This window comes from Stegostoma tigrinum, chromosome 17 (genome assembly GCF_030684315.1).
Source record: "Stegostoma tigrinum isolate sSteTig4 chromosome 17, sSteTig4.hap1, whole genome shotgun sequence".
Lineage (NCBI taxonomy): Eukaryota > Metazoa > Chordata > Chondrichthyes > Orectolobiformes > Stegostomatidae > Stegostoma > Stegostoma tigrinum.
Genome location: NC_081370.1, coordinates 18,815,641 through 18,959,819, shown reverse-complemented (window position 1 = coordinate 18,959,819; position 144,179 = coordinate 18,815,641). Strand labels below are relative to the sequence as shown.

At 41.2% G+C, this 144,179-nt stretch overlaps 2 protein-coding genes across 4 annotated transcripts; one reads left to right on the top strand and one right to left on the bottom strand.

Annotated features, from left to right (window-relative positions):
- The first annotated feature begins 33,590 nt into the window (after positions 1–33,590).
- si:dkey-9k7.3 (circularly permutated Ras protein 1) lies at positions 33,591–110,704 on the top strand. Of its 2 annotated transcripts, none has more exons than XM_059652013.1 (20): positions 33,591–33,789; positions 54,234–54,345; positions 63,365–63,607; positions 64,262–64,390; positions 64,703–64,801; positions 65,413–65,504; positions 67,320–67,499; positions 75,960–76,010; positions 84,824–84,913; positions 85,592–85,743; positions 87,847–87,928; positions 90,865–90,989; positions 92,131–92,215; positions 95,441–95,547; positions 97,644–97,756; positions 106,376–106,487; positions 107,836–107,976; positions 108,567–108,660; positions 109,143–109,199; positions 110,510–110,704. In XM_059652013.1, the coding sequence occupies exons 2-20, from the start codon at positions 54,270–54,272 to the stop codon at positions 110,618–110,620; spliced, it is 2,139 nt and encodes a 712-aa protein (XP_059507996.1). In that variant the 5' UTR covers positions 33,591–33,789; positions 54,234–54,269; the 3' UTR covers positions 110,621–110,704. The 2 variants fall into 2 exon arrangements, with proteins under 2 accessions (XP_059507996.1, XP_048401755.2); XM_048545798.2 differs by lacking the exon at positions 33,591–33,789 and adding an exon at positions 53,565–53,603.
- A 3,553-nt stretch (positions 110,705–114,257) lies between these two features.
- tmem86a (transmembrane protein 86A) lies at positions 114,258–143,036 on the bottom strand. Of its 2 annotated transcripts, none has more exons than XM_059652014.1 (3): positions 142,866–143,036; positions 139,988–140,105; positions 114,258–122,928 (listed from the first exon to the last, which is right to left on the bottom strand). In XM_059652014.1, exons 1-3 carry the CDS (start codon positions 142,884–142,886, stop codon positions 122,495–122,497), a joined length of 573 nt encoding a protein of 190 aa, XP_059507997.1. In that variant the 5' UTR covers positions 142,887–143,036; the 3' UTR covers positions 114,258–122,494. The 2 variants fall into 2 exon arrangements, with proteins under 2 accessions (XP_059507997.1, XP_048401398.1); XM_048545441.2 differs by lacking the exon at positions 139,988–140,105 and adding an exon at positions 132,986–133,250.
- Between the last annotated feature and the right edge of the window lie 1,143 nt (positions 143,037–144,179).

The following is a 144,179-nucleotide window of genomic DNA, read 5'->3' as shown; positions in this document are numbered from 1 at the left end:
CTTCACCATGTCTGCAAGCACAGTGAATTATTACGAGCCCATATCTTTCCTCTCCACAATATGTAGAAATACAAAGATGCTTCCCCCACCTTAGTTTTGGCAAGTGTGCTGCCTATGAACTTATCATGTGTGATATGCCCTTCACGCAATAAAACATTTATTTTACGTACCAGATTGCTTGAAATAAATATATGAACGCAGTCATTTCTCTTCAAACCAAACGTCAGAAAAAGGTCTGTGAATCTTGCACAAGAAATCATATTTATTTCTCCCAGCACCTTTTATTTTACCCCATTCTGCAACTCTTTCAAAGATACAGATTCCTGCTCAGGCACTGTGCTATTTTCCCAGGTTACTATTCTTGGTATCTTGTGGTATGGAAGCTCTAACAGTTTGTGGTAGTGGGTAAGGCTTGTTTGAAGTAGATCCCTGCCACCAAACATCCTTTGCCTCAGACCTATCTTGTGACTAACAGAGGATGCATTACAGCAGGCTTTTTGCATAATCGTAATTTTCACCGACATTTGGTCAGGCAAAATTACTAGGATTTCAAGGAGCTGATAGAGACACATCTGCTCGCTCCGAAAGCTGAAGTAGAACTCTTTTCTCCACCCATAGACAGTGTATGACAGTGGATGAATGAGTGGAGAAAATGTCACATTAACTCCTTCACAATCATTACCTTAAAAGGCACAATTTGCTTCACAACAAAAGCCCTTAATTGCACTATACAAGACGCTGCCAGATATCGTAGAACAATTACGGCACCATTAACATTCCTCCACTGAGTAGCTTGGCAAATCATGGCTGAACCTGGAAAGTCTTGCTAAAATGGTACAGTATAATCTTAGATAATGGGAACTGCAGATGCTGGAGAATCCAAGATAACAAAGTGTGGAGCTGGATGAACACAGCAGGCCAAGCAGCATCTCAGGAGCACAAAAGCTGACGTTTCGGGCCTAGACCCTTCATCAGAGAGGGGGACGGGGAGAGGGTTCTGGAATAAATAGGGAGAGAGGGGGAGGCAGACCGAAGATGGAGAGAAAAGAAGATAGGTAGAGAGGAGAGTATAGGTGGGGAGGTAGGGAGGGGATAGGTCAGTCCAGGGAAAATGGGCAGGTCAAAGAGGTGGGATGAGGTTAGTAGGTAGGAAATGGAGGTGCGGCTTGAGAAGGTAGGAAGGGATGGGTGAGAAAAAGAACAGGTCAGGGAGGCAGAGACAGGCTGCACTGGTTTTGGGATGCAGTGGGGGGAGGGGATGAGCTGGGCTGGTTGTGTGATGCAGTGGGGGGAGGGGACGAACTGGGCTGGTCGTGGGATGCGGTGGGGGAAGGGGAGATTTTGAAGCTGGTGAAGTCCACATTGATACCATTGGGCTGCAGGGTTCCCAAGCAGAATATGAGTTGCTGTTCCTGCAACCTTCGGGTGGCATCCTTGTGGCACTGCAGGAGGCCCATGATGGACATGTCATCTGAAGAATGGGAGGGTGAGTTAAAATGGTTAGCGACAGGGAGGTGCAGTTGTTTATTGCGAACCGAGCAGAGGTGTTCTGCACAGCGGTCCCCAAGCCTCCGCTCGGTGTCCCCATTGTAGAGGAAGCCACACCGGGTACAATGGATACAGTATACCACATTGGCAGATGTGCAGGTGAACCTCTGCTTACTATGGAAAGTCATCTTGGGGCCTGGGATGGGGGTGAGTGAGGAGGTGTGGGGGCAGGTGTAGCACTTCTTGCGGTTGCAGGGGAAGGTGCCGGGTGTGTTGGGGTTGGAGGGCAGTGTGGAATGTACAAGGGAGTCACGGAGAGAGTGGTCTCTCCAGAAGGCAGACAAGGGTGGGGATGGAAAAATGTCTTGGGTGGTGGGGTCGGATAATAGATGGCGGAAGTGTCGGAGGATGATGCGTTGTATCTGGAGGTTGGTGGGGTGGTGTGTGAGAACGAGGGAGATCCTCTTTGGGCGGTTGTGGCGGGGGCGGGGTGTGAGGGATGTGTTGCGGGAAATGTGGGAGACGCGGTCAATGGCGTTCTCGACCACTGCGGGGGAAAGTTGTGGTCGTTGAAGAACTTGGACATCTGGGACGTGCGGGAATGGAATGCCTCATCCTGGGAGCCGATGCAGCGGAGGCGGAGGAATTGGGAATAGGGGATGGAATTTTTGCAGGAGGGTGGGTGGGAGGAGGTGTATTCTAGGTAGCTGTGGGAGTCGGTGGGCTTGAAATGGATATTAGTAACTAGCTGGTTGCCTGATATGGAGACTGAGAGGTCCAGGAAGGTGTGGGATGTGTTGGAGATGGCCCAGGTGAACTTGAGGTTGGGGTGGAAGGTGTTGGTGAAGTGGATGAACTGTTCGAGCTCCTCTGGGGAGCAAGAGGCAGCGCCGATACAGTCATCAATGTAACGGAGGAAGAGGTGTGGTTTGGGGCCTGTGTAGGGGCGGAAGAGGGACTGTTCCATGTAACCTACAAAGAGGCAGGCATAGCTTGGGCCCATGCGGGTGCCCATGGCCACCCCCTTTGTCTGTAGGAAGTGGGAGGAACCGAAAGAGAAGTTGTTGAGGGTGAGGACAAGTTCGGCTAGGTGGATGAGGGTGTCGGTGGAGGGGGACTGGTCGGGCCTGTGGGACAGGAAGAAGCGGAGGGCCTTGAGGCCATCTGCATGAGGAATACAGGTGTATAGGGACATCCATGGTGAAAGTCCCCCTACAACGACACATCAACGAATACCAGTCACATTTGGACATAGAGCAGTTTTTCCACCGCCTTCGCCTCCACGCTTACTTCTTCAACCGGGAGTCTAACCCTCCCTCCACTGACACCTTCACCCGCCTCCAACACAAGTCCTCCTCCTGGACACAACCCCCAGGCCTACTACCCTCCCTTGACCTCTTCATCTCCAACTGCCATCAAGACATTAACCGCCTCAACCTCTCCAGCCCTCTCACCCGTTCCAACTTCTCCCCTGCAGAACGGGCAGCCCTCCGCTCCCTCCGCTCCAACCCCAACCTGACCATCAAACCCGCAGACAAGGGTGGCACAGTGGTAGTATGGCGCACCTACCTCTACATCGCCGAGGCCAAATGCCAACTCTTCAACACCTCCTCCTACCGCCCCCTTGATCATGACCTCACCCCTGAGCACCAAACCATCATCTCCAATACCATTCATGACCTCATCACCTCAGGGGACCTCCCACCCACAGCCTCCAACCTTATTATTCCCCAACCCTGCACGGCCCGTTTCTATCTCCTTCCCAAAATCCACAAACCTGCCTGCCCTGGTCGACCCATTGTCTCAGACTGTTCCTGCCCCACCGAACTCATCTCCACCTATTTGGACTCCATTTTCTCCCCTTTGGTCCAGGAACTCCCTACCTACGTCCATGACACCACCCACGCCATCCCACTCCTCCAGAACTTCCAATTCCCTGGCCCCCAACACCTCTTTTTCACCATGGACGTCCAGTCCCTATACACCTGTATTCCTCATGCAGATGGCCTCAAGGCCCTCTGCTTCTTCCTGTCCTGCAGGCCCGACCAGTCCCCCTCCACCGACACCCTCATCCGCCTAGCCGAACTTGTCCTCACCCTCAACAACTTCTCTTTCGGTTCCTCCCACTTCCTACAGACAAAGTGGGTGGCCATGGGCACCCGCATGGGCCCAAGCTATGCCTGCCTCTTTGTAGGTTACATGGAACAGTCCCTCTTCCGCACCTACACAGGCCCCAAGCCCCACCTCTTCCTCCGTTACATTGATGACTGTATCGGCGCTGCCTCTTGCTCCCCAGAGGAGCTCGAACAGTTCATCCACTTCACCAACACCTTCCACCCCAACCTCAATTTCACCTGGGCCATCTCCAACACATCCCTCACCTTCCTGGACCTCTCAGTCTCCATCTCAGGCAACCAGCTAGTTACTGATGTCCATTTCAAGCCCACTGACTCCCACAGCTACCTAGAATACACCTCCTCCCACCCACCCTCCTGCAAAAATTCCATCCCCTATTCCCAATTCCTCCGCCTCCGCCACATCAGCTCCCAGGATGAGGCATTCCACTCCCGCACATCCCAGATGTCCAAGTTCTTCAACGACCGCAACTTTCCCCCCTCAGTGGTCGAGAATGCCCTTGACCGCGTCTCTCGCATTTCCCGCAACACATTCCTCACACCCCGCCCCCGCCACAACCACCAAAAGAGGATCCCCCTCGTTCTCACACGCCGCCCCACCAACCTCCGGATACAACGCATCATCCTCCGACACTTCCGCCATCTACAATCCGACCCCACCACCCAAGACATTTTTCCATCCCCACCTTGTCTGCCTTCTGGAGAGACCACTCTCTCCGTGACCCCCTTGTTCGTTCCACACTGCCCTCCAACCCCACCATATCCGGCACCTTCCCCTGCAACCGCAGGAAGTGCTACACTTGCCCCCACACCTCCTCACTCACCTCCATCCCAGGCCCCAAGATGACTTTCCATAGTAAGCAGAGGTTCACCTGCACATCTGCCAATGTGGTATACTGTATCCATTGTACCCGGTGTGGCTTCCTCTACATTGGGGAAACCGAGCGGAGGCTTGGGGACCACTTTGCAGAACACCTCTGTTCAGTTCGCAAAAAACAACTGCACCTCCCAGTCGCAAACCATTTCAACTCCCCTTCCCATTCCTCAGACGACATGTCCATCATGGGCCTCCTGCAGTGCCACAAGGATGCCACCCGAAGTTTGCAGGAACAGCAACTCATATTCCGCTTGGGAACCCTGCAGCCCAATGGTATCATTGTGGACTTCACCAGCTTCAAAATCTCCCCTTCCCCCACCGCATCCCACAACCAGCCCAGTTCATTCCCTATCCCCACTCCATCCCAAAACCAGCCCAGCCTGTCTCTGCCTCACTAACCTGTTCTTCCTCTCACCCATCCCTTCCTCCCAACTCAAGCCGCACCTCCATTTCCTACCTACTAACCTCATCCCACCTCTTTGACCTGTCCATCTCCCCTGGACTGACCTATCCCCCCCCTACCTCCCCACCTATACTCTCCTCTTTTCTCTCCATCTTCAGTCCGCCTCCCCCTCTCTCCCTATTTATTCCAGAATCCCATCCCCATCACCCTCTCTGATGAAGGGTCAAGGCCCGAAACGTCAGCTTTTGTGCTCCTGAAATGCTGCTTGGCCTGCTGTGTTCATCCAGCTCCACACTTTGTTATCTTACACAGTATAATCTTATCCTGCTGAGTTACCATGACACCTCATTATGTTGATTATTAAAACACAACTCATAAAGTGCTGAAAAGATGCTAATTTATCATCATTAAATGTTTCATCACACAACTCATCAGACTCTATTTAAATGTAATACAATGGCATTAAAATTCCCTACTTACACATGTTGTAAATTCGTAACATTATGAATTTTTCATAAACCTGTCAAATTGAGCACTGTAGCAGTAAGTGTGATGATATCTCAAAAACCCTTGTAAATTAATTGACAATCTTGGAAATTTTTTTGGAAAAAAATTAGCAACAAATACATTTTGAGAAACAATTTGCAAAAATCCATGACTAATGGACATCACAATGATGTAAAAACCAAATGGGTTAAACAACACCAGCAGTCAATTATCTCCCAGCTATATACAGTGGAAGTTGGTGTTTTCAACTGCTCAAAAAAAAGTCTTCAGATTCAGTGCATGATAACATATTGTGAACATATAAAATAATGCTATTCAGTGGGTACATGTATGATTGTTATGAAGATAGTGATCAAGGGGTGTTTTAGTAATATGTTCCAGCAACCGAGACAGATAGTGTTGAATGGAATTGTTAAAACATTCCAGTTAGCTGGTGGTTCTGAAATCAAAATGGCCAGAAGTATCAGATGGAGGAGATACACTATTGACAGGTTTGGGCTAACATCAACAGAATGATACAGATGAGGAAAGTCATTGGTTTACTATAGCTCATCTTTTGGGAAATACAGTTTTAATCGACATTCCTGCATCCATCTCTTTCTTAATGTGGAGAATTTCTTGTTGACTGGACTCCACCACGAAATCTATTCAACATGTTGATCACCCAAGATTAGCTCAAATTTCACTTTATCCTGTATGGACTTTGCCCTTTAATAATTCACTTTGAAGCAGAGATTTGGATTTATGTCTTCTGCATTATTAAATGTCTATATTCCTAAACTATATCTTTTTAGGTAGCTTCTAAGGTTGAAGAACACAGGTTTTACCACACTTCACCCATAACTTCTGCAGGGAGTGAAGTCATAACTGGGTTTGCATCAGTCTTCTGAGTTGAAACACCCGTAAACGTATCCTATTTGTAACACAATTTACTATTGAAATAAAGAAAGGAAAATAAGGAAGGATGAGCTATTATCCCAAGAAATGTCAGAGTTTTATTTCTTAGAAACTGGAATTTTAATTTCATAGTTATATTCCACATAATGCTAAAATATTGAAGATTCTAATGCAGATAATGCCTTTGTGCCCTTACTTTGCTCCTACCCACCTCTTAAATGTCATAATAAGACTATTTCATGGAGCTTAAATAAAGTAAAAATATGAATGGTTTCCATACATTGAATCTGTTGATGACTCTATGCTACTTCATATTAATAAACTTCATATTTTTAGCAGTTGCTTGTTTCCAGTATTCTTGGTCCAAAAGTCCTCGTACCCGTTTGTAATCTGGAAGAAAAGGGGAAATATCAAAATAGACTGAATTGAATTCACTGCACTTCTTTTAAAAAGAATGCAAATAAACTGTCTACACAGTTCAAACCGGCATTAAAAAACCCAAAACATGCACTTCAGAATGACAAGAATATTTTGCTGTAAAAGATTATACTGGGTAGAACATTGGGGTGGTATGGTGGCTGAGCAGTTAGCATGCTGCCTCACAGTGCCAGGGACCTGAGTTCATTCCACCCTCAGGCAACTATCTGTGTGGAGTTTGCACATTCCCTTGTGTCTGCATAGGTACCCTCTGGTTGGTCCAGTTTCCTCCCACAATCCACAGATGTGCAGGCTAGGTGGATTGGCCACGTTAAATTGCCTGTAGTGTTCAGGGATGTGTAGATTAGATGGGTTATGGGGGATGGGTCTGGGTGGTGTGCTCTGAGGGTCAACATGGAGTTGTTGGGCCAAAGGCCCTGTATCCACATTGTAGGGATTCTATTAGCATGATGAAAGACAGCAGAAATGGCATAAAGTCTGTTTGCAACGTTTTCATCTACACCAACCTAACAAACTCCCCTCTGATCAGAGCAACTTGCAGCTCCAATTTTCAAAATTTACTTTGTGCATGCTCTAAATTAACTAGTCAGGTTGAAGACAGATCTAAAGATATAAAGTTGACAGTATCCAGTATTTCCACAATCCTCTTATGGTTAATAATGATGTACACAGTTACTAACAGGAGAGAAGATTGGATAGCTCATGTACAATTGCCACTGATTGCTGCAGCATCCATCAAGAACAAAACCAGGACATCTACTAGTGATCAATCGTATGGCTCTGATTTGCACTGTCTCCAGCATGAGAATGAGTCCATTGCTCATTGTTGACTAGATTGCCACAATATTTAAGGAGTGTTCTGATCACAAAATCATATAAAATACATATATCCCAATAAAAATGACACAATTTTACATAATACCTATACTGTTGGAAATTGTCACAAGGCAAGTTGTTGGGTAATGAAGAAAAGCTGGTCAAAACTATTAAGGTACTGATATTCAGGAAAACATTATTGATGCAGGTCAGTGGTTGAACTAATATCTATTGATGATATTTCTCTGAAAATGTCTAGGTTGCTGAAACATATTACTCAAACACTTAAACATGAAACTAAAATTACAAACCTTTAGCCAAATCTCGAATTTTGTGCGCTATTTTCTTCCATTTACAAGATGGGCAATATCTTAATATTCTCAGTTAAAGACCTGGTACTTTTACTTGGAAAAGCATTCACTTTTAAAAGTATTATTGAGATATTTAAATTTATGAGGAAAAGGTGAAACAACTTGTATTGACATAGTTGACATATTGACAACATCTTTCAAGACATCCCAAAATGTTTCCCAATCAATGGTGTACTTTAGGGTTACAGTCAATTTTTTTAAAGTAGGGATGTAAAATTCTGCTCTGAGGTTAGCAAGTAACATGTTAACTTTGCTTCTCAGCAGTTACTACTTGACCTGCTGAGTATTTGTTGCATTAAACAATCCCACTGTATAACTCAAAGGTCAAGGAACATCTTTTCAATGTCTTGGCCTGTTTCAATCCTTCATGCAACATTTAGAAACATTCTTTCTGGTCATGGTCTCATTGCTGGTTGTGGGTTTTTTTGTGTGAAAATTCACCGTCCATTTTCTCTATGCAGCAAGAGACAATACTCTCCAGAAAGTACCTTGTTAGCTGTAAAGCACGTTGGAACACCTGTAAGTAATGAGAGGTGCTTTATAAATGCAGATCGTTCTTTATGTCTCCGTAGGGTTGGGTATCTGAACCAGTTAAGTTGTCCTGTTTCATTCCGCATGATTTAGAGAGTCACAACTGCAAAATGCAAAATATGACTCTACACGAGTATCAGGACATTTGTCATGTCAAATCTAACCAACTTAAGTAGAAAATGTGTTATGTGGCTCAGCAACCCTGGCAATATTAATTCAGGTACATTGCACTTCAAGATTAAATACTGCATTAAATTAAACCACAAATATTGCTACCATTTGAGATGGTTCTAACGGCCTGGGATTCAGGTCATTCCATTCCATTGGTTTGAGAAAAGCAGAATCCCTGCTGTCACCATTGTCCCAAATTACAGGTTCAAGGTTTTGCAAATGGTCACTTTTACACTTTATTGGCATTCAACTTTATTTGCCCTCAGCCTTTTATGTGCCAAAGAAAACTACTGAAGAAAAAAAATTCTATTAAAAGCCAGGATTCACTTCAAATAAACAATCCAATCCCATATGGATTCTGTCAACTTTTAACAGTTTGAAAGCTTTTAAATGCTTCAGGGGTACTCATAATTTCTGTTGATAAATTCTAAGGGAAAGAAGTAGATCTTCTTGGCCGGCCTCACAAATCCTTCAGACATATGTAAGTGTAAGGAGATTGGACGCCTGCTGATATTGCTCTATTATTTAAAAGGCAGGCAAGATAAGACCAGGAAATTACAAGTCAGCCAGTCTAAACTTGATGGTGGGGAAATTATTGGAAAGAATTCTGTGGGCGAGACATTATTTGCACTTGGAAGATACACAGATTAAACATCACTAATCAGCATGGAGTTTTTAAAGTGAATGTTGTGTTCAACAAATTTGATCAAAACTTTTTAGGTACATGTATATTGATGAAGTAATGCATAGTTCATCTGGACTTGAGCAAGACTTCTTTAAAAATTCATTCATTGAATGTGGGGCATTGTTGGTAGCATTTATTGCCCATCCCTATTTACCGCCCTTGAGAAGGTGGTGATGAACAGTGTTCTTGAACCGTTGCAAGTGCATCTGCTGTGGGTAGATCCCTAATACCATTAGAAATGAAGATCTAGAATTTTGACCCAGCAACATTGAATGAATGGTGATGTATTTCTGAGTCAGGATGGTGAGTAGCTTGGATTGGAATTTTCATATGTTGGTATTCCCATATATCTACTGCACTTGTCCTCCCTGCTGGCACGGTTGTGGGCATGCAAGGTGCTTTCTGAGGACCTTTGGTGAATTTTTACAATGTATCTTGTATATGGCATACGCTGATGTTACTGCGCATCAGCGGTGGAGGGTGTGATGTTTTGATATGGTCCTTCATGGCACACAGGTCGAGACGTATTACCCTTGGGATCCAAGACAAACTGGCATGTTGGATCCAAAACTGCCTGAGAGGCAGGAAGCTGAGGGTGATGATGGGGCAAGTTTCTGTGACTAGACGTCTGTTTCCAGTGGGAATCTGCAGGACTTGGTGCTGGATACTTACTGTTTCTGCAGAATATTAGCGATCTGGACTTAAATGTAAGGGATATGATCAAGAAGTTCACAGATGATATGAATATTGGTAAAACAGTAAATAGTGAGCATTATAGTTGTAAACTGCAGGAGAATATCAATGGACTGGTCAGCTAGAGAGATCAGTAGCAAATGGAATTCAACTCAGAAAAATGTGAGGAACCCAGAAAAAAATCTTGGAGAGGGTAACAAGGCAAAAGTAAACACTATAAATTGTAGAGTCCTGGAAAATGCTGAAGATCAGGGGAACTTTAATGAATATTCACTAAGCCCTGAAGGAGGGCAGGGAGATCAGGTAGTTAAAAAGGCATTTAGGATGTTTGCCTTTATTAGCCCGGATATAGAATACAAGAGTGTGGAAGTTATGTTGAAACTGTGAAAAATGTGGTTAGGCCACAACTGAAAAACTGTATGCAGTTCTGGTCACCACATTATAAGATGGCTGTGATAGCGCTGGAGATGATGCAAGGGAAATTCACCAGGATGCTGCGTGGGCTGGATGGTCTGAGTTTTAAGGAAAGATTAAAAGACCAGGGTTGTTTTCCTTGGCGCAGCAAAGGTTGAGAAGGGACTGATAGAGGTGTCTAAGATTATGAAGGCTATATAGAGGTTGGAAGGGAGGGCACCTGTTCCCTGGGTAGAGGGGTCAATAACAAAAGGACATAAATTTAAAGAAAGGGGTACATGGCTAAGATGGGGGTTGAGGAGAATGTTTTCTCCCCCGAGGATAGTGGAAATCTGGATCTCCGTGTCTGAAAGGGCGCTTGAGTCAAAAACTATTGAATCATTTAAGCAGTATTTAGATATTCACTTGCATTTCCATTGCCTCCATAGCTGTGTGCCAAAAGCTAGAAAATGGGGTTAACGGAATAAATTATTTGTTGACAGCATGGGTCCAATGGGCCAAATGGTCTTCTTCTCTTCTGCATATTCTATGACTTTATGAGACTCACTCCCTAGTTTTGTATGTGATACTATATATTCCATAACAGTGCTTTTAAACAAAAACTCAGTTTCTTAAGAGACTTCTTTTGGGTGCTTTGGCTGCAACAGCATACCTTGCACCAGAATCAATGGAAATTGTTGATATATTATATTACCAATTATATTTATGCAGTCTAACTTCATCGGTGGCTATTAGTGTAGGTATTGTCACTATTATTACTAATTATTAGTTGGGACTGGATACTACTAATGGCTATTAATTGAGATTAGTATGTCAGCAACATCAATGACCATTAGACGACCAAGAGCAAACTTCAAGTATTTTGCTTACAACCTAATAGCAGAATGTTCAAGAGACAAAGGAGAGAAACTTAGGCCATTCAAGATGCTGCTATATATATATCTGTTACATTGTCATTATCCATTTTTCATTGATTTCATGCTTCATATATTTGTTTGCTGCTCATTTTCAGTCTCTACTACTTGCCTTCAAATAAATACTTCCTTCATTATTTAAATATGGTGCAAATCATATTGATTGGAAGTGCAGGGTGAACAATAGGGTTGTAAGGGCTGTACAATTCACAGGCTCTGATAATTTCAGATTTCAATGCTATTCTATTCAGTGCTTTACCATTTAAAAAAAAATTGCCTTGAATCCTAATCTGGTCCAATCAAATACTACAATATTGTGGGAATACATTTCTTCATTGAAAGAATAGCCGCTGAAAGATATATTTTCTAATAAGCTGTTCCATGCAAATAACTTCTTTTGTTTTTGTTTTCCAACATTGTTCATCCAGTTCAGCAAACAAATTGATAAACTGAAATGTGTCAACTACCTCCAAGGAGAAGATTCCAGGTGTTTATGTCATAGTGATAATAATCATTGCCTTCAGCAGATCTTCTTCCATCTGTTGGAGAACACCACAGTTAATCTGGATCTTAGTAGTGAAGCATCATATTCCTTGTGGAAATGTTAGTCATTAGAGAACTTCTCATGTTTATGTCTTAAGTTCCTATGAAGTCATAGATAAAATAACGATGGCATTGTTGACAGATTGATGTAGCTGTCAGTTTAGGGAATCAAAACACTTTTCCCAGTTTGGCACAAAATATACATTTGAGCAGATTGAAGCCTTTATCAAGATATCCTTTTAGGTCATAACAGTTCAAGTATTCAATGAATTGGAGGTAGTGTAAAACTCTCCACACACAATCTAGTCAAATGATCTTGATTATAGGGTAGCCAGATCATTTTACAATCATCCATGATTGAGCCAATTGTCAGATATAGCATGGTTTAGAACAGAGGAAATCACCTTCGTTTTAGTTTGGAATCCAGCCTCTTGCATCAGAATTGAGAAATAGCAAGTAACCCTGACACCCACATAATTATTCCATAGTAGAGAGAAGAAAATTGCAGAGCATGTTTTTTTTCTTGAAGAAATATTATGTTCTGCTATTTAACTGTAATCTGGTTTATCCTTAGCAAACCAAACTTAAGTTGATATCATATGACTTAAGTAAGTTGTTATTGGACCTTTGTAGCATTGTAGAATTTTAAGTTTTGCTGGAAATGAGAATGACATCATTAAATTATTTCACCTCTGGACAGCAAATGAGGTGCCTCAAAACATCAGCCGTGATTTCCATTCTTACCAACTGCGCAGTGACCGACTTGGTCACTATGGAAAGTGCAATGAATGGTCTTTGACCAAAGATTATGAGAGCGTGTGCAACTGTTCCAGAGTTAATACCTTCGGTCGAGTAGAAGATGTTAGGAGAGAAAAATTAAACAAGTAAAAAATTGGTTCTCTTTCAGCATGAGAAGAAACAGCATCACCTTGCTTCTGACGCATCTGTCAGTGGATAAATGTGATGCCTGCGAATGAGCCAAGATCCTGCAAATAATTTGAAAGCCCCTCTGGACCTTAAAGCAAAACTCTCCTGGAGTGGATTGGCTTTGATGCTGTAATACACCAATCAATTACAGCAATACACTGCACTGACATTTACAATCTCATTCCCTTTCTTCATTCTGCGAAGCTAACCATGAACTGCCTCCTTTGATCAATAATTGGTATAATGCCTTAACAGTGGTAATTAATTTTTTATACCTAAAGCTGGGAGATTTAATAACAGTGTCACTGGGACCATTACTCAATGGGAAAAGGAATTACGTTATCCAAATGCTACTGAATGCAGAATTAACACAGAAGAAGGTTGTGAGCAGCTCCGGTTTGCCTTGCAATGAAGGTGGTTTAATCAGATGAATTAGGAGATTGTTGGGAGAAGCAGCAATTACTACAGAAAGTGGTTGCAATATAGCATTTAACTGATGCTTTTTCCTTTATCTATTCCTGTCATATTCCTGTCTCTGCAGAATGATTTTTGCCCTTCTCTCAGATTTCTCATTCTATCCATGCAACTTACAACTCCACAATTATGTGAATAGATTTTACTTACACCGTCCTTTAAGGTACAACATGGACTGTGGGCCCCAGTTTTTTGGAATAACTTTGCTCTAGGGAAGAGAAGAAAGAGATGTAAAAAGTATAAATAAATATGGCAAAATAATTAAGTTCCCAAGAATTAAGAATTTATTTGAGAACTTTACCTTTGGTGTGCAGCAGGATTCGACGACAAGATAGACCACTAAGAAAGCACAAGTGCAGATTACTGCCATCTTAACTTTCTATAGAGAAAGAATTGAAAAGAGACAGGATGAGATAATCTCTGTGGATTGTCAGATGCCTTGTTCTGCATTGTAGAGGTTGCTAACCTGAATTAGAAAATAATAGTAATCAAAAATAGCAAGTACTGAAAGTACACAGCAGTTGAAACAGCTTCAAAGAGAGAAAGTTATGTTAATATTTTGTGTAAGACTATTGATCAAAACTGCTCATTGCCATTTCGCAATCCTACTACCTCTGATTAGTGCTATTATTTCTCTCCAGTAATGCACACAGGCCAGCGATACTTGCCTTAAGTGACCACTTTTCAGAAGCCAGCCATGGCAGTGGTTATCAGTGGCTATCAGCTTATTGACAGTGGGGTGGTTGTTCTGCTCAACTTGACTCTTACCTTGTCCAACATCTATAGGCATGTACTTTCCACAAATCTGGAATTAAAACTTTGGCAATAAAGTGTGAAGCTGGATGAACATAGCAGGCCAAGCAGCATCTCAAGAACACAAAAGCTGACATTTCGGGCCTAGACCCTCTCTAGGCCCAAAACGTCAACTTTTGTGCTCCTGAGATTCTGCTTGGCCTGCTGTGTTCATCCAGCTTCACACTTTATTACCTCGGATTCTCCAGCATCTGCAGTTCCCATTATCTCTTTAAAACTTTGGTAGTTTGCTCATCCCTCCCCCGCATTCACACACCACTTTCTTGGACCCCAGGGTGCAGAAGCCAATGATCACCCAATAGGTGTCCCAGCTCAGTTTAACCAACTCAAGATAGATCTAAATGAAAGAGTACCCCAAAAGCCTTCAAATGTACATCATTACACAAAAAGAAGTTTGTGAAGGTCTTCAATATAAAGTAATAAAAAGCTTAGATGAACTAAATTCTAACAAATCATATTTTCATAGTCCTGAGTATTTTGATTTTACAGTGCACTCAAGCAGTACAAAATTCAAACTCTATTTCTTGTATTGCAACTAAAAGCAAGGCGAAAACTGCTTTGCGTTGGTGCAGCAGTATGTAGCATAAACATCCTAAAGAAATCACAGCAGCTTCCCCCAAACCACACCGAATCCACTCACTGTTACTTTCAGCAACCTTAGCATCATTAGCGAGAGTCTGCAGACTTCCTCTTTTGGGAAGAGAAAAGACAATGTGTGAGTTTCTCACAACCTCACACGAAAATACTATGTTGGTGCTTTTTCACACGATTCATTTGTAAATAAAAGAAAAAGCGCTTTTAAAAATAAAAAAGACACGCCAAGTCGAGCGCCTGATCACGCCTCTCAATGTCAGTTTAAAGCGCTACTGTGATGTTAATTATTTTAACATGCAAAGCCTGCTAAGAAATGACCAGTTTTATCCATTGTAATATCCGCTAACCGCTAACATTACACCACAGGCTTAGCATGTCCTTGCTCACATAGATAGGCAGCCCGTTCCATGGAGCTCCAGCACATCTGCTTTTGCAGATATACAGGTACAACATGTACCTGATGCTAGGTAATTCATGTCTGGCACAATACCAAGTCAATTTTGTATTGACGCTGTAAATGGAATGTTTTCTCTGGTCTTCACAGCAGAGAGTGGTAACTGAGAGGCAAATAGGAGCAAAGGTCTTCACACATGGAAAGTATTACTAAGTACAGTAAGTGTTGCTCTGAAGCAAGCAGGAACATTCTGCAGCAAAATACGGCATTAGTACTGCTTGAGTTCAGTGTAACATCAAAATACCTAGAACATCGAAAATTTAATTTGTTAGAATTTAGCTTGTCTAAGTTTATTACGTTATATTGAAAACTTTGATTAACGCTTTTCTGTAATGCTGTATGTATCCAATGTTTTGGGCTATTCTTTCATAAATCCAGCAGGACTTGATCTATCTGATCTTAACTGAGAGAATGTATTTGGCAAGAGCTTTCTCTGCTCTTCAAGGTCCGGTTTGGACAGTCCATCCAACTGCTATTGCACATTATAGCTCTCTGGTGGTTAGGAAATGCTATTTCAACCCAGTTTAACGAATTAGATTAGCATCCTTCTCACTCACAGGTATTGTGCGTCTGTCAGCGTTACTTTTAAGTTTTCTACCTTCCTATACATTTCTTTATCAAAACAATTCATTCAGAATAAATCTCCAGTTTCCTTACCATCATAACATGTATTAATTGTTTTCTGAGCAGCGGCCTTCACAAGTTCTCAGTTTGCGATTTCATTCAGTCTGATCACACACACATATCCCCAGCTCTAATCTGAAGCCTACTGGAACACACACAGGTATCTCGGCCTGCGCTCCCTCGGACTTCAGTGCGTGGACACGAAGGCGACCTCTCTATAAACCATCTCAACTTCAATACAAGGACGTCATTGCTCGCCTTGTCACATCAGCAGAACGAGTGCAAGAGGGACTTAATTCAATTTGTCAAAAGTTTGCCACAGGAGACAACTGAGACATGATCCTGTTAGTGTTTATTTGTGTTCCGGGACGTGGAGTAACAGATGAGCCAGCACAGATGCATCGATAAACCAGCGAAGAGGTGAGCGCTGGCTCCAAATGTTGACAAATCTCAATGTTTGCTCAGCAAAATAATTTACCAGTAAAATCTAAACTAAACTTACAAAGGAGCCAACATACTCAGTGATTAGATTTGAGAAACCTACACATTTGATGATAGCAAACGGTAAGTTTATTGATTTGAATTTTGTACAGTTTGTATTTGTCGGTTGTAAGGGATTGAGACACAAGGTCGACAGGACAAATAAAACAACTACAGTAGAGGTATTGCCAAACAAAGAAAGCAATGGGCAAGTCGCTCGTCGATTAAAGAAAGTTCATATTAAATTACTTGAAATGAGTAAAAGCATAATGTGAGACTGAATAAATCCATACCAACGGATGTACAGATTAATTAGCTTACGTATCTGTTGATCCAATGTCATTGCTACATCTCTTGACAAATTTTAAGAGAAACACAACCTTCAGATCAATCTGTGGATAAAACACGGCCCTCTCTGTAGATTGCTGAAAAGGAACGTTAAGTGGAAGCATTCACAGGACTGAAACGTAAGAAAATGAAGTTTGTAAATACTCATGTGGCAGAACAGGATCCAATATTGTTGAAAAAAGATATTGTTAAACGTTTTGTCTTGCACTCATCAAGACTATTTGTAAGAACATCAGCTTAAAAGAGGAGCAATACTAAGGCTGGATGAGAAGAGAGGGCTGATTGGGTGGCAAGTTGCTATGGGATGCTTGCTACATGGCACTGCTTTACCTATAGTCTCCTCTCCACCTAGCTTCTCCTCTATCCATCTTCGGTCCGCCTCCCCCGCTCTCCCTATTTATTTCAGAATCCTCTCCCCATCTCCCTTTTCTGTTAAAGGGCCTAGGCCCGAAACGTCAGCTTTTGTGTTCCTAAGTTGCTGCTGGACCTGCTGTGTTCATCCAGCTCCACATTTTGTTATCTTACATTGGCTATTCTGCTGTGTGTTATACATCTTCAAATTGTGGAGATAGTCATGGCTGTTACATAGTGTCAATGTTTCATTTGTGCATATAAAATAACAAGTCTTCTTCAAGTAGTTTCAGGACGTTCAAATATTTGCTGCTTTCCAGATCCCATTCAGAAGAAACAGAAGGAATCACGTGATTTATCAGTTTATTGGTCACGTGATGAATCCCATGATGAAATCTCAGGTTTTAGTATTTGCAGTTAATGAGTGCCCAACACTGTACCGCACATCATTCCTGGTGTTAGATACCCACTGCAAATTTCAATCTAGCACGATTGGAAGAAGTGAAGCTCCCAGACAGCTGGGTGACATAGAACTTTCCTTAAGAGCTACACTTGACAGGAACGTGCTGCATAGCAAAATGGCTTTTAAAGCATATTTCACTTGCGCACATTAATGCTAAAGGTTTTTTTTTGCTTTTTTGAGGCTTATGAGGTTTATTAATTGCCTGAAAGTAGTCTTTAATATATGTTGACTTTAGTTTGTTACATTAAAAGTCATGGAACTTGAAATCTAATCCTTTGGTTATATTCATGAGACGCGGGGAAATTCATTTATTTTTAAAGAGAATCAGTTTCTATGAGGTGACAAAACATACACAGTGAAGAGAAACCATCAAAACTGATACCAATACTATCTTCACACAACATCCATCCATTTGCAATTTCAGATCAAATTTTTCAGAGTGCAAACGGAGTTTTCAAATCACGCATCATCGTTTGTTGAGACCAAATGTAAAATTAACACAGTTGCTTCAAGATTGGCTAAAGCATCCTAAACTTCACTTGAAATCTGGGGTCGTTTTGCCTGTGCAATACTAATCAGTGGCCTTTCTCAGTGGATCATGAGAACAAACTTTAACTTTAATGTTTGACGAATAACAGTAGAATCTGAGTTGAATCAGCCCCTTTAATTTTCTATTATTCTAACTCCTGATGGTTTTTCACATCTGTTAGAATATTGTTTATTTGAGAAGAACATTTGAATCATTCCTGCCTGCTGTATGGCTGTTTCCATCTTTCTCTATGCTTGTGTCCTTGATCAGCTTTGTCTTATTTGTTTTATCTTATCAGTGTCTTTCTATGTATTTCTCTTTAACTTCCTCTGAATTTCAGTATCTTGCAATCTCATATTCTATTTCTATATGCTTCTCATTCTCCCTGTATCTGTTCATAAATGCTTGTGAATCTTCGTTACCCTGGCTCTGTCTTTCTTTTCCATTCCAGTTTCTCAATGATTGGTCCTGCTTTTCTGTTGATATTTCTCCCATCCTGTGTGCCTGTCCCCTTCACTGCAGGGTGCAGTTTGAATGTAGATCAACAAGTGGGCTTTTGTATAGGATGGGTAATGTTTAAGCCATTGAAATGCAAATGTGTTATGAATCTTGCTCCAACCCACTGATTTCTGTAAAATGAAACCAAAAACTGCAGATGCTGGAAATCTGAACCAAAAACAGATTTTCCACTTGGGAATTTTGCAGCCTCTGGAACTGAATATCATGTTCAGCAACTTTACAGCCCGAGTGCAACCCTCCATGTTTTTTTTATCCAGCCGCACCCTCTGATCTTGTCATGACATGGGTTGTATCAGCACAGCCAGCCCATTCTCACCCACAATTAGTCCTATTAGCACATGACATGGGTTTCAGCACAGCCTAGCCACTCTTTCCAATGCTCAACATTTAAATGATAATGAACAGAGATAATGGGAACTGCAAATGCTGGAGAATCTGAGATAACAAAGTGTTGAGCTGGATGAACACAGCAGGCCAAGCAGCATCTTAGGAGCACAAAAGCTGACGTAGGCCTGAAACATCAGCTTTTGTGCTCCTAAGATGCTGCTTGGCCTGCTGTGTTCATCCAGCTCAACACTTTGTTATCTCGGATTCTCCAGCAGTCTGCAGTTCCCATTATCTCTGTTCATTATCATTTATTTAGCTTCTCTTCTGTCCTGGCCTACTATCATTTATCTCCTTGCCTGCCTACCATTTTCATTTCTCTTTCTCTCTGGGCTCCATCTCCACCTATCCACTACCCATTCATACCCAACCCGACCTTGTCTTCAGCATAAATACCACATTTTCCAAGCTGATAGCAATTCTGATGAAGTGTCATCGGACTCAAGCATTAACTCTAGATGCTGCCAGGCCTGCTCAGTTTCATCAGAAATTTCTGCCTTTATTGCCACCGATTTGCAAATTTAACTTAGCATTTTGTGCATAATAACTTTGGATAGACAGATTGTCAATTTCAATATATTAAATGCCCAAATGTGACAATAGCAGTTTTTACAGCTTAACTGAGGGTGGTTTCCTGAGCTCACTGGAATTCACCAGTTTAAACAAAGTGTGAACACTGCAGTATCTGAGGCCCCTGAAGACGTATCACATGAACATTTTCCAATAAGTTCTGACACCTCATTTGCTGTTGCGCCCAATAGTGTGAAAGAACTTGTTCATTGTACCTGTAATAGACCAGTTACTTGGAAGTATCATCTAGAATTTGGACATATGCACTTTTGACATAACACTCTATGGATCTAATCATAGAATCCCTACAGTGTGGAAAGACGCCACTTGGCCCATTGAGTCTGCACTAACCCTCTGAAGAGGATCCCACCAAAACCCAGCCCTCCGCCTATCCCTCTAACTCCATATTTACCGCATCTAATCTGCCTACTCTGTACACCCCTGTACACTATAGGGAAATTTAGCATGCCCAATCCACCTAACCTGCATATCTTTGGATTGTGGGTGGAAATCAGAACACCTGACAAAAACTCATGCAGACATGGGGTAGGCGGGGATGTGCAAACTCCATACAGACAGTTACCCAATGCTGAAATTTGAACTCAGGACCCTGACAATGTGAGGCTGTGGTGCTAACCACTGAGCCACCATGCCACTCTAATCTATTGGATAAGCGTGGGTCCAATTTACGCTATGTTACTTTAGACCTAAGATTATGAGAAAAGTGACCAGAAACACTACTAATCACCTTCATAAGTGGCAGCAGCTTGATATTCATGGTCCTGCAACTCCATAGAAATGAGGAGATCAGTAAAAAGGTCCACTTTGCCAATGGCCATACCCACCCCACAGCGTGTACAAGCAGAGATAGGACAACTTCACATGACAGAACACCAATGATTTTTGATGCTTGGGGTTTCATGTATAGTGGCAGATACTAACAATGGGCTGGAACTAGGCCATCTGTTAAATAAGTAGGGTACCCATCCTTTACCAATTATTGCGAAAGCATCTTGCCTGTAGATCCTTCTAGGTTTCTGCATAAGGAACAACACAGGATCTGACAGTTGTCAGTACACAAAAGCATAAGATAGCTGACTGCTGCTTTGCGGTGACAGGCAATAATGTCAACTTTCCCACTGATAATTCCAGTCAAAGTTAGTAGGGGCTTAGTTTTGCACCTTTTCCTGGCTTCCAACAACTGCATTACATTATTGACTGCACGTATTTGGCAATCAAAGCATCCCTCTGACCACCCAGGGGAATTCATCAACTGAAAGGATGTGATGCCATCTATCTGCAGCAAGTGTACAATCTCAAAAAGATGTTTATGAAGGTATATGCAACTGCAATGATACTTCCAGCCTCCACTGGTTGCCCTTGCCTTGATCTCTTCTCAAATCAGGCTGCTCCAAAACAAGAGATGCCTCTTTAAGTTATGGGTGCTGACATCTCAGTTACAGGTAATGAACCCAACAATTGAAACCCTGATGTGATCATTAAAAACCATAGAACTACTTGAGATACATCACTGAGGAACCCATAAACACACTGAAGTTATGCTTCAGATCTGGAGGTTCTCTTCAATACATACAATCCAGTGTCTCCAGAATGCTGCCTGGTAAAGCATAGAGCAGCAAGTTTGGATCTCCAGAATGAAGGCATAGAACACAAAGTGCCTTCAGACCATTCTGAAGAAAATGAGGTGGAACACGGTGTGGTCAGCGCAACAGCAGTGGTGCATTATGTATGCTGCAAAGGATGTCACTTGGGTTCTTGCAAATCATCTGACAACCACATGTAAAAACCAACGACCCGGACCAAATTGCCGATGACACCCACGTAACCCGTTCCTATGAACAACCATGCATTCCTTTCACAGCCTTCCATTGCTCAGTATCAATTTGTTTTACCATTCACTACAACAAAAAGCCTACTTGTCCAGCAACAGGCAAAAATGCAAAAATGTTGACGTAATGGAATGTGTAAATATTTATGCAGCTCAAATAATAAACCCAAGCCCATTAACCTTGCACGACACAAACCTGTACGTATCCTCTCACAACTATGAAGTTTGAATTTTCCTCTTAACACTTACACACAATTCAACTCCTATTATTTCAGCAGAGGTACAGAGGTACTTGGTCAATGTCCACTTCAGTTTGAAGTCTGGGAGGCTCCCATTAAAGACTGCCTCAGGGGCAAGTTCAAGCGGTAATGATATGGTTCCTGGGTATAACACACGACTTGCAGTGTGGTACAGCATGAGTGCTCATTACATGTCAGTGCTTGCAATATATGTTATGAAGACTAGGCTCTTCCTGACAAGCTGTTTTGAAGTTTATTAACCCACTAACTGTTTGCACAGCTTTATAATTTCAGATTTACACATGGTCTAGATTCTGTGCTTACTGAATACATTGAGGGACAATATGTAACTCTAAGTAGGTTACTACTATTACTGATAATGAGGGTGAAGTGGTTTCCTTTGTACTGGAACATCACATGCTGTAATGTCATTTAACTGTCTTAAATGTTTAGTGCCTGGCTGGGATCAATGCAACAGTACAAAATACCCACTTTCTCCTTTTGAAAATGGGATCTTTTTTGATAAATATGTACAAGGATGCATATTGATATGCCATGTCTCCACAATAAAGCATTCAACACAGTCAGATTTATTCCTTATACAGTTATCACAACTTGACGTGTGAACTTCGCTTTGCAATGTGCCTTCTGAAGTTGCAGGTGGATGTGTATCATTTGTTACAGATTGTGGTGTCATCAAACTCTAACATAGTACTTTCAGATTTAATTTATCACCTTATGTTGATTGACCATATGATATTCAGACGTATTGCCCCTTTCTTCACAGGTCCAGACCACTGCTAATTACAATGCTGTTTGCATCATTTATTCTCCCCTTTTGAACGATGTGTTGAAAACACATGATTGGGTAGTGAGGACCTGGCAGGGAAGAATTTTTTTTCATTCATGGGATGTGGGCGTTGCTAGTTAGGCCAGTATTTATTGGCCACCCTAATTACCCAGAGGTCAATTAAGAGTCAACCACATTACCGTCTGGAGCCTACATGTGACTCTAGACCCAGTAAGGATGGCAGTTTTCTTCCCTTAAGGGCATTAGTGAACTAGACGGGTTTTTCCACCAATTGACAATAGTCTCATGGTCATCATTCGACTCTTACTTTTGGATCTTTATTGAATTCAAATTCCACCATCTGCTATGAAAGGATTTTGAGTCTGAGTCTCCGGATTAACAATTTAGTGGTAATATCACTTGGCCTTAGACACTTAGGCTTGTGCAGATCTGTCCTTTACATGAGAGCTGCTGGTGAGGGCAATCTATCGCCTTGAGGAGTACTGCACAGATTTAACTTAGCTTTCTGAAAATGTATTGTATGCTTCATACGTTAATACCTAGGGCCCTGTTCTTTTCAGGCAGAAATAGACATACACACTTGCATCTGCTTCAATTTAAATAAAACAGCAACAGAAATCAATTTCTTGACAATGCTCTGACCAATCAGAGTCAACTGGTCTGGTTTAAAATTTAAACAAATCCTGGAAGTTAATTGTCAATTATCATTAATGGATCCATTCACCATGGCAATGCCTCTTCCAATAAGAGTTATCTTGTAACAGACCTGCTGTGAGGGGAACTTCAAGGCAATGTAATATTGAAGGATAGGAAGATAAAACATTTTGAGAGATTGAAAATTATGCTGGTAATCTTCCTGCAACATTATGTGACTTTGTGGATGAGTTCAGAAGAGGGGAGACTTTGATTGCAAAACCTGGAACGAATAAGGGCAAAAATTTGAAGAAAGCAAGGCACACTCCTAAATCATCTTTGATTTGTGCTTCTACCCCTCCCCACACAAATACTTATTTATTACCCCTTAAAAGATTCTTTGTTTTTGAGATCAACCAGTCTTATAATGTTATCCACACTCATATAATTCCCACTCACTTTATCTAGCTAGTTCTTTTTGTCATCAACTTTTGTTTTAACCTACCCATCTTCATGTTATCAGCAAATTTACCAGCAATTCCTTTCATCCCTTCATCTAAATAATTTATATAATTTGTCAATAATTGATTTTCCAACACTGATCCCTGTGGTACAACGCTGTTTAAATCTTTCCAATCTATAAAGGATCCCTTTACACCTATTTTCTGCTTCCCAGTTGTTCTTCCCAGTTTGTCCATACCAATATGTTATTTCCTATGCAATGAGCTTGTATTTTTCGCAACCACCTTTGCTGTGGCACTTTATCAAATACCTTCTGAAAATCTAAGAATGGTACATTCACTGGCTCCACTTTATTTCACAGCAGCTAATAGCTCCTTAAAGAACTGCAATAGATTGGTCAAACATGGTTTCTCTTGCACAAAACTATGTTGACATTGCCTGATTATCTTGAACTTATATAAGCACCCTGCTATGATGTCTTTAATAGTAGTTTCTAACAATTTCCCCACGACAGATTTTAAGCAAACTGAACTGTAGTTTCCTGGTTTCTGTCCTCCTCCCTTTTTGAATAAATGTGTTATAGTTACTGTTTTCTAATCTAATGGAACTGGAAACTTTAGAAAATTAAAATAAATGAAAAAAATGAACCAATTATCTCAAAAGTCACTTTGTTTTTAAGATCCTATATTAAAGCTCATCAGGACTCAGGCACTGTCAGCCCACAGCCTCAACAATTTAATCAGTACCACTTCTCTTGAGTTTCCTCCTTCCTTCAGTTTCCTGAGTTATCCCATTTCTGGGCTGTTACTGTTAACCTGTTGTTAAAATCACATGCCATTTCCCTATTTTCCTTCATTAATGTTCCAGTCTCACTTTTCCTAGGGCCAACACTCACTTTGTTAACTCTTTTCTTCTTTAAATATTTATAGAAATCCTTACAATCATTTTTACATTTCTGCCTCAGTGTAACACTTTCCAAACTCATTTAGGTTTAGGACATTCTGTTGTTTTTTTTGTTTTCTGTCCAGGATGCATTTCTGTTATCTGGAGAACCCAGGAGATGGAATCCATTACTCAATGGGCCATGTCACCAAAACAATGACTGCTCATTTTGCCCTGCGCAATGTTGCTTAATGATGAGATGACAACATAGTCGAGGGGGTGATGGACTAGGCACATGTTTCCTCAGACAATTAAGAAAGGGAGACTGGCAGAGACACTGAGAGAGATGTAGCTAATGATGTTGCTGCTGAAGGAGCCATTGCAGTAATGAGATGAGGCAGTCGGGTCCAAGGGAACATAGAATTGACCAGATCCGAGACAGAATGATGTTGGACTTAAATACATTGGTACACAGAACTAGAAGCCAACTAAGATTGAGACATTCTGGTCTTGAAAGGAATGTTTGATTTCTAACATTTATACTTCATGCTCCTTTGTTTGGCAGTCAATGCAAGTTATTTTGGATCAAATGACTTCCCACCATGAACATGGAATTGTACTGACAAACAAAGGAGATGCACAAACATTCTTCATGTATCAGTGAGTGAGGATCAGGCATCAGTCATAGATATCCAGAAGCCTATACAATGTTGAGTAATTATCTGAATCCACATGTCTTAACATCATGCCTCTCCAAGGTCATGCTCCAGAGAGTAGTAGACAGCAATAGCCTGAGTACTCCAGGCACTGTTCCAGATGATGCACAAGTACCTACAGTGACCTTCACTGTTGGCCAAAAGAGAGACATAACCAACCAGATACCTTAACACTGCTGTAGTGTAAAAAGTGTTATATTTGTAAATAGTGCTTGAATTGGCATGACTTTATCAGCCATACGCACTGGCTCTTTAGTCATCCTTTTCCTACTGCTACATGTCAGTGGTACCTAGGCAGCTACTACTGAGGTGAGGAAGCCTTCCAACTGCTGGCTTGCCTCAGATTACTTTAAAGAGTGTTCTTTGGTAAGCTGTGTCCTGAAGGGCTCTAGCCTCCTCAGAGTCTCGTGGTACAACCTCCATGAGTTGACCTGTTGGAGGTGGTTCAGCCCTTGGCAGACCAGTGGTGGAGAGACCTGTGATCTCTCCGAAGCCTCCTGAGATAACAGTTTTTGGGTACCTGACTGTTGCTCCTCCTGAAGGGCATAGCCCTCTGTCCTTTGGTCCAGTCTGGTCATAATCTCCAGCACTTTCACCACATGAATTTCGGCTAGGCTTTGCATTTTCATCAGTTCATAATGGCCAAGTACAAAGACTCATCAGCTGCAATGGGCTCAGCCAAGGTCTGTTCTCTAGCAGCCCTCTGAGTGTCAAAGACAACTTCCCATGCTGACTGCGAGGCCAAGCTGTGCTCATCAGAATGTGGTCCTGAACTGACTCTAGATAGACTCCTCATGGATGAGCTGGTGTAGGGTAGGCAGGAATGCCTCAATAGTGCATCTTCTGAAGATGATTTCTTACGTGGGGTGTTACTCAAGGTGGTACTAGAGATAGGCCCTTTTTTGTGCATGGAGAAGGAGTGGAAACTGTACAGAAAAACATAAAGTTTTGTTTGTGTTGCAAAATACCATCCTTACCCAAGATTCTTTCAAGATGCAATTGCTTCATGTACACCTGCTGATACAGAAATACACAAAGAGACATGTATACGAGTACTCTTCCTATACTCATAGGCACAGTTTGAGATGTCTATCCAAGGAGGTCCCTGGGGAGCTGTCGCCGAAACATACAACTACTTTCTGCTTGGCCTCAGGCATCTCTAGAGGTGTGAGGGGCTGGTCATTAGATGCTGATGATGCATTAGATCCTAGCTTGTGGAGAGTATAGTGCAATTCAGGAGCCTTTTAAATATGGCACCTCAGGAACTGGAGCTCAAGTGGTTCTGATGACCTTCAAAACATCTTCCAGATAAGATTTAGAGTTCTACTGCTGCATGTAAATGCACGAGCTGCGAATAATTTAATTGCGCAAAACAACATGACTTGGGGCCCCGATAGGAGTTTCAGAACTAACGCCTCATTTATCTCCAAAATAAACAGATTCCACACTATATTTTATTGTAAACCATTAATGTAACATCGATAGTGTAGAAAGGACCATAGGCATTCCTCTTCATTAGAAAGTGAGAGAGAGAGAATTGTTTATATATAGCTTGGGGGTAACTATTCCACCAGTATGGGGTAAAGTGAGGAGGAAGGCGTTCATGAGCTACCACAGTTGGTTTGGGAATGAACTCTGTTGTGTTGGCATTATTCTGCACCACACTGTCATCATCCAGGCCAGTGAGCTAACCTACAACTCACCCATCTCCACAATCATTAATGTGATTTGTGAACATGAGCTGTCCCAGCACTGATCCTGTAAAGTAGTTCACACTTTCTGCAATCTGAATAACTTCCCTTTGCACCATCCTCCGACACTTCCGCCATCTACAATCCGACCCCACCACCAAAGACATTTTTCCATCCCCACCCCTGTCTGCCTTCCGGAGAGACCACTCTCTCCGGGACTCCCTTGTCCACTCCACAGTCCCCTCCAACCCCACCACGCCTGGCACTTTCCCCTGCAACCACAGGAAGTGTTACACTTGTCCCCACACCTCCCCTCTCACCCCCATCCCAGGCCCCAAGATGACTTTCCACATCAAGCAGATGTTCACCTGCACATCTGCCAATGTAGTATACTGCATCCGCTGTACCCGTTGTGGCTTCCTCTACATTGGGGAAACCAAGCAGAGGCTTGGGGACCGTGTTGCAGAACACCTATGCTCAGTTCGCAATAAACAACTGCACCTCCCAGTCGCAAACCATTTTAACTCTCCCTCCCATTCCTTAGACGACATGTCCATCATGGGCCTCCTGCAGTGCCATAATGATGCCACCCGAAGGTTGCAAGAACAGCAACTCATATTCTGCTTGGGAACCCTGCATCCCAATGATATCAATGTGGATTTCACAAGCTTCAAAATCTCCCCCCCACCCCTCGTGCATCCTAAAACCAGCCAGCTCGTCCCCACCTCCCTAACCTGTACTTCCTCTCACCTCTCCCCTCTTTCCACCTCAAGCCGCACTTCCATTTCCTACCTACTAACCTCATCCCGCCCCCTTGACCTGTCCATCCTCCCCGGACTGACCTATCCCCTCCCTACCTCCCATCTATACTCTCCTCTCTACCTATCTTCTCCTCTATCGATCTTTGGTCCGCCTCCCCTCTCTCCCTATTTATTTCAGAATCTTCTCCCCCTCTCCCCTGTTTCTGATGAAGGGTCTAGGCCCGAAACGTCAGCTTTTGTGCTCCTAAGATGCTGCTTCGCCTGCTGTGTTCATCCAGCTCCACACTTTGTTATCTCAATTTCCCTTTGATTTCTGCTTTGTGTTGGGAAGCAAACAAGAAATCCATTGTGCTGCATATCCCCATTCAGAGGTATTTTATTGAAGATCTTCAGAAAATCCTGTTAAATTATGCTTATATAATTACCTCCTCAAAAAATGCCATAAGTCAGTGAACATGAAATCCATGCTGATTATTCAATAATTTCTGGGGTTGCATTAGTGATATCTCAGCAGAAGATCCACTGGCAGCAAGAACTTAAATAAGGGGAGGCTGCAGGCGGGGTCCTTATCTCCTTGCTGTGGGGTGGGGGACCCTGTAGCTGTGCTGCGGGGTGGGGGATCCTGTAACTGTGCTGCGGGGTGGGAGACCCTGTAGCTGTGCTGCCGGGTGGGAGACCCTGCCTCCGTGCTGTGGTTGAGGGTCCTGTCATGGTGGTCAGAGGAACCTGTCACCTTGGTGCCCTTGCCTAATTAAATCTGGGATGTGAGAAAGCTCATGCATTGCCTTCATGCTTGGATAATAATTATGGGCAATCAAAGGCTGGAAGGAGAGCCTCCATACAGGGAGACCCAAAAAGCAAACAGCATGGGTTAATTTCCAGATTCCAGGAGAGTCACATCTCAACGATATTCACTCCTAATCATTGCCTAATTGGAATTAATAAGAAAGAATGCCTGATGAAAATAGCTGCAAAGATTGTGACCCCTACCATCCCCAGCCATTAATGCCTTTACTGGAACCTCCATGATCCCTCCCTCACTCACCTATGGCCCTGTGTTCCTCATTGAACCTAGGCCCCTGGGTGGGTGCAATACCAGCAGCCTGGTATTGCTGACAGGAAATGGAAAATTACTGACCTCCAATTGGCTATTCACTCTAAAGGGCTAGATTTCCATTACGGGGTACTAAACCCCAGGGAAAGCCTGACACTAGCCAGTCAGTACTTGATGGTTACTTAAATTTGGCAGCAGAGACAATGACATGCCCACACTGTTTCTCCAGCTGACAGATGAGAGCCCAATGTTAAATTGGACTCTAGACGTTCTTCTATTCTCTCCTGTAGGAGGTGATGTGGGTTTCACCTTCTGCAGCATGTCTTACCTGATGCAGCAATGCTTATGTAATACTCATAACAGAAGAAACAGGGCATGGACAACATGACATTGAAGGATGCTACAGAGGTTTGTGACAGCTGGCTGCCAATGTACAGGTACAATATTCACAGAAAAATACACAATGTCTAGACTAATAGTAGTCTATTCAGTTACAGAAGAAGAGTATGCTTCTACAGGTATTTCCTGCTTCAAGAGTTCTGAGTTATGATGAAATCTGTGACATTTTCTCCTCAGGGATATGAAGAATGCACACCATAATCTCATACACATCTCTCTTAAAGGTATACTGACACACTGACCATGAGACATAACGCAATAGCATGGATCCCATTATTTTCAAATCGTTGATTTTAAGCTATTAAGCATGTCTCTCTTTCATTATGGTTTTGTCTCTCACTCGCTATGCTTTGTCTTGTTCCCCATCCCTGATGCCTTCTCTGTATCTCTGCTTCCTACTCTGTATGTGATTCTCAACTTATCTTCATTTCTGTCAATCTCCCTCACGGTCATTCTCACACTTTGAATACCTTACAGCCTCATTTCATTTTTCTTTGACTATTTGTTACGTGTATTCTTCCCTTTCTTTTTCTCCATTTCTCTTTCAATCTTTTATTTGCTCCATCTCCTTCTTTAATCTAGTTTCTCCTTAAACAGTTTCCTTTCAATCATTTAAGAAATGCAACCTTTGTCAGAGGGTTTGTGGGTTTAATATCACATACAGGCCTTGAGCCCCTTTGTGTAGTGACTGACATCAGTTGCAAGGTATGGAGCATATCACTGCAAAGATCAAGATTACTGCCGCCTGCTATGTTGCTTAGCTGATGTGAAAACAGATGGTATAGAATTTCCACATGACCTGGAGGTTGTGGTTACCACCTTCAGGAACATTGCCCTGGATAAGACTTTGCTGAAGTCATTGCACCTTTACTCACTGTTAGTTATCTGTGGGAGTTTCCTGTTCGACCTGCTGTAAAAGTCCATTACTTTCTCTGAGGATATTGCGGCTTTGAGTTTTTTTCTGTGACTGTCTTAAGAGGTTACATTTATGCTACATTTCAGAAAGCCACTACATCCTGTGTAGGATACAGGAAAGAATGTGTTGCTTAAGATTTGACTCTGCTGGAGGCTCCGCTCACCATTCAATGTTTAATTATTAGTCAATAGTACTGCTCTGAATTAGTATTCCAGATCCCTTCTGAGTTCAAAAAACTGCCTCAAAAACAACCTCTCCTCCAGAACTTGAAACATAGGCTTGGAGATTCCACCTTGAGTGCAACGGAATTGCAATAAATATCATGGTCATTTTATCAGATATCAAGTTACACCCAAGTGACGACACCATCTCATTAGAATTCACCCTAATTTGAAGTGGGCGTAAATCAGCATGGACGATCAGGGTACAAGGAAACATTAATTCCACACCAGTTTATTTCTTCTTTGAATCTTAAAATCATAATTTAATGACTGTAACCATGGACCATGCATGTCAGGTACAGAGGGCATAGCCTTGCCAGCCAGTGAATGACATTGTCAATGATGTGTCATTTGGGAAAATATAGTGTGATGAGCAAAAATGAGATTCTTGATATTGAGGAAAAATGTCCAATTCTCCCACTGGCAAGGCAAAAATCTGACTAGTGAGTGTTGAGATTCCAGCTTGTTGCTCACTCCTCTGCACTACCATCATAGATACCGATCCCCAGCAGCCTAGGTTACCTCCATGGACATTGACTGTCTTCATCACTTATACACAGAGAATGGCATTGGATACATACCAGATTCTCTACATCCTCTCTTGGCCCATCTCTAAGTCCACTTAAAATACTGTCTGCACTTCAGAGCTGCCCTTTGGAGCATACTAGCAACTTTCATTGTAATACAGCTGCTGGGATAATTTGCATCTAACTTATGGATTTAGTACATGTCAAGTTTCCAGGCTGGCTTCCTAGCCCCCACTCACTTTGCACCTACTCAGATGCTCACAAAATCTTGCCTTACCCTGCCTTGCTATTTTGTGCTGTGCCTCCTCATTCAGAACTTAAATGCTCAGAGTCCTTCTACCATTGCCTTGCTGTTTAGCACAGACACAAAGCCAGGCAGCCTGATATGATTGTCAGTGGTGATCAAGGGGGTAAACATGTGTAACACCATAGTACATCAATGTAGCCACATACCAGCCAGCAACTTATGTGGTAAACACACTACATATCCTTCAACGAAATGGTCATGTCTCAATGTCAATGGGGAGTAGTCCTCAGTCAAGTCAAGAAAGACAGCCTTTACTGAGGAAATTCTGGTACAGTAAATCAAGAGCAGTGTCCGCTCTCAGGCCAATGGCTTGGATAGGGTTATTCAGCTGCCAGGGGTGGTCAGGACCAGGGAGACGGTGTCACTACTGTCCGGAGAGTAGGCCAATATCAGTCCTGCAGGTCCAGTGCACCAACTCCATGGATTTGTGATAAGTCAGTCAGGTAATTTGTGGTAAGTCAGTCAGTTGCACAGAAATAATTCAGAGGCCTAGCCACCTATCAGGGCTGCCTGACCAACTTTGTCAGCGGGGTGCACCATGGTCAGTTCTGATGGTGAGCTCATCATTGATGTCACTGCTGTGGCAGGGGCATTGGTGAAATCAAATGTGCGAATGCTGGGATATAGAGAGGAAAATAGTTGTGAAGGGGGGACAGCGCTGGGGGGGGAAGCTCAATACATAAGATAGAAGGTGGTAATGCATTCGCTTTTATGAGTTACTAAAAGTCAGTGCAGCTCGGTAAATGACATTTACAACCATCCTGCCTTTAACAAGAGGACAGTATAGCATAACGATTGGCATGACTAAGGTATAAGGCCAGAACTAAGAGGGTAACATCGGGAGATGAAGCCATAATTCAAAGAGGTGTGTAGGAACATGCTCAGTACTGATTGGTTCAAAAAAGAATGCAAGAAGAAAAGGAATGTGGAGGTTTAGAGGGGCCAGGTCCTTTGATGACCAGGCTGACCCTGTTTCTTAGCACTGATTCTTTCAATCTTTTATTTGTTCCATCTCCTTCTTTAATCTAGTTTCTCCTTAAACAGTTTCCTTTCAATCGTTATCATTGACTGTCATTGTCTTCCATACTCACGCTAGTTGTAAATGTGCACTAGAAGTGAAAAATGGATGTCACCACACCCAGAGGGGGCTGAATAAAATAACTTATTCTGTTTGAGCACATGAATTCTACTTCTGAGCAAAATTAGGCTCTTCAAGGGGTAATTGCGTTAATCAGGTGTTTTCATAGTACAGGCTAAGTCTGTAATCATACTACTCTGCATATGAAGTACATACAGCGTCCAACAGTGCAGGATATTAATCCTGGCCATGAGCAATCATCAGTATCTCATTGTAGAGTGCAGATAGTCATATCCATGAAGCAGAATTAGCCACAGGGGACAGTCCATGATCACATAAGCTATACAAGGTCACAAACCTCTCACTTTGAATGGAAAGTATGCACGAACATGCTCTTATATGCAATGCTGCCTTTCTTGGGAGGGAGGTGGGAATACTAGGTGTCAGTAATTCTACTTCATTTACAACCTCCTGCTGTATTTGCTTGATGTAGTTTTAGTTGCATTCATTGTAATAAGATCCAGCTGTCAAAGATCCAAGTAGAGGACTCGACGAGAGTCCTCTAGCACCGTTGTATAGAGGAGGATGCTAAACTGCCGTATGTGTATGATGCACCTGCTGAATGCTCACATTATTAAAGAGCAGTTCTGTTTCTGACATTCCCCTCACAGGATCATTAGAACCATGACCAATAGATACAGCCACAGAATGGGTCATCGTCGCTGTCTCTATGGTGTGGTTGAGGTCCCAATTGTTTGATTGTCCATTAATGCTTTCTCGGCATTTTAAAATCTTGTTGGCAGACAAATTATTGTTGCTAGTAAATATGTATAATAACCTACTTTGTGAGATTTGCAGTGATTTTTTCCAGCTGAGCAGCTGGGTGAGCCATGCCAAAGAGCATCAAAATCAACCACATAATGTAGAACCGAAGTTGAATGTTAACCAGACTGGGTCAGGGTAGAGTGATAATGGGAACTGCAGATGCTGGAGAATCCAAGATAACAAAGTGTGAAGTTGGATGAATACAGCAGGCCAAGCAGCATCTCAGGAGCACAAAAGCTGACACTTCGGGCCTATGTCCTTCATCAGACAGCCTCTCTGATGAAGGGTCTAGGCCCGAAACGTCAGCTTTTGTGCTCCTGAGATGCTGCTTGGCCTGCTGTGTTCATCCAGCTTTACACTTTGTTATCCTGGGTCAGGGTAGAGATTCCCTTTCCTCACAGGCATTAGTGAACTTGATGATATTTTACAATAGTCATGTTCACCTAAATTTATTTAATTCTATTTCACATCATTGTCAAAGTAGGATTAAAAGTCATGACCTCCAGGTGACCAGCGCCATATCACAAACATTAGGCCAACATACAGACAACCATAATAATTGTGATTATCTGTAACATAACTACAGATAAAGCCATAAAATTCAACGAAGGTAAACACTGAATTTCAGTCACAACTAATTTGCTTCAGAGTAATTCAGTCTAAACTGGACCATTTATTAAAGAAGCACCATCATTTCTGATTTTTGTCTTTCTGCTATGTATTTCCTGTTTATGTTTAACCTAGTGAAACCTTTCTCTCTCTGTTTCCTGCCATATCAGAACCATCTCGATCTTTTTTGAATACAGTACATATTCTCTCTCACAGTTAAAAATAGTTGCTGATGAAGGGGTGCAGATAGTAATAACTTATTTCCTGACTCAGTCACAGCATCGGAACATTCAGATGTTAGTTGAGAAGTGTGCTCTTGAATTGCGAGGTGAACATTTGGACAAGAATATGGATTAAATCTCCTCATCCTTGACGAAACCCTTCCTCATCTGTCAGGTACAGTTGTAATTTTCTATAGCCTGGGACAAGACTTAACTCTTGCCTCATTTATGCACATACACTTACAACTGGGAAAGCAGATTGCTTTAGTAGTTTTTCAGCAGGGAAGTGTGAGACGACACTTGCGATGTACAATTATATGTATGAATGCTTTCATTCGTAGCCACAGAAAATATGTAGAGACAGCATCTTGAGCATTTTTGCATGGCTTCACTTTTAGAGAATGAGGTGGAAGCATTTTTATTAGAGAATGCTAAAGTGTAGAGAATATGATACTAAGGGAAGATGTTCAGGTAAGAAACCATGTACATGTTTTGTGCCTTAACATTGTAATTGTGTTTATGCTGATAATAACAATTTCTTTCAATACCACGTTAAGATGTAGCTGCAAATTGAAAACTTTATGTAATATGTTATAGAGTCATAGAAACATACAGTACAGAAACAGACCCTTTGGTCTAACCAGTTCATGTCGACCATAATCCCAAACTGAATTAATCACACCTGCGTGCACTTGGCCCACATTCCTTCAAACTTTTCCAGTTGATTTACTTATACAAGTGTCTTTTAACTATTGTAATTGTACCCACATCCAACACTTCCTCTGGAAGTTCCTTCCACACACAAACCACTCTCTGAGTTAAAAAGTTACCCCTCATATCTTTATTTTTATCTTTCTCCTCTCACCTTAGAATTACGCCCCCTACCCTTGAAATTCCCCCAATCCTAGGGAAAAGACAAACAGAGTTCTGTTAATGGACCTTTTGGAGAGGACCACTCATGGATGGCCCAGTTTTTTGTTAATTCTTGCTTATTTTGCTCTTTTGGATTTTCTGTTTGCAAACAGGAAAGTTGTGTGTTGCTGACTAGGCATTGTGAAATGCCCATCCTTGGTATCCTGATCAGTTCTTACAAGTGAAAGGCTTGCTGCACTACTCACAGAAAGCAGTTAAGAATTAATAATGTTGGTGTATGAACAGAGGCATATAGAGGCCGAACCAAATAAGGAGGCCTAGTTTACTTTCTGAAGGACATCAGTAAACTGGTTTTCTCATGAAATTCTGGCAACTCAACAGCCAATTTTTCTTCACATTTCTCAATTTTTTTAAAACTGACCTCAAAATCTCAGGTTGCCACAATGGAATTTAAAACCATGTATATTTGGGCAGTAATATAGCTACTGGAGATCTTCTGATGCAGTGGATAGTATCCCTGCTTTTGAGGTCAGGTTGGAAGATGTGTTCATCAATCAGGCATAGAGATAACAAGGTGTAGAGCTAGATGAACACAGCAGGCCAAGCAGCATCAGAAGAGCAGGAAGGTTGACATTTCAGGCCTGGATCCTTCTTCAGAAAACTGGCATCATGCCAATCAAGCATGTTCTCTTAACACATGCCAATGGCAGCCGGTGAGATGGAAAGGATGTTAGAATCTCTGCAAACATTATCCATAACTCCAGACTAGAACATGCTTGCCACAGCAAATGGGCCTTCCTGAGGGGACTGTAACACATCATCACCAATATTGTGACTACACCACTATAATCTTGAATAATAAATCATGGTAGGCAGGAATCTTGAATGAACAAATTTGGGAGCAGTGTGTAGTGTTTCCATTGCTATTGGTTTACCAATGTGATGGCATTCAGGATCTATCTCTTTGCGTTTCCCAAGATTGGCCAGTTTGATTGGCAAAGCTGGAAAATTACAAGAGCCATCCCATCATTGCATCCATAGTCCCATCAATAACCAACAGCTACTTTCAAAGGAGGAAGGGCCAAACAGCAGTCATAGTTCAAGAATCATTAATTGAGAAGCATTATTCACAAAGCTTACAGCAATAAAAAGGTGTCTAGTGCTATACAGGCTGCATTGTTTTGTTTTAAATCTGTTTTACATGGGAAATTATGAGATAGCCAAAATGCAGGCATATCTGTAATTTTAGGATTAAGGATTAATTTAGAGTATTACAGTGAGGCTGTGTATGAAAAGGATTGTCATTCAATGGCTTCTGGAATATTGTTTATATCAAACAAAGCTGCAATTAGGTTTCTTTGTATTTGATTGGTTGCATTAATTAGCATTAATTCCTTAGCAATAATTCCTGATGTATTTAAAAAATCCAGCCTGCTTTAGATTAATAAAGGCCAAATATTTTTAAGATCAAAAATTTAGCCGTAGGCTCAACAATCATATCCCTTTGTGACTGGTCAAGTCAACATACCCCTTCTCATCATATCTTTAACTTCTTTAATCTTGACAAAGTAATCTGTTTGCCTCATGAACCTATTTATGCTTCAGTGAGTTTCCAACTTATTGCACGATTTTATTTTAGTCAAAATGTTCCACTGTATTTTCCTTTTTACACCTAACTTCCTAATTTCTAAATGCGAATAGTTATTTGAGTCCTTCATTAAATAGGAATATAGATGCAGAAATATTCCATATAGCTTCGATAAAATCTTCGCTCCCTCTGCATTGCTTGTGATGGCATCATAGATTAATACACAGACTAATTGGCCAACATTTACACGGGTAACGCTAACTGAATAACTCATTAATTGAGCATACGCAGTCAAGTAGAAAATTCTAAAAGATTCACATGCCTCTGTACGAGAAAATAACTCATCATCTTAGTTGTAAATGGTTGATTGCTTAATCCTGAGACTATGACCCGTAGCTCCAAACTCTCCAGCCAAAGTAAAAGCCTCTGAGCAATATCCTCTAAATTTTTTATGTATTTCAAATAGATCAAGTCTCATTCTTTGAAACTCCAGATAGCATTGGCCAATTTCTGTTCTTAGGCATCAGTAAATCTTTGTTGTATGCCCACTAAGGTCACTATATCTTTCCTTAAGTAAAGAAACCAAAACTGAGGACAATAATCCAGACGCCCCACATAGTAGAAGCAATATTTCCTTAATCTTATACTCCAACCCCTTCAGGTAAAGGCTGACATGTTATTTGTCTTCCTAATTGTTTGCAATGCCTGCATATTAGCTTTCTTATCCATGGATGTCTAATTACCTTTGAAAAACAACATCTGGTATATTTTTATCCTTAATAAATAGTCATTTTTTCTATTCATCATGCCGTTCAACAGAACTCATGTTGCCCCCCATTATTCCCCATCTGTTCCCTTATTTTCACTCACTTAGTGCAGTGCAAACTCCTGTCCTATCCTTCTTTCCCATCTAACTGTGCTGTTAGCAAAAATAATAACTTACATTCACTCCTATCATCTAAGCCATTGATACAGGTTGTAAACAGCTGAGAATTAATTACTGAGCCATACACCACTCTAATAGTTATGCTTGCCACCTGAAAATAATCATTTATTTCTACTCCCTGTTTTCTGTCCATTAACAAATGCTTCAATCAGTTTAATATTTTGCCTGAAATCATGTATTAATTCCCTTGCATGAAATCATAGCAAATATCATCTGAAAATCAAGATATGGCTCCACATTACTCTCAAGCTTAATGTTACATTCGATCATATTAAGATCACTCTTCTCAACTCTAGTTTTAAACATATGCACTGTAGTGATTCAAACCTTTACATCTACGAGAAAATTACTAAATAATCATGTTTCAACATGCAATACAAAACTGAAATATACTGTTCCCTATTAAGTCTTTAAGTCATTTTCTTATCTCTGTGGTAATTTTAAAATATGGACTGATGACATTTTTTGTTTTGCCAGAAGATCCTAAGTAATAAACGTTACCTCTGTTATACCCTACTTAGCAATGCTAATTGAATACTGGTTTACTTACAACTAATATTTAACTAGAGTTACTATAGCAAATAACTTAGAAAAATACAGTCTTGCCCTACATATTTTCTGAACTGCAGGTGTTATGGGGGTGGAGCTATTTTTATCATTTAATTTCTTCCTTGTAAAAATCTGAAGCTGCGCTGCTGCTATTTTATATCTGTGGTATCAGTCATATAAAGAAATGGCAATCACTGTATCCTTCATCTGAGACAATAGGGGTAAGTCCACAAACTCCTAAGCATCAATTGTGTGAACCTGAAAAGTTAACTCTGATTTCTCTCCACAGTTGCTGCCAGACTTGTTGAGCCTTTCCAGCAATTTCTGTATTTGTTTCTTATTTCCAGCATCCACAGTTCTTTTGGTTTTTAATCCTAAGCATTCTTCCCCTCTGTCACCAGCACATAGTGATAACATTATGCACCAATTAAATGATGCACTGGAGCATCATTTCCACATGACCTGACAAACTTAGAACAACAAGGCAGAACACACATGGGAACACTATCACCTGCAACTTTTCCTCCAAGTTACACACCATTCTGACTTGGAATTATACTGTCATTTCTTCACTGTTGCTGGAACTTCGAAATCCTGGAAGTCTCCCTAACAACACTTTATCTACATCATATGGACATCAGCAGTTCAAGAACGTGGTTCAAGGGTAACAAATGATGACCAAGAAACACTGGCCTTGCCAGTGACACTGAGATCCCATGAAAGGTAATTCTGACAAACAGCTTAACCTGAGAGCTCACAGGAATGGCTGTGATTTCCTGTCAGTGCTGCTTCCAACTGGAAATTACACATCACAGAACCTGACCAGACAGAGGGAGCTGTAAGTGCTGGAGATCTACAGTTTAAAAATACAAGAGGTTAGAAATATACAAGAGGACTGATTTTGCAAATACCCATTACTGGCAGAAAGGTTTTAATCCCCACAGAACATATGTTGAAAACTGGTCCTAGCAGCGCAAATAGCAACAAAAAATTGGTTAACATTTCACATTCTGCAATATGAGAGAATGTTGCATATTGTCAGTGTTGCTGTGCTCAGTTGGGTGCTATCATGCTAATGATTGTTTAAAGTTGAACTGGTATGTTCACAACTTCAACACCATCTTTGATCCATGTCTCATATCCTGTCCTTCACAAAAGCTGCCTTCTCTATCAGCACAAAATCAGTCTCGTAATTTAACTGCTACTTAGCTTGATGTAAAATTGACCAGCTAAGGCATAGACTGAATAATTCTGGTGATCAGCTTATGATGGAAGATAGAGAAGAAAATTTACAGAAGTCAGAAACACAAAGACTGAGCAATTTACATTCCTACATTGATTCCTAGTTTGAAAATTTACATTCTGGTTAGCAGATACTTTCAAAAGAAACAAGATAGAACCATAGATTGGCATTTTGTTCATGATGGCAGTTCACACCTTGAACAAAATCCTAATGTTTTGTCATAGGCTTTAAACTCTGTCTGCTATGAAATCTTCAGATATGGCTTTCTGTGTTCCAGACTTAATCATTCTACTGATATAACAAGGTGCAGAGCTGGATGAACACAGCAGGTCAAGCAGCATCAGAGGAGCAGGAAAGCTGATGTTTCGGGTCTAAACCCTCCTTCAGATCCTAGCCCCAAAACATCAGCTTTCCTGGTTCTCTAATGCTGCTTGGCCTGCTATGTTCATGCAGCTCTACACCTTGTTATATCAGTAGAATGATTAAGTCTGGAAGACAGAAAGGCATATCTGAAGATATTTTCGGGTCTAGACCCTCCTTCAGATCCTAGATCCGAAACATCAGCTTTCCTGCTCCTCTGATGCTGCTTGACCTGCTATGTTCATCCAGCTCTACACCTTGTTATTTCAGATTCTCCAGCATCATCAGTTCCTACTATCTCTGATTCATTATCTTTGTCTACCATTTTTCATACTTCAAAACCTCAGATCATCCTACACCCATCTTCCTGCATCCAAGTCCTGTTAGCTTATGGCCTGTTATATGGGCACTTTCTCAAAAGTCTCCACCACACTGTTGCATTCTAACAGTAAAGACATATTTCTTTATCTCTAAAAGCCAGTTACCAATTTGCCTCCTACACTACCTCTAATTCTGTAATCACTTTGCAGTTTACATCACATTTATCTATTCCATCTCCAAGATCATCTCTGCCATGAAGCCAATCTCCTGCTCCTGCTGTCTAATTTGCAGCCTCCATTGTAATAAAAGCAGATGAAATCTTAGCACTTTTCCGAAGCAGAACTGGAAAACCACGGCATATTCATCATCAAGACTACTTGCATCTATTTCCACAACATATCTGCTTCACCATATTATGATCAATCCCCTTTTATTCCTCCCCTTTTCATTGTTATTTCTCCGCTGAACCCATTGTCAACCTCCTGTTTCTCAACTTAAAATTCCACTTCCAACATTTTGCTTCTCAGAAAGTCCTATTTTTGCATTGTTGACTTCATTAGTTTTCTTGTTCCATTCATATCTTTATATTTTTTATGTCCTTCCCATCTTCTATAATCTCTTCAAGGGTTAAAACTTCTCCTAGATTCTATGGAGCTGACTCTGATTTCTAATCCATCTGCGCTTCCCACTGGCTGCAGAGCTTCTGGCCTCCTCTGACTTATTTTCCTGAATTCCCTGCTGAAAACTCATAAATTCTTCACTTCCCCCTTTATCTTCAAACACATTGTCAGAATCCATCCCTACAAATAGAGTTTCAGTCAATTCTCCTAGATGTCACGCCACAGTTTGGTATCTTTTCATATGGTTTCTCCTTTCCTTCATTCTCTACTCAACCATGTAAAAGACCTTATGATACTTTCAAGTGTAAGCATAAAATGATGATACTACTCGAGAGGTCAGGTAGCATGTATGGAAAGAGGGCAAAAATATTGCCTGTGAACCTCCATCAGATGTTAAACATCATAGAACCCCTACAGCGTGGAAACAGGCCAGTTGGCCCAACAAGTCCACATTGCTCCTCTGAAGACCATCGCACCCAGACCCATTCCCTGATCTCCCATGTCTAACCCAAACATCCATGGGCCTTATAGCGTGGCTTATCCACCTACCCTGCACATCTTTGGACTGTGAGAGGAAGCTGGAACACCCAGAGGAAACCCACACATACATAGGGAGAATGTGCAAACTCCACACAAGTAAGCTGCCTGATACTGGAATTGAACCAGGGTCCCTGGTACTGTGAGGTAGCAGTGCTAACCACTGAGCCACTGTGCCACTAACATTTAGTGTTAATTTCTGTGTTGAAGTAATTGTTGCATACTATTGGGCATTACATGTTAACATTAGGTACTACCAGTCATTTTTGCATGTTATATGCCTTCTGTATTTTGTGTAGCATTGTTGCTGCTATTATGGCCAGTGAGATGCCATTGTGTATTTCTGTATATGACTTTGCACTCTTGGACATTGTTGTATAATGTAAGTTGTTTGAACACTGCTGCATGCTGCTGCATGTTGTTGAACGTTAGCATGCCCTGCTGAGTGGTGGTCTGTACTCTTGGATAATGTTGTGTGATGTTAGATACCACTGAATATTGTTGCATGCTATTGTGTACTTTTGAGTTTTTTTGCATGCTGTCAGTGATCTTATTTAGAACAGAATACTGTATGTTAGCTAACTGCTGGATGCTTTTATACTACTGTGCAGTATTGGGACTGATGCAATCTATAGGATATTGTTCTAACTGTATTTTTCCCTTACTAGTTTAGTTTGGCCTTATATAGTAGAGGGTTGTTACTATCCCAATTGAGTTTCAACTAATTTACAGAGCAAAACTGAACATGATCTGAAGAAATACAACTTCATCTGCCAATAATTATTTCATATACACAATATGCTGAAGTGATGCTATTTTGGTTCAGTTTCCAATTATGCATCAAGTACAAACTGATTTATTTGATTTTGTCCTCACTTGCCTTTTCCGGTTGAGATAATACCAACTGAGACATCACATTCAAAATGGCTTCCAGTTGTTTCCTACAAGTAAAGAATGAGTGAGAGGACGTGAAGAGATGGGACTGGTAAGCTATGGGATGTAGGAGGTCAAGAGTGGGATCCTGCTAATTGTCTTTCCCTAATCTCATCATGAGGTACTTCTTCAGAATTTTGGACATCCTGATTTCTGATCTGTGAGTGAACTAAAACAAAAGAAGTAATAATCATTTCTAAGCTCATAACCAAATCAATATATCACGATAATGAAAATTGCAATACAAAGCATCAACCTCCCTCTATAAACCTAAATTCAATATGATGTGGTAATCTCTTACCATTTAAGTGGGAAAAGGCCATATTAATGCAGGAAAATAAAATGCCCAGTCAATGTCAAAAGGGGGATAGGTTTGCATTTCAGGTATTTATTTTTGTCTCCCTTAAGTGACCTGTTATTACATTTCTAGAATTTTTGATTACATTTTTGAATTCACACATCTTGCATTACTTTTTTTTTAAACTTGATGACCTGTTTTCCAAATATTGTCATTAATCAGCAGACAGTGAATCAGCTTATCGTCTAATCTAAAGACTGGCGTATCTGACCGTGCAATACTCTCTCAGCACAACGTTAAAGAATCAGACATTCATGTGCTCATGCTAACTCAGAGTAAGGTTTGAGCCAACAATCTCTGCCTTCAGGAAAGAAAGCCTTAGCACCGGGGCCAAAATTTCCTCTGGTACAGTGATTCACTTTGATAACATATTTCAAATAAATACCTGCTCCATGGTGCTTTGGCTGGATTTAACTTGGAACTGCTTCATTTTTTTGATGATATTTTTGGTTAATGCCTCAAATTTTCCAGCAATAATTTCTTTAAAACTATAGGTGAGCTGCCAGAAGACTGGAGGGTGGCGAATGTAGTGCCATTATTTAAGAAAGGTGATAAGGAACAGCCAGGGAACTATAGACTACTGAGCCTGCCTCAGTGGTGGGTGAGTTGTTGGAAGGGATTTGGAGAGATAGGTTCTACATGTATTTGGAAAGGCAAGGACTGATTGGGGACAGTCAACATGGTTTTGTGTGTGGGGAATCGTGTCTCACTAACTTGATTGAGTTTTTTGAAGAAGTGACAAAGAAAATTGATGAAGGCTGAGTGGTGAACATCATCTATATGGGCTTCTGCAAGGAGTTTGATAAGGGTCCACAGGATAGATAAGGTTAGATCACATGGAATCCAGGCAGAGCTAGCCATTTACATACAAAATTGCCTCGAAGGTAGGAGACAGAGGGTGGTGGTGGAGGGTTGTTTTTTGGATTGAAAGCCTGTGATCCACAGTGTGCTGCAAGGATCCACTGGTGGTGGGCCCACGGCTTTGATCAGATGGGCCAATGGGCTGAGGAGTGACAGATGGAATTTAATTTAGATAAATGTGAGGAATTTTGGAAAAGCAAGTCAGGGCAGGACTTACACACTTCATGGTAAGGTCCTGGGGAGTGTTGCCGAATAAAGAGACCCTGATGTGCAGGTTCATTGTTCCTTGTAAGTGGAGTAGCAGGTAGACAGGGTAGTGAAGAAGTGTTTGGTACTCTTGCCTTTATTGGTCAGTGCATTGAGTATAGGAGTTGAGATGTCATGTTGCGACTGTACAGGGTGTTGCTTAGTCAATACAGCATGGAGCTGGAGAAACACAGCAGGTCAGGCAGCATTGGAGGAGCAGGAGGTTGACATTTTGGGTCGGGACCCTTCATCAGCAATTTGATAAGTCCCATCTTGAAACGTCGACTTTTCTGCTCCTGCAATGCTGCCTGACCTGCTGTGTTCCTCCAGCTCCACACTGTATTAACTCGGTCTCCAGCATCTGCAGTTCTTTTTATCTCCCACATTGCTTCGACCACTTTTGGAACACTGCATTCAATTCTGGTCTCCCTGCTACAGGAATGATGTTGTTAAAGTCCAAAGGGTGCAGAGAAGATTTATAAGAATGTTGCCAGGGTTGGAGGGTTTGAGCTGTATGCAGAGGCTGAGTAGGCTGGCGCTATTTTCCCTGGAGTGTCAGAGGCTGAGGGGTGACCTTGTAGAGGTTTATAAAATCATGAGGGGAATGGACATCGTCAATAGCCAAAGTCTCTTTCCCAGGATAGGGGAGTCCAAAACTAGAGGACATAGGTTTAAGGTGAGAGGGGAAAGATATGAAAGGGACCTAAGGGGCAATTATTTCACGCAGAAGTTATTGTAGGCATAGAACGAGCTGGCAGAGCAAGTGGTAGAGGCTGGTACAATTGCAATGTTTGCAAGGCACCTGGATGGGTATATGAATAGGAAGGGTTTAGGGAAATATGAGCCAAATACTGGCAGGTGGTAATAGTTTAATTTAGTATATCTAGCTGCCATCAATGAGTTGGATCAGGGGGTCTGTTTCCATTTTGTACAACTCTATGATTCTGTGACTCATCACAAGCACACAAGAAGTGTTTGCATATGGCATTTTAAGAAAAATTTTTAGTGTTTTTATTAAACTGAGGACATGTAAGAATTTTTCATGTTAAAATTGTGAATAGCTGTTCAGACCCTGAGGGATTAAGTGATAAAAAGAGATGAAGGTGCAAAGCAAGCAATTAAATAAAGATATGTCTACAACTGCCTTCAAAAACTAAACAAATTAAACAAATTAAGAAGCCGGGAGAGTTCAAGATCTGAAATAGTTGAACTTGATGTTGAGTTTGTAAGACTATAAAGTGCGTAACTGAAAGAAAAGGTGCTATTCTGCCCTGTGCTTAAGTTCAACCAATTTAAAACATTTGTAAGCGGGCGAGGACAGAGGTCAAATTGGGAGTGAGATGGAAAGTTATATGTCATTTAGTTGAGATAGAAGCCCAGCAACAGGTTTGTAAACCAAACAGAGTTGTTTTGCTAAGCAGTAACCCAACATGCATTTATCTTTGTGGAGGAGACGAGATCGTGAGCATGAAATACAGGTTATTAAATTAAAAGAAGTACAAAGTAAATCATCTTTTCACCTGGAAGGAGCTTGGGGCTTGAACAATTAAAGACTCAAATTAAACCTGCTGCGAATAGTGAACGTTAATATTCAATAGTGTAAGTGTGCTTTTAACACCATGTTAATTGAATGTCCAAGAAAACAACTTAATCTCCTCCGGGATGTATAAATTATTCTTTCAGATTTAAACAGTTTTAACTTTAAAATGTTTTTATTTCTTACATTTCCTTTAATTATTTTCTTTTTCTCTTAATCCAATCTTTTACTCCTCTTTCATTTATCTTCCTACATGGACTGGCAGATAGAGTTTAATTTAGATAAATGTGAAATGCTGCATTTTGGAAAGGCAAATCAAGGCAGGACTTATACAGTTAATGTGTATAATGGTCCTAGGGAGTGGTGCTGATCAAAGGGACCCAGAAGTGCATGTTCATAGTTCCTTGAAAGCAGAGTCCCAAGCAGACAGGACAGTGAAAAAAGCATTTGGTATGCTTTCCTTTATTGGTCAGTGCATTGAGTGTAGGAGTTGGAAGATCATGTTGAGGCTGTACAGGACAGTGGTTAGGCCACTGTTGGAATACTGCGTTCAATTCTGGTCTCTATGCAATAGGAAAGATGCTAAACTTGAAACGGTTAAGAAAAGATTTACAAGGATTTTGTTGGGTTTGGAGAGTTTGAACTATAGGCTGGGGTGTTTTCCCTGGAGTGTCAGAGGCTGAAAGGTGACCTTACAGAGGTTTATAAAGTCATGAGGGGTATGAATTGGGTAAATAGACAAGGTCTTTTCCCTGGGGTGAAGGGGTCCAAAACTGGAGGGCATAGGTTTAAGGTCAGAGGGGAAGGATATAGAACATACTTAAGGGACAACTTTTTCATGCAGAGGGTGGTGCGTGTATGGAATGAGCTTCCAGAGGAAGTAGGGAAGGCTGGTACAATTACAACATTTAAAAGGCATCTAGACGGTATATGAATGGGAAGGGTTTAGAGAGATACAGACTAAATGCTGGCAAATGGGACTAGATTAATTTAGAATATTTGGTCAGTGCTGAGTTGGAGCAAATGGTCTCTTTCCATGCTGTCCAGCTCTATGACTCTATGACCTGATTTTATTTTGAAATAACTCCCTCAAATCCACTGTTTTTTTTTCAATTCCTCTGTTCATTTTGCAGTCCTTTAATCCCAATGCTTAAGAAGAAACATTGTTGGATCCATTACTTACCAAAATCACCAAGATGCCCTGTAGTCATCACCAATCTTTTGGTGGCTTATACTTCCATTATCTTCAAAGGCAATTCTTTATAAAACATACACCTTTGGCTAAAAGGCCATGCTGTAATATCCCCCATTCCAGCAAAATCAGCCCAATATATTATTGCACCTACAAAAGTACAGACTTTTTCAGGTTTCTCATAGATGGGGGGAGTGGCAATTGTAATGCAGTGCTGTGAAATTATTTAGCAGACACTATGGATCTGAGCCTGTGATCCATGGACAAAGTACAGTAATTTACTGTTATCACATTTATTCACACTTATTTTTCCAGTCATCAGCGCATTAAACAGCTGAGAGACTCAAAGGATTAAGCACAATAAGATGTTTCAAATCCGTCTGTCAGTAGTCTGATGAAATTAGATTAGATTAGATTAGATTACATTCCCCACAGTGTGGTAACAGGCCCTTCGGCCCAGCAAGTCCACACCGCCCCTTGAAGCATCCCACCCCGACCCATCCCCCTGTAACCCACAAACCCCTGAACACTACGGGCAATTCAGCATGGCCAATCCACCTAGCCTGCACACCTTTGGACTGTGGGAGGAAACCGGAGAACCCGGAGGAAACCCACACAGACACGGGGAGAATGTGCAAACTCCACACAGACAGTCACCTGAGGCTGGAATTGAACCTGGGTCCCTGGTGCTGTGAGGCTGCAGTGCTAACCACTGAGCCACCGTGCCGCCCCATATGTTATTGTTTCTTAGGGATTAAATGGAAATCCTATTAAGTTACGAAATAAAACAAAGAACTGGACTTGCTGGAAATCTGAAACAAAAACAGCAACTTTTGGGGAAACTCAACAGCTCTGACAGCATCTGTGAAGAGAAAACGGAGTTAATATTTTGAGTCGAAGAACAAAGAAAATTACAGCACAGCCCTTCAGCCCTCCAAGCCTGCACTGACATGCTGCCCATCACAACTAAAACCCCCTACCCTTCCACAATAACAAAGTGTGAAGCTGGATGAACACAGCAGGCCAAGCAGCATCTCAGGAGCACAAAAGGTGACGTTTCAGGCCTGGACCCTTCATCAGAGAGGTGAAGGGTCTCTGATGAAGGGTCCAGGCCCGAAACGTCAGCTTTTGTGCTCCTAAGATGCTGCTTGGCCTGCTGTGTTCATCCAGCTTCACACTTTATTATCTCAGCATCTTAGGAGCTTTTGTGCTCCTAAGATGTTGCCTTGCCTGCTGTATTCATCCAGCTCCACACTTTGTTATCTCAGATTCTCCAGCATCTGCAGTTCCCACTATCTCTGATCACAATTTTAACCTCCCTACCCTTCCAAGTGTCACTCCCTCACTTTATTCCCATCCTGTAAATGCATTTGTCAAAACACCCTTTAAAAGTCATCATAGTATCTGCTTCCACTGTCTCCCCCGGCAGCGAGTTCCAGGCACCCACCATCCACTATGTAAAAAAACTTGCTTCATACATCATCTATAAACCTTTCTCCTCACAACTTAAACCTATGCCCCTGGTAACTGACTCTTCCACCCTGGGAAAAAGCTTCTGACTGTCCACTCTGTCCATGCCCTTCATAATCTTATAGACCTCTATCAGGTTGCCCCTCAACCTCCATCATTACAGTGAGAACAACCCAAGTTTCTCCAGCCTCTCCTCATAGCAATGGCCTCCATACCAGGCAACATCCTGGTAAATCTTTTCTGTACCCTCTCCAAAGCCACCATATCCTTCTGGCCTAACTATGGTTGTATAAAGCTGCAACATTACCTGCCACTTTTTAAACTCAATGCCCCGGCTGATGAAGGCAAGTATGCCATATGACTTGTTAATGACCTTCTCCACTTGTGTTGCCACTTTCAGTGACCTGTGTACCTGTGCTCCCAGATCCCTCTGTCTATCAGTACTCTTACGGGTTCTGCCATTCACTGTATATTTTCCATCTGGATTAGGCCTTCCAAAATGCATTAACTCACATTTTCCGGATGAAACGCCATCTGCCATCTCTCTGCCCAATTCACCAATCGATCTATATCCTGTTGTATCCTTTGACGGTTATTCCACCAACCTTTGTGTCTTCGGCAAACTTACTAATCAGACCAGTTACATTCTCCTCCGAATCATTTATATATATTACAAACAGCAAAGATCCCAACACTGATCCCCAAGGAACACCACTTGTCACAGCCCTCCATTCAGAAATTCACCCTTCCACTGCCACCTTCTATGACCAAGCCAGTTTTTCATCCACCCTATAAGCTCCCCTGCGACTTTACCAGAGTCTAGTGACTCTTCTTCAGAACGAAATGAATGAATCCTATTGATCCACTCATATGAAAATTTTGACAAGCCAGCTCAGATCTACCCAGTCACAGATTCTACTCTAGCCATTGAGTCTCCTCAGGGAAATTTCTTCACAAGCACTTGCAGATCTTATTGATAATGAAACACATTACAGGTACCTAGGCAATCCCTGGGTTGTGGACATGTTCTGCTATAGAGTTTGTTCGCAAGTCGATTTGTAATCAAGTTGGAACACAGTACAGAACAATCTAAAGAAGCCATTCAGAAGTACAGGAATTGTTTGTATGTCAGGTCTATAAAATTATACCTCTCTGTGGGTCACCCTTTGTAAGTGTTCATAAGGGGTTCAGAAATCGGGACCCCCCAAGTGTGTTCACCAATTCTTGAAAAGCAAATTCACTGTTGGAATTCTGCACGCCAATAACTTATACCTGCATCATTCAGCTAAAAATAAGCCCATGTTAGCTCTTGCATCAGTCAACAAACAATTTGTGGTGATTTATTATTCCCGTGTTAGCTCTTTTTCATCACCAGTTGTCAATTTGAACATTAATAATGGCATTCAGAAGCTGTTATTTTCTCAGCCAAATCCAGCCTACCATATTTAACAACACCTCCGATAAATCAGGGACTTTGAAATGAGAGGAAATTTGATAATTAAGTGTTTGAGTTTACCAAGTTTATAGTCAAAATTTTGCGAGTACTTGAATCTTAATTTTAACCTGTTACACTATTAAAATATATTGGAAACCAGACAAGGAGAATCATTGTGGACACTGAATGAATGAAAAGTGTCTACAAAGTGTTGGAAAAGGTTATAAGAGATAGGATTTATAATCATCTAGAAAAGAATAATTTGATTAGGGACAGTCAGCATGGTTTTGTGAAGGGTAGGTCATGCCTCACAAACCTGACTGAGTTCTTTGAGAAGATGACCAAACAGGTAGATGAGAATAAACCGGTTGATGTGGTGTACATGGATTTCAGCAAGGCTTTCGATAAGGTTCCCCACAGTAGGCTATTGTACAAAATGCGGAGGAACAGGTTTGTGGGAGATATAGCAGTTTGGATCAGAAATTGGCTTGCTGAAAGAAGACAGAGGGTGGTGGTTGGTGGGAAATGTTCATCCTGGAGTCCAGTTACTAGTGGTGTACCACAAGGGTCAGTGTTGGGTCCACTGCTGTTTGTCATTTTTATAAATGACCTGGATGAGGGCGTAGAAGGGTGGGTTAGTAAATTTGCAGACGACACTAAGGTCGGTGGAGTTGTGGATAGTGATGAAGGATGTTGTAGGTTACAGAGAGACAGAGATAAGCTGCAGAGCTGGGCTGAGAGGTGGCAAATGGAGTTCAATGCGGACAAGTGTGAGGTGATGCACTTTGGTAGGAGGAACCGGAATGCAAAGTACTGGGCTAATAGTAAGATTCTTGGTAGTGTAGATGAGCAGAGAGATCTCGGTGTCCATGTACACAGATCCTTGAAAGTTGCCACCCAGGTTGACAGGGCTGTTAAGAAGGCATACGGTGTTTCAGCTTTTATTAATAGAGGGATCAAGTTCAGGAACCAAGAGGTTATGCTGCAGCTATACAAAACTTTGGTGCGGCCGCACTTGGAGTATTGCCTACGGTTCTGGTCACCGCATTATAAGGAGGATGTGGAAGCTTTGGAAAGGGTGCAGAGGAGATTTATTAGGATGTTGCCTGGTATGGAGGGAAGGTCTTATGAGGAAAGGTTGAGGGACTTGAGGCTGTTTTTGTTAGAGAGAAGAAGGTTGAGAGTTGACTTAATTGAGACATATAAGATAATCAGAGGGATAGATAGGGTGGATAGGGAGATCCTTTTTCCCAGGATGGTGACAGCGAGCACAAGGGGGCATAGCTTTAAATTGAGGGGTGAAAGGTATAGGACAGATGTCAGAGGTAGTTTCTTTACTCAGAGAGTAGTAAGGGAAGGGAACGCTTTGCCTGCAATGGTAGTAGATTCGCCAACTTAAGGTACATTTAAGTCGTCATTGGATAAGCATATGGACGTACATGGAATAGTGTAGGTTACATGGGCTTCAGATTGGTATGGCAGGTTGGCACAACATCGAGGGCCGAAGGGTCTGTACTGTGCTGTAATGTTCTGTGTTCTATGAAAAGGATAAATCATATTTAGTGCATATATGTGACTTCCATTGATCATGTCAATGGCATATGTCTGTCTTAGTGCAACTGAGAAGCAGCAATTAAATCCTGGTATTTATTAGTGTGATTATATGCTACCATCTCAATCCAGTAGTAGAAGGAATTGAGTTGATTCCATGTCATTAATTTCACTCAATTTAGATTGTTTAATAGGGGTAAAAATAAGCAAGCAAAATTTGATTTCTATTATCTCATTTTAATACCTGGGACTTTCCATGGGTTAAAATGGTTTTAAAAAGGAAAAACACCTAAATAAGATGACTGCAGTATCACCTGACCACAGGTTGAGCTAGTCCATGAAATTATCAATAAACAAGACCCAGGCTGAACTGAAATTAATATACCATCAAAATGACTGAAACCAGGCACTCAGACATATGTCTCCTGTCTGATTTTTACCTTTTTGAAGTTTCACCCATTGTGATGGAAGTTGTCTGCAGATTATCCATCTTGGAAAAATAAAGGAAGCCAGACTTGAGAATAAACAAATGAACTGTATTTCAGGTAATACCTTTTGGGCACAGCAGAAATGGAAAACTTGCCTTATCTCTCCCAGTTTTCTATTAACTGTTGGAAAGCAACTCACATTGAGAAGCCAATCAGAAAAATATCCATTGCTAAAGAACAAAATTATATCTATAAATTTTGTTATTGGGGGGTGCAATTCATAAATAAAAAATCCATTGTCTTATGTCAGAAACGTAGAATATAGGAGCAGGAATAGCACATGTAGTTCTTCAAGCCTGCTGCGCCATTCACTGCGATCACAGCTGATTGCCAACTCAATATCCTGTCCCCACTTTCACACCATATTTTTTGACAACTTTAGTTCGAAGTATATCTACATCTTTCTTAAAACCCTTTGATGTTTGGCCTCAACGGTTTCCTATGATAGATAGTTCAATAGGCTCACTGCTTTTAGTCTGAAGAAATTTCTCTTCATCTCTGTCTTAAAAGGTTTACCCCAATCATTACGCTGTGACCATTGGCTGTAGATTCCCCTGTCATCAGGAACATCATTCCTGCATCTACCCTGGCTAATCCTGTTAGAATTTTATAGGTTTTCATGAAACTCTCTTAACCTAACCCTAACTCCCTCATTCTTCAGAACACCAGTGAATACAATTCCTATATTTCTAGTCTCTCCCTGAAAATCAGTTAACCAAGAATCAGTGTAGCAAATCTTCTTTGTACTCACTCAATAAAACTAAAGCATCTTCCCTCAGATAAGGAGATCAAAACTAAACACACTACTTCAGGTGTGGTCTTATCAATGCCTAGTACAGTGCAGCAAGATACCCCTACTCCTGTGCTTAAATCCTCTTGTTATGAAATCCAACAGACCATTTGCTGTCTTCATCATCTACTACACCTTCATACTTAATATCAGCGACTGGTATTCAAGGACACTGAGATCTCATTGCATCATCCCCTTTCCCAATCTATTCCCAATTAGATCATAATCTGCCTGCCTGTTTTTCCTACCAAAGTGGATGATATCACATTTATCAACATTACACTGCATTTGTCATGATTTCATCCACTCTCTTAACTTGTCTAAATCGCATTGAAGCATCCCTGTATCCTCTCCACAACTCCTACCTGGCTTCATGTCATTGGTAAACTTTGAGATATAACACATAGTTTTGTCATCAAAATAATTAATATATATTGTGAATAACAGTGTCTAAGCACCGATCCCTGCGCTACCACACTAGTCACTGTTTGTCACTTGGAAAAAGACCATTTTATTGTGTTCTTTGTTTCCTGCCTAACAACGAATCTCAATCCATTTCATTACATGACCTTCAATCCCAAATACTTTAATGTGCCACTCCCTTATATGGGACCTTATTGAAAGCCATCTGAAGGTCTAAGTAAACTACATCCACTGGCTTACCCTTATCCATTCCAATAGTTCCATCAAAATTCCAGCAGATTTGGCAAGTATAACTTCCCCTTCATAAATCTGTGATGACTCTGACTGAGCTTGTCATTATCTTTCAAATGCTCTGCTATTACACCTTTTATATTGGACCCTAGCATTTTCTTCCACTCCCGATGTCAGCCTTACTGGTCTATAATTTGTTGTTTTCAGTCTGCCTCCCTTCTTAAATATTGGGGTTACATTAGCTATCTTCCAATCCATTGGAACTGTTCCAGAGTCTATAGAATTTTGGAAGGTGCCACTAGCCCATCAGCTATTTCAAAGGCCATTTCTTTAAGTACTGTAGTTACTGGTTATGAAAGTTATCAGACCCTGTTAGTTTCCTCAGAGCCATTTCCTTTCCAAGGTTAAATTATGTCAATTCCTTTTTCATACAAAACAGTAAGTTATCTCTTATTTTGGAATTTTTTTTAGTCTTTGTTTGTAAGGATAAAACTAAAATATGTATTTGATTGGTCTGGCATCTCTTTGTTCTCCATTATAAATTCTATTTCTGTCTGTAGGGGACCAACATTTCTCTTTACTAATCATTTTTCTCTTCACATGCCAATGGAGGATTTTATTGTTGGTTTATACCTTCCTGGCAAACTGACTCTCATGCTTTATGCCACCTCTTAATCAATTTCCTTATCTCCCTTTACAGGAATCTATTTTTCTAATCCTCAGGTCTGTTGCTTTCTTTGGCCATTTTGTATGCCTCTTCCTTGGATTCAAAACTATCCTTAACAATCTGACAATGTTACCAATTTTCTCTTCATATCAGACAAAAATGAATAACTTTTGCACTTTGTCAATGTGCTTTTTAAATGTTTCCCATTGCCTACCTACCATCACCTCTTTAAATAATGATCCCCAATATATCATAATCAGTTCATACTTCATACCATCATAATTTCCTTCATTTAAATTCAGGACCTTAATCTCAGACGCAACCGTGTCACTTCCATCTTAATGAAAAATTCTGCCTTATTGTGGTCAGTCTTCCCAAAGGGCCCATGCAGAACTCGATTGTCAACTATTCCTTCCTTGTTACACAATACCCAGTAAAAGATGGCCTTTTCTGTATTTTGTTCTTTAACCTACTAATCCATAAAAATATCCTGTATTCACTCCAAGAATTCCTCCTTTACAGTATTGGTGCTGACTTGATTTGTCCGATCTATATGCCAATTGATGTTGTCCATAATTACAGCCATACCTCTATTACTTGCATCTCTAATTTACTTTGCCATGCCTTGCCCAATGTTGTTACTACAGGTTGGGGATCTATATACAACATCTAACGTTGTTTTCTGCCCTTTGGTATTTCTAAGCATAATTTCCACAGACTCTGAGGTTACCATGAAGGACTCTACTTCTCAACTTCTCCCCTCACCTGAGGTATGGTGACCGTCAACTTGAACCACCACCAATAATTTCTGTATAATGAGAGAATAACTCTTATGGTCCAACAGAAATATGATAACATTACTTACTTTACTAAGTTACTATTGGAATGTGAATTAAATCTTGAAGCATAGATTGTTTATACATTAACAGAATATTTGTTCTCATTTCTCAAATTTGATACATTTGCTGAGTTCTTTGTAGGGTGTAGCAACTCAGAATACATGTGCTGGGGTCAGATAGCCGCTGGAGCGTGTCATGTAAAGATCACGGTTGTAAAGCATGAAGGCAGTCAACTCTTGCGTGGAGTTGTAAACATTCTGTTCTTTGTTAAGTGATACAAGTGGAGTTATTCAAAAACATCTACGTGACAATAACAGTATACATTCAATTCTACCCAACCTGTTCATTGGCATATCACTCAATCCTTTCCATCCAAAAATGTTTCTTCAACCCATTTAGATTGTCCACCTCAGTATTGTCTCTTGTTAGCTGAACAAATAAGTCCACATGTTAAATTTCTGCGTGACTTCCTGTCTTTGGGTTATTTTTTCTCAATCTCACTGAAGAATTCAATGTTATTAATGCCCTCATTTTCCACTTGTTTTTCTACTTCTTCTGTAGGTCACTCCTTTCCAGTTTGGATGTTTAGCTGAAGTTATGGAATTTGCGTACAGCCACATTGTGTACAATTCACAAAACATACCATCCCCAAATCCCAGAAATAGAGACCATGGTAAGTGCCAATTATTTCAATCTCAAAAAATGTTAATCCATTCTTTTTTTTAAACATCTCCTTGATTATTGAAGTATGTTACAATCTGTTCCCCTAATGGCTTGCTGACTAAATTTCTCTTCCGTAGTAATGAACACCACAGACACAGGAAGGACATAGATTTGAATCCCAGTGAGGAGAACGTAGCTCATGTGCCGGTGAAGTGCTACAATTGTCTTTAGTGTCTATGGGTCAGTGAGGAAATTGATGGGCCCCCAGTGCTCTACCATTTTACCTGTCAGTTCATTATCAATAACTGCTCCTACTTAGTCTATTCATTATTAATGACTTACTGCCCTGGTCAGCAGATTTGTGGACTGTCTTTATTTTCATGCATATAGTTTAAAAATAATCACAAATTTAAATACTGACTGTAAAATTAGTTGATATTTGTAATGCAACATTACCTATTTAGAAACTAGATTATAATCTTCGATCACACTGATCTGCAATTTAATGTAATCTGACACTTTAATGTAATTTATATTTAAAGTCCCAAATCCCAGTTTGTGTGAATTATCAGATCCATTTGTATATGCATGGGGTAGTGATCAGAAAATGGTGGTGCCTTCATTGGAAAACAGTTGAAAAGCTAGCCACCTGCCGAATTAGTGAAAGCACAGCGGATCATAAGGTTACAAATTTTTCCTCCCATCTGTAGGAGAGACTGAAAGTATCACCAACCAACACATGACATTATCAATGTGTAGGCTCACTTGTGAAAGCTTTCATTTGTAACTAGAAGATACAGAAAACAGTGTGGGTATCATTATTTGGCGATAAGTTACAGGATGAGCTTAGGTCCGCGGAGGTAGTGTCTTATAGATTCTTATCTACCCTGGACCTTAAGAGGGCAAGGGAAATTACAAAGAAATTTTTTAGAGGGTAAATCTGATTTCTTCAGTGAGTTGAGAAGCGCTAATGGCATTGAAAGGAATAGTTTTTAATTTTTTGCTCTTTGCTGATAACATCTAGAAGCCTGAGTACAGCATTTCAAAACTGTAACTACTATTAAAATCTATTGGAACACAGTTTGGAATGATTGGAGCCGATTAATCAGTATAATCAGCTGATGGACTGATAGCTTTTCAGTTAGCCACTTGCCAACTGATGTTTGCCCTTCTGATCATAGAAGGGCAGTAGGTGAGCTCATATTGGGGATTATTTCAAAGCTGACATTTTCTGGCTTTGTCCTTTGTCCAAACTGAGATCAATAACCTGAACAACACACTCCTGAGATTTTGGTGCTCATTATTGAGATATGCAAGGCCTGTTTAAAATTGCTTGATGGGAACTTGTCTTCTCAGTATTTCTGAGACCCTGATGTAATCACTTTGAAATCACCCTTCCAATGTGGGAGTCTCACCTGCGAGACACTCACTTTGCTGGATTGTGATTGGAATAATATATCTTCGCTATGCTGGTTACTCCACTCTGGCCATCACTCATGTCATTGTTAATTTAAGCTGCCAACACTAACCTTCAAGGGTCATGCATCATGATTAAGGCTGTGCCATCTGTGCAGCCACAAAACCAGCAACAATCACTGCGTGCAGGCAAAATGTTGAGAAAATGGTATGAAAAGCGAAAAGATTAACTGGGAAATTAAGGGACCTTTTTGACAAGTGAAACATTCTAGCTGCCGTCACTCTGCCGATAATGCACGGGCTGTACTATTTCAGTTTAATATTTTCAGATAAAAATATACTCCTTTCCAACGAACTTATTAAACTTTCTGAGGTTGCATTAGCAGATGGTAACATACTGGCTTCCTGTTTCACCCCCATTCTGAGCCTTTCAGTGCAAGATGTGCAATCATATTCAGTCAGAAACTAGAAACCAATGATATGAGCTGAGGTTTCTCTGTCGGTGATTCTAGGCCTCAATACGTGTAGGCTTGTTTCCGCTACGCTAAGCACTTTGCAACGTGGCAGTGTATTGATGAAATTAGCAACACACGAACGCTGTCATATTTCCATTGCTAAGCTTTCCTGAGCTAACTACATCAGAGACAAGTTGTGAATACTTGGATTTCCCCAGAAGCAATGTAGGCTTTGGTTGCCAGGTATAGAAACTTCAGACAATGGACCATGGAAACCAATTGTTTGGAAAGATCCTTGCAGATGCTGTTCTGCCCTGGGCCTTCTGATATCTCATTCCTTCATCATTAAACAAGAAACTTGTATTATCCACTCTCTTACTCATCATAACCAGATGCTACTGTTATGTTCAGCTCTACACCCTTTATGGCTTGTCTACTCATGTGTTCCACCACCTCAGCCTTGCCCTTAAAAATAACCTTCTTTCAATTTATACTCATTCTATCTCACTATAAAGGCAGCAAGCAAATTACCATTCTTTGAGAACATTGATTTAAAATCAAAGCTAGAGGAGTGCACTGTTATACTCATGGTTATTACTGAAGGTAAAGGATGTTCCAGTGTTTGCTTTTTTGGTGTTAATCACACGTAGTTGCCTCTGAAGTTTTGTAGACATAGCTTACTCATGACTTACAATTTTGAGACAATTGTTCAATCATTTTCTAGAGAACAAATAGGTTTCACCATGAAGTCAACAGAGGGTTTTCTTTTCAGAAATGATAGTGATCACCTGGGCAGCTTGTTTTTAGTTGGCTTTTTTGTAAATCAGCAGTTTCTTATTCAACCCAACGAATAAAGAACAAACACGTCTTCAACTCTGTCACTGTTCAAAACATACCCAGCAGGAACCTATGGCAAAGTGAGCAGTTATCACAAGTCATGTAACTTCTAGGAAGCCTTCTTTAAAAAGTTTTCTAATGATCACAGTGTACATTCAATGATTACATTTAAAGAAACAACTCCAGGTATTTTTCACAAAACTTGAAATAAATCAATTTTCCTGCAATCCTCTAAAACTTAAGTCCTCCAAATAGTATGGCTAGTAGGCCATTAAGTTCAAGAGGCAAGTCAGAGGGATAAAAAATGCTGGCCTTGTCAGCAATGCCAACTATCAAAGACAGAAGATAAGCATCTTTGATACAGTTGTAACTTTAGTTGTCTTAGAATCCACTGGCTGCTTCATTCCGTGACTAGTATTAATCATCCTCATGATCACCTCACCCATTACTGTAATTTTTAACAACCCTGTCCTTCCAGCTGACACAATGCACCGCATTGTGTTGAAGGCATAAAGATGTTGGCAAGAATATGGTGCCTGACAAATTAGCAGCACCTTCTACCATCCAGTTCTGATGAAAATAGTTGTTGTGGTCTGTTGTGTCTCCTATGATATGGGTTGGACAGCATACGGGTCTGGTTTGATTTTGAACAAGATAATAAAAACTTTCACTTCCAAATACTGTGCAAACTCATCCTTAATAAAGACCTCTGAAATCTCGCCAACGATTCAGGTCAAGCTAACCAGCCTACAGTTTTCTGTCTTCTGTCACCCTCCCTTCTTCAACATGGGCATTATAGTCCTCTGGGACCCTCCCTAACTCCAGTTATTCCTGAAAGATCTCAACCAGTGCCTCCATAATCTTCTTAACTATCTCTTTCAGAACTCTGGTGTATAGTTCATCTGGTCAGGGTGATTTATCCCTAGCACCTTCTCCTTAATGATGGCCACTACACTCACCTCTTCCCCTTGACTCTCTTGAAATTCTGATATGGAACTGGTGTCTTCCACCATGAAGACTGATGCAAAGTACCTATTCAGTTCCTCCACTATTTCTTTGTTCCCTATTACTACTTCTCCAGCCTCATTTTCCAGTGGTCCAATATCCACCCTTGTCTGTCTCTTACCTTTTATGTCCCTAAAACAACTCTTGCATTTTTCTTTCATATTACTAGCCAGCTTACCCTCACATTTTATCTTCTTCCTCCCCCCCACCCCACCCCCACCAAATACTTTTCTAATTTTTCTCTGCTGGTTTTTAAAAGGTTTCCTAATTCTCTAGCTTCCTGCTAATCTTCTCCATATTGTATGCTTTTTCTTTTGTCTTTATACTGTCCCTGATTTCACTTGTCAGACATGGTGGCCTCATCCTCCCCATGGCATGTTTCTTCTTACTTGGGATGAATTTCTGCTGTGCCTCCTGAATTACCATCAAAAATACCTGCCATTGCTGCTCCACTGCCTTCCCTGCTTATGTTCCCCTTCCAATCAACTCCAGCCAACTCCTCCCTCATGTCTTTGTAATTGCCTTTATTGAATTGTAATATCATTACTTCTGATTCCAGCTTCTCCCTTTCAACCTGCAGGGTGAATTCTATCATATTATGGTCACTGCCCTCAAAGAGTTCCTTCATCTTAAGCTCCCTAATCAAGTCTACCTCATTACACATCACCAAATCCAGATTGCAAGTTCCCTAAGTGGGCTCTACCACAAGCTGCTACAAAAAATCACCTCACAGACATTCCATAGATTTGCTTTCTTTGCATCTGCTACCAACCTAATTTTCCCAGTCTACCGGCATATTGAAGTCTGCCATGACTGTTGTAATAGTACCTTTCTGACATGCCTTTACTGTCTCCTGACTTATTTTCTTCTCCATGTCCTGACTACTGCCAAAACGCCTGTACATAACTCCCATCAGGATCTTTTTCACTTTGTGGCTCCTCAACACCACCCACACAGATTCTACACATTCCAACCCTATATCTCTATATGCTATTGATTTAACATCATCTTTTAATAACAAGGCAACCCTGCCCCCTCTGCCTCTCTCCCATGATTTTAATAGCATATGTATCTTTGGATGTTTTGTTTCCAGCCCTGATCACCTTGCAGCCATGTCTCTTTGACACCCACAACATCCGAAATCAATCTGTGCTATAAGCTCTTTTACCTTGTTTCATATACTGCATGCATTTAAGTATAACCCTCTCAGTCCCTTCTCATTGCTGTCCCCTTATCTGCTGTGCCTGAAGTTGGATTCCTGACCCTTTCCATACTCCCTGTCCTATTATTTCTTATGGGGAATTTTAATAACCTCTCCGGAGTCCTCCTCACCTTTAATTAGCTTAAAGTCCTTGCGACCATCCTTTTTAGCCATCCCTCTAGGATTCTGGTCCCAGATTTGTTCAGGTGGAGGCTCTCCCAATAGTAAAATTCCCTCCTGTCCCAATACCAATGCCAGTGCCCAAGAAATGGAGCCCTAATTTCCCACACCCTTCCTTTCAATATGTATTTGCTTCTTGAATCTTCTTATTTTTGCCAATTTTCAGATAATAATACAGACATTACAACCTTTATGGTCCTGTTTTTAATTGTGTTTCTAATTCCTGATATGGCCCAAAAAGGGCCTCCTACCTATCTTGTTGGTGCCAAAAACTGGATCCTCCCACTCCCTCTCCAGTATTCTTTCAAGCTGAATTGAGATGTCCTTTACCTTGGCACCAGGTGGGCAACATACCCTTAGGGCTCTCAATCCTGCTCACAAAGGATACCATCTGTTCCCCTTATTATAGAATCCCCTACAGTGATCACTTTTCTTTGTACTCCCCCTATGTGAGTGACTTCCTGGACCATGGGGCACTGGTCAGTTTGTCCATCCTCCCTATAGTCCTTTTCCTCATCCATGCTGTGAGCAAGTACCTGTGACCTGTTGGACAAATTTAAGAGCTGAGGCTCTCCCAATGCTATGTGCAGGATCGCTCTACCTGCCGAATTTGTTGTTGCACACTCGTGTCCCTGACAACAGGCCAAATTTGAAATATTTAAGCTACATGGTGTGACTGCCTGAACACAGTGTTAAGGAAGCTCTCCCCTTCCCAGATGTGCCATAGTATCTGAAACTCAGGTTCCAGCTCACCAACTCTCAGCCAAAGTTCCTTGAACTGCAGATACTTACTGCTGATATTGTCGCTGTAGTTTGTAATGGGATCCATTAGCTCCCACATCAGCGAGAACAACACACTACCTGTACTGCGTTTTCCAATATGGTTAACTAGCTTTAATTTATCGTGATAATGGGAACATAGTTCCTAAATTATTATACTCCTTCTTGAATCTACTACTTTTTAAGTCTAGTCCCTAATGTAGAATGCTTACCAGCCAATCAGGCCACACAGTTGACCACAGGTGAGCAAGTTAAGATGTGTGACCATTTATTCAACTGAACGCAGGAGATCAACACTCAGTCAAACTTAAGTAAGACTCTTGGAAATACAGAGAAATTCCATATTCTTATACAATTTTGGTCACATACACATCTTCATTATCTGAATTCCAATCTTCCTTCATAAAAACAGAAGAAATAAATATCTAATCTTGATCACAGTTCAATGGTGTTCATGTCTTCTTCATCCAATTAAGGATTACTTAGTCTTATTGTGGCCTGGCACTAATTTTGACCAGTTCATCATCGGTAACTGTCACGTTCCTGTCTGTAAAGATCGTCTGACTCTAACACATTTCTGAAATGTTTTGTAAACACTAACTTCTTGTTTGTACAAGGTTCACCTACAGATTCCTGCTGACACTAACCTCAAGGGTGCACAAGAGTCATCTGGTACAAGGTTCATGTGGTGAAGTCTGCTTGTTATGTTTTACTGTGAATATAAAAATCCCTATTTAATCCTTAAGTAGAAGTAAAGTAACCATCAGTCCACTCATTAGAGACAACTGGTGCTGGTTTAACCTAAGTGTCACTATACCTCAGATGTTGTGAGAGGTTGAAAGCTTCAGGTATTGGAGGAACTGAACATTCACTCCACAAACCAGCTGTGCAGCTAACTAACTGCCTATATAACCCTAACAGTCTAACAAGTGTCTGCAACCGATAGCATGCCAGCTGTGCTTAACCAAACACTGTATCAGTGATAATGGGAACTGCAGATGCTGGAGAATCCAAGATAACAAAGTGTGAAGCTGGATGAACACAGCAGGCCAAGCAGCATCTCAGGAGTACAAAAGCCGATGCTTCGGGCCTAGACCCTTCTAGGCCCGAAGCATCGGCTTTTGAACACCTGAGATGCTGCTTGGCCTGCTGTGTTCATCCAGTTCCACACTTTGTTATCTTAACCAAACACTGTTTGCGAAACTCAGAATGTAGAGTACAACATCAGGTATAATTCTACTGTTAGACAATATTGACTAAATAATGCTGACTGAATTAGGAATTACACAGGAAACCAAATTAAGATTATCAACCAGGCCTATGGTGTGATTTAATGGCATGTCATAGAATCTACATTTATTCACATATGGGACTTTTTTTTTGAAGGCAAAGGGAACATGACCATGCCTTGCGTATTGTTTGCTGAGGAAAGTACTAAAATGACAAGTCAACCTTGCTGCATCCCTTTCGGCCATGCCCTGATAAATGAACTTGCCTGGTTTGACTTAACTGACAATTAACAGTTCCTTCTGCATATCAATGCTAACTGTAGCCCAAACAATCAGCACACTCTTTTCATGCTGTATACATTATTGTTTCTTATCTAAAACTGTTTTCTTGTGTTTGAGTCCTGATGAAACACAAAAAAGCTTCAACTTCAAGTCTGTTTTTAGCAAACTTCAAAAAAATACAATCAGATTTATCAGGCATGAGCTATCATTTATAAATCTATATCTCTCGCTGAGTATTGAAAATTTTCCAGGTATTCAGTCAGGCTGCCCTTTAATAAAGACTCTTTAAAACATTTCCAAAAACAGACGTTAAATCTATAATTCTGTAGTTTTCCTTTGTCACCTTTCTTAAAAAGTGAAATGACATGTTCTCTTTTCAAATCTAAAGCAGGCTTCCCAATTCAAGAGAATTTTAGAAAATAATAATTAGGGCCTCAGCAATACTCTCAACTATTTTCATTGAAATGGGATCCTGCAGTGAACAGTCCTTGAAAACTTTAAGATTTATCATTCTCTAGTAGCACCATTGTTTTCATTACTGGTGGTATTTAATGATGTTAATGCTGTTGAATATTATAGAGAAGAGGTCAGACCCTCTGTTGTTGGATATTCCCGATGCCTGGTACTAATCTTGTGTAATCCAGTCTGAGCATAGGTTAAAGCAAGTAAGTGCCACTTTGTATCACTGTTAGCCACAGCTTGCATCATCTTGCATGTGTAGTCATTGGTCATAGTGGATCAGTCCTCCATTTGTGGACAGGCCACACTTGGACAATTGTCCATAATGTCTGGAGATTCTATTAGACTATTTGCTTGTTCTAATTTGTCTTGTTATTTTAATCACTGTAATAATGATATATTCAGTTGTAGCAGTGCAGGGTCAAGCTTTATTGAAACATCATATTCCACCATTCTGACAATAGTTTTCCTATACAATAATTTTCTCACACTGAAAACACCATTGCTTTCTTTGATTGTTACATTTCAGTAATATTATCAGTGAGGCAAAAATGCATAGAGGTGACAGTATAAGGATATACACAAAAGTAGATAGTATAACCAAAGAATTTTCAGTATGCTAAGATGCCAGTATATAATTACAGTACATTTTATCATTCTCAATCCCTTCCAATTGTCCCATGAGCATGGTGACGTTGTCTTACTTAGCTCAGTAACTTTTTCACAAGCCACAAAGATCACGTAGGTATATTCCCCATCACAGACCTTGCAGAGTGCTTTTATTGCATCAATCTCTATTTCTGGAGATGCTCAATTCCCACACCCTTTACACAACAGGCACCTTATAGTCCCAGATTAAGTAGAAGGCACTTTAATCGATTTTGCAATGGTCTGAATTTAATGTGTCCTCACCTCACAGGCTGATCAAGCAATTAGGTGTTCAGAGAATGCCAGCTCTCAATCCCACAGATGCTGGATGTGGATCTCTGGAACAGCTTCTTTTGAGGGATGGCTAGGTCTGAAGCCCAAATTTTCCACTGTACAGCCAGGACCCTGTCAGTCTCTAATGTGTGCAGTGCACTCGGCTGCTTATTGACATCAGGTGGAGTCATTCAAATTGGCTGAAGTATAACAAATAAATAGTTTGTAGGTGTTGACCAATGTTCTCTTTGTATTCAATTACAGAACAAAGACATGACAGACCAGCTTCTATTCCAGATCTTGTCGAAAATCAAACATATTCGAGCACAAGCTTCAGACCTCTACCAATACAGGCCAGTCACGGTCTGCATCAGTATGACAACCGATTCCTCCAATCACGTGGAGATGAGAATAACTGTGTATATGCTACTGTTCCAAAATCTTCACATGGGAACCGAGCAAAACATCCAACACTTCCTGCCAGAAGCAAAAGATCAACACCAATAGGTAAAGACATTTTGTTTCCGGTATCAATTCAGGTGAATCACTTGGACTTGTGATTCCAGTCTCAAACAGTCAGGAAGGATCACAGATGTCAGCCTGTAAGGTTGAGCACTTTAGATAAAATGCATTTTATCACATAAGGAGCCGTATTTTTTTTTTACTCATAGGATGTGGGAACTACTGACAAGGCCAGTATTTATTGTCAATCCTTAACTTCTCTTGAGTTAGGGGACGTAAACAGGTTTTCTAAACTACTGCAGTTTATATGGTGTAGGAACATCCACAGACCTGTCAGGGGCAGAGTTCCAGGATTTTGACACACTGACTATAATGGAACGACAAGATAGCTCCAGATCAGGAAGGTGTCTGATCATGGTCATAGATAATGCCATCAAATGCCTGCAATGAAAATACATCCTCGTGAGGAAGAAGGATTCTAAGTAGAGAATAAGCCAAGCATAGTGATGCTGGGAGGACACAATGTAGCAAAGGCTAGAGGTAAGCCAGAGGATTGGGAAATTTTTAAAACCCAATGAAAGAGAACCAAGAAAAGGGCAAACTTGCAAATAATGTTATGACAAATGAGATGATAGTGAATGAAAGGTGAATTTTATATATTCTCAGTGTTTTCATTTATGTTCTGTGTTGTGTTATCAGATGAGGAAGACAACCAGGCTCCACCTCTGCCTCCACGTCTTAATTCTTTCAGTACACGTCAGTTGTCTGCAACTCTGCCGTGTTCACTGAATGAACCCCCTCTGGTCCCTCCTCCAAGGCCTAAACGAAGTAGGTTGGCTCAAAATAAATAAAATTATGTTGTTTCTTAACATGATTGAATTGTGCAACTTGACTGCCCATGTAATAAGAGTAACTAAAGTTTAAAAGTAATTAATTAAAGCTCTGGGAGTGATCTGGAACATACGTAACTTACTCCTGGCCCTTTATGTTACTTGTTCTTGCTCCACTGTTTCATTCTTGAGTTTATTGAATTATTGAGTTGATTAAAATTGTTGCTATCCTCTTTGTAAGTTGTTGATTAATGTAATAATAAGAGTATAGGGTGAGTTTTAATATTTCAATGTCACTGTATTCTTGTAGATTTTCCAGCCCCTAAGAACTCTGGTTCTCACCCGAGCAAGAAAGCTAATGTAAACGTGGTCTCTGTTAACCTGGGAAAATTGGTAGATATCAGTAATGGTAAGTATATGACCAGGCTTAATGCTCTTTTACACAGAAATGTAAAGGGATCCAAATGCTCATTGCAGGCCAAATCCTTTGATCTTTTACACTAAGATGGAAAATGTATAACTATTTTTACCCCAATGCTGGTTTTACATCTTAACCATCCCATATTTAAATCCATAATTGTTGTTGTGAATCATTAGATCATTAAAAAAAATAGAAGCACCTAAATACATTTCACAGTAAAACTATCCATATATAGTGACTTCCTAGTGCGGAGACTGTTGTTGTGGTTAGGTCTGTCTGGCAAATTTGCTTTCATGCATGCTAACAGATTTTTTTAGTGTTTGGTCAGTATTTTAACCCATGCTTCATCTTCTTAATGTTTCATGGGAGAACCTACTTAATTTCACTTGAATATGCATTGTCAATTTCAAAGAGGTGGGTTGAAAGTTCATCGAAGGATATTGTAACAAATCCTGATCAGTTGCTGTGGGTCAGAAGCCAGTCTGAGCAAATCATTGGATGGAATTGAAGGCTGTTGGAACTGACTGTTAATTCTGATGTGAGTTTGGCACCAACTGAATCAGACTGAACTTGAACTCTTTCTTTCTGCTGTGTTACAGTGCAAAGCCAAACTGTGAAAGCGATCTACTGCCAAAGGTGTTCTGCAGCTTTGTCCAGCATTAGTCGGATTCACCAAAAATATGCAGATATTGTGAGTTCCACAGCAGTGCTATCGTGGTGGTTGTTGGGCATAGCTGGGAATCTAGATTCTTTCTAAAAGCATCAGTCCTATAATTCAAAGATCATGATACATAACAGTCCTCACTGCTGTGATTCCTCAGTTAACAATTTTGGATTACCCATGTTGCATGATTACTGAGGATTGTGAACTTGTAACAGGAAGCCTCATAACAGTTTCAATTGAGAAGGAAGCTAATGCCATTTTAATTTACTTCATGATCATGAGCCACCATCAAAAGATCACCAAACAAGATTTTACTTATTGTAATTATTACATTAACATGAATCAGACTCAGAATTAATTTAACACAAATTTTTTTAAAAATGAGCAGCTATCATGGTGTAGTAGTGTCTCTAACTCTGAGCCAGGAGACGTTTGTTCAAGTCCCACTTTCTCCAGATAAGTGTATTAAGGTCTCAGAACCAGTTGATTAGTAAATATCTTAAAAGGCAAATGACGTGAGCACTAGTTTCTGCATTCTGAAGTTCTCAAACTCAGCCTCTGATACACAGAAATGATCATTTACCCACCCAATCGATTCAGCCCTTCCATTGTGTTCACTGGTAATTGTATGAGTTCCCTGAATACAGTTGATACTGACAAAGATTACATCTACAAACTTGGTCATGCCAGTCCTGAAGGGCATACAATCAACAATACTGAGTTCACAATCTGGTCCTTTTGTACTAACCTTCAGCTTTTTTACATGTCTGAACCTACTTAAGCCACTTTTAGGGTTCAGTCCCAGTTAGGTCATTCATAAGACACTTCTCCAAGAGCTTCTGGAATTCTATTTTTCTGCTTCCTGTCAAAATGAAAACTGACCTATTCATAGAGTTTTTTTTCCTGATTTTGGCTCTCACACATTCTGTGTTCCTTCTTCTTTCTTTGTCTTCTGTCTCATTCTGCCTACCTCTCGTTCCCCTTTGTCTCTGGCCAAAAGGTTTCCACAACATAACCTCCTTCTTAATAACAAAGTGTGAAGCTGGATGAACACAGCAGGCCAAGCAGCATCTCAGGAGCACAAAAGCTCCAGAGCGAGGAGGGTAACTTCTTCAGGTTAGGCATCCCTGGATGCTGCTTGGCCTGCTGTGTTCATCCAGCTTCACACTTTGTTATCTTGGATTCTCCAGCATCTGCAGTTCCCATTATCACTGATAACCTCCTTCTTGTTGGTACTGTATCCGTGTCCAGGATCAACAGTTGACATGTATTTTCTTATTATCCACGAAAATCACCATTGATCGCTTTACAACTTGTACTAACTTATAAATGACCTTTTCAATTCCAAAACAGATATTGCGGGAAAAGCTCAGCAGGTCTGGCAGCATCTGCAGAGAGAAATCAGACTTTATATTTCGGGTCTGAAATGTCAACTCTGTTTTCTCTCCACAGATGCTGCCAGGCCTTCTAAGCTTTGCCAGCAATGTCTATTCTTGTTTCTGATTTCCAGCATCCACAGTTTTTTTGGTCCTTTTCAAATAGTTTTGAAACAATTATGGATTTTCCATGAATTTTAAAGAAATTAGGAATTTCCTTTACTATTTCAAATTTAAAGATCATCGCAACTGGCAAAGTACAAAATTGAACAAAATATGTTAAATAGTTGTGATTAAATGGCATGCCCATTTTAAGGTTAGTCTGGTTACAGGTTAGGCCTGTTATTCTTACTCCAGCATGGGGTGTCCCAAACTCTAACTTAATGTTATGAGTTATCAGTAACTGTTTATCCACATTACCTTTCTGTTAAATGTCAAACTGTTGGCCTTTTTCTTCCTTATCCAGATATGGCCTTGCGAATTTTGTAATAAACATAATGTGGTCACTCGATCCTTCAGTACGATACCCAACAGTCAAGATGTCATGTATCTCTCGGGGTTTGTCAATGAAGATTACGTAAACGTGGATGACTCATTGGTTGTTTTCTGCATTGATGTCTCTGGAAGCATGTGTGCAACAAATGAGGTAAGGAAAGCTCCTGGGGTCTCTCAGAGATTCCCAATTGTTAAGCAAATTCATTTGACTCTTGGAAGTAACTTCATCAGCTACAGCATCATCACATTGCATGGCAATGCCCACTGTCAACCAATGCATTTACAATAACAACACTAAACATAGGATTACACTTAACATTTTAGTAATGAAGCTACTTAAAAATTGGGAAAAGTCATATTATTGTATTTAGAAGTTAGAATCCCTACAGTGTGGAAACAGGCCATTCAGCCCAAAAAGTCCACACTAACTCTCTGAAGAGCACCCCACCCTGACTCATCCCCCCCCCATCCCGGGTAATCCACCTAACCTGCATATGCCCGGTTACTGTAGGTAATTTAGCTTGACCAATCCATCTAACCTGCACATCTTTGGACTGTGAGAGGGAACTGGAGCACCTGAAGGAAACCCATGTAGACATGGGGAGAATGTGCAAACTTGACACAGACAGTTGCTCGAGGCTGGAATTGTACCCGGGGCCCTGGCACGTGCTAACCACTGATTCACCGTAATTCTAATCCTATAAAATATAGAATATATAATTATGACTATGTTTAGCATGTATATACTATTTCTCTGGCAATGTGAAGTTTGGGCGGAGGCATCTTTGGGGTGAGGAGCATGTGGTCCAGGCTGGTTTGCGTGTGTGTGTGTGTGTGTGTGTGTGTGTGTGTGTGTGTGTGTGTGTGTGTGTGTGTGTGTGTGAGTGTTTTTTGTGTGGGGTGGTATTTGTGTGTGGTGCATATGTATAGGGATATGTGTGTGTGGTGCATGTACATGGAGGTATGTGTGTGTGGTGCATGTGTGTGGGTGTTTGTGTATGTGGTGCATGTGTGTGGGGTACATGTGTATGGTGCATGTGTGTAGGGGTATGTGTGTGTGGGGGTATGTGTGTGTGGTGCATGTGTGTGGGGGTATGTGTATGTGGTGCATGTGTGTGGAGTATGTGTTTATGGTGCATGTGTGTGGGGGTATGCGTGTGTGCTGCATGTGTGTGGGGGTATGCATGTATGGTGCGCGTGTGTGTGCGCGTGTGTGTGTGTGTGTGTGTGTGTGTGGTGTGTGGTGTGTGGTGTGTGGTGTGTGTGTGTGTGTGTGTGTGTGTGTGTGTTTGTGTGTGTGTGTGTGTGTGTGTTGAGAGAAGGGTAGTGGTGGTGTTGAGTGGGTGTTACAGATTCTGTTGCATAGTTCTCCAGGATTTTATAATATTCTAACTAGCGAGTTTTGAGAAGATTTGTAGCTCAGATTGAGGTTCTGGATGTGAGTTTGCTCGCTGAGCTGGAAGGTTAGTTTTCAGACATTTCGTCACCTTTTTTTTGAAAAAATATACGTCATTCATAAGATGTACAAAAAATAAAACATATTTATACACCTACCCAGTCATGCAGGCCGCTCCAGGTTACCCAGGGGGTACATACATCAACTAAAGGAAAAAAACAAACAAAGAAGAAAAAAAAACAAAGCAAAGAAAATACCCCGGCAGTGGTCACCCCGCACAGTCCCAGTTGGCCCCCTGACCAGTTGGGGAAGGCGCCAGCTGGGCCCAGGTACCAGATAGGGCCCTTTTTTCTATTCTGGACAAGGTGTTTCACATCGTGGTCTTTCCTCACCGCACCTTGGCGGCGGCTGCCCCAAGCTTTAGTGCGTCCCTCAGCACGTAGTCCTGGACCTTGGAGTGCGCCAGTCTGCAACATTCGGTCGGGGTCAGTTCTTTCAGCTGGCAGACCAGCAAGTTGCGGGCAGACCAAAGAGCGTCTTTCAGTGCATTCATGGTCCTCCAGGCGCAGTTGATGTTGGCCTCGGTGTGCGTGCCCATAGAGCACGGAATCCCGCGTCACGGAGCTGCTCGGGACGAGCCTCGACAAATACCACTGCATCCCCCTCCAGACCTCCTGCGCATAGGCACACTCCAGAAGGAGGTGATCGACAGTCTTGTCCCCCCAGCAGCCACCTCGAGGGCAGCGTGCGGTGGCGCAGAGATTCCGGGCATGCATAAAGGATCTCACTGGCAGAGCCCCTCTCACTGCCAGCCAAGCAATGTCCTTGTGCTTGTTTGAAAGTTCTGGCGATGAGTCATTCTGCCAAATGACTTTGGCAGTCTGCGTGGGGAATCACAGGACGGGATCCACCCTCTCCTTTTCCCGAAGGGTCTCGAGGATACTACGTGCTGACCACTGCCTGACGGCCTTGTGGTCAAAGGTGTTTCCTTTCAAAAATTTCTCCACGAAGGACAGGTGGTACGGAACGGTCCAACTACTCGGAGCGTTCCGTGGCAACGAGGCCAGGCCCATCCTTCGCAACACCGGGGACAGGTAGAACCTCAGTGAGTAGTGACACTTGGTGGTTGCGTACTGAGGGTCTACGCACAGCTTGATGCAGCCGCACACAAAGGTAGCCGTCAGGGCAAGGGTGGCATTCGGTACGCCCTTTCCCCCATTTTCCAGGTCTTTGTACATGGTGTCCCTGCGGACCCGGTCCATCCTCGACCCCCAAATGAAGTGGAAGATGGCCCGGGTGACTGCAGCGGCGCAGGTCCAGGGAATAGGCCAGGCCTGTGCCACATACAACAGTACCGAAAGCCCCTCGCACCTGACAACCAGGTTCTTATCTGCGATGGAGAGGGACCGGAGCGTCCACCTGCCCAGCTTCTGCTTCAATTTGGTGATACGCTCCTCCCAAGTCTTAGTGCACACCCCAGCTCCACCAAACCAAACACCCAGCACCTTCAAGTAGTCTGTCCTGACGGTGAAGGGGATGAAGGAGCGGTCGTCCCAGTTCCCGAAGAACATGACCTCGCTCTTACCCCTATTGACTTTGGCACCTGAGGCCAGTTCAAACTGGCTGCAGATGTCCAATAGTCTACTCACCGACCGACGATCGGTGCAGAAGACGGCGACATCGTCCATGTACAGGGAGGTCTTGACCTGAAGGCCTCCACTGCCTGGGATAGTCATGCCCTTCAGGCTCACGTCCTTCCTGATGGATGCGGTGAAGGGCTCCACACAGCACACGATCAAGGCAGGAGAGAGCGGGCAGCCCTGCCTGGCTCCAGATCTAACAGGAAAACTGTCCGATTCCCACCCGTTGATCGAGACTGCGCTAACGATGTTGGCGTAAAGCAGCCAGATCCAATTGCGGATGCCATCCCCGAGCCCCAATTTGGAGAGGACGTCCCCCATGTAAGCATGAGAGACCCTGTCGAAGGCCTTCTCCTGGTCCAGGCTGACGAGGCAGGTGTCCACCCGCCTGTCCTGTATGTAGGCGATCGTATCCCTGATGAGCGCGAGGCTCTCAGCGATCTTCCTGCCCGGCACAGCACAGGTTTGGTCAGGGTGAATCACCGACTCCAGGACAGACCTGACCCGGTTGGCTATGATCTTGGCCAGGATTTTGTAGTCCACGTTCAATAGTGAAATGGGACGCCAATTCTTAATTTCTTCTCTCTCCCCCTTCCTCTTGTAAATGAGGGTGATGATGCCCTTCCTCATAGACTTGCACATTTCCCCTGCCCGAAGCGCACTATCGTACACCTCCTGCAGGTCCTGGCCGACCAGGTCCCACAGAGCGGAATACAGCTCGACCGGTAAGCCGTCGCTCCCGGGAGTCCTATTCCTCTCCACGGGCTTGAGGGCTCTGGCCAGCTTGTCCAGGGATATCGGCCAGTCCAGCCACTCCCTCGTGCCGTCATCTAAGACCTCCGTGATAGACGACAGGAACGACTCGAAGGCCGTGCTATCCGTGGGCTTCGTGTCGTACAGTCCTAGAAGGATCTGCTGATCCTCAAAATGTTGGGCCGAGACGACGTCACCGAGCCATCGTCCTCCTTCAGCCGGCTAAGCACAGAGCTCTCTTTGTGCACTTTCTGAAAGAAGAAACGCGAGCACGTCTCGTCCTGCTCCACGGAGCGGACCCTGGACCGGAAGATTATCCTGGAGGCCTCCGCGGCGAAGAGCGAGGCTTGCTGGCCCCTCACCTCGCGGAGGTCCTCCGTGACATCGATCCCCATCAACTGCAGAAGGAGCAGGTTCTGCACCCTTTCTGGAGTCACGACAGCTTTCCCCACCTCTCTCTCGCCTTCCGAACACCCTTGAGGACAAAGAACCTCTTGATGTTCTCCATCACCGTCTCCCACCAGTCGCCCGGAGACTCAAAGAGGGGTTTCACGGTTCTCCAACCGGCGTACTCCCTCTTAAGTTCCTCGACGTTCTCTGGGGTCAACAGAGTAGTGTTGAGCTTCCACGTCCCCTTGCCGGCCGGCTGGTCGTCCTGTAAGTGACAGTCGGCCAGCAGGAGGCAGTGGTCAGAGAAGAACACCGGCTCGACGCCGGTGGACCTGACCGAGAACGCCCGTGACACAAACAGGAAGTCTATCCTTGAGCTAATAGACCCGTCTGGCCGCAACCAGGTGTACCTCCGCTGCGCTCCATCTGCAGGGGTGCTGAAGACGTCGAGCAGCTTGGCGTCCTTCACCGTGCCCATGAGGAGTCTGGACGTGACGTCCAGTTGACTCCCCCCACCCACTGTCCCCACGCCGGATCTTCCATCTGCATTGATGATGCAGTTGAAGTCTCCGCCTAGGATGACCGGCCTGGGCATAGCCAGCAGGGGTGGAAGCCGCTGCAGGACGGCCAACTGCTCATTCCGTACCGCTGGGGCGTACACGTTGATCAGCCTCAGGGGAGCGTTCCTGTAGGTGACGTCAGCCACTAGGAGGCGCCCCCCCATCACCTCCTGAACTTGAGAGATGTTGAAGTCACGCCTCCGCAGCAGAATAGCCAGGCCCGAGGAGCGACCTTTATTACCCCCCGACCAGATCAAAGGCCCACAGGTCCAGGCGCCGGACCATTTCCCGTACCTGCCGAGGTGCGGTATCCCGCACGCCTGCAGAAACAGGAGGTCCGCCTTGATGGTGGTCAGGTAGGCCAACGTGGATACACATCTTGCGGTGGACTTGACACTGCGCACATTAATGCTCGCAACTTGTACCCCCATTGTGGGCAGTGACCGCAGTACCCTCCCCAAGTCCAAGGTCCAGCCCCTCTATCTGTCCCTTCATGCCCATTGCTCGGGCTAACTGCTGGATGCTCTCCAGGCTCAGGAAACTGTCCGTGCTGCCTTCCGGGTGGCATCCTCCTGTCGGGGGTGCGGAGGCAAGAGGGTCCGGCTCTGGGTCAGGCTGGGGATGCGCTGTTTCCTCCTTCCCGCCTGGAAGTTCCGGGGGGCCCTCCAGTGCCCCAGCGGCACTTGACTGGGTGTCGGAGGGAGCCTCAGGACACCTCCCGTCGCCTGGAAGCGTGGTGCTGCTTTCCTTCTCCCTCAAGATCTTTAACTTCTGCTTCGGGTAGGCCCTCTCCGAATCCCCCTCATCAGAGGAGATCTTATAGCCCCCCTGTAGCTGCCTCTTCCCGTCTGATGGTTGCGGTTCCTGGGCCCATCGATGCACCTTCCTCCTCGCTTTCCGGACCGTCATCCACTCCCCTGGGTCGCCTGTCGCCGCCTCCATCGACTCCGGGTTGTCGGGGGTGAGCAGAGCCTGCAGGGGCGCTTTGCTGGCCTCGGGCCCATCCTGCGGGGCTGGGCCCTCCTGCACGACCTGGCCCTCCTGCACATTAGTGGGGTCCTTGCAGGGCCCTGGTGCCTTTCTCTCCTCCGGGGGGGCTGGCCCCACATTGCCCCTGCCAGCGACCTGGGCATAGGTGGTCCCCCACTGCGGGCATGCCCTATAGAGGTGGCCCGCTTTCCCGCAAAGGTTGCAGCTTTTCTCTTGAGGGCAATCCTTTGCAAGGTGTCCCTCCTCCCTGCAGATGGTGGCTTGGCAGTCGGCCGCCACATGACCTGACCTACCACAGGCATGGCAGACTTTAGGTTGCCCTGCATAGGTCAGGTAGCCCTTGCTCCCACCGATCGCGAAGCTGGACGGTGGGTGTACGACGTTCCCGTCTGCGCCCATCCTCAGCGTCACCTTGACCTGTCTCTTACTGGTCCAGATGCCAAAGGGGTCCATGATATCAGTTAGGTCCCCTTCCACCTTCACGTACCTTCCAAGGAAGGTCAGGACATCAACTGCTGGCACATGCGGGTCGTACATGTGTACAGTCACCAAACGGCTCCTCTGCGCTGGCATCACAAACAGCGGGACAGCAGTCAATACAGAGAGGGGGCCCTCACCTCCTTTCTCATTGAAAACCTCCAGGAAGCGCTCGCAAAGCTTGGCACTCCTGAAGGTCACATCGTAAAAACCTCGTCCGGGGAAATCCTGCAGGCAGTAAATGTCCGCAGCAGCGAACCCGCAACAGTCCAACAGGACACTCTTCACGAAGAAGGTGCGGTCCACAGGTGCACCTTCATCCACCTTCTTTACGGAAACACGGATGGTGTTCCGGACCCCCTGACCTGGGGCACGAGCACTTGTTGCAGCCATCGTTGCAGGTTGGCTGCTCCCCTGAACCAGCGTTAGGCCAAAGCCAGCATTGAGATCCACTGGTCGCAAGGGCGCACAGCCAACCCGATGTCTTCCTTTCACCTCCAACACAGCACTCTCCTCCTCTCAGTCCACAAGAGAGTGGGTCTTTATTTTGTTCCAGATATAAGCTGGTTCACTGAGCTTGAAGGTTGTTCCCAGATGTTTCATCACCATTCTAGGTAACATCAACAGTGAGCCTCTGACGAAACACTGATATTATGTCCCGCTTTCTATTTATCTGGTTAGGGTTCCTTGGGTTGGTGATGTCATTTCCTGTTCTTTTTCTCAGGGGATGGTAGATTGGCTCCAAATCAATGTGTTTGTTGATGGAGTTCCGGTTGGAATGCCATGCTTCTAGGAATTCTCGTACGTGTCTCTGTTTGGCTTGTCCTAGGATGGATGTGTTCTCCCAATCAAAGGGGTGTCCTTCCTCATCTGTACGTAAGGATACGAGTGATAGTGGGTCACGTCGTTTTGTGGCTAGTTGATGTTCATGTATCCTGGTGGCTAGCTTTCTGCCAGTTTGTCCAATGTAGTGTTTGTCACAGTTCTTGCAAGGTATTTTGTAGATGCCTCTCTGATGAAGGGTCTAGGCCCGAAATGTCTGCTTTTGTGCTCCTGAGATGCTGCTTGGCCTGCTGTGTTCATCCAGCCTCACATTTTATTATTTTGTAGATGACGTTTGTTTTGTTTGTTGTCTGTTTAGGGTCTTTTAAGTTCATTAGCCGCTGTTTTAGAGTGTTGGTGGGTTTGTGGGCTACCCTGATGCCAAGAGGTCCGAGTAGTCTGGCAGTCATTTCGGAAATGTCTTTGATGTAGGGGAGAGTGGTTATGGTTTCTGAGCCCGTTTTGTCTGTTTATTTGGGTTTATTGCTGAGAAATCGGCAGACTGTGTTCATAGGGTACCCATTCTTTTTGAATACCTGTATAGGTGATTTTCTTCTGCTCTGCGTAGTTCCTCTGTGCTGCAGTGTGTGGTGGCTCATTGGAATAATGTTCTAATGCAGCTTCGTTTGTGGGTGTTGGGATGGTTGCTCCTGTAGTTCAGTATTTGGCCCGTATGTGTTGTTTTCCTGTAGAAAATTCTAACTTCTCATGGGTAACTATTAAACTTGGCTGAATTAGACCATCTGAAGTTTCCACCTTTATGAGGCTATTTCAGGAGATTTTAGACACAGGATAATTGTCCTACCAGAAGTTTCAATTTCCTGAGCAATTCTTATGGTGCTTGGCATGCCATGGATTCTGCTGGGTCCCATAAGTAATCTCCATCAAAGCTGCTCCAACTACTGTCTAGCTGTAGCTATTTGAATGTCCTTGCCCTTGACAAGATGTTAAACTGAGGTCCAACCTGACTGCTTTGCTTATTCAGATAGATAGTAGTCATCTCATGACACTTTTTAAAGGATAGCAAAGAGTTTCTTTTGATGACAGATGAGCATTCCTCCTTGAATCGACATCAGTAAAAGCAAATGAAATGGGCTCTTGAAGGGTGTGCAGTGACTGTTGGGTTTAGCGAGGTAACTGTCACTACAGTCCAAACGTATTTATTGTATGAAGAGATCAGAGATAATTTGACAAAATTGATGCCAGTGAAACGCTGAACTGTACAATGCTCATGATATGTGAAATATTGAGACATTTCTACAGTAGAATACGAAGTGGGAAAATATGGACGTCAAATACAAAGATCAAGCATTATTGTGTTAGTCATATAATAGGTTCATTAAGCATATCATGATGTTTATCTTTCAAAATTGTTGCTTTCAGAGGATACGTATTATTATTTCCATATAACTTCTTTAATCGTTTCCAATACAGAGAACTGATTTACTTCAGTGCACTGTGATACTTTGCTTTGGATTCTTGAAATGCAGCATTATGGTCATCATGGGACCATTAAGATGGTTTACACCTAAACAAGAAGCCATTTCTAAACTAACTCCAAGACCATCTGTTCTGCTTTATAGATTGAGGTTGCTGATGACGTTTCCAGAACAGTTCATATATCAAGGCTGCAGGTAATTGTTTGCTTTGATGTTTCCGAGTGGGAGTGTGGAGACCTGAAGGGTAATGTACTGAATGTTTGGATTTTTGGGATATTGGGTCTCCTCTACCTCCACTGCATATCTTGCCTCAAAACCCTAGTTTGAAAATAGACACACTAAAGATCCTGTATGTGATAAAACTATACTTTGTTACTTCATAACGTCTTCATCCTTTACAGTTGTTCTCTTATTTCTATTATTATTTGATATCCGTACATAACTAACAATTATCAGTCACAGTAGCATATCATTTGACAAGCGTCCAGCTCATAAAATAGATTCATGAAACAATAACTGAACATTCTCCCTGCTCCCCCTACCCCACTACACTCCTCACCTATTTTCTCAAAAATATGTTTGTCACAACGACAAAGAAAAGAGACATTGTATGGAGATCTGACCAGGGAGGTAAATCTGAGAAGATGCCAAACTTTGCTCCTTTTGTTTTAGTTTTTCATGGAGACACAGGCTTGGAAACGGAGCTACAATGAACTATCCAAACCTAGTTGTGGCTGGCTTGTGTGTGCAAATATATCAGTTTAGTTGTAAGTGGGGAGAGCGATGTAACAAGGGAGAATAAAAGACAAACTAAAGGTAAAGGAAATGCAATTTAGAAAACTAATCACTTCTTTCAGTCGAGCGAGATACATATGTTTTAAATTCAATCTTATATAAACCTCTGAAATAGGCTTTAAATATTATCAATTATTTAAAAACCAGTTTGTTGTTAAGATGAGTGCTTATTTTCCATTCTTCAAATTTCTTACTTTAATTAACAAGCTCCTAAAAATGTTTACTCAGCTCTCTATTTGATTCATCACCTCATTTCAATGTGGTCATACTTGGAAGACCCTCTTGTTTTTAAGAGTTTCACCATCAGTGACATGTTATAAAAAATATATACCTTTTTTAATGAGCAATTTTGCGTAGCATCTCTTTAAACATGACCATTGTTATTGCTATTTTTTAAAAAGTGTTTTCATTGATATCTCTCTGAAGGAGGAGCACTGGATTAGGAACCATTTTGTGCGTCGAATCTCTGAATTTCTACTCTAGTTGGTAAACCTTATCTAAATACACTTGTACCTGGAGTGGTCCTGTATCTGTTGGGTGCAGAGTGTTACACTTAAAGTGAAATTTTCACTAGAAAGCAGTTAGAAGAAGTGCCACAGGAAAATCACTCAAGAAATGCTAGTGTGAGTCACCCATTTTGTAATCAAGATCTAAGTAAGAGAGAATGGCCCTGAGAAATCGTTGCGGGGTAGGCCTAAACATATGACCTCCAGGTGAACATTCCTACTGCCATTCAGCTGGCCTGTTAATACAGCCTCCTGCTGATCCCAATCCCAGGATAGGACAACTCTTGAGTAGTGATTGTAAAGAGGTTAGCCAGCTGGGCATCATAGAATATCAGTTCCCTGATGGGGACTGTTAATCTGGTCCAATCGGGGAGCCCTAGTGATAGAACATTAGCATCTATGGAGTTATTTCACTCTGAACCTTTGGAAATACCTCCATGGTCATAGCTATATCTTTGCACGGGCAGAATTTCCAGAACAAATTAGGCCTTCTCAGAAAGTGAAAGGAAATCTCTGGACTTTAATTTATCTGGGTTCAGATGTCGTTCCTGTGTCTTTTGCTGTAGCCATGGTAACTTACAGAAGGGATAAACTGAAAGCAATAGAGAAACACTGAACAAAACTGAAGTGCGCATGAAAAATTCGGAGTTAATGTTTTGGGTCCAGTGAACCTTTGGACACAAAACGTTCACTCTGACTTTTTCTTCACAGATGCTGCCAGACTTGCTGAGCTTTTTCAGCGACTTCTGTTTTTGTTCCTGATTTACAGCATCCTCAGTTCTTTCGGTTTTTATTCTAAACAAACATTGAAACTGCTTTCTCATCATCAGGTACTATCTGAAAGAAATGTTGCTGAAAGTGAAACATAAAGCAGGGACTAAATGCAAGTTTCATTGCACTAATTGGCATATTTAGAAATAATATTGTGTTGGCTGAACAGATACTTAAAAATTGTTTCTGATAAATTGAAAACCACAGTGTTTGAGGCTGAGTAAAAGAATTATTTTTGTTGTAGGACAGCTAGGGGATCTCAGATACTTCTTAAGAAGTACACTGTCATCTCAATCATGGAAATTGAACTGGAAATTTTCTGGGTTTTGGTTTCAGTCAAAAAAGACTTTCCAGGTAGCTGTGCCAACTGTTACACATTGCGCTGAGATATCGAAAGATGCTGAATTCAAACCCAGTTCCCTACTGCATCATCTGATGCCCATCAGTTGGCTGGGCAAGGGATGAATCAGTTAGAGTATCTGCTGGTTCTAAGTGTATGAGTGGGTTTTGGTTAATAATCCAATAACAGAAGAAAGCTCACTCCATCCATTATCAAACCCTATTGGCCCTGTACTCATTGTCCAAACTTGTATCTGACAAGCATGTTGCTGATAGGACTGGGCAGAATTTAATCCAGGAAATGGAGTTTTCACCTGCCGGTGGAGACCGGCAAGAGCAACATGTTGTCTCCATTGGGAAATTCCTGTCTGTATTCAAGCAGGAAATCCCACCCACCCCAGACAGCTCCTGGCCAATTAGAGGCCAGAAAAACTCAATGGCAGAGAGTGTCACCAGGATTGGATACAACTGCAGGCAATGCACTCACAAGAGGCCCTGAATTGCCAATGAACCCAAGGCCAAAGTTAAAAGAGGCCAATGGATGGGGGACAGAAGGATTGGAGGAAAGCGTGCAGGTGGTTCTTAGCAAACCACAGCCACTATCCCTCTGGTACAACATGCCAAGTCTCTCAATTAGGAACTGAGTGCCTTTGAACAAGCAGCTGCTCTCAAAAGCTCACGAGCAAACCCAACAACAGTTAGCTTGTCAGGCAACCCTGGAGGTGTTTACGCAATCTGGTGCCAGTTGAATTCACATGGTGATGGGACCATAATTGGCCAGAGGTGGTAAGGAGCAGGTCTTCACGTGCTACCCTCCCCCCACCCATCAAATAAAATGCCCCCCCTCACCTTCAAAGCCACATCAGGATGATGTTAAATGCATTATAATTAAACTGTTCCCAACCAGGAAAGTTTTCAGAAGAATTGGAGAACAGCTAGAATGAAGTGGAATAATCTTTGGATCTTTAAAACTTGTTTCAATCTCCCATTGACACCCTTTACATATGTTCTACAGACTGTTTAGTGATCCATGAGTGTCTAGTCAGAGACATTTCCTTTACACAGTCAAAACAAAGTAACGATGATGATAAAGATTCATCATCAAGACTATTCACATCCAAGTCCAGATGTCCATTGGGCATTTGTGTAGAAGTCAGGTTGGGGAGGATAAAGCAATGGGAGATCTAGGCATCTTCTTTCTCAAAATCCATATGAAAATAACAATGTAAAACAAGATTTGATCACTTTCTTCCTTGTTACTAATAGGTTTCAGTTCTTTTTTCAACTAGTGTTTACATGTGGATTCCACAGTAATGAGTATTCAAATCAGCAAGTCCATGAGGTTCATATTAGTTTTGCATATTGGTATATAACAGGCGATATTAAAACAGCTATCCAAATTACACGATACTCAATTCACTTTTCTATTAAAGTCAGTAAAAAAGGAAATCAAGAGAGTTAGAGAATGAACAGTGATAACGAAGTGTGAGGCTGGATAAACACAGCAGGCCAAGTAGCATCTTAGGAGCACAAAAGCTGACGTTTCGGGCCTAGACCCTTCATCAGAAACAGTTTCTGATGAAGGGTCTAGGCCCAAAACATCAGCTTTTGTGCTCCTAAGATGCTGCTTGGCTGCTATGTTCATCCAGCCCCACACTTCGTTATCTTGGATTCTACAGCATCTGCAGTTCCCATTATCTAGAGAATGAACAGTAGCTGTTTCATTTTTTCAGTAAATTAAAATTAGCTGTTGTGCTTTTGAAAACCACACAACCATAAATCTGTCCAATTACTTCATACCCTGAATATGAGTACTTTCTCTAATCCTTAATGTAAATCAGAAACATTGATGCCCATCCTGATTACTTTACTATTCAAACCTATTCAGCCCACTGCAAACCACATTCATTTACAGCATCGCTAAGACTAGCATGGTCAGTATATTAGTGTACCTTTAATGGACATGCTGACATTATCACTGTATCATAGCATATGATCTGAAGGTAAAAAAGTCATATCCCACCTTACCCCAGATCACTTGAAGCATGACATGTTTAGGGGAAGCCCTAAATGAGCTTTTTGCTTCAGTTTTCACTAAGGAAAGGGACCTTGTTGTGAATGAGAACTTTGGAGCAGGAAAACAGGCTTGAACAGATCAAGATTGAGTAAGTTGATGTGCTGGGAATTTTGGCAAACATTAAGATTGATAAGTCCCCAGGGCCAGACCAGATTTATCCTAGGTTGCTCCGGGAAGCGAGAAGGAAGGTTGCTAAGCTGCTGGCGAAGATCTTTGCTTCCTCACTCTCCACGGGAGTCGTACCGGAAGATTGGAGGGAGGCAAATGTTGTTCCTCTTTTCAAGAAAGGGAATAGGGAAATCCCTGGAAATTACAGACCAGAGAGTCTTACATCTGTGGTCAGCAAGGTTTTGCAAAGAATTCTGAGGGCTAGGATTTATGACTATTTGGAAAAGCATAGCGTGATTAAAGGGAGTCAGCATGGCTTTGTGAGGGGCAGGTCATGCCTTACAAATCTTATTGAGCTCTTTGAGGAAGTCATGAGACAGGTTGACGAGGGTCGAGCAGTGGATGTGGTGTACATGGACTTTAGCAAGGCATTTGATAAGGTTCCCCACGGCAGGCTCATTCATAAAGTCAGGAGGTATGGGGTACAGGGTGATTTGGCTGTCTAGATTCAGAATTGGTTGGCTGACAGGAGGCAGAGAGTGGTTGTAGATGGTAAGTATTCTGCCTGGAGATCAGTGCTGAGTGGTGTCCCGCAGGGCTCTGTTCTTGGGCCTCCGCTCTTTGTAGTTTTTATAAATGACTTGGATGTGGAGGTTGAGGGGTGGGTTAGTATGTTTGCTGATGACACAAAGTATGGAGGTGCCGTTGATAGTATCGAGGGCTATTGCAGGCTTCAGCGAGACATTGACAGAATGCAGAGCTGGGCTGAGAAATGGCAGATGGAGTTCGACCTGGATAAATGCGAAGTGATACATTTTGGAAGGTCGAACTTAAATGCTGAATATAGGATTAAAGGCAGGATTCTTGGCAGTGTGGAGGAACAGCGGGATCTTGGTGTTCAAGTGCATAGCTCCCTCAAAGTTGCCGTTCAGTTGGATAAGGTTGTTAAGAAAGCATATGGTGTTTTGGCTTTCATTAACAGAGGGATCGAGTTTAAGAGCCGCGAGGTTATGCTGCAGCTCTACAAAACCCTGGTGAGAGACCACACTTGGAATATTGTGTCCAGTTCTGGTTGCCCTATTATAGGAAAGATGTGGAGGCTTTGGAGACAGTGCAAAGGAGGTTTACCAGGATGCTGCCTGGGCTGGAGGGCTCGTCTTACAAGGAGAGGTTGACTGAGCTTGGACTTTTCTCTCTGGAGAGAAGTAGGAAGAGAGGTGACCTGATCGAGGTGTACAAGGTAATGAGAGGCATGGATAGAGTCGATAGCCAGAGACTTTTCCCCAGGGCAGGATTGACTGCCACGAGGGGTCATAGTTTTAAGGTGTTAGGAGGAAGGTATAGAAGAGACGTCAGAGGGAGGTTCTTCACCCAGAGAGTTGTGACCGCATGGTAGTCGTGGAAGCGGAGTCATTATTGACATTTAAGCGACTGCTGGACATGCACATGGACAGCAGTGAATTGAGGGGAATGTAGGTTAGGTTATTTTATTTTTGGATTAGGATTATTCCACTGCACAACATCGTGGGCCAAAAGGCCTGTACTGTGCTGTACTTTTCTATGTTCTATGTTACTGGAAGCATGTTGCTCACTTGTTGTATAATAGCTTAACGTTAGCCCAGACATGGAAGTCGGCTATTCTAATATTTGCACGTAACAGCCAATTGTAAAAATAGCCTGTTGGACTCTTCAATACCACGATATCCATATTAAGTTTCTCATGTGTCGGAGATAACATAAGGATCATTGCATTATGTAAAGTACCCTGCTGGATGAAAAAGATTGCATCATTGTTAGCAGTAGTGGCTGTTTATTAGAAATGTTCCAATATCTTGGTGGTAGAAAATATCTTGGAAAACTAATTGAAGACCAACCAGAGAGCAGCTTTACACATGAATAAATTTGGACAATCAGCAGTCTCATTTTCTGTGAATACAGAATGCTGTACAAATCTATTGATTAGACACTGAACAGTAAGAAGGGAGACCCAGGTACATTTTGATTGCAATAAGTTCTTTCAAGATAATATACATTTCTAAGACAGTCCTTTTAGTTTTAAATAAGGCAAAAATTACAAATAATGGCAAAACTAAAAGCTATGGACGTGTAACTGAATCTCTGTCTCTCTCCATGTGTTTAAAAAAAATCTAAGATGCTGCTTGTACATTTTTTTTTAAAAAGGCAGTTTTAATAGGGTTGAAAGCACAGCTGATTAAAAAATCTTATCCATGTCCAGACCTCAGTTACTTCCAGCACTTTCTTCCTCTAAATTGGCAGTAGGCCAGTAATAATTACATGCTTTAGATTCAGCCAACACTATTGTAATACGACAAAGTGTACCAAGCCAACAGAATCTGTAAGTGAAGCTGTCTATTGCACCTATCCAATCTGTAAAGCATGTGACACCAAAGGATATTTGGTATACTGTGCAAGAAATGTGGTTGCAAAGGTCAAGCCAGGCCTTAGAATAAAATATAGGTCAGTACAGTGCCACAACACTAGCAGTAAGTGTTAAGAAGTTGCACAACCAGCAACACATTGAAGTTCAGAGTCAACTAGGTGAGAAATAAATTGCAGAAGATTTGATCATTTTGACCATTGAGAGGTGACCTCAGTATATCATGCCATTTTGAAATGTAAACAAGTCCTAATACTGAAGGCATTCTGCTAAGATATTATGTCCATGTCACATTTGAGATACATGGGTATTGTCGCACAAGATGCCCAGCATTCTATACTATCAGAGTATCTAACAACTCATGAATGCATGTGAGGCAAGTTAACTGTATCAGTTTCAGCACCGGAGAGGGCTCATACATCCACACAATGTTCAATCCATCCCTTGGAAGAAAGTAGCTACAGATTTTTCACAATGCACAGAGAAGATTACACTGCTATGATGGAAAATCTTGCTAAATTTCCCATTGTTCAACAACTTAGCAACCCAATGAGTGTGACCATCACTAACTCCATATTTTCAGTTTATTGAGTAACCCAGGGTGAGTAGGGTCTGACAATGGACTGTAGTTCACTGGTAAACCCCCTTTAAGATGTGTGTTCTGAGCGGAAAGTGTATCATATCATGTTGTTGCCCCATTTTCCACACCCAAATAGCCTGCAGAACGTATGCTATGTTCAATCAAATCAATGATTTTTAAGTGTCAAGCTGCAAAGCAAGATGTTCACATTATATTCCTGCACTTTTGTTCAAGACATGTGGAAAAGGAATTACCAGACACTGCATAACTTGGAAGACAAATGCAAGCAACCATGTCAGTAATCAATTGTCTAACCTTTATAAGACACAGGACATTTTTCTTCAAAGATTAAAAATGATACACGATGAGTGAGGAGGTAATGAAATACTGGTTCAGTGCGAAGAAGGGAATGGTAGATGTGTCCAGTGGCATAGGATGGTCAGGTCAGGTGCAGTCCAGTCCAGTCCAACAGACAGGTCAAAGGTAGTTGAGTCCAATGGTGGTGGCAAGGGGGTTTCAGGGTTGAGTGTGAGGGAGGTATGAGACACAGGAAGATATCAGGCCCTGGGAATTTTCAGGTGTCTGGGAACATAAGAGGTTTAGGGGTGGTATAGTTGTGGGTTTATGAGATACATATGGGGTTAGTAGATTAGTTACACAAGAGTTAGACATTGTGTTTAATAGTCTAACTTTTCCTGGGTAGCTGTTTTATTTAATTTTATTGGAACCCTTCAAAATCTCCAATTTAAAGGGAGACTTTCAGAGGGTCCAGATGTGGGGGAATTACCCAGTGAAAAATTCAATTTCTTGAGCAATTCCTTGGGAACTGCAACAGTTGGAATTCCAATGATCTCCATGTGTAACTCTCATCTACACTCAAGTAACCACTGTTTGACAAGCAGAAACTTGGACATGAAGTTTGTACGTAATGGCCAGTTGTAATAAATGTCTGTTGGATTCTTCAATTCCATGTTATCCACATCTAGATCCTTTTGTTACAGGAGATAAAATAAGCATTGCTCCATCGTGTAAAATATCCTGTCGAAGGCAAAATCACATCAGCACCACTATATACCTTGAACTATACATTCAGTTCAGTACCTACTTGTATTGTGTTTGTGTTTTTATGGTGATAAATGATGTTTAGAAATTTAGTGACGTGGTCATGCAATGATGTAACCAATTTTGAAATTAATGTCTTTCATCAATGTAGAGATGGTGAGTGTTTTGTTACAACAAAAAAAGAATTTGGGGTATAATTCATCCTGCAACATGAAATAAACCTAATGGAAAATTCTCCCTGAGACATTGTGATAGTCATGAATTCTCATTGTGGCTTCACTTTAATAATACAGAACTTATAGTTGGACATAGCCTAATGTAGAGTCTGTCGTGCTTCATCAGTTAAACTAACTACAATTGTCTTTTCTACAGAGTGTTCAAGAAGCTATCTTGAAATCTTTGAGTCTCATGACTCAGACCTGTCCTCAAAAGCGAGTCGCCTTGGTTACATTTAATGATGAGGTATAGTGCTATTTAGGAAATATTGTAGATGATACATTGGGTAGATAAACTGATATGTGGAAATATTAGATTGATGGCTTGTATACTTGATTGTCTAGCTTTTTGGGTGAGGGGGTATACCAGGACGCCTCTCCATTTTAAGAGTTTGAAAATCTATCTCTCGCCTCCAGGCCTTAGCAATTGTTGTTCTTGTTAACAGTTCTTCCCAGACATCAATGATACAATTAAGGGTTGTGCCATTACATAGAAAGTATCAGCTCTGATCTACCTTCCAAGTATTTTAGAAAGAGATATGCAATATGTTGAAAGTTGAGGCTGCAATTTGAACAAAAAACTGACAATTTCCTGTCCAATCTTTTGGCCTGCGAGATATCAATAATTTCATTCTGATGTTTACAATTAACAGGGCAACAAAAAAATCCCGTGATTGAGGCAATTGTCCTACATCCCAAAGTGATGATTGCTGTGACACCCTTTAATGTTCTAATTGGTCTCCATGTGCCCAATGATCCAGCTTAATTCTTAAAGCCTCCTCGAGAGCCTATATTAAGAAACCATTTGGCAGAAACCCCCAGTGGTGATTGATTCATTCTGGGTGCATGGACAATTTACACTGGGTTCAAACAATTCAGCAAAATCCTTGTTTCTTACTGGAGCTATATCCCTTTGTCTCTCCAGGTAACAGTCTATGGGGATGGTCTCAGTGAGCCTACAAGACTGCGTGATTATCAGTTATTGGATTCTGACTATCTAAAGGAGAGAGGGAGAGAGTTTCCTGCCCCACGATGTATTGCAGAAAGCCTACATGCACTAAATTACAGGGTCCATGAGTAAGTAATGAGTTTTAAATAATTGTTTCAAAAATTGTTTTAATACAGTTGGCCTGGGCAAAATAAACGGTACACATCCTGCCAGACATGGATGCACTGAAATATTTTCCTATAACCAGAACTGAAAATGAAGTGTAGGGGTCACCATTCACATTCTCAGGAAGCACATTACCTAAATTATTTTCAAGAAAATGCGAGCAATGAAAGAATATGTAGAATGCTTCATCATTCACCTTTGTCAGGACTTAGCTTCAGGCCTCTTCATTCCTTTCTTTATTTCAAAATCAGGCAGATTAGCAGCACTAGAGCTCATTCATTACTAAGAAGTAGAAAAAGTGCAAAAAGATCTTGTTCACACAAAGGTTGATCAGTATGTGGAATTATTTACCAGACTGATTTGTACAGGTGCGAATGTTAAGAACATTCATTTACAGCTGAGTAGTGGGCTAACAATATTTAAATACTAGAGCTAGAACATTAGTCAGTCAAACAGTCTATTCTTGCTCTTAGAGCCTACTAATCTCATCCCTTTCATGTTACTTTGTTTTGTTTGATCTCAACTAATTGCTATCCTTTATTCAAGTGACTGATCGTCCTGGGATCCAGCCTCATGAACTGACTGCCAAGATTGTAAGCATCAGCAGGCCAGCTGATGATCTGAGAAGGCCATACAATTTTTCTCTTCCTTATGACCAAATTTAGAGAGTTACACTGACTCCTTTCTAGTCCCGGTCCTTTAGTGTTCACAACAAATTTTAAGTTTAACCAGGGTATTTACACAGCTAATTATATAGGTTTTAGACTGTATCTGGGTTAGTACCAAGAAGAAATCAGCCAGGCTTCTTCAGTCAACAAAGAAGTAATGTTTATTACAAATAAAACTTGCTGAAATAAACGTACAAGTATTATTGACAAAAAATGGTTTAGACTTAACAAAGATCGATATGACTTATATTCTAACATCCAATCTTAACACGAGGCAAAAATGGTTTACACATGGTTGAACAGCCCATAGAATACATCAAATCACATATTAAGACCAATCCTACTGATTTTTCAGCATTTATTGCCAGACATTAGTGAACTGTCAGTCCTTATATCTGGTTTAAAATTCATAAGAGATTACAATGATTCACTTTTGACGACCTGGTCTTGAACCTCCCTCAAACACCATTCCATCATAGGATGCTTCACTAACTACTCAAGTTCTAGTGATGAACCTTCCTTTTCTCAGATTGTGCTCCCCTGGATTCGTGGAAACTGCTTCAGTACTTATTCATCGGCACAACTTCAGTTTTTTTACAGTGAGCTGCACCCAGCCAGTACTTCCCCTAGGTTTGCTTCCTGTGATCTACTCTAGCTCAACTGCACAAAGCAGATACTGCTTGTAGGTTTCCTTCACCTTTGCTCACAGATTCACCGAAATATTACTGGCACGTGGCTTTTTCTAAGCCTCCCCAGGTTTTTCTGGAGTCTTATCACAAACACTCAATAGCCCACTAACTCCTACAACTTCAAAATGATTTCTGACAAGACAGGGCTATCCATCTGCTCTTAACTTCTCACAGAGACCATGACTCCATGTAGTTCAGTTGCCTTTTGAGCAGTCCAGCTAACCAGATCTTTTCTGAATGTAGCTTGCTACAGGCTGTAAATTCAATTAACTGTCATCCAGGACTACTCTTCAGTGAGCACTGAAGTGTTTTAAGTGATCTATTGAAAACCTTACAATAAGCCACATCCTCGTTTCTAGGCAAAACTAAATGTATCTAATCTTTTGGAACCATCAATATATCTATCAGCAGCAGAACTCAAATACAGCAACTCCTTAGAATTGTCTACTCTTGAACATTGCAGTGTTTACTAACAGCATTCTCTAACAGCTCAAAACTGCACAAAAAAGAAAAAGAATATATCACTGTTGCCTTCAATTAATGTGCACACAGTGTCCAACAGTGGTCTGTTGGGTGAACAGCAACATACAAACTCCTTTTGGTCTGCCTAGACAAATAGCGTTTCAGCAATTCCACCAAATTAAATTTAGATAATTCAGCACAGTCCAGGACAGAATTGTGCATCACCTTGATACCCTTTTCTTGACAGAATGCGAGAGCAAGGAGCAACTGCCCTAGGACCAGCTGCGTTGATATCAGTATCAATAGCCTCAAAGAAACCTGGGTCAAAGGTGAGTGACGTAACATTTTAGAATTAAAGTAAGTGTGGATCAGAAACAGAGCTGAGGCAAAGAGCTAAAAAATGGGATTCGTTTTTGCAAGAAGTTAGCATGAATACTATGACCTGAACTCCTGAGTTGGAAAAGTTGAGTCAGAACAATTCCACCATGCACAGACCTGACCTTTAAACGGAGCTGTGGATATTGGTTCTGTGGGTGGAGGTGTGGGTGCAAGCTTTTACACTGCTCCTGAAGAGATGTTCAAAGGACTGCTGCCTGTGGAAGAAGGAAATGTGAAGGGCCTGCCTCATTGCTCTGTCAGTTCATCGCAGCACGCAAGAACAAAGAGAACAAACATCAGCCCTCATCTATCTCACCTACTTCCCATGCTAACTCATGTCTCAGCCCCCATCCACTTTCTGGGGCCCCTTGTACACTTCATACCAATTCATGTTCCTCTGTGTACCCTTCATCCATACCAACCAACGCCCCTATAACCACCCCCATGACTCCTGATTCAGACCGTGACTAGCTAGCCCCCTCCAACACAGATAGCACACAATATATTCCCTCCAACTCTGTAGCCTATTAAATGCCAACTTAATGCCAACTCATGCTCCCATGCACCACTTTTGCACTTAACATCTTTCAAAACAATTATTTGAGTATCCAGCATTGCAGATTTCAGGACACCTAATGAGATTAAATAAAGTTATCAAGTGTGTACGTTGTTCCAAATAAATTCTATCATTGATTTTAAAAAATCATTTACTACATTTACCTTCCATTAATCATTTTTAAAAATAAGTATTAGTAATTGTAGTGCTTCATCAGATATGTCATAAGCACTAGAAGCTACCAATGAAGCTACAAAACTAAAGTTATCCCACAGCAATTATGTCAAATTAAAATTTGATACCTCCTAATCCTACTCCAATCCAGACAATCTCAAAGTACAACTCTACTGTTTGTGATGGCAGAGAAGGTGCCCACTGTATTTAATTGGAAACTTGAGCAAAATTGGAGAACTTGGACGCCAACAAGACTCCAGTAAAACCTTGACGGGATCCTTCTAACCTGGAAGACGGTGGAATATTTGCCCCAGGAAGATGATTTTTTCCACTCTCACTGACATTCATAAAACTGGTCACATTAACTTAATCAATGAATGTTCTAGTTTAAGCATTGTTACACAGCAATGTATCATGGACTCATTCTTGTGTAATTCCTCTGCATTCTGACTTCTTGATACCACTCTTACAATTGAAGGAAGTACAAATCAAAATCTAATGCTCTCCAATGCAGTGTACCCACTCCTCTGCCCAACCCAAACAACCTGTTCAAATGTGGTAAAAGCCGCATTGGAGTGACAATGGAGTGGTAAGTATGTAGAGGCAACCAACAAATAAGTCTATTTAAAAGTAAGTTTTTCACTTTCTCTCTTTAGGATACTACAGTTCCATGGGTGCTGAGTAATCACTGGTACTTTGCCCACATGAAGATATTTTGTTGTTTGAAGGTTGGCAGATTATTCAGTAGTGTGTGTTACTTCAATCACGTCCTCACTCAACATTATGCATCAATGGCTTTCTAGCTAGAATTGGTGGTTACCAATATACAGCAGGAAAAACAGAGATGATTACCATTTCTGAATTAGGGTCCCAACGCAAGACATCACCTTTCCTACTCCTCTGATGCTGCCTGACCTGCTGTGCTCCTCCAGCTCCACACTGTGATATCTCTGATTCCAGCGTCAGCAGTCCTTACTGTCTCTAAGACAATTACAATGACTTGGTTGCAGTCTGAAATTTGCCATCTCAGCATATTGTACAAGGCAGCTAAGTCTTGAAAGGATTAACTGATTTCACAAGATAACTCTGCACACCATGATATAAGGTTAAAACAATGAACTGTGGATGCTGAAAATCTGAAACAAGAACAGAAATTGCTAGAAAATCTGAACAAGTCTGGCAGCAGCTACAGAAAGAACGCAGAGTTCAGGTTTTGAGTCCAGTGATCCTTCTTGAGAACTGATAGTAGCTAGAAAAAGATGGCATTTATGCTGATGTCAGGGATTTGGGAGTTGGGGAGGAGTGAGTGGGATAGGCGGAGATGCAGCCCAGAGAGAGAAAGAAAGTTGGGCAGACAAGGGGATGGTTGATAGTAAGCCAGGGAAGAAGAAATGCTGATAATGAGGACAATAAGTAGGTGATAATGGGTTGGCTCTGCTGAAAGCTGCCAATGTCATGATAGGCATTGGGTGTGGGAATAGAAACATTTGTTCCTGGAGGTGCTAACCAGTCGTCCAAGTGTCCTAATTGGTTCCCAAGTTGTTGCTTTAGGTGGTAACATCATGGAGTTAAAGTAGTAATGTCTACTTACTCTTAAATTGAGCCTGATGTGTCTCAAGAGACAATCATGTATCTAAGAAGCAAAAAATACTAGCTATCTGATGTATCTCAGTGTAACTAGTTAATGTAGGAGAGACTAATTTACTGTTTCAGAAGATTGAGCTTATTTCCTGCCTAGATTGTTATGAGGTCATCCTTTCCACATGGTTTCTAAAGGCTAGACTACTTCCAATAAGAAGGGTTGATGTCGTCAAATCTACTAAAGGTATGCCAGATAGTTCTAGATCATATCTGACATTAAAGACAACACAGATCTGGAATTAAATTGTGGGGTCCTTTGGCCTCACTACAAAATTCACAGTGCTTTATTCATCAAGTTATCTTGGTAGTAAGGAATGAAGAAGAGCTAAGTCTCCTCATTCACATCAAACTGCTACACCATGTTTATTAACCTGCCATCAAGTGCGATTGCAAGCAATTATGGGGATATTGGAGAAGTGCTCTGTACTGTATCTCCAACAGAAAGGTAGGTTCTCAACTAACGTGTTGCACTTGTAAGGACATTTCAATATCCACAGAGAATTCTATTTCACTTAGGTAATCATCTGCACAGATGGGAGGGCAAACACAGGCCTCGGATACCTGGAGAGTGTGGAGGAAGACATCTACGAGTGTTCCAGACAGTTTTACACTGATGTAGGAGAGCAAGCCACTTTAAGCGGGTAAGCAGTTTTCTCTTACATTCCACAATTTCTAAATATTGTTAAACATTTTAATTAAAATGGGGGAAAGCACAATTTATGTAGTTTTCATGTTGAAGAAATACTTTAAAACATTTTATACGCAAATGAATAACCTTTGTGAAATAACTCATTTTGTACGTAAATACAATAGTAATTCTGTGCTTTACATGCCTCATATGCAACCAAAAGATAATTAGCATAAACAGAAATTGCTGGAGAAACTCAGCAGGTTTGGCAGCATCCCTGGAGATGTTTTGAGTCCATTATGACTTTCTTTCGCAACAAATGCTGATAAACCTGATGAGTTTCTCCAGCACTTTTTTTGTTTCAGATTTTCAACATCCGCAATATTTTGCCTTCTTAAGAAATAATTGGCATTCATTTCGGGTTGTATAAAAGGCATGTAATTATGGATCAGCTGGTCCATATTCTATCTAAGCTCCCAGTTTGGATGAAGCTAGCTACCAAAAGCTTACCTAGGCTTGAATATTCCCATATCTCTCCATTAGCAAGTATTGAGCTGTACTCCATGGTATGTGTCCTCCTTACTTTGAGGGATTGCTGCTGCTGATGATGATGATGATAATAATGTTGGTGGTAATTTCCATATCTGGGAATATTTTTCTCTCAAAACAGCTTGTTGTCTAATCCTTACCTTCAGTTTCCCCCAGCTTTCAGCTGAATTCAAACACTTCTGCAATTTGGTCTGAACCTTTGTTTTTATTCTTTCAGTGCTCTCAAACAAAACCATTCCACACCTTCCTCCTTCTATCTGTACTCATACTACATTGAAGTAATTGTAGTATTTGTTTACGTTCATTCAAAGGTTTCAAATGTGTGGAGTTCCTGATCTGCATACACATTTTGCTCCTCCCAGAATATTTATGTTTTCAAAACCTAGTCTTGGAGTTACGTAACCACTATATCCGGTTTCGATTGCAATATGTTACTAATAATATTCCAATTCCAGGTATAAATATATACATTTATTGAATATGAAGCAAGCTGAGGTCCCATCTATAACCAAGTAAAATTCGTAGTTGTAAAGATGTGGTAGTAGAGTGATAAGACACAGAATTGTTCTGTTCTGCAATGCGTCATTTTTTTGTCTTTGCTCCAGGGTGATTGTATCGGTTCTGACAATAGAAGGCACGGACTGTCGACTGGCAGAACTCGGCAAACTGGCAGATCAGACAGGAGGAAGGGTAAGATCACAGAGAAAGGAGGGGAAGTCATAATATTGTCAATTGCTTCACTTTAAAATGGAGAATGAGTCCCAAAAGCTAATTAAACAACTCATTCAAGAATTTCTTGACAGCAGTGAAAAATGTCAACTGGTTAATGATTTTTAGACATTCGTTTCAGGCAAATATATCCTTAGCATTTTAAACTTTAGCGTTGGTTCAGCGAGGAAGTGCACAATGTCGTTATTGTACATCATTGAATCATAAACTAGAAAATAGGTTCAATTCCTAGCTTATGTTGAATTAACTGATTCCAACCTCAACAGTAATTGGGATGCTACACAATTCCTTATCAAAGAAAGGAGAAGCATTTAACCAGATTTCCTCCTCCAGAAAGCTTTTTCCTATTTACTCATGGGATGTGAGCGTCAATGGCTGGTGCCAGTATTTACTGTCCATCCCAACTTTCTCCTGAAAAAAGTGGTGATGAACTGCCTCTTGAACACTGCAGTTCTTAGGTACAGGAACACTCTTATGTACAGGTATAGCACTCTTATAGAGGGAGTCCCGTGATTTTGATGCATCAACAGAGAATGGAACAGGGATACAGTTGCAAGTCAGGATGGTGTGTCATTTGGAAAAAGAACTGATAGGCTGGCAGGTGGTTGTTCCTCAGCATTTGCTGCCTTTGTTCTTCTAGGTGTTAGTGGTCATGGGTTTGGAAGGTGCTGTCGGGTTACTGTAGTGCATCTTGTGGATGGAGTGGACTGCTGCCGTTGTGTATCACTGTTCACCAGTGATTGTGAAGGGAGTGAATGGCTGAAGGTGGTAGGTGTGATGCCAACCAAGTGAACTGTTTTGTCCTTGATGGTGTCAAGCTTTTTGAGTACTGTTGGAGCTGCACTCATTCAGACAAGTGGGGGATATTCCATCACATCCTTGACTTGTGTCACTGTAGATGGTGGACAGGACCTGTAAGATGCCACATATACAGAGTTATGGTGACAACCTATAGCACCTCTTAGCTGACACTCTTCTTTCTCACAGTGTTGTGAGGGAAGTGCTTCACTTTATGCACCAGATAGAAATATATAACATTTCTGGTGATGGGAAGCTTGTACCATATCAGTGAATCATTCAATTCATGACTGATTCTGATATTTTTGGACATAGCAAGAAAGAGGACTTTGTTCCAATATGTTAATACTGCAACTACCCAACATCTTTCATTTGATTGTTCGCAACTAGTACCTCCCTTCTGATGTTCATGGATGGACAGAGCGTGGAGCTGCTTGATAAGCTGCCATTATAACCTCTTCTTTATTCATTCTGGAGGGCTGATTAAAAGGTAGCCACAAATTCTTAAGTTACTTCAGTCAGAAGTGAAAAATTTTGTACTACCAGATTGGACGATTTGGTTTTACTCAGTGCAAGAACCGCATAGATGTGAACATGTAGACATGAAACCTGACTAACCAGTCATCAGGAACTCAGTCAGCTGCATGGGAGGACCTACTGTTAAAGTTCATAATCTTTAGGTGAATGGTCCCATTGGAGATCAGATAAGGACAGGAAAAGCCCAGTAGGTCTGGTTGCTTCTCTGGAAAGAAACAGAGTTAACATTTAGGGTCAATTATCTTTCAGATTTCCAGCATCCACAGCATTTTACTTTTGTACAGGTGGAGACAGGTTCTGATGAATGCAGGCTGGAAACATTCCCAAAGAGTGATGTTAATTTGGGATCCTAGCATCATCTAAACCTCTTCCCTTTGCAGGTTCCTTGTCAAAGGGGAACGCCCATAGGTCTGGTGGGAGGTCATTAAAAACCATTTGAACAATTAATTCCTTATTTTCCCAACAGTGCAGTTTCTGTACTGTGTCTGTACCTCACCGGTGTCATTGAGCCAAGTATACGGTGATAAGATCTGAAATGGACAGGCAGATGAGATTCCTGCTATGAATATCAAAAGATCATTGTTCAAGGACTTCTCTCAGAGAGTACCATTTCTGCCATTTTAGATGGTACTACATCCGCCAGGCACTTCAATCACCTTCAGCCATACTTTCCTTTTCCAACCTTGCAAACAGTCTTTCCAGCTCTGTCTACTGAGGGCCAACAGTGGAAGACACACCATCATCAGCAGGTCCAGAGGCAATACGAATGTCTCAGCCTCGTGCCCCAGCAAGAAGAGGGCAAAAGCCTGGAGACAGAGCAATGTGTGGAGAATGAGATATGTTGTCCTGAGGCAATCAGTGCAGGAGAATGCAGGGCAATTCAGAGCCTGGGGCTTGGCATCTGGAGGTAGTTATACCATTCACTCTTGCTGTCCCCCAACAGTTCAGGATCTCCAACCCAAAAACTATCCAGCTTTCAGCAGAGACTAATGAAGGAAATTCTACTGTTTGTTGGATGTTGTGGAGTCATGTGACCATTTGATGATTTATGTTTGTTCATTCTAAATTTGTAGATGGAATGAATTTTATCGATAAATCTAAAGGAATATCTATCCATCAATTTAACTTATACCTTATACTAACCCACCTCCAGGAGATGTGATCCCAGTAATATTAGCCATTGAAGATCCCAATACTGAAGAGCCCTTTATGTTGGTCAATCTTAATCACACTTAAAAGATGGTTAATAGATCATTTCAGTTTTGCCAGCATCTGTTTAGAGATGTTCAATCTTCATGGGCATGCGTACACCCATCAAACCTAACTGTTTCCTCCAATGAACAGGCAAGTATGGCTTCCTGAATTCTGCCATGTTGTGTTCCTTTGTCTTTACTGGCCCTGAACTACATAATGAAAATGGTCGATCAATTTTTCTGGCAACACAAGAGTTCCAACTGATTCCTGTACTCCTCATGGCAGTGCTAGGAGACTCCTCTATCTTGCATCAGACATCCTGCATCATTGCACTCCAAGATCTTGGATCATTTCCACAACAGTTGGTATGTGAAGTCAGGTTTTGCCAGTGTCTGCATTGTGCCCTTTTCCCTCAGAATTCAGTGAAGTATGAACATGAAAGAATTAACCAAACCTTAACTCAATTCTCCTAAATTATGTTATTACAGTAAGATTTGATACCCTGCCTGTTGCTGGTTTTTTTTAAGGAACACATACCGTTGATTTTAAGGTTTTAAAATATTCAGTGAAGCACACTAGGTTGCAGTTCTCACTTCTCTTTGCTTTTTTTCCTTCTTCTTGTGTTACATTGTTATCTGATTTCATTTCTCATTTCAGGTCAATATTGTTGATCCAACTAATTTACCAAAAGAGATTCAGGCCACTCTGGAGGATGATGTAATTGCAACCAATGCCACTGTTACCTTTGTGGTCCCTGAACAAATGTGAGTGAAACCTTCTGAGGCATTACTATATGGAGATAACAAATCAGCACCCTAGAATAGACAATTCCCCATAATTCACTGAAAGTCATAGATATACAATGACTGAGATATACAATGCTTTTAATTCAGCGATCTATTGCATGACATTTCACAGAAGGGAGAGCAGAAAACCAAATAAAAATGAGGAAGAGTTAAGGGACGTGAAGCTACAGTAGATGACAGAGATCTTGAAATGACTTTTAATAATGGAAACAGCTATAGTAAAGCAGGCAAAGGACAGAGATTTAGCAAAGAGTCTGGGTGCTTAATGGCTGAAGGCTCTATCATTTGGTACAGCAAGCCACAAGCAGGATCTGATTTCCAGGATCAGATTTCCATGACTTGGCTAGCAACCTTTCACCTTTAATACCATTGTGCCAATCACCCATAAACACCCCAGGCTCTGACATTGTCCCTATTCCTTGCCAACAATAAAATCAATCAATCAGTCTGTATAAACAGATGCACTTGACCCAATTGATTTCATTTTTTTTGCTGAAGAGATTACGGTATTTGCTAGACACATAAACTAATGCTGAGATTATAAAATGAAAAGACTCCAGATGCTGTAAACCTGAAATAGAAACAGAAAGTGCTGGAAATTTCAGCAGGTCAGACAACATCCATGGAGAGTGAAAGAGTTCCCCTTGTTAAATTGAATGATAATTTCCACATTCTCTGTTTGTCATGCAAGAAAATATTTTGATTTTTTAAAACGATTCTCTTGTTTACATTTTCATGTGCTTATTTCTGTAAAACCTGAGCTATAAAATTTAGCACTGCAGTTTAAGGCTCAAACATTTCTCACTGGGATGGATCAGTGGCTCAGGTCATTAGCACTACTGCGTCACAGTACCAGGAAGCCAGGTTCATTCCGGTCTCAGGTGACTGTCTGTGGAGTTTGTACATTCTCCCTGTGTCTGTGTGGATTTCCTCTGGGTGCTCTGGTTTCTTCCCACAGTCCACAGATGTGCAGGATAGGTGGATTGGCTATGCTAAATTGCCCATAGTGTATAGGGATACATAAATTAGGTTGGGTTATAGGGGAATTAGTCAGGGTGGGATGTCTAAGAGTCGGTATAGACTTGTTGGGCCAAAGGGCCTGTTTCCACACTGTAGGGATTCTATGATTGATAATGCACGTCACTAGACCAGCGCAGCTTCTGTGGCACAATACTGACTCAAGTGATGCTGATTCATATAAACTCTGCTGTAATGGGGCTGTTGCTTGGCTTAAGTGGTGTCAAATCTTATAAGTCCAATTTCTTGGAGTGAGTTCCTAAGTTTAGGTCATAAAATTCCTAACTAACAGCTAACTATTCCAATGTTTCCCTGTTTGGCATCCATCTTCCACATTAGTCAAAAGTTCTTTGCCTATGTCATAATGCCTAAAATCCAATTTGCTTTTATACTATTCTCAAATTCCTGAACATCTTCAATATTTTAATATTTATTGTTTCAATTCCTCCTAGCTTTGTAATCTCTTCCAGCCCTCCAACCCTCCATGAACTCTCTCTCTAGTGCTATAACTTGGCATTTGTATGTTAGAAGGCAGAAACATAAAAAATAGGAACAGGGGAAGGCTATTTCGCCCTTCAAGCCTGCCCTGCCATCTTACGCTATCCTTTTTTAAATTCATTTGTGGGATGTGGGCTGGCCAGCATTAATTGCTCATCCCTAGTTGCTCTGGAAGCTGATAATAAGCCACCTCCTTGAACTGCTGCAGTTGATCGGCTATGGGTTAAACCACAATGCCATAACGGAGGGAATTCCAGGAGCTATGCCCAGGTCCTAAGCTCCCAAATTCCCTTTCTAAACCGTTCCACTTCACTTTCTTTCTTTAAGATACTGCTTAAAATCCAGCTCAAATCTTTGCTTGCTTATCTAATGTCTCCTCATGAGGTTCACTCTTACTTTCCTTTCTGTCTGATATGACCTTATAAAATCCCTGAAGATGTTTTATTGCACTAAACATGTTAAATACATACAAATTGTTAGTTCCACCCACTTTACTGGCAAAAGGTAATGACTCTCTTATTTTGTCTATGGATCTTTAGGTATTTTGGATATGAGGAAGAAACAGGGAACAAGTATGTGAAGCGGATTGGAAATGTGACCAAAGATACAGAACTTACATTTGAATTTGGAATCAAGGAATGTCACATAGAAGGTAAGTAGCTGGAAGTATTTCCATTTCTCTTTTACTAATGTGATTGACAGCTTTTGCCCCAAATCAGGAGGTACCTTGTACCCCGGTAAGATGGCAGCACTGTTAAAAACTTTCATGTGTCTGACTTTCATTAAAGCCAGTATTGTGATTCAAATTAAATAAAAAGGAAGCGTTAAATGTGGGGGTTTTAGTTTATAAAGTCAGGGTTTATAGGTTTCGCTACTTAGGTGAGCATTTGCTTCCTTTCCCTAATTGCCCTTAGGAAGATGGTGGTGAGCTGCTTTCTTGAAACACTGAGTCCATTTGATGTAGAGGGAGATACACAATGTTATTCAGGAGGGAATTCCAGGATTTTGGCCCAATGACATTGAAGGGATGTTAATCAGCTTATGGGGGAATTTGCAGATGGTGGCATTCCCACATATCTCCTTGTCCTTCTAGATGTAATTGTAAGCTTTTGGAAATCTAATACTCAAATCCAATGTATCTCTCTCAGTGACTTATTGTTAATTGGTTTAAAGGATGGATAATCAATCACTGTTTGGTTCTACAGGGTGGTGGAGATTGACTGATATCACCCCCACTATTTCTTGATTGGTTCCTACTGTTGTCCATTAGCCATAGCCATTAACTCTCTCTAATCAGACAGCAGCCTCTACCACTATGGCTACCCTTACCATCCTCTTCATTAAGTTTGTTATTGTTGTTTCACTTAGATAAATATTATTTGCTTCTTTATTAAAATGAAAGGGAGGTATATGTAACTCACTGCAATGATTGATGTCTTGAGCTCATATCTCGCTTAATTAGTGAAGTTTCCATTCAATCAGATACTTACCTATCACTAACAGTTTATTAGCTTTGTAACAAAAGTTAAATTTAGTCAATTACTATACTCTTTAACATACGAATACAAGAGTATGGATGTGGTCGTAATTCATTGATAAGGGCTAACATTTCTGTCTTCTTTGACTTTGGAAGTCTGGATTTTAAATTAAGTAGACACCTCTCAGCCTTGCAGCTGTAAGTCTGGGTAACTGGTAATTTACCAGTTCAGGTATGTAATAACACACTTCCAGGTGATGAGGACTCACCTAGACACACCTCAAGGATAGGTAGGGCTTGAACCCAGGTTACAGCCTGCAGCTAGGGAAACAACCTTTGCACCACCAGAACCCACAGCTGAAAGCCTAAAACATCCCTGCTTGTTCACAATCCCATGGTACATTGTTTGTTGAATGAAGCTAGTAAACCCACATGCTGATCCACATTTGCTACATCTAAGCAGAACACTATAAAATTGCACATGTTGATTATGTTGTTAAAACATGAAGTGTTTGATTCAAGTGTTAGTTTCCCTACTAATTCTATAGTAGTGATCATGGATTTTGTTAGGTGCTGATGAAATAACCTTGGTGAATTTCTTCTTTGCATTTTGTAGATGGTACACAGTGCTGCTGCTGTGTATCAGTGATGGTGGGAGTGAATGATGGTAAATGTAATTTTGGACTGTGGCTGGGGCTGTGGCCCTTGCAACCAAACTGGCCCGTATGAACTATATTAGCAGGACATCCCTCAAACCCTTTCACTTTACCACCAGCAACCTATATCATGCCATCTATGAGCCATATCAGTGGTAACAAAGTGTGGAGCTGGATGAACACAACAGGCCAAGCAGCACCTTAGGAGCAGAAAGGATGACGTTTCAGGCCTAGACCCTTCATCAGAAACAGGGGAGAGGGGGAGGCATCTGCAGTTCCTTTTATCTCTGATGCAATTTTAGCCATATCAGTGGGCTTATTTCCCACAACTGGCATTTTAATGAGTTAAATTGCCAGTTGTAGGATAACCAAAGACACTTTCTTGGAAAGAGGCTGAAAGTGAGAATACAGGGGTTCTGATATAAATGTTTAATTCATCTTGGGCCATGGGCAAGTGCCAAAGAATTGGAGGACAGCTAATGTAGTTCCACTTTTCAAGAAGGGTGATAAAGATGAACTGGGAAATTACAGACCAGTGAGTCTCACGGCAATGGTAGGTAAACCACTGGAGAAAATTTTGAAGGAGAGAATTACTCCCCACTTGAAAAGGTATTAGTTAATTAGGGATAATCAGTAGGCTTTGTCAGAGGGACGTCATACCTAACAAATTTGTTTGTTTCTTTTTTTGAAAATGGAATCTAGTGACCTCATTTATTTGGATTTTAGCAAAGTTTTTGATGAGGTCCCACATTGGACACTGAGAAGGTTAAATTATGTGGAACTGAGGGAAACTTGGCGAGATGGATCAGAAACTGGTTTAGTAGTAGGTCACAAAAGGTAGTGGTAGAAGGGTCTTTGAGTGACTGGAGGCCAATGTCCAGTGGTGTACCACAAGGATCAATACTGGGATGCATATTATTTATTAAGTATATATAAAATGATATCAATGAGAATGTGGGGAGAATGATAAGCAAATTTGCAGATGACACCAAGATTGGTGGAGTGGTCAATAGCAAACACTATTGTTGTAGTTACAGGGAGATATGGATGTGTTTGATGGGCAACCAGTGGCAGATGGTATTTAACCCTGATAGGCACGAGGTGATGCACTTTGGAGGAAGAAACAAGATGAGGGAGTATCTAATGAATGGTAGCTTAGAGAAACAGAGGGATCTTAGGGTAGTTGTTCATAGATCCCTGAAGTCGGCGGAGCAAGTGAATAGGATAGTCAAGAAGGTATACGGGACACTTGCTTTCAGCAGTCATGGCACGGCGTATAAGAGCAAGGAAGTAGTGTGGAGTTGTACAAAGCAATGGTTAGGCTACAGTTGGAGAACTGTGTGCAGTTCTGGAAACCACTACAGGAAGGATGTGATAGCACGAGTTGGGGTACAGAGGAGTTTCACCAGGATGTTGCCTGGGATGGAGAAATTGATCTATAAGGAGAGACTAGATAGGCTTGGATTGTGTTCTTCAGAACAGCAAAGACTGAAGGGGGACATGGTTGTCGTGTATGAGATTATGAGGGTTATGGACAGGATGAATAGGAAGCAGTTGTTCCTCTTGGTTGAGGCATCAATCACAAGACGGTATAGTTTTAGGGTGAGGGGTAGGAGATTCAGAAGGGATTTGGGAAAATCTCTTTCACTCAGTAGATGATAAGAATCTCGAATGCAGTGCCTGGGAAGGTAGTGGAGGCTGGAAACCTTACAACCTTTAAAACATATTTGGATGAGCACTCATAACATTCAAGGATATGGGACAAGAGCAAGAAATTGGGATCAGTGCACCTTTAGTAGTAGTTATGTCAGTGCAGATTCAATAGGCTGTAGGGCCTTTTCTGCGCTGTATGAATTTTATATTATGCTGGCTTTGTTGCAAAAGGCTGTGTTTATTGTCAACTGAAAACAAAAAATGCTAGGGATCACAGTGGGTCAGACAGAACCCATGGAAAGAAAGCAAGCTAATGTTTCAAATCCGGATGACACTTTATCAGAGCTGAAGTGAAGTGTGGAGGGGACAACATTTATGTATCAGTGCAGGGAGGTGGGTAGGTGGGAGTGGAGTGCTAAGGGAGATGTGCACGGCAAAAAAGACTGCTGGAATTCCTGTCGGAGGGAAAATGATCACCACCACTAGGTGGCACAGCTTTATAATCAAAATCCTGAGTAGCAGCTCACTGAAATCAATGACCAGTATAGTGTGGCAAAATTGCCTTGGCACTGCAGAGTTTTACCACAGCAAGAGTCCTTGGTGCCTCACCTGCTACCTATTACATTGCCCCACTCCATGAGTGAAGTAGTGAGTTGTGACTTATGGGTGCAGCAAGCAGTGGAGTTGGGGGAATCTGTGGTCATAGCCAGGAGGATGGCCAGAGAGGCCACCAGGGGCCAGCTAATAGGCTTTTTTGTAATGTCGCGATATATTGTCACTACCTGTACATGTGGCCTTCAGCCATGTTTGTGGACAAGTTGGCATTGGCAACATACATTCTGCTTGCAAAATTGCCAGATTGCTTACTTCCAAATGTGCCTCCGACTCAAAATGAAATTCCTGCCACAGGAATCCTTTAGACTCTTAGTCACTTACCCTCGACACCAAAGTTAAAAGCTTTAAGTAGGTATAACATTGGAGCAGCAATCAACATTGCAGAATCAGTACAGCACGAGTTGAAGTTCAGCAGAAACAGAGGATTTACAAGGGGCCCACGCCTCTGTGAACAAGGATAGGATAGGGATCGGGGAAGGGGTTATCAAGAAGTTCAAGGGAATGGTTTACTCCAGTGCCAGTCTTGATGACATGCTTGAGTGCCTATGAAGAAGGTGTCCCCCGACAATGGATTTGCTTATTGGACTCCCTACATCATGGGTCCCCTGCCCACCACAGAACTAATGCCGGCAGTAGCAAAATAAAGCTCTTAAGCTGGCATTAGCTGCCCACTTCAAGGGCTTAATTGAGTAGCTGTGCAGAAAGACCATCCATAAGCTTACTTATTACAAACACATTAGAGGCAGAGGCAGCAAGATGGCACAATGACAGATCCACTTTGCACCTACCTGCCTGATTAAATGCCGCCCCCCATCTCTCAATTCATCTCAGGGAAGGACATTAAATGTCATCCTTTGTACATTAAACACCTCAGGCTCAAACAATGTCCACCACCTTGTGGCTAACAGATGCATTACATAAAAAAGTGTAAATGGTTCATCAACTACATTTAAAGAAAGCTTAGCACTTAAAGTGTTTATTTCTGAAAATATTTTAGAATGACACTACTCAACTTTCTACATCAGTTTTGTAATCTAAATACTAAATATTAGTAATATTATATTAAATAAAACGCTATTATTAGTATCATCCTGAACTCTTGCTGTGACCTTGTTTCAATTCTAAAAATAAATTTTAATTTTGTTCCCACTTGAAGACTGAAACTTTTACTGGCCCATAGTTCCAAGGACATCAGCAAAACCTCAGGCACCTCATATTCCTGTCCCTCTGTCACCTTCATTGTTATAGAATATTACACTGCAAAAGGGATCACAGTTGTGAAGATCTTGTGTTTATATGATAATAAAGTGTGAAGCTGGATGAACACAGCAGGCCAAGCAACATCTCAGGAGCACAAAAGCTGACGTTTTGGGCAGGGTCTAGGCCTGAAACATCAGCTTTTGTGCTCCTGAGATGCTGCTTGGCCTGCTGTGTTCATCCAGCTTTATTATCTTGGATTCTCCAGCATCTGCAGTTCCCATTATCTCTTGTGTTTATATGATACCCACATGCTCGCTCTTTCTAATCAGCATTGCTGTATGACAATTGGTCTTTCTGGGGTCTAATGTTTGCCTAATAACTGCTTCAGTGGGATCAGATAACCTAACACAAACTAATTATCAAGGGTTCTTGTAATGTCCCTACCTCTGTGCCAGGAGGCCTGGGCTCAAGAACCACCCACTCCAAATGTGGATAATTATATCTCTGAACAGGTTCATGAGAAAATTTCTACACTGCTGTCATTTTTAATTTATTGACCTGAACTCAGCAAAATAAAGATCATTCCTAGAACCTTAGGGTTTGTGAAAGGCACCAGGTGACACCTATTCTAACTCATATGCCAACTGAGGCACTCTCTTTAACTGCCAATCAGTCATAAAATCACATTAATATCCCTTTGTCATCTCTGTCTGAGTCTTGCTAGGCCATAAGTATCAGGAGTCCTCTGATACTTCACCCATTCTTGACTTTATCATCCTGCACAGGATATGGCTAGGCAATTCAACAGGGTAGTCATAATGAGGCTGTCAGTTTTTCCTGGTCTCATTCTGAATGCTGAGCTCCAACTACAGCTAATACAGTTAGATCTCAGCTAGCAATAGTTATACAGCTGTGGAGGGAAGGAAAGGATTGTTTGATTGACATTTCCATTACCTTGTAATAATTTGCTGCTTCTGTGAAGAGTTTTTTTTCAGAGCATGTATATCTATCTACTCAAGATTAAGAAGTCTGAAGTGGATAGAAGCTTTTGACATTGGTAGCACAATGGCCATGATTGATAGACACTTTCATCATTTACATTCAGACCGATCTGGGTGTGCAGATCCACAGTTCCCTGGTGGTCAAGGTGATTAAGAAGTCATATGGCATGCTTACCTTCATTGGCTAAGGCATGGAGTATAAGAATTGGCAAACCATGTTGCAGCTATATACAAGATAATAAAATGTGAGGCTGGATGAACACAGCAGGCCAAGCAGCGTCTCAGGAGCACAAAAGCTGACGTTTCGGGCCAAGACCCTTCATCAGAGACACTTTGTGCTCCTGAGATGCTGCTTGGCCTGCTGTGTTCATCCAGCCTCACATTTTATTATCTTGGATTCTCCAGCATCTGCAGTTCCCATTATCTCTGCAGCTATATACAACCCTTGTTAAGCCACATTTGGAGTATTATGTGCAGGTCTGGTCACCACATTACCAAAAGGAAGTGGAGAGAGTACAGAGAAGGTTCACCAGGTTGTTCCCGGCCTCCAAGGTATTGACTATGAGGAAAGGTTAAAAAGACTAAGATTTTTTTCACTGGGAAGACAGCAGCTGAGAGGAGACCTGATAAAGGTCTATAAAATTATGAGAGACATAAATAGGGTGGATGGTCAGAGATTTTTTTCCCAGGGTTGAAGTTTCAATTATGAGGGGACACAGGTTCAAGGTGAGAGGGATAAAGTTAAAGGGGGATGTGCAAGGGAAGTTTTTCATGCAGAGAGTGGTAGCAACCTGGAACATACTGCCAGAAGAGGTGGTGGAAGTGACACTTAAGAGGCATCTGGATGGTTACATGAATAGGGAGAAAATCAAGGGATAAGGACACAATAAAGGCAGAAGGTTTTTTTTAGATTAGTTAGGACATGATGATTGGCACAGGCTTGGAGGGCTGAAGGGCCTTTGCCTGTGCTGTACTTCTCTTTTGTTCTTTGATGTAAACTGAACCACCATTTTCAAAGTAATTGTTTGCTAATTGTATCAATTTCAGGATTATTTCACAAACATGTCAATGACTTATTGGGTTCTGTGAATGGCTGGTACATGAAGGGTGGGAATGGAGGATTTATGGGATGGCATGGCATATGATGGGGAAAGAAAGGGGCATGTGGAATAGGAGGGGTCATGGGAGAATCAAGGCATGAGGCACTGGTACAACTCCATTCTGCTGCTGCTTCCCTGAAACTAGAAGGGGGTGGGGGTGGGCAGTGTTCCATCATGTTAGGAAGTTTCCCAAGTTAACCTTCTCACTACTGTCAGCAACACCCCTTAGAGTGGTGCTGTGTGTTGGTAATACACTTGAGTCTTAAGCAGGCTCATCGTGGGATCACTGGAGAAAGGGAAGTGACAGTGGGATGGGCTTCATAGGAAGGAAGAAGGCCCCTGGTGAGGTGGTGGAGGAAAAGACACATTTGTGTGGCTATTTGTAGGCTTCCCCTTCCTCATATCAGTTTCCGTGATCAGGCAGTTAGTGAATGCCAACATTGGAGCTACACTGTCTACCACTCACCACCACCACCACCACTAGGGTCAAATGAGTTCCCCACACACCACGAGTTGAATTCCAACAGCAGACGTGTAAAGAGTTCAGAGAAAATGGGAACTGCAGATGCTGGAGAATCCGAGATAACAAAGTGCGGAGCTAGATGAACACAGCAGGCCAAGCAGCATCTTAGGGGCACAAAAGCTGATGTTTCAGGTCCGGACCCTTCATCAGAAAAGGGGAAGGGGGAGAGGGTTCTGAAATAAATAGTGAGAGCCACACCTCCATTTCCTAACTACTAATCTCATCCCGCCCCCTTGACCTGACCGTCCTCCCCACCTACACTCACCTCTATTGGCTCCATCGCCACCCTTTTAACTTGTCTGTCTCCTCTCCACCTGTATTCTCCTCTATCCATCTTTGATCTGCCTCCCCGTCTCTCCCTATTTATTTCAGAACCCTCTCCCCCTCCTACTTTTCTGATGAAGGGCCTAGGCCCGAACAGTCAGCTTTTGTGCTCCTAAGATGCTGCTTGGCCTGCTGTGTTCATCCAGCTCCACACTGTGTAAAGAATTAACACTGGCCTTCACACCTTGGGTTTATTGGAGAGAGGTAGGTGATGTTGAGATTGTTCGGGACATTGGTGAGGCCTCTTCCCGATTACTCTGTCCAGTTCTGGTCACCCTGTTGTAGGAAGACACAAAAAGACATGAGGGGTAACTTTTTTACACAAGAGAGTGGTTCGTATATAGAATGAACTTACAGGGGAAGTGACGGATGTGGATATGGTTACAATATTTAAAAGACATTTAGAAAAGTACATGAATAGGAAATGTTTGGTAGGATGTGCGCCAAGTGCAGGCAGATGGAACTAGTTTAGTTTGACATTATAGTCGGCATGGACTGGTTGGACCAAAGGGTCTGTTTCCATGCTGTATGACAGTATGGCTCTGACTCTGTGATTCCCAAACCCCAAACTCCCACCTGATCAAACAGTATCCACCCCAGCCTTGCAACTCACCTTCATAGGTGGAGGTGAAATTAAGTTCCGTACATTGTGTTTGATGTGATGTTCCAGTTACTTGGCCTCTTGTGACTCAGACTGTGTGAATCTCTTTTAATTCCTTTAGCTGTCCAGGCGATCGAGAAATTGCCCTTTCAGCTACAAGTGAGCTTCACCACTCAGGATAACAGACAGGCCTGTCGAGTCATCAGTCAGGAGAAACACATCACAAATAACAGGTACTACAGATAGCCCCCATCCCTACTCCACCAGCTGATATTTATCAGAGTTGTAAAGTGAGCCTATTGCAATACATTTTCAAATTCGAGTGTGCTTGCTCACATTAATTTCCCAAATAATATCAGCCCTGTAAATAAGCAGAATCTAGTTCTTCAACAGGTAAGATGGTATACATGATGTCAAAAGCAACAATATTGCAGTCTTACGAATGAACAACCAGTTACAAGGGCCAGTGAGAATGTCCGATTAAGAGAATGGAGAATGTGCTTGTTATGGCTAGGAGGGGTGAATCTGAAAATAGGGAGACAGCCGATCATTTGCATTATTCTTCCTTATTTAGAATAGCTGATTTTAAATGCAGGCGGTACATATGTCTTAGAATTATTCACCTTCAAAATATTTGAAACGCCACATGGTACATCACGTCCAGTTATACATCTAGATCTTATGTGTAAGGAACTTTGAGGATTGTGAGAGGTCCATTTTCAAACTTGTTCATACTATCTCTTCTCAAATGCAACCAAAATTTTGAAAAACATTATGTTGTATCTGTCATATAAATTTTGCTGGGTTCAACTTTATTAGGTACTTTACAACTCCAGATCATTGAACAAATATCTGTGAAATTTTGGGATCTGGTCTCCTACTATGCCATCCTTTTCCTTTCTATCTTTGCTGTTCCTTGTTGTATCCTTTGTTGCAAAGGTGTTTTAATGTCTTAAAAACCGAAAGAACTGCGGATGCTGTAAATCAGGAACAATAACAAAGTTGCTGGAAAAGCTCAGCAGGTCTGGCAGCATCTGTGAAGGCAAAAACAGAGTTATTGTTTCGGGTCCGGAAGGGTCTGTGGAAGGGTCACCGAAATGTTAACTCTGTTTTATCCTTCACAGATGCTGCTGGATTTGCTGAGCTTTTCCAGCAACTTTGTTTTTGTTCCTGTGTTTAATGTCTAACCTCATGTCGTCTCTTCCATTAATAGATTTTTCATATTCTAGCTACTTTCTTCTTCAGTGCTTCCTGTTGCTGTAATAAAAGCTTGTCTTTTAAAGGTGTCTATGTTTTAACAACCCTCTTTGTGGTATGTTACATCATTAATGCCAATGTGGATGCTCATCCTTGGAGAAGGAGGTCTCCCAAGCTATGGTTCATTTTTCTGCAAAGTTACCAATGATATGGAGAGGAATAGATAGGATTTCCAAGCACACACTGTAAACAAATTATATCTGCATTAATTGTTCAGTCAATGTTCTGTATTCCAATAGTATGAAAACAGATCTATACTCTTAGTATGTGAGACTGATGATGAGTGGCACTGTTTTATTTTAGACATTTCATCTTGTTTTTCAGCTCCTTGGTTGAGGACAATGTGAACATAACTGTGCTTGGAATACACGCGGCACAACTTAGTGGCCGCTTGACAATGGAGGGTAAAGTGAAAGAAGCACGCAGGGAGATGGAAGCACAGAAAGAACTCATCCAAAAGATTGTGTAATAGAACTTTCTTCCATGTTAAATTAATCATTGTAAATAGAAGGATTGGTCTTTCCCATAGGGAAAGAGTTCAGTGAATGGTGTGGGAAGGTAGCTTAAATGATCCTGAATAATGTAAAATGTTACAAAGTCAGGTAGGGTATTTTACTGAATGAGAGAGTTGCTATGCCAGGGCTCGGTGTTGAAAGCAAACCGAAACAGGAAATAGCCCTTGATTTTCGTAGCTGCATTATCAGAAATAGGTAAGTTTGAAAGAGACCAGGACCTCTACAGCTTTCTGGGAAAGAATGGGCTAGAGCAGAAGAGAGGTGCAATGTACCCTGATTTCTACGTAGACATGACAGAAAGATAATTAACATGTACTGTGTAAAGTTTTCTATCAGTGTTTGGTTAATGTTTAACCTGCACGTACTGGTTGGAGAAGCAAAGTAAACAGAGTGGAACCTAATATCAAACACAGTGTGCACACACACACACACACACACACACACACACACACTCCTTTTGTTGTATTCTATAAATATAGCATTACACATACAAAGTAGTTTTGGTTTGAAGTGTTACTGACCGACTTTGTCTACTTTCAGTGAAAAAAAACAGAACCAAAAAGAGGAAGACATTTATCAGAACTGGCTGTGTTCTGTGGCAGTTGTGTGTGAGGACCTGACAAACACTCAACAGGTGAATATAAGTTTAGGTATTTTCCAGTGTATAAATGTAGTACACATATACTGTCCCTGTGGCTCTTCATGCAGCATCAAATATAATTCAATAGATTTGGTCCAAAGAAAGCAAGTGGTAGTGTTGTCCTTATACATGAATCAGCTTGTCCAGTGCTTTGTGCTACGGAAAATGAGAAGACCTCAGGTCCAAACTCTACTGAGCTAAATGCATTGGAATGTTATGGATCTTTGAAACTTACAAATTCAGCTCTGATGTTCCAGTTAGTCAAGAACTTTGTTAACATTCACCATCCAATCTATTTGGGAGGCTGGCATTTGTGTGAATCAGTTGTTCAGAAACTGAGGAAGAAGAAATAATGGGAAATATCACTCCTTTCAAAAAGGCTACTTCTTTGACACACTGTCCCATTAAAGTGTAATTTATCTGACATTTTGCCTCATGTAAAAGCTGATTTTTTATTTACAATTACCTTCTTTCAGGTGGACAATATAGCACAAGGGAAAAATGAGACGGAAAACAGTGACTCTGTCTTTAAGGTACATTTCTACATCAAAAGTTTCTTTTCAGGCATTAGTTTGAAACCATTGGTGGCAGCCCGGGATGGTACTTGGTGTATTACAATTGACTAATTTCCCTGGGTTAGCGGAAAGGGGTGAAGCAAGTAAGGTTGTCGATGAGACAAATTTAGGCATGATGCTTTCTACAATAGAATAGCCTGACAGCTATTCAGGTTCACACAAGAAACACCAGTTACAGGAAGCGGTGCAGTAAGACTGCCAGTGTCTGTGAAACTACTCCAGTAAGAATTGGTGAGTTCAGCGAGGGGAGAAAACATCCTGAGGAGTTAAAATGATAAAATCACGTGAACAAAGTTTTATTCTTACACTTGTGGTCTGCTGCAGAAAAAGGCCCATCCTCCTATAAATTTGTTTGGACAAACGTTTTTCATTTATTTAGAGATAATATAGTGATGTAAAATGCCATGGAAATGCATAGTTATATCAGATGCATGTGCCATCATGAAACTTATTAGTGTTGTCAAATACTTTCCCATGAAGATTGTATCACTGTTTTAAAGAAAACAGCCACTCCCTATTAAGTTACTATTTACAAAATTCTCTATTTGGGCTTCAGCCAGTTCTGAAATCTACTTAATAAAATCAAGTCTAACGTTCACTGTGACTAATTGAAATGAAGATAGATTTCTATAATTTTCCTCCATGTTGCAGTTACTACATATGCTGCATTGCTGATATCAGCTAGACCAGAGAAATGAAGTTGTGATGTTGGTCTGTGATGTATCAGGTGGCTTCAGTTCCAGCAGCAGAAGGAAAGTTGAAGTTGGTGTCTCTGGAGGGGACCACAGATTCTGCTTGATCTAGTGTGGTAGAGAAAATCTACCCTCTGGTTGAACAGGAAGGACCTCTTGTACTTAATAGCATATAGTTTGTAACATGTTAGTCACTAGTTACAGATAACACTTTCCTTTGAGATCCTAAACAGTTCTGCACACACATCCATATGACATCATCATAGTTTGTAATGTTTACAGTACATCTCAGTATTAACTCCTTCAAATCCGAACACAACAGGGATCAGGTCAGCACAGGTATGCATTTCATAGTCTTTCTGCCTTTCTTTCTCTCACTTTCTTTCTCAGTCTCTCCCACTGTTTAAAAGAGCACAATCTTTATTCACCATTCCATGTTTGCCTCTTTGTGGCCTTAGAAGCAGATGAACCAATAATTTCAACCAAATACGCCACCCTAGTTGCTGCCATCAATTCTCTTCAATATTGGAAATATTCACAGTAAATTAATGTAACTCCATCTTATATTTCCAACAGGTTTTATCCGATGAGGTTGCAAACATGGTTTATCGCCTGAAAAACGCAAAGAGCAAAATGCTGAAAAAGCCAGTATCGAAACCAAAACCTACACTGGTGCCGATGCTTTGAATACAGATCAATTTGAAGTGGGAGATCACCTAAATATTTGTAATGTAAACTGTGCAATCTTTTCATTCACTTGTATTTTACAAAATATAGCCATTATGGAAATAAATTATATTTTAAAAAAAGTTCAAGTTTTTCAGCAAAGCGCTGAGACTGAATGCTAGAGATCAATTCTAGGAGTCCATCGAACTAACAGCCTGCTTCCTTGATTTGCTTATGGTCTAAGCTGAACCACACAAGCTTTTCAGGATTGCCTAAACAACAGGTTTCGAGCAATCTCCAAACTGAAGGCGTTAAAAGCCAGCAACATAAATACTTATAGGTTAGGCTGCAGCATATTAACTGTTTCCCTGGCATTTGACATGTGCCATGTGACAAGGTTCATTGGTACACTCTCTGGTACACTAAAGGCTGAGCCAAGAGTGGGCTGATAGCTGAAGGCTTGGTATATTTTCATTAAAGACAGTGGACTTCAAGACTAAAATCAAAGTTTCCCACATTTATGATGAGAATTTTCAAAGTTGACCCAAGAAAATGGTTGCACTATATTGAAGGTTGATCCAACCACAGTTTAATATGAAGAGTACAAAACAAAATTGGATGAAACTTTTCTCATCCAAAGGTTAATGCTGGTGTGAATTTGTTTACTCAGAAAGAACAACCAAAATTGATTGGAGAGGTGGTGGTTGAGTGGTAATGTCGCTGACCTGGTGTTCCAGACTAGTATCCAGGGCATAGGGGTTCAAATTCCACCAGAAAGGATGATGAAATTTATATTCAATTAATATATGGAATTAAAAGCTAGCCTCATTGTAATTTTTTTTTAAAAAAGCTGGTTCACACATGTCCCTTTAGGGGTGTAAATCTACCATCCATGTCTGGTCTACACGTGATTCCTGGCAACTGCAATGTGGTCAACTCTCAAATTGCCTGAAGAGCTGATCAATACAAGGGCAATTAAGGGTGGAAAACAGATGTAAGCCTTGCAGGTGATAACCTCTTCCAAGAACTTTTTAAAATCTTAATTGGAGAGAAACAATTGATGAACATGTTGAGAAGGCATGTAGGTGAAAAATGTCTACATTTTAATGCATCAGCAGTTTTTTTTATGTGACCCTAACAATTTATATCATTTAAAAGCATCAGATATCAATTATGACTCCTCTTCCTCTACTTCCACATTTTCCTTGCCAGATTAATCCAGAGTCAGTGATACATGAATGTAAAATGAAGGTTCCATTTGGCATAATTCATAAAGTGTGTAATTGAGCCATATGGACTTGACAGCCAAAGGGCCAAACCCCAGTCTATCTTTAGGCAGTTTGGCTTAAGGTGATAGTGTTGATATTCCTGTTGCTTCAGCTTTTGGGTTTTGGAGCAAGAGTATACAAATTTATGATCACTACTGTGCAAGAGTCAAAATACTTCTGTCTTTGGGAGCTCTTGAGAAATTCTCAATGCATATTATGTTTTCTTGAGGCTATATTTTCATTTTCACTTTAACTAATCCTTTGGGGTGTTAGAGTCAGATAGCATCTTCTGCTATTGTTGTTTTTTGTAAAAAGGTTTTCTTCTTTGGATAGATGAAATATATCGAGTTTTGAGAAGATTTGTAGCTCCCAGTCAAGCAACATCAACTTTAAAATTCTCCTGTTTTAAAATCCTTTCACATCCTCACTCCCTACCTAGTAATCTCTTCCAGCTCCCTAACTCTCCAAGGTGTCAAACTATGATGCTGGCAATTGTCCTTTTGGATAAGACATTAAACTGGCATCACCTAAATGTTCAAGTGACTACAAAATATCATGTAGGGCTCTCCTAGTGTCTTACAGTGTCTTGGAGGGTGTCTTTTATGTGGGTGGGGGGGTGGATAGACAAAGGAATTATCGGCTCAGTGTAACCCACATGGTCATTCCATGTACATAGTGTAAACATTTCCTTTTTTAAACTTTTAGTTTCCTTTCCTGTTTGTAAATATGGTTCATTGGGGAGAAAAAAAGAATGCCTGCTTTATGTTCTCTAACTCATCTGCATGTTGAAATCAAATGTTACGTTGCAACATGAAAATGGAGAATCTGGCTCTTTTCATTCACACTTACCGACACTGTTCCCTAAATCTTTAACTTCATTTTGGTCCTCCATTTGTCCACAACTGCTATTGCCAACAATCATGCAAATGAAATCTCAGCTTCTCAACTCAATATGTAGAAGTTTATTTCATTGTCTATTCTAAAGCTCTCACATCTTATTTTGTATTGGCCTTTGAACATCAAATTGCACAGACAGCTAAGAGAGAAGAATTAAATTAATGTGAAAGATACCATATTGAGGATATTTTACCTGCCAATTAAAGATTTTCTTTGCAAAGAAATGTTTTTGGATAAGTTCTCCCTATCAATGTTGAGCCTCCACACTGCTAATTCTCTAATCGTATATTCTGTCTCTGGAGGATCGGCAAAATCAGGAAACACAGAATCTTTAGAGGAACAGTTCCTCAAGGAATTTGTTTCTTCTATTTTGAGGTGCTGATCTTTAAGTGACCACTCCCATAATTGAATCTTTGTATGTATTTTGATGGCTTTTGAGAGCAAGTTTGTCTGCTGCCCCTGTGTAATTTGAGCCCTGCTGGTCTAAGTGCTTTGAATCTGTCTTTACAAGAAAGAAGATTTGGCACATTCATTGTGCATGACAAAAAATACTTGAAATGCTAGATAGGTTTAAAATTTGAGAAAGAAGAGATGTTGGAAAGACTTCCTGAGCTTGGATTGATGATACTCGTGATAACTGGGATATATCCGAAGATACTTAGTGAAGCAAGTATGGAAATTCCAGATGTACTGTCCATAATCTTCCAATTTCCTCAGCTACAGAGTACTGGAGGAGTACAAATGTTATATGCTTGTTCAAAAAAATTCATGTAAAGATAAACCCAGTTGCAGCAGGCCAATCAGTTTAGCTTCAGTGGTGAGAAAGCCTCTAGAAATGATAATCTGGGATAAAAATATAGTCACTTGACCATCTATGGTTTAATTCATTAAAGGCGAATTGTGGACTTTTTGAGGAAATGACAGTGAATTCATGGGTGTACACAGATTTCAAATTAGCCTATGACATAAAAGGAACAATAGCAGTCTGGATTAGTTGGTCCGACTGACAGGAAAAAGAGAATAGTGATTAATGTTTTTATTTTCCCACAGACGAGTTGAAGACAATATGAGGAAAAGCTTTTCTCATGCGATGAGAGGTTATGATCTTGAATACATTTGCTTGACAGTATAGTGGAGGCAGATTCAATTATGGCTTTCAGAAGAGAATTGGATAAGTATCTAAAGAAACAAAAAAATCACAGGGGTAAGTTAGCTGAATTGGTCTAGTTGAGAGCTGGTTCAGACCTAATAAGCAAGTTGGAGTCTTTCTTTGGTATAACCATTCCATGATGCTATGCTAGAGAATGCATGCTTGATGATAGACTGAACAGCTAAATACTCTGCCAATGTTCAAAGCCTATGTTCACACATGAATCAGAAACATCCAGGCATAGTGCCAGTAGCATCCACAGAACAGTATCTCACTGAGGATTCTGCAATTTAAAAAACGGGGATGAGATCATATTGGCTGGTTAACAAATGAAGTACACCAATTTTCTTTGTACAATTTATTAACAGACATTAGGCAGCCCCACTGACATCAAAGGAATAAAGAATCAAACATGATGTAAAACAGGCAGCCATTCATTGCCATCCATTTTACACTATAGGTGAAGAATGATTTCACGGCATTATCTCTTACAATTAAAATAAACACTTTATAATAAAAATGAAGACAAAAGCAAACCAGGATACATAACAGAAATATGCAAACCAAAAGGTAGCTACCTTCTGAATATTAAGATACAGATTATTCAATGCATGCACTGTGGTAACACCAACAGGATATTCACACAAGAGTTCAGTAACATTGTGTGCTAGTTGATCTATGGAATTATAGGATAGACAATATTGGTCAACTAATCATGAAATGGGCTATTATTGGCTGTTGTGCCCCAAAGTAATTGATACAGCAGTAGTTATTGCATGGTAGATGCATAGAGCTGCGTACAGATTCATCAATTATAAAACTAAAACTGGTTATTAAAAAGAAATAACTGTTTAAAGTAAGGTTATTACATTTTGCCATAACTGTTTCTAGTCTAAACTGGGATGAATAGCAACCAGCCCTAAAGGAAATTGTACAATAAAATGCAACATATCTTAAGATTGTGTCTGAGTTGGTACTTTCCATTCTATTATATTGACATACTATGATACGGCTAGATTCTCCTATTAATTACCAAAGAGCAGAAAGTCCAGTTCTTATGTATTAGTAAAAACCAGATATAAACCAAGCTTGCACTGTTTCTGTAATTAGATTCACATTTAATTAGGATTCTACTTTATCATTGAAAACAAAACACTTCAACCAACAGTCATTCAGCTAGAAATGGAGTACTGGTACAGAATAGCAGCCACGTTCCTCCTACTGTAAAACAAAATTCCTAAAATTAGAAATGAAAAAAAAACCACAAATACAAATATAACCCACTGAAGTAAAGTCTGCAAAGCAGTTTCAATCTTTATGTTTTGCTGTATTACTTCTAAAAAGTTGTCAGCTTTATCATAGATACAGATTACATTAAGATGGAAGGTCCTAACAGAGCATGTATTGGAAAGACAGTCAGCTTGCAATCCATTGTTTTCTCGAGTTAACAGATGTGCTGCTTATACAAGTGTCAATCCTTACCCTTGTCAGGAAAGCCACACAATCCTCATAAATATGAACAAATACTGATCAAAGTTATGAAACAATCTAGTATCACCACCTTTGTTTCGCACAAGGAAAAAGGGACATTACAATGCAAGTATTCCATGTACCAATTCTTAAAAATACTGAATAATGTGTTAAAACTTTCACCAACAGTGCAGATATCTAAAATAAACAAATTTTATATATCAGGATTACAATGTCCCTGGGTATTAAATAACTGGGATGAAAACACTAAAAGTACTTCTGAGAAATATTACATTTCAGGCACTTAACACATTATCAAATTCTTCTGTCTGCTATTTCAACAAGGATTTGTTTTATTTAACCAGATAATTATTTTGTTTTGATTGCAAATATATTGGACTTTCATAGAGTATAGCATATATAACATTAAGGTAATAATAGGTCTAAATACCAAATATTTCAGCAGATGTCATGAAACCTATCCTAACAGTACAACCTTAAGGTATACAAATGCTGACAATGGTGAAAACAGCTATATTTGGCCTCTATTTTTATTTTTATCTTCTGTTAAACAAAGTAAGTCAGGTTCCTACATCTGATCTCTGTTCAGTGCCTTCTGCTGAAGCAAGGTGATGTTGGGCGAGGGCAGCCAAGTGTTCTTGGCTGTGAAGTGCTTTATGACTAAACATTTGGCACTTATCTAGATCCACATTTATTTAATGAGTAAATATGGAGGGGTAGTATGTGTCCACTTAACATTCCTTCAGCAACAATCCTCAATTCTAGGAAAGAAAATTCCAATACAAGTGAAGTAAAAATGTGAAGTTTGGTTCCCATGCGCTTATTGTAATGTTTTACACTGAAGAAAGTAAATTAAAAGCCTACAGAAGTTTAGAAAAGAATACTATTTGCCTTTCATTGTTTAGTCAGTCTGTGAAATAAAGCACTAACCTATGTAAAAGAAAGACCTACATTTCTAAAGTACTTTATCAATGTTTCAGAAACTTAGTATATTAGATTAATTACTAAGAATTGCAAAGAAATTTCCACAAAAGCTCACAAAAAGCAATTAGATGAATAAGTTATCAATGTGTTTTTATGGTAGTGGTGACTGAAAGGTATGTTCAGACAAGTCGCCAGGCAAATTCTGTTCTTTTTAATAAAGCCATGGGACTTGAACAGGTAGGCAGGTTCTCAATTTAATACCTTAGCAGAAGGTCAGCACTTCACTGAAGTGTGTGCTGTGACCAAGCAGCTCATTTCTTGGTGAAAGATTTCAACCTGCAAACTTCTGCAAGCTCTTTTAATTGAACCAAGCTTACAATACAGAAAACCATTATGCAAGACTACATTCCTCATAGATGCAAACAATGAAGTTGAGTCCTGCACTCATCTCATCTGCCAGCTATATAAATACTATAAAATCTATTCACAAAAGCATCTCCTCTGCTACCAACCAAGGTGTTTATATATACAATTGTTGCTAGATCTGAAACTGAGACACAGAGCTGTACAGTACCGTACAACAGTCATTCCCCTTTACTTGAATAAACTGTAAACAGACATACAACTGTACACAGATGCCAGAGTAGAGTGATTATTATCCTTTAATCCAGAGTGCATTATTGACGTAGAACAATTAATTGCACTCCTGGCATGTACACATTCCATACATTCTGCTGAGTGAATTGCTTCTTTAAATTGGTATATATTGGGCACTCTAGGGCACTTCAAGACTATGTACACCACATTTTAGGTTTCTATATACACCACATTATAGGTAATAAAATAAATTACAGAGTATCATTGACAGTGAACACAAACACTTGTCCTGTGCCCACAGTTAGATCAAAAGTAGACACAGTCATCAGGCATCAATCTTGTAGCTACTGCAATTCAGTTACAAAAGAACACATACACTCCATCTTCTCCCAAAACACAGCTGCATATGTATGGAACTATAGGAAATTCCATGTGACATCAGTCTCTAAAATAATACAGAAAAAGGTTTTAAAATGTCAACAATTAGTCAACTGATTAAAACTTGAAAGCAGGAAGTTTACAATTGGCCTTAACATCAGTAAGCTTATTCAAAGAGCCCATTCCTGATCAGAGTTTGTAGATTTTGAATGGAAAAGGAATGGGCTGACTTTGATGCAGTCCAAATAGCTTCCTAGCTAAGTTAATGCATAAAGCATGACAAATTGAGAACATTTCCAAGATTATGAGCTTGTGCCTTCAAGAAAGAAGAGAGAATTTTAATAGAGTTAAACAGAATTGTCCTCACACAGTTGGGAAAAAGTTGCATCTTTAATTTCCAAAATTCGTTGTATTTTTTAAAAAATAGTACTGCTCTGTGTTTTCTTTATCATATTTTTACCTCAACTACAGAACATTGCTATTTTTGTTTCTCTCTTGCCTTGCAATATTTGGCTTGTTTCTTTCTTGACCTGTGTACTGAAAACAGATTTAACTAGAAAAATACGCCAACCTGATCTCTAAAATTTTTCTAAAATGCTTCATTTAAATAATATCAACTTCAAGTCTTAACTGTTGTGATTTAACAGGCCAATATGGTTGGGAAGCCTGCTTTACACAAGTTCCCCCAAATTTTAGCTCCACTTAAGTTTGAAATTAAAACAAATTCCTGAAAGCACTCTGAGGGTCCGGCAACATCTATGCAGAGAGAAACAGAATTAGCATTTCATTTTCACCATTCTGATTAACAGTCATTAGCCTGGAATGTTAACCTTCAGTCAATAAAACTGGCTCATGTTGCTCTGACCAGGGAAATCAGCTGTGTGTGCACATACTTGCTTCAGTCATCAGAATCTGAATGTCAGCTTGAAGTTAACATTAAAAATGAAATTTAAGATATCTTTAAAGTTTCCAAGTTCTTCTTACCGCTTTCTTGCATACATGGATATGATGCAAGAAAATGTTAGTTTTATATTAAGAAATATTTGTCTTATCTCTAATCTCTGACATTTCTTTATCCGTTGGAAACTTTCCTTCTCTCCTTACCTTTGCAATATTGTTGAGATCACTACTCCTCTACGTTTCCTTTCTTCTTCTTGTTAATCTAAATGCCCGCCTTTCTCCCCTATTCTCTCTCAGACTCTCATTATTCCACAGGACACCAAGTTTTGAGTCTCCTTGGCCCCCTCTGTCTTTCCATCCCCCTGAAACTAAGTTTTCAGAACCTTCATGTTCATTTACTTTATTTTTTTTTCTGTTATTTTAAACTTTGGTGATGTCCTGCACTAGTTCTTCACCTAGGTTGGTATAATATTGTTGACGTAATACCCAACAGTCCTATGTTATTAATACCTTATTATATTTAAAATTGTGTTCTAACAGCTCAAATGTACGTGTCTTAATAGATCACGTCTTTGTTTCTGGAGAAAGTTCTTTATCATGCCAACTTGCGAATTGAAAATGAGTTTTGTTTATTATTATTCTATATTCAGAAAGAGAATAGATATTATTGCTACAATACTTTCTGCTGTGCTTTGACTGTCAGCACCAAGTTCTCAGTTCATCCACTCTGCCTCCAATAATATACAGTACTTCAGTTCCAAAGTCACAAAAACACGCCTAATTGCAATGTACATTGTTTTTAATTCTCAGCCTTCAGTTCTCTCGCAAATTTGTCAATTTAATGTCAGCCACTATCACATTGGGAGTAATTTTGTGCCATGTATCTCTGATTACTAGAGACTGAATTGAGATCTCCTCTCTCCAGTGCTCTTCCAGGCAGCAGGCAATATTTGGTTCTTGATACCTTTACACAAAATTCCATCCAGTAAATTTCAATTAAGATACCAGAGTGAAAGACCAGTTCCTAACCTAGTGTACCATTTACTTTCACATTGTTCTTTGAATTTTATGATTTAATTATTGATTAAAACCATTGGTTTTTAATAAAATTAGCTGAATTATTTAACACATTTGGTTAACAAATGGTGCTGTTTAAACTGTCATCAGTGTACGTCTCACCAAAACTGATGGAAGAAAGACTGCTCTTGTGGTTTATGATTCCATCGAAATCGTTCAGTAAAGATTATATTATCACAGCTTAATTTTAACCATCCATAATTCTAAAGATCAGTACGTCTGAATATTTCTAAAGAACACAGTCTACGTATCAGAGAGGTCAGTACAGAATTTACAAGAATTCCTGATGCTTCAGCTAGATAATGCAAACAGTAACTCAGTAACATAGAAAAGGAAATTTCCATGCTTGATATTAGCCTGTGCTGTGTTAACTGATCTTAGCCATAGCACTGTTAAAGGCATTACAATCAGTTTCAGCATACAGTCTATTTACCGTACAGATAGGAGACAATTACATACAACCGTCTGTATACTGCAGGCACACACTACAGTTACACAGCAGTCTAAATACTGTAGATACAAAAGACAGTTACAGATGACTTTATATATAGTCGACACAATACAGTTATACGACAATCTAAATACTGCAGGTTGAGAAGACAGCTACACACAGCGGTATATGTATCATAAGCACAGGAAGCAGTTATAATTATCAATATATAGATCTAACTCAGGATTTTTTTATATGCGTAGATGTCTATGTAATTCTCCTGTACCTACATGTTTCTGTGTTTCTCTCTCCAATGAGCACAAAACTGCCTTATCTAAGAAAGTTCTCAGGTTGGTAACACTTATTAGTACACTGAAGCCAATGGATATTTAATAGTAATGCCTATTATTCTTACTTGGTGCTGCAATTTTACTGCACTCTCAGTTGTAAAAAGAAACCCTTTTGTCTGAATACTGAGAAAGAAGCAAGTAATAAACTAGTAAAATGGAAAATTGGGCTCTGATACATACCTATGAAAAGAAAGGCAAGTTCAGGAGCAATATCTTTTGTTCAGAATACTCCGCAATCTTTGCGTTTTGTAACTAAAAAGACAGGTTCTGAAATTTCAGAGGTTCTTGAACTCTCCAGCGCCTCTGGAGAGGAATGGCATTTGAAACAAAAAGTACTTTGAACAAAAGAGGTCCTAGCGGCCATTGCATAATTTCTTACAAACCCTTACAGTCACTCCTCAACCAAGAGTACAAGTTATGAATGTCCTTACACTGAGTAAACAACTGAGTACATTCAATTGGAGAAATAGTATTAGAAGAGAAATCCTTTCAGATACTCTGACTGTTTTGATACAAGGAAACCCATAGAATTAAACACAATCAGAATGTGAAATACGGACGAAATTTCAGATTAACTGTCAAGAGCAAGTGGCTTTGACCCATTAAGATAATGAGTTGCCAAACCATGAAAGATTCAGATTCGATCCTGAATCTGTTTAGAATTACCAGGTGTTTCACAGCTTCTGAATGTCTCTGGATGGAGGTTGAGATATTGAAGAAAGAAAATGTCACGATTGCTGTTCAGCAATGTCTGTTAGAAAGACTGCATGTGAAGACACAAGTAGAGGGTATGACCAAGTTCAGCTGGGATACCACAGTGAAAATGGCTTTTCACTCACTACTCCAGCTTACTCATGGGTGCTTGATAAGGACCAGACTATTTGCAGCCTTTGAACCACATCCCAGCTTGTGTCAACACCTTCAAAACTGACAGAATTAAGAGTACAAATTAAAATAATGTGACATAAATTTGTGACTTCTAGGCAAAACATTTGATTTTTATATTTTAGTACAATTTAATTCTGAGCTTAAATTCTGTGGAATGCTGCATGGCAAAAACAGAATATGGAAGTGATTTTCTGAATACGTGATACCAGCAAGGAGACCCCACCATCAGTTACACGTTTCAGAATTTAAGCACTCTACTTCCATCAATCTTTTCTCATTTGGCAATGGTCCCCATCACAAATACTTATGAAATTATTCTCTACACTGACATAACGTCAGTGTTGGTTAGCACCAGAATACACTGAATGCAAAAAAACAGCCGTGTTGAACTTCCCCCTAAATCACATTACAGTAAAGGGTAGATCTTTCCCACAGCACCTGGCCTAGGACAGTGAAAATAGGTTATTGTTTAAAGATTGAAACACATCACATTTTTAAAAGAAAAGATGTACCATCACAACTTAAAATTAGGTCCCTCTAGTCACTGCAAACATTATGAGTATTACATGAATCAGCATATAGCAATTTGTACATCACAAACAAAACACTACAAAAACTGCAACACAGAAAATGATCACTTGGCCAACAACCCTGCAACTGTTCTTCAATTGGCAGTGCCTATTTTAATCACAATTCCCTAACAATTCCTTGAAGCAAAGAACATTTGTACAAGAGGTAGGTATTGTAGAATGTGAATCAAAGCCAGAGTGGTCCCCTGGGCTAGTACTGATTTCCTCAGGAGGTCAAAAAGGAATTTTTCCTATTTCCCCTACCACTCCCATTAACTGGCCTGGATTTGTGTCTGGTTTCTCACCTCACCCAGAAGGATGGGATGGGAACATGCTCACTATGTTGTGCAAGACATTATATCTATTTGGGACAGTTTGAATGGACCAAGCGATCTTTTCCGGGTTGTCATTTTCCAAATGTTGATTGATCCTTTCTTTTACATTTTTCCCTTTCAAATATTTTCCAATTCCCTTTAAATGTAATTATAGTTTTGTTCTGAAATTATGTATCAAACAACTAATATTAATTACAACTCCTCCAAATACTACAAGGAAAGGGTATTTAAGAACACTGTTAATGAGAATGACTCTGAAATTAACAATGTCATAGAATTCAGTTTTGCAATGCAAGATCTGCTCATTCTCTGATGCTAGGGATACTTACTAAAATGAATTTGGGCCATTTTTATCTCCTTACTGATGGGAAGGGAGTTCACAACAAAACAATAAGTGCAGTATGATGAGAACATCTCGCTAGATTTCAGTTTGAGTAATGTCCGTCCTGGTTTCAACCACTGCAATTACACCTTTTTACCTCCAAGAAGTAGTCTGCAGTTAATGATAAACTAACACAGAAGCAAACCAATGAAAATAAATCATGTGGCTCTAAATCAGATCACACCGTTGGTTTCCAGGTTTCTGTGGCTATGGAACTCAGGAATACTTTGTTGTATTATTGGGAGAGGAGGTTTGTCTCTCAGTTCATCTTTCTGATGTTCCCATCATTATCATCCTTGCATTCCACAACTGACAGGGAAATGAGCATCTGGGCAGCATAGTAAGTGGCCATGATGATGGCCCGGGAGTAAGGCACAGGGAAACAAAACTTATTGACGGCAATGGTAAGGTCAGACACCATGAAAAGTACGGCTCCGAGGCAGGCACAGAGTTTGGTCCATGTCCAGAGATCGTTGAAAAGTTGCACTCCTGCAATGGCTCGCCAGCCCATGAATCCAATCAGAGCAATGTAAACTGCCACCAGATAGGTGAAGGGGCCAGAAAGATACGGGTACAGCAAGCAGTAAAATATTCCACAAATAACCACAACTCCACAGCCAGGTTCAGGATTCAGGGGCTTCATTCCAAAGGCTGAGGTGTAGAGAATGTGCGTAATTGCAAACATGAGCAGGCCTGAGGAGTCAAAAACAAAACAGAGTGAATAAAACAATTTCTGGATTGAAATATAAAGATCAGAATTAAATAAAAATTTGCAACATTGGAAGTTTAAAACAAAGCGAGGAGATTATAGAAGTTTTTTTCAAAATGCCTCTGTTGATAAATAAACGCTCCAGAATGGACAATCAGTTCTAAAAGGTTCCTGGTTTGATTTACAAAATTGCCATGAGTTAGCTGATCAACCAATGGCAATACAACTGGTTTCAACATCTATTGGCTACGGGGGAGAATCAAAAATCAAATACGGTTCCCACTCCAATGACCTCTGCTCATAAAAACTGTGCAATCCGCTCTGGTCAAGAAAAAAAAGAGGCGTATGTCAGGTACAGACAGCTGGAATCCAGTGAATCCTCAGAGGAGTATGATGGCAGTTGCAGTATAATTAAGAGGGAAATCAGGAGGGCAAAAAGGGGACATCAGATAGCTTTGGCAAATAGAGTTAAGCAGAATCCAAAGTGATTCTATAAATACATTAAGAACAAAAAAAAGAGTAACTAGGAGGAGAAAAGGGCCTCTTAAAGATTAACGTGGCCACCTATGTGTGAAATCACAGGGAATGTGTGAAATACTAAATGAATATTTCATGTCAGTATTTACTGCGTAGAAAGACATGGAAGACTTGGGCAAATAAATAGTGATGTCTTGAAAATAGTTCATATTACATAATAGGAGGTGCTGGAGGCCTTAAAATGTATAAAGGTAGACAAATCCCTGGGAACTTATCAGGTGTTTCTCAGAACTTTGAGGGAAGCTAGGCAAGAAATTGTTGGGCCCCTTGCTGAGTTATTTATATCATAAGTGAGGTGCCGAAAGACTGGAGATTAGCTAATGTACTACCATTATTTAAGAAAGGCTGTAAGGAAAAGCCAGGGAATTGTAGACTAATGTGTCTTATGTCAGTGTAGGTAAGTTGTTGTTCTGAGAGAAAGGATCAACATGCATTTGGAAAGACAAGGGATTAAGGATAGTCAACATGACTTTGTGCATGGGGAATCATGTGTCACTAACTTGATTAGGTTTTTTTTGAAGTGACAAAGAAGATTGGTGAAGGCAGAGCAACAGACATTGTCTATATGGACTTCAGCATTCAACTAGGCTCTGCATGATAGACTGGTTAGTAGTTGGATCATGCCGGATCCAGGGGGAGTAATCCAGTTTGATATAAAATTGGCCTGAAGGTAGGAGACAGAGGGTGGTGGTAGAGGTTTGTCTTTTGGGCTAGGCACCTTGGCCAGAGTTGTGCCACAGGGATTGGTGCTGGGTCCACTACTTTTTGTCATTTATATAAATGATTTGGATGTGAATATTGGAGGCATTTTTTTGAAATGATCGTAGAACCCCGACAGTGTGGAAACAGGCCCTTCAGCCCAACAAGTCCATACTGACCTTCAGAGCATCCCACACAGACCCAGCCCTACAACCCACCTTATCTACACAGAGCAATTTAGCATGGCTTGGCTAGTATGTTTGCAGATGATACTAAAATAGGTGGTGTAGTGGACAGTGAAGATCAGATGGCCAATGGCAGATGGAGTTAAATTTAGATAAATGTTAGGTGTTGCATTTTAGTAAGGCAAACAAGGGCAAGACTTATACAGATAATGGTAGCGCCCTGGGAAGTGTTGCCGAACAAAGAGACTTAGACATGCAGATGCACAGTTCCTTGGAAATTGAGTCACAGGTAGACAGGGTAATGAAGAAGACATTTAGCATGCCTTCATTGGTCAGAACATGGAATCTTGGAGTTGGGGCATCATGCTGCAGCTGTACAGGACATTGGCGAGACAACTTTTAGAATACTGCGTGCAATTCTGGTCGCCGTTCTATAGGAAAGATGTTGTTATATTTGAAAGGGTGCAGAAAAATTTACACAGATGTTGCCAGGACAGGTGGGTTTGAATTATTCGGAACGATTGAGTAGGCTCGGGCTTTCTTCCCCCCTGGTGTGTGAGAGGCTGTAGGCTTACCTTATAGAGGTTTATAAAATTATGAGGAGCACGAATAGGGTGCATTTTTCTCCAGAGTGGGGAGTCCAAAACTAGACGTTTAAGTTGAGGGGGAAAGATTTTAAAATGACCTGAAGGATAACTTTTCACACAGAAGGTGGGAATGTGTATGAAACAAGGTGCCAGAGGAACCAGTGGAGGCAAGTAAAAATTACAACATTTAAAAGGTATCTGGATGAGTATATGAATAGGAAGGGATAACAGGGGTATGGGCCAAATGCTGGAAAATGGGACTAAGTCACATTGGGATGTCTGGTCAATGGGGATAAGTTGGACTGAAGAGTTTGCTTCCTTGCTGTATGAATCTATGACTCTGACACAGATGGTGGTAGAGGAGGGTTGCTTTTCAGACTGGAGGCCTGTGACCAGTGGGGTAGCACAAGGATCGATGCTGGGTCCACTGTTTTTTGTCATTTATACAAATGATTTGGATATGCACATAGGGGGTACGGTGAGTAAGTTTGCAGATGACACCAAAATTGGAGGCGTAGTGGACAGCGAAGAAGGTTACCTCAGAGTACCACAGGATCTTTATCATCTGGACCAATGGGCTGAGGAGTGACAGATGGAGTTTAGTTTAGATAAATATGAGGTGCTGCAATTTGGAAAGGCAAATCAGGGCAGCACTTATACACTTAATGGTAAGGTCCCAGGGAGTGTTGCTGAACAAAGAAACCTTGGAGTGCAGGTTCATAGTTCCTTGAAACTGGAGTCACAGGTAGATAGGATAGTGAAGAAGGCATTAGGTATGCTTGTCTTTATTGGTCAGTACATTGAGTATAGGATTTGAAAGGTCATGTTGAAGCTGTACGGGACATTGGTTCGGCCAATTCCAACTTTTGGAGTACTGCATGCAATTCTGGTCTCCCTCCTATGGAAGACGGTTGAGAAATTCAAAAGGTGTCAGAAAAGATTTATATGGCTGTTGCCAGGGTTGGAGGGTTTGAGTTATAGGGACATGCTGAATAGGTTGGTGCTATTTTCCCTGGAGGGTTGGAGGCTGAGGGGTCACCTTATAGAAGCTTATAAAATCATGAGGGGCATGTATTGGGTAAATAGCAAGGCATTCCCTAGGGTGAGGGAGTCGAAAACTAGAGGGCATAGGTTTAAGGTGAAAGGGGAAAGATATAAAAGGGATGTTATTATACAGAGAGTGGTGCATGTATGGAATGAGCTGCCAGAGAAAGTGATCGAAGTTGGTACAATCACAACATTTAAAAGGTATCTTATACCGTGGGGGGTATGGTGGCTCCATAGTTCGCACTGCTGCCTCACATCGCCAGGGACCCAGATTTGATTCCACCCTTGGGCGACTGTCCGTGTGGAGTTTGCACACTCTCCCGCGGTTTCCTCCCACAGTCCAAACTTATGCAAGTTAGGTGGATTGGCTATGCTAAATTGCCCATAGTGTTCAGGGATATGCAGGCTACGTAGGTTAGTCATGGGAAATGCAGGGTTACAGGAATAGGGTAGGGGAATGGGTCTGGGTGGGATTTTCTTCGGAGGGTCGATGTGGGCCTGCTGATCCAAATGGCCTGTTTCCACACTATGGGGATTGTATCATTCTATGATTGGGATGGGTATATGAATGGGAAAGGTTTAGAGGGATATGGGCCAAATCTTGGCAAATGGGACTGGATTTATACAGGATATCTTGTCGGCATGGCCAAGTTGGACCAAAGGGTCTATGTCCGTGCTGTATATCTCCATGACCCTATGAGTCTGTAAATGGGATTGATGTTACACACCAAGATATTGAATAACTCAGTAATACACGCAGTCTGTACTTGTAATACAGACACTTGGCGAAAGTACCAGGATGGTGTAACATATTAGCATGGATAAAGTACTAGTTAGCTAACAGAGAGAAGGGAGCAACGATAAATGGGTCATTTTTGGGCTGACGAGATCAGTGCTGCAGCCTCAACCATTTGAAATTTATATTGATGGCTTGGATGAAGGGACTGAATGTATGGCAGCTAAATTTGCAGGTGACATAAAGATAACTGAATTAAACATGAGGACACTCAAAGGGATGTAGGCAGGTAAAGACTGCAGGCAAGAATTTGGCAGTTGAGAGTATAAGATGGGAAAATGTGAACTTGTCTATTTTGGTAGGAGAAATTGGAAACCAATATATTATCTGAATGGAGACAGACTACAAAACTCTGTGCAGTGTTTTAGCAGCTGGTGCAAGTTATTAGGAAGGGAAATGCAGTTTTTTTTAATTTAAAAGGTCTTCAATAATAAATAGGGAAATGTTGATGTAACTGTACACTGCCTTTAAAGCATTGTTGGAGTACAGTGTGCAGTTTGAGGTCCTTAAAAAGATACAATTCAATTACAAACAGTTCAGAAGAGATTCACTTGACTGATTCCTGAACTGAAGAGGATATCTCATGGAGGAAAAACTGAGCAAGTTAGACTTATACCTTTTACAGCATAACACAACGATCTTATTTAAACATACAAGGTCCTGAAGGAACTTGATAAGGTAGCTGCTGAGAGGCTGTTTCCCTTTGTGAGGTGAGACTAAAACAAGCAGACACACTGTTATATACATCCTATATAGTGGAGACAGATGCAAAGTACCTGTTAATAGATCAGCTATTTTCTTAATTTTCCTTTCTAATTTCTCAGACTCACTTTCTACAGGAAGATACTTACTTTAACTCATGTTTAAATATTAATAAAAACAGGTTTTACATGTTTCTATGTTTCTAGCTAGTTTTCACTCATATTTGAATCGTTCTCTTTCTTTTGTTCCCTTTTTTTAATATTTTGTCTAATCTTCTTCCTGTTTGTAAAAGAAATAATACCAAGTTGATGTAGATTTAAAATGAGCCGCAAAATAAGTGAGGGTAAAATTATTTAAAACGTTTTTACTCAGAGTATTGAATACACTGCCTGAAAGTACAGTGGCGGCAGGTTCGGTTGAAGCTTGAAAGAGAGTATTGGATGATTATTTGGATAAGAATGTGGAAGGATGTAGGTGGCGGGGGGAGGGGTATGGCAGGGGTGGGGGGAATTGAAAGAGAAGTTGTTGAGGGTGAGGATGAGCAGATGAGGGTGTCAGTGGAGGGGGACTGGTTGGGCCTGCAGGACAGGAAGAAGCAAAGGGCCTTTAGGCCATTGTATGGGAAATGCAGGTGCACAGGGACTGGGCGTCCATGGTAAAGATGAGGTGTTGGCGACCAGGGAATTGGAAGTTCTGGAGGAGCTGGAGGGCATGGGTGGTGTCATGGACATACGTAGTGAGTTCCAGGACCAAGGGGGAGAAAATGGAGTCGAGATAGGTGGAGACAAGTTCAGTGGGGCAGAAGCAGGCGGAGACAATGGGTCAACGAGGGAAGTCAGGTTTGTGGATTTTGGGGAGGAGATAGAAGCGGGGTTGGGGAACGATTAGGTTGGAGGCTGTGGGTGCAAGGCCACCTGAGGTGATGAGGTTGTGGATGGTTTGGTGGTCGGGGCTGGGATCATGATCAAGGGGGCGGTAGGAGAAGGTGTCGAAGAGTTGGCATCTGGCCTCAGCGATGTAGAGGTCAGTGCGCCATACAACAACTGCACCTACCTTGTCCACGGGTTTTATAGTGACGTTGGAATTGGAGCGGAGGGCTGCACATTCTGCAGGGGAGAGGTTAGAGTGGGTGAGAGGGGTGGAGAAGTTGACACGATCCATGTCTCGATGGCAGTCAGAGATGAAGTCGTCGAGGAAGGGTAGGAGGCCTTGGGGTGGTGTCCAGGAGGGGTGTGTGTTGGAGGTGGTAGAAGGGGTCAGTAGAGGGAGGGTTAGGCTCACAGTTAAAGAAGTAAGCATGGAGGCGGAGGCCATGGAAAAACTGCTCAATGTCCAAACGTGACCAGTAATCATTGATGTGTGGGTGGAGGGGGACAAAGGCGAGCCCTTTACCGAGGACTGACGGTTCGTCCTCAGTAAGGGGGAGGTCTGGAGGGATGGTAAAGACTCGGAAGGGCTGGCTGCTGCTGTCTCCTCTGAAGCTTATGGCTGTGTCAGCAGTGGTGGGCGGCGGTGCGTCGACATTGGCAGTGGGTGGAGTTGCGTTGGTGGTGTGCAGAGTTGCATCAGCGTCAGTGGTGGGTGGAGCTGTGTCGGCAGTGGGTGGAGCAGGGTAGGTGGCGGCAGCAGCGGTGATGGTAGGTGCATCATCAGACCTCCTCCCACCCACCTTCCTGCAAAAATGCCATCCCCTATTCCCAATTCCTTCACCTCCGCCACATCTGCTCCCAGGATGAGGCATTCCGCTCCCATACATCAGATGTCCCATTTTTCAAGGACCGCACCTTGACCCCCGTAGTGGTCGAGAATGCCCTTGACCGTGTCTCCCACATTTCCCACAATTCATCCCTCACAACCCATCCCCGCAATAATAACCAAAACAGAACCCCCTTGTCCTCAAATAACACCCCACCAACCTCCTGATCCAATGCACCATCCTCCAACACTTCAGCCATCTGCAATCCAACTCCACCACCAAAGACATTTTTCTCAGACATTTTTCTCTCCCCACCCTCATCTGCTTACTGGTGTGACCACTCTCTCCGGGACTCCCTTGTCTGTTCCACACTCTCCTCCAGCCCTCCCACACCCGGCACTTTTCCCTGCAACCGCAGGAAGTGCTACACCTGCCCTTATGCCTCGCCCCTCACCCCCATCCCAGGCCCAAGAAGACTTTCCACTTCAAGCAGATGTTCAGCTGCACATCTGCTAATGTGGTATACTGTATCTGCTGTTCCCATTGCGGCCTCGTCTAAATCGGGGAAACCAAGCAGAGGCTTGGGGACCACTTTGCAGAACACCTACGCTCGGTTTGCAATAAACAACTGCACCTCCCAGTCGGGAACCATTTCAACTGCCCCTCCCATTCCTCAGACGACATGTCCATCCTGGGCCTCCTGCAGTGCCACAACAATGCAACCTGAAGGCTGCAGGAACTCACATTCCACTTGCAGCCCAATGGTATCAATGTGGACTTCACAAGCTTCAAAATCTCCCCTCCTCCTACCACATCACTAAACCAGCCCAGATCATCCCCGCCTCCTTAACCTGTCTTTCCTCCCACCTATCCCCTCCTCCCACGCCAAGCCCTACCCCCATCTCCTGCCTACAAACCTCATCCCGCCCCCGACCTGTCCATCCTCCCTGGACTGACCCATCTCCTCCCCATCTCCCCCACCTACACTCACCTCTACTGGCTCCATCCCCACCTCATTGGCCTGTCTGTCTCCTCTCCACCCATCTTCTCCTCTATCCATCTTCTATCCACTTTCCCCTCTCTCACTATTTATTTCAGAAACCCCTTCCCCTCCCCCATTTATGAGGAAGGATCCAGCCCCGAAACATCAGCCTTCCTGCTCCTCTGATGCTGCTTGGCCTGCTGTGTTCATTCAGCTCTACATCTTGTTATCTCAGATTCTCCAGCATCTGCAGTTCCTGCTATCTCTGAAACATATTTATCCTCTACCCTACTCTGTTTTCTCATGGGTCTATTCCTCTCCAGAAAGGTTAATTATTATTCTTAAATTTTATTTTGTAAAAAAATTTAGTAAATTTGATGTTATTCACCTTACTACTTACGGTAATACTGCAATTTAGTAATAGAATACATCTTTACCTTTTAAGAAATTTGTTAAAAGCATGGAATTTTATAATTTCCAGCTACTTACACACTCTTCTCAAGAGCAATCACTCACTAGCCAATCACCTTGCAGCTTTCCTGTGATGCCACTGCTCAGTGATTCTTTCAAAATGTCTGTTCTGGGTCTACCAGTTGCCTGCTTTGCTAGATGCTACTGACTGTCTATCAGGGTCCTCTCTCACCCAATCCTTAGTGCTGCTAACAGCTGATCTTCACACGGCCATCCAGAGATATTGGATCAACTAGATTTTTGGGAAGTCACAGCAACGTGATCGGCTAAATGGCATCCATCTGTGTCATAAATGAATCCGTACCTCCAGTAAGGGAATCTTTAGGCAAATATGATCACAATACAATAAAATCTTACGTTGCTTTTGAAGGTGAAAATCTTGGTTCTGAAGCTAATGTCTTAAATGTAACAAACAGATAATTAACAAAGGTATGAATGTTAGAGGTGGTTAGAATGGACTAGGAACATATAGTAAAAAGATAAGATAAAGAAATAATAGTGGGCATTTTTGAAGATATTTCATAAATCTCAATAAAGATATATTCCATTGAGAAGGAAAGACTTCATGTAAAAGATGGGCAACATGTGGCGAACCAAGGAATAAAGCAGATTTAAAATTGAATGAAAAGGCAGACAATACTATGAAAATTAGTAATGGATGAGAAGGTTGGGGCTTTTTTCAAAACCTGCAAAGTAATAAAGCTGAATAAATTAGAATATGAGTGATGACTAGCAAGAAATACAAAAAAAAAAGATTGTAGAAGGTTCTACAAGTACATATGAGGGCTCATGCAGCACATGGTACTGTCCCTACCTCTGAGCTAGGAGGCCCAGGTTCAAGTCCAACTTGTTCCAGAGTTGTGTTGATTAGAAAATACCTATAAAAAAGGAAAGCTAAAGCAAGCATTGGACCCTTTGAGGATGGGACCAACAAATTTATGTGAATTTGATCAAGTGCTTGCACCTGGCTTGACAGTGAAAGACACAAAAGTCATCTCAAAAAAGAGTAGAAAATCAAGAGGGCGATCTTAAAATAGTCATTACTTGAGAAAGGAACACTGAAAAAAGTCATTGGACAAAATGATATCGAGGCCCCTGTACCTGATGGTCTGTAAACTACAATTTTAAAAAAGGTGTATGCTGAGAGAATAGAAGAATATATCCAAAATACATCCAGTATATTGAAAAATTGCAAATGTAAGACTTCTGCTGCAGGAAGGATGGAACCAGCAATTTTGGAAAATAATAGAATCCATTTCTAAGAAATTAATACAAAATCTGAAAATCATTGCATAACCAGGCTGAGTCACTGTGGCTTTGTGAAAGAAAACTTATGTTTAAGAAACTGGACTCTAAAATAGAATGACACAAGGCACATTTAGAGTACTGTGTACAGTTTTTCTCTCCTAACTTAATGCGAGATATACTTGCATTAGAAGACATTCAAACAAGGTTCACTAGACTAATTCCCAGTATGAAGGGGTTGTTTTATGAGGAAGGGTTAAGTCATTTGAGTCTATCTTCATTGGAGTTTAGAAAGGTAATATTTCACTTTATTGAAACATACAAGATCCTGAGGAGGCTTGACAGACAAAATCTAAATTAGGGAATACAGTTTAGAAACATAAAGCCCCTATCTAAGTCTGAGTTGACAATAAATTTCTTCTCTCAGAGGATCATTACTTTTTGAAATCATCTTTCTCAGGCAACAACAAAGATCATATCATTAGATAAAATTCAAGATCCAATTAAAGAGAATCAAGGTTATGAGAGTAGGGCGCAGGCATGAAAGTGGAGTTGAGGTTACAATAGTATCAGCCATTATCTTGCTGAAAGCTACAAGGACTGAATGACCTAGTCCTACTCTAATTATCTTGAGAGATCACATGAGTCCTAGAACTGGGATTTCACGCCACCAATGCAGTAGCACCAACATCTCAGAGTATCAGTACAGAGATACTGGGATCTCTCAGTACCTCACATCTTCAGTGCCAGTACAGGGGAATCTCATATTACCAGTGCAGGCACAGAGATACTATCTTTAACACAGTACCTCAGATTCCAGAAAATAGCCTAGGAGAAAAAGCTTCATTGATTTAATACTCAACTGCAGCATGTATGAGAGATAATGGGAACTGCAGATGCTGGAGAATCCAAGATAACAAAGTATGAAGCTGGATTAACAGAGCAGGCCAAGCTTACGAGGTAGGGTCTAGGCCCGAAACGTCAGCTTTTGTGCTCCTGAGATGCTGCTTGGCCTGTTGTGTTCATCCAGCTTCACACTTTGTTATGCAGCATGCATGACACTGATTATAACACTGTAGGTTAAATCCACTCACCATGAACAAAATATCCTTGTTCTTGCCATATAAGAAAAGCATCCCCCAGAGCAGAAAAAATCAGGCCTGCCAAGATCTTCCTTGCATTGGAGCGTGTCCCCAGGAAGTTGATTCCATGTGCCAGCAAGAATACCCAAAGACAGAAGATTGGAAGGCATTTGATCAGTGCACTGAACCATGATGGGCTTGAGGTTGGCAGCCAGAGTACAAAATATACACAGGTGGCCTTAAAGAAAGGCACTAACTTGGGTCCCTCATTCTTAACCTAAAGATGATAGTAAAAATAGAGAGAAAGACACGGTCACTCAGTCATAACACCAGAAACTGTATAGTTACACAACAGCTTCTTTTGTTAATTCTAAGAATATTTACTACAACCTATCTAATCTTTACCTTGCAGATATTACTATGATCATTATCTCAGTAAAGTTCCTGCTTTTGGTCTTCCTGAGCTGCAAATATCCCATCCAACTCACCCTTTTTCCTCATTGTGCTGAAAAATGGAGAATCATCACTCTCTGTCTCCTTTTATAACTCATTCACTGCCAGTCCTCGCACTATGGAACATCTTACCCACCCAATTTTCCCTTCTCCTGAACTCTGCAGATTTGTAAAACCCACACTTTGTGACACCTAACAACTCTTTTTTGACTTACTTAGGTAATTTTTTTCTGACTTTGTGCCTCCAGCAGGAAATCTTGAGAAAGCATAACCAAAACTTGTTCACAACCTAAGATTTCTAATCCGATCTCAACATGTGCTGATCTCAATCTGGGCAGCAGTTAGGGCTCTATAACTTCATCACCACTGGGCTAAGACGGAAAAAAATGGCATAACAAGGGGTGGCACGGTGGCTCATTGATTAACATTGCTGCCTCACTGCGCCAGAGACCTGGGTTAGATTCTAGCCTCGGGCAACTGTCTGTGCACAGTTTGCACATTCTTCCCGTGTCTGCATGGGTTTCCTCCTGGTGCTCAGGTTTCCTCTAACAGTCCAAAGATGTGCAGGTTAGGTGGATTGGCTGTGCTAAATTTCCCACAGTGTCCAGGATGGGAAATGCAGGGATAGGATAGGGAAGTGGGTCTGGGTGGGATGCTCTTCGGAAGGGCCACATGGACTCGATGGGCTGAACGGCCTGCTTCTACACTGTAGGGATTCCATGATTCTATGAATTGCAGTTTTTTGATCACGATCCATCTACCCTGTCAAGGACGAGACATGACCCACCTTGATCTTAACAAGAGATCAAAGGTTTACCAGTTCATATATATAGAACATTGTTACAAAGTGGTCCTATCTGTGTAACTGTAACCCAACCAATGTTCATAAGCACCTTCAAGATTTGAGAGGAGAAGGATAATACAAAGCTCTCCAGCATTTCCTATTAGCAGCCATCATTTAATAATAATGCTGCAGGCTGACACAGGACTCAAGTCCTCTGAACAGTAAATATTTGCCATTTTAGTCCTTCTTCAGTTCCCTTCAGCTGTTTTGTTTCTTTCTGGGATATCATATTGTCCTTCATCTCAATGAGAAATTGCTGACTGCTCAAGTCCTGTATGTACCAAGATTACCTTCGCAGGAAGCGCAGGGCTGCCGGCTCCTTGTCAGCTGTTTGCGGAATCTAAAGTTTCACAACCAGGTTGGGGGAATGTCATATGATTTAATGTACTTACAAAACCCTTGAACCAAAAACAAGAAAATATTTAACCCTTTTCCATCCAGCATGGTTAACACACAGATTCACTGTGTACCCAAAGAGGTTTTCGCCATTACTTTGTGTTCATTTTCTATTTTTTACAAAACAAAATTTTACATAGTAGTGCAAAGCTTTCCACTGTCATGTTGTTTAGGTTAATTGCTCCCATAGCTATCATGCCTGAGGCTTATAAATAAAAACTTGGAGTGATGCCAATCCATAGCTGTCCTTGCTTTCCCTTTGCATTCAACTCATTCATATTTCATAATGACACTTGAACCTGAGGGTTCCTATCAGTTTTAATTTCTCACAAGCTAAATTAAGTTGGCTGCCAAAGCCAATTTTGATGGTCATCATTCTATATTGCTCTCCCATATTGTCTTAGTATCAGTCTCAAGTGATGCCTGCTTTTGTACTCCTCTGGTATTCACTATCTACAATAAGTGAAAAAAAAAGTTGACTCCTTTCTTCAATGGTCATCTTCTATCTACTGCCCTATCAAAGCCAAAGTTCTCACATGCATATCTAGCTCACTGTGAGTCAAGTCTTTCTCACATGAGATCTGTTCTGGCTGTCGTGTGTGAAATCAAACAGAAAGGTATAGTGCACATTGGAATTACTTTAGTAGCAAAACTATCAGAAAAAATGATAGAAAGAAGCCTGGTAATGAAGCATAGCTTTGAAAGGATTCCAGAGTGGCTAATTTTAAGCAACATTTTTTCTGAAAAAAATATTGGTGAGAAGTCTATCATTTCAATCTCAGAATGAAAGTCAAGTATTTAATTCAATACACTGGAACATGCAGACAATGCTTACATCAAACTAGAACAACATTTGGGACTCTTTCCTTATAGGCTATGCTACCCGTATAAGGAGTGTTATAATGGATGGAAATGAGAACGCCTGCCATCAGTTGCCTTGTTTCAAAGTTATATCGCCCCATCATCCCCCTTTTTCACCAATATCATATTAATTCTGTCCTTGGGCAAGTACAACATGAATAGATGCAGAGGAAGGTTCCCTTTATATTGTACTATGAAGATTCCACAATCACAAGACATAATAAACGCAAATGTAAAGCTCCATTTCCTTTATCTCAAAAACAGATCTACTCCCAACTGGAGTAGCATTCAAACTCCCACACCAGCTACTGTTGCAGCTTTTCTTTCAATAAAATTTCACACTTCAATGCCAATTTATGCTGAACTTTAGGCGCTCATGATGAGTAATAATTAAGATACAGATTCAAATAAACATTATCCCTTGTAGCACGAAAGGATACTTATATGCAATAAGCATAAGCTTATCTTGAATATTATTTAAGTAAGTGAAAAAGCAGTGTATAAGTCAATGTACCACTCAATCTACTAATTCATTCATTATCTGCTCAATACCAAGCAGAACAATGATACTACTCAGAAGGGAGATAGGATGGCAAAATGTTTCCAATAGGGATAGGAGATTTCGCATTGAATGGGATAGCTGAATTCATCCTTACAACAACAATTTGTATTTATATTTTGCCTTTAACATAAAAAAGTTCCCAAGGTACTTTACAGGAATATTATGAAGCAAACTCAGACACTGAGCCACATGAACTGATTCTAGGTCAGGTAGCCAAGCTTGGATAAAGATGTAGGCGTAAAGAAGTCTCCTAAAAGGAGAAATGAGATCCAGAGAAATAGGTGGTCCTAGAGATGGCAAAGTTTGTGGATAAAAGCTCACCCAGGACCTAATATATAACCCAAGATTGCAAACATTCTTATCCAACCTCAGTGTATTGCCAGGGAGAGGGATGGAGTCAGGAAGTACGGAATAGAACTTAGTGGGGGAACCCAAAGCCAGTGGATTTGTTCATCTCAATGTTTAATTGAGGGAAATCTCTGTTAATTCAGTATTGTTGGAGAGGCAGTCTGGCAATTTAGCGACAGGAATTTATGGAATATCATGAGTTAAAGTTCTCAAATCTTTCACATTTTTCTTGTTAATATTCTTTATTCCATTGGGTGTACATGTTGCTGACATTATATGTAATGTTACAGAGTTTTCGGACACACAATTTACAAGCTACAAATCACCGCAGTGCTGCATTCAGTATACCTGTTAAAAGAGGAACAGAGTCAGAATGACAGAGTTGTTCCTCTGACCCTCTTTAGCATAATCTAATATTTGTTTTCCAAACAGGATATTAGAGATCAAATTACCAATCTCATCCTCCTGATCTTAGTATATTGTGTGCAACAGAAAGACTAGAATGATCTGTTTGAAAAGCCTTCCATATTGAAGAATTGTGACATGGCAATAAGTGCTACGGTGGAATAAATTACTTTCCACTTCTGGAAACTGGGTTTAGATCAAGTCTAGACCGGTCAGATGAAAATCCACCTTTTAGTCGATTGTAAGGAACTGCTTTTACTTTATAGCAAATAGTTCTATTAGACAATTTAATTCTTTGCAGAGCTCTTTTTTGGAAGTGGGGAAGATTCTGCCTCACAAATTTCTTCTTATGACGAGTAAGAAGAAGAGAGGGAATAAACCTTAATTTCACCTGAATATGCCAAGAATGGAAATGCAAAATTCTGGTTGAGGGATGAAGGCAGACCTCAAATAAAACCTTGACTTTAAGAGTGTCACAAATGCAGGCTACACCAGAGTTACTTGCCTCCTCTCAATGAATGTACCATAACAGCCTGTTTCAAATCACTGACTGTTTGTTGTCTCCAAATAGTGCTGTCTCAAAATAAACAGTTCCCAGTCTGCTACAGTCATATTTCCAATCCATGGATCGTAATTCAGATAGCTTTTGAGGAGCACAAATAGGCCACAACTTGTGGAAGCAAACTGGGGAGACTTCCCTTTTATTTAAGTAACCTGGCAAGTAATCAAATACCTGAACTCTGCCAAAGATCTTTCAAATCAGTCACTGAGAGCTAAACAATAGCAACATGGGGATGACTCATTCTATAATACAACAATTACAAGGGAGTCTGAACGTTCCTCCATTCCAGTTATTAAGCTACAGCTTTTTCCATCGGTAAAACAACTGACTCCACTTAAGAATTCAATAATCATCTGAAATATTTCCACTTATTTTTAACAACTGAAGTACGTCACTGAGTCTGACAGATCAGGAACATATCAAATTCAATTCCTAGTCTGTGGGGAGTTAATTCACCCAAAATGGTGGCATTGTTACTATGAATGGTCTCAGCACTCTTGAAATAGGGATCAGAAACAAAACAAAGTTCTCTGATTTGCTGCATGCACAGGGCAAGGCTGCAATATTCTTCTGACACTTGTTATCATACATACACATACACACAGGAAGAACAGGCATTTGGCTTAAATACTGAAGAGCTGCTGGTGCCTCCTCCCCCATCTTTCCCCCATTTCCCCCTCCATTGCGAACTGGTCAGCAGCTAAGGACAGAATGTTAGGTTGAACAACCCTACAGTATAATTTCAAAAGATGTTATTTCTCAAATTATAATTATAATGCAGCGATCAAGACATAAAACTGCTTAATGATATAAATAATAGACAATGAAGTATAGCTATCCTCTCATTAACTGAACAAATGATACTTCAGCTCGCCACAATGTAGGAACGTTCTAAAAAATAAGGAATAAAGATAAACAGAAAAAAAAGCCACAAAACAAAAAAAAGGGAAGAAATGTGGATGTTGGAAATCAGAAACAAAAGCAAAAATTGCTGGAAAAACTCTGCAGATCTGGCAGCATCTGGGGAAGCAAAAAGTTAGCATTTCAGGTCCAGTGACCCTTGGACTTCAAGAGTTAACTCTATTTTCTCTCCAAAGAAACGGCTACAATTGTTCACCGAAGTTTCAGAACCAGGAAGTTTGTTTATTTGTTTACTTTCTGAGGCAACTTTACCAGAAAGTTCAGAAAACATTGTTCATCCTGAACTGTACTTGGGAAAGTGGTACCGGGAATTCTTTTTTTCTTTATTCATTCACAGGACATTAGCACCACTGGCTAGGCAGCATTTTATTGCCCATGCCTAATGTGCAGTTTAGAGTCAACCACATTACTGTGGGTCTGGAGTCACATGTAGGCCAGACCAGGTAAGGATGGCAGTTTTCTTCCCTAAAGGACATTAGTGAATCAGATGGGTTTATCTGACAATCGACAATAGATTACCGGTTATCATTGGATGTTAATTCCAGACATTTATTGAATTCAAATTCCACCACTTGCCATGACGGTATTCGAACCCAGGTCCCCAGAACATTATCTGGGTCTCTGAATTAATAGTCCAGCGATAATACCACTAGGCCATCACCTCCCCTTGACCTGCAGTTATCTGTGTGGAGGTTCAGAATTTGGCAAAGGGATGATGAAAAACCAACTACACATCTTCAAGTCAGGATAGTGAACATGATAGTGTTCCCATACACCTACTGGTTTTATTCTTCAAGATGGTGAAGGTCAATGTATTTGTAAAACATCATTGAAAACAAAGAAGATACTCACCAATTACTTGGATGGGTTCAACCTCAACAGTGTTCGAGAAGCTCAGCATAGAACAGCATAGTGCAGATAATTCAGTATCCAACAATCGTGTACTATAGCATATTATATACTGTCTATAAAATGCACTCCACTAACATGCCAGGCTTTCCTTACTGGGCATTTCTACAAAAGCAAAGTAAATACAACCTTGTCAATTATCACCTTATCAGGCTACTCTTAATCATCAGTGCAAAACTTCATTCAGTCTTGATCCAAATGTGGCACAATCCTAATTTGTAATGTTTAAGTGAAAGTGTCTGCTTTTGCTATCAGGACAACAGTCAACCCAGTGTGTAGCAAGCAGCTCTAGCAAAACTGAAATAATAAGGGATTGAGGAAATCACTTCAGCTGCCACAATCCTGATGGGCATGAAGGAAAAGGGTGTTCTTGTTGGAGCTCAATCATCACAGACTCAGGACACTGCTGAAGAAGTTCCTAATTGCTAAATCATCTTTCAATGCCTCAAAGATCATCATCTACAGCAGAGCATCCTACTAGATCCATTCAGTCTTTGAAACATCAACCCCTCTACAACTGGTGTACCATAGCTGTTGTGTGTCCTATTTGTAGGAATAGACTGGCATAATTTGCTGAGGTCGCACTGACAGCTCCTCACAAATCAGCAAACTATACAATCCAAAGGACAAAAGTGGCAGATGCATGGTAACACCACTACCTTCAAGTTGTCATTTAAAGCATACATCATCCTAATGTGGAAACATATCACCGTTCCTTCATTATCACCAAGACTGAAATCACTGATTACCTACCCAAGAGCACCATGGGTGTATTTTGGCCACAATCTCTGCAGCTGTTCAGGAAGAAACTCATTGCCTTCTCAAGAGTTATTGGTGATGGGCAAATGTCAATATATTTCCTGTCCAGCGACTGAAAAAAAAATTATTTGGCAATCAAGTCTTGCATTATTGAATCAAGAAGCACACAAGAGAAGGGGAACAATTCATACTGAATGTTATTGAGTAGGTTACTAGTAAGTACTTGTCATTTAATGACACTGTTAATGGCCACTGTCAATGTCATTTTGGACAGGCAGTTTGCAGCAAGAAGGCTGCCGAAGAATTAGTGACATTATTTGAAGGCCTTGATATTCTGCTGAGCCTTTATTGTAAATATTCTGAATTGTATGCTGAACTAATATTTCCTCAGTATTGTTATTTTTCCCCATTTAGAAATTATATCAACTTATCTTTTGGTTTATTGATCTGTTAGTAACGCAAGTACATGATGCCAAATGCAATACTGCTCATACTGTCTCTGTCAGCAGCAAACACTGGGATCACCGGAACTGTAAACATATTAGGAAATACAATGCTGTAATTTTAATCTCTAATTTAAATTGATTTTAATAATTCTTTTCACAATTACTTCATGGCTGTACAGGACTTACCTTGTTGTAAACGTTACCACCAAATAAAAGGATATTGCATTATCTAATGACAACTCAATATGCCAATGAACATGAAGTAAAACAGAAAAAAAGTGTTCAACTCAGCAGATCAGGCAGCTTCTGTAAAGAGTAACTGAATTGTTGTTACAATGTTAATATTGTTCTGCTTTCTATAGATGCTGCCAGAACTGCTGAGTATTTCTACCATTTTTTGTTTTTTAGAAGTCCAGCATCCAAACTATTATGCTTTGGGTAACATCAACTGTCTCACTGGGCTAAACTAAGAATCAGGCAAGAGAACTTTGAGTTAATTAAGTGTTAGATCTTATAGATACCTGAGCAATTGAGAACAAACACAATAAACAGCTATGAAACAGATTCAATTATCTAATTTGTTTTGAATAAAAAGCATTAATTAATGAAAAACTTATTTTATATTATTTTTTATATAAGGTTCTCCTCCAAGCCACTCACCATCCTGATTTGGAAATATAATCACCATTCCTTCCGTGTCACTGGGTCAAAAGCCTGGAAATTATTCCTTAACAGCACTGTGGGGCTACATACAGTACATAGAGGCACAGGCTCAAGAAGACTGCTCACCACTACTATTTAAAGGGCAAATAGAGATGAGCAATAAATGCTGATCCAGCCAGCAATGCCAACATCATACGAATAAAATATAAAGACTTGTTTCAATGATATTTTATTAAATTACTATCTTGAGAGGAGCTGCCATCTTGGACAGAAGCAGAACTTACAGACTAATATTATAGAATTTAGTTGGTTGCCACATAAATTGACTTTGAAGTACCACAAATTCAAGGGCCTTTTGACAGAATTGAGTTCACTCTGTTTGAGCCTAACTCAGATATCTGAAGTTGATGGCGCCCCTTCCCCATCACTAATATCTCTTTGATGAACATATGTTCATTGATGAAATGCTGCAGCAGTCAAAGGCACAGATATGGAGGAGGCATCTCAGGAATAAATTAGTATTTTTGAAAAAAGACTATATACCAATAATCTATAATTGTGTTTATTTTTCTTTCCTCACTTCCCCTCCCACATCCCTCCTTTGTGTTATTTCTTGACAGTACCTCGGGCAGCACAGGGAAGTACGCATATCTTTCTCTGTGAAGTAACAGCCTGTTACCAGGATAGAATGATCCAAAAACATGCTCAAAAAAAATACAGCAGACTGAGAAGAGAATCCAGCTCTGAGTCTACAGCAAAGGCAATCTGCAAAAGTGTTGTCATTGAACCTGATTTCAGGTCCTTGACAGATTTGGTAACACGAGAACCCCAAAAGAGAATCGCAGCAAGATAATAATGATCACAAAAACAAAGTTGCTGGAGAAGCTCAGCAGGTCTGGCAGCATCTGTGGAGGTGAAGACAGAGTTAACGTTTCGGGTCCTGTGACCCTTCCTCAGAAGGTTCCGAAGAAGGGTCATCGGATCCGAAACGTTAACTCTGTTTTCTCCTCCACCAATACTGCCAGAGCCACTAAGCTTTTCCAGCAACTTTGTTTTTGTTCCTGATTTACTGCATCCGCAGTTCTTTTGGTTTTTTTATATATAATGATCACATTTATATTACTGTTATATTGTACACTTGTACCGGCAAGAGCCATGAGAAGATCTGTAAAGTGAACAAAAAAACCACACAAGTCTATGTGTGGATTGGAAGGAGGTGCTGACAGGCTTGGGCTTCACACTGGGGGACTGGGTGGAAAAGTGCAGGGATGGGGTGATTTTGCACGTATAGTGATTTTGTGGATGGGGTTATTTTGGGGGATGGGATGGTTTTGGGGATGGGGGTGCGTTTTAGCGGATGGAGTGGATTTTGGGGATAGAGAGGTGTTTTAGGAGATGGGATGATTTAGGAGATGGGGTGGATTTTGGGTATGGGGATGCGTTTTTGGGGATGGGGATGCGTTTTAGGGGATGAGGTGGATTTTGGGAATTGGAATGATTTTTAAGAGATGGGGATTATTTTTAGGGGATGGGGTGGATTTTGGGGATAGGGATGCGTTTTAGGGTATGGAGTGGATTAAGGAGATGGAGATGTGTTTTAGGGCATAGGGTGGATTTTGGGGATGGGTATGGGATGATTTAGGGGATGGGTTGGATTTTGGGGATTGGGATGGATTTTGGGAAAGGGGACAGGGACGGACGCACCCCCCACCCCGGCCTGCTGAGAATTAAACAGCAAACTCCAACTGTAAGCTCGCGCTCACCACGGTGACGGGCGACACCATCCTCTTTCCGTCCTGCCTGCCTGGCCGCCGAGCTCGGCTCTCTTGCCTGCCTCCTGGATGTCGATCGGGATTCCTCTCCGGTTCTGCCGCTGTCCGTGGAGCTGGTTTGCTTCTGTTTTCGTTTTGATTCCTCCTCCCTGTAGCCCCGCCTTCTCCGGTCCGGTGACGTCCGGTGGGGGGGGCGGGAACTTGTGGGAGTCACGTGACAGCGGATCGGCCGCGAGTAACCCCCAGGATCTTGAGAGCCACGAGGCCAGCACCGGGGTCACAGGTTATAGCCAAGACGATCACCGATAGTTGGTTAAACATGCTGCTTGCAGAAATATTCGGCAGCAAGAACAACCCCCTTCTGTCTCTCCGTCAGATAACTGCTTTTTGAAGAAAATTCACGTGCCCATTTAACGACATACAACAAAACAGTTAGGAGATAACAAAATGTAGATCTTGATGAACACAGCAGGCCAAGCAGCATCTTAGGAGCAGAAAAGTTTCCGAGATAACAAGTGTAGAGCTGGATGAACACAGCAGGCCAGATGCTGCTTGGCCTGCTGTGTTCATCCAGCTCTACACTTGTTATCTCGGAAACGTTTCTGCTCCTAAGATGCTGCTTGGCCTGCTGTGTTCATCAAGATCTACATTTTGTTTTCTGGGATTCTACAGCATCTGTAGTTCCTATTATCTCTGATACAAAGCAGTTAAGACTTCTTGTGATGCAGTGAATGGTCTCCCTACCCTTCAGATGATTTTGATTCCAACTCCCACGTCACAACTTGATGGCCAAAAAAAGTGAATTCCTTAAGCACTCAGACAAGTTGAGTATCAAACTGCAAAACTTCCAATGCACAACAGTGGTGAGGAGACAGATTCCTTTTTAGCCATGGTGACGAATCTCAGAAACTTTGACATCGCTATCCATCGCTTTGGACCACTACATGAGTACAAAAGTCATGTTGCCACAGCAACTTGAACTCCCTCAGTGCATTGCAACACGCTGCAAGTTGAATTAGCAAAGTCAGCTATTGGATTATCATTTGTTTTAGCCAAACATCATAGATATGATTTTGATTTGATTTATTGTAATCTCGTGTATCTAAGTACAGTGAAAAGGTTTGTCAGCAGTTCAGGCAGATCACAGCAAACATAGACATAAGACCAGAGATAGTAGAAGCTGCAGATGCTGGAGAATCTGAGTTAACAAGGTGCAGAGCTGGCTGAACACAGCAGGTCAAGCAGCATTAAATGATCAGGTAAGCTGACGTTTCAGGCCCAGACCCATCTCAGCCCAAAACGTCA

Coding starts and splice junctions, on each gene's coding strand:
- si:dkey-9k7.3 (XM_048545798.2), top strand. CDS start 53,565: ATGAAGGACTCTACTTCTCAACTTCTCCCCTCACCTGAG. Junction 63,608..64,261: donor CAAAAGATCAACACCAATAG/GTAAAGACATTT, acceptor TTGTGTTATCAG/ATGAGGAAGACAACCAGGCT. Junction 84,914..85,591: donor TGGTTACATTTAATGATGAG/GTATAGTGCTAT, acceptor TTGTCTCTCCAG/GTAACAGTCTATGGGGATGG.
- tmem86a (XM_048545441.2), bottom strand. CDS start 142,886: ATGGTGTCGCCCGTCACCGTG. Junction 133,251..142,865: donor TGGTGTCGCCCGTCACCGTG/GTGAGCGCGAGC, acceptor TATCATCTTTAG/GTTAAGAATGAGGGACCCAA. Junction 122,929..132,985: donor ACAAGGATATTTTGTTCATG/GTGAGTGGATTT, acceptor TTGACTCCTCAG/GCCTGCTCATGTTTGCAATT.